The sequence below is a fragment of the Lampris incognitus genome, chromosome 10, assembly GCF_029633865.1.
Source record: "Lampris incognitus isolate fLamInc1 chromosome 10, fLamInc1.hap2, whole genome shotgun sequence".
Classification (NCBI taxonomy): Eukaryota; Metazoa; Chordata; class Actinopteri; order Lampriformes; family Lampridae; genus Lampris; species Lampris incognitus.
Genome location: NC_079220.1, coordinates 22840187 through 22982627, shown reverse-complemented (window position 1 = coordinate 22982627; position 142441 = coordinate 22840187). Strand labels below are relative to the sequence as shown.

At 45.3% G+C, this 142441-nt stretch overlaps 7 protein-coding genes and 1 long non-coding RNA gene across 13 annotated transcripts; 4 read left to right on the top strand and 4 right to left on the bottom strand.

The window, feature by feature from the left end:
* Nucleotides 1-26023: 26023 nt before the first annotated feature.
* On the top strand, nt 26024-29577 carry mpg (N-methylpurine DNA glycosylase). Of its 2 annotated transcripts, none has more exons than XM_056287558.1 (4): nt 26024-26098; nt 26385-26721; nt 27071-27275; nt 28873-29577. In XM_056287558.1, exons 2-4 carry the CDS (start codon nt 26443-26445, stop codon nt 29247-29249), a joined length of 861 nt encoding a protein of 286 aa, XP_056143533.1. In that variant the 5' UTR covers nt 26024-26098; nt 26385-26442; the 3' UTR covers nt 29250-29577. The 2 variants fall into 2 exon arrangements, with proteins under 2 accessions (XP_056143533.1, XP_056143534.1); XM_056287559.1 differs by having other exon boundaries at nt 26080-26114.
* A 2-nt stretch (nt 29578-29579) lies between these two features.
* nprl3 (NPR3-like, GATOR1 complex subunit) lies at nt 29580-58373 on the bottom strand. 2 transcript variants are annotated; one of them, XM_056287556.1, is made up of 14 exons: nt 58001-58373; nt 57443-57512; nt 54295-54333; nt 52272-52404; nt 48272-48346; nt 44085-44238; nt 43839-43920; nt 43545-43682; nt 42355-42511; nt 41016-41122; nt 32853-32982; nt 31722-31911; nt 30913-31105; nt 29580-30478 (listed from the first exon to the last, which is right to left on the bottom strand). In XM_056287556.1, the coding sequence occupies exons 1-14, from the start codon at nt 58194-58196 to the stop codon at nt 30313-30315; spliced, it is 1830 nt and encodes a 609-aa protein (XP_056143531.1). In that variant the 5' UTR covers nt 58197-58373; the 3' UTR covers nt 29580-30312. The 2 variants fall into 2 exon arrangements, with proteins under 2 accessions (XP_056143531.1, XP_056143532.1); XM_056287557.1 differs by lacking the exon at nt 54295-54333.
* Nucleotides 58374-73066: 14693 nt separating this feature from the next.
* LOC130118886 (hemoglobin cathodic subunit beta-like) lies at nt 73067-83009 on the bottom strand. 3 transcript variants are annotated; one of them, XM_056287166.1, is made up of 5 exons: nt 82795-83008; nt 82410-82492; nt 75177-75274; nt 74840-75062; nt 73067-73251 (listed from the first exon to the last, which is right to left on the bottom strand). In XM_056287166.1, the coding sequence occupies exons 3-5, from the start codon at nt 75266-75268 to the stop codon at nt 73123-73125; spliced, it is 444 nt and encodes a 147-aa protein (XP_056143141.1). In that variant the 5' UTR covers nt 75269-75274; nt 82410-82492; nt 82795-83008; the 3' UTR covers nt 73067-73122. The 3 variants fall into 3 exon arrangements, with proteins under 3 accessions (XP_056143141.1, XP_056143143.1, XP_056143140.1); XM_056287168.1 differs by lacking the exon at nt 82410-82492 and having other exon boundaries at nt 82795-83009; XM_056287165.1 differs by lacking the exon at nt 82795-83008 and having other exon boundaries at nt 82410-82586.
* Nucleotides 83010-90016: 7007 nt separating this feature from the next.
* On the bottom strand, nt 90017-90883 carry LOC130119343 (hemoglobin subunit beta-like). The gene is made up of 3 exons (XM_056287804.1): nt 90719-90883; nt 90388-90610; nt 90017-90261 (listed from the first exon to the last, which is right to left on the bottom strand). Exons 1-3 carry the CDS (start codon nt 90808-90810, stop codon nt 90130-90132), a joined length of 447 nt encoding a protein of 148 aa, XP_056143779.1. The 5' UTR covers nt 90811-90883; the 3' UTR covers nt 90017-90129.
* A 1197-nt stretch (nt 90884-92080) lies between these two features.
* LOC130119344 (hemoglobin subunit alpha-like) lies at nt 92081-92981 on the top strand. Its single transcript, XM_056287805.1, has 3 exons — nt 92081-92239; nt 92441-92648; nt 92778-92981. The coding sequence occupies exons 1-3, from the start codon at nt 92145-92147 to the stop codon at nt 92904-92906; spliced, it is 432 nt and encodes a 143-aa protein (XP_056143780.1). The 5' UTR covers nt 92081-92144; the 3' UTR covers nt 92907-92981.
* A 28499-nt stretch (nt 92982-121480) lies between these two features.
* On the top strand, nt 121481-124221 carry LOC130120121 (uncharacterized). 2 transcript variants are annotated; one of them, XR_008810879.1, is made up of 3 exons: nt 121481-121670; nt 121880-122147; nt 123624-124221. It is a non-coding gene; the product is annotated as an uncharacterized LOC130120121 (long non-coding RNA). The 2 variants fall into 2 exon arrangements; XR_008810880.1 differs by having other exon boundaries at nt 121481-121680.
* A 2333-nt stretch (nt 124222-126554) lies between these two features.
* On the bottom strand, nt 126555-127461 carry LOC130120089 (hemoglobin subunit alpha-like). Its single transcript, XM_056288707.1, has 3 exons — nt 127302-127461; nt 126895-127102; nt 126555-126762 (listed from the first exon to the last, which is right to left on the bottom strand). The coding sequence occupies exons 1-3, from the start codon at nt 127394-127396 to the stop codon at nt 126634-126636; spliced, it is 432 nt and encodes a 143-aa protein (XP_056144682.1). The 5' UTR covers nt 127397-127461; the 3' UTR covers nt 126555-126633.
* A 1609-nt stretch (nt 127462-129070) lies between these two features.
* LOC130118956 (hemoglobin subunit beta-like) lies at nt 129071-129924 on the top strand. Its single transcript, XM_056287295.1, has 3 exons — nt 129071-129231; nt 129337-129559; nt 129683-129924. Exons 1-3 carry the CDS (start codon nt 129140-129142, stop codon nt 129812-129814), a joined length of 447 nt encoding a protein of 148 aa, XP_056143270.1. The 5' UTR covers nt 129071-129139; the 3' UTR covers nt 129815-129924.
* Nucleotides 129925-142441: the final 12517 nt, after the last annotated feature.

Here is a 142441-nt window from a genome sequence, read left to right as displayed (position 1 = left end):
GAGATCTTGAATTCAACCAAATAATTTATGGAAAGATCGCGCCATGATCTCAACCATCTGAAAATGAAAATACTACAAACAGTCGTATGGCCAGTCATGATATACGGAAGTGAAGGATGGACTTTGCCTAAAATAGATGAAAAGAAAGTCAATGCTGCCGAAATGTGGCTTTGCCGCCGTTTGCTGAGAATAGGTTGGATAGAAAAACGAACAAATGAAAGCGTGCTACAGCAACTTGGAACAAATATGATCCTTCTGTCGACCATTCAGACGAAAACTAAAGTATTTCAGCCACGCTGTTAAAGTGTGTTGTTTCCTTCTACTAATGAGACGTTACAACTCGTTTCAACCCCACGGGGCTATAAACTTTAATAATAACTTCAGCACGTAAGGTTATGCATCATGCTCGGTCCGTTATTCCAGGTGCAACAACCTAAACGACCCCTGTGTAAACAAGGAACTAAACAATGGTTCCTAACAATAGTTCCTATTGTTACATCCTTTCTCTTTTCAGTTTCTTCTTTTTTTTTTAGAACCTTTAATACATTTGCACAACATTTGTGATTCACTTTTTTTTCTTTTTCATTCATGCCCCCCCCCCAAAGTCCATTAGTGCTACAGATCCATTCATCTATGTGAGGTAACAAAGTCTTTGTATCGCTGCGGCTGCACAACAGAGCGGCCTGATCTGGTGGTAACAGGGTTGGCCCTGTCACCAGTGTCCTTGGTTTTGTTTCCTGCTAAGACACTGCGAGAAGGAACACTCTCTGAATGTCCAGGTTCAACACTCTCTGGCTGACTGGGGCTGCTGATCTCCATGTCCATAGTGTCAGTGAAGATTGCCCCTGGTGCAGGCCTGAGGTGTCTGCGATTTCTCCTGATGACACCACCCGTGTGCAGCCGGATCTCATAGGATCTCCTATCGACCGGCCTCAGCACCTTGAACACTATTCCATCTTGGTGGCTTAACTCCTCTTGGAATGAGAAGTAGGGCTTGATTTCCCTTGGTGTTTTTGACTTATCGTCAGGCCATCCTTGCTGCATCATTTTGATGAGAAGCTGCAGTGTTTCATCCTCTTTTGTGGCAGATCGTATATTATGTAGCCTGTCTGCTGCGATAGGTAAGTGTTGTGCCATGTTGACAGTCTCTAGTTCTGCATCCGGTGCACTCTCAGGAAGATAAGCTCTGCTCAGAGTGTCTGCTAGCAGCATGTCTCTACCTGGCACATATACTACATCTAGATCATACTTTTGTATGCGCAGCATCATTCCCTGCAGCCTTTTGGGTGCACTTAGTAGAGGTTTTCTCACTATTGTTTCCAACGGCTTGTGATCACTTTGCACCATCACTTTTCGGCCGTATGTGTACTGGTGAAATCTTTCCATGCTAAAAACCATTGCTAAGAACTCCTTTTCTATTTGTGCATACCCACGCTCTGTTTGAGTGAGTGCTCTGCTTGCAAATGCTATTGGCTTACCCATCTGCATGAGCGCTGCGCCTAAACCTGTGTCTGAAGCGTCACACTGCACTGTGAGTTCCTCATCTGGGTTGTAATATTTCAGTACTGGGACCTTTGCTATAGTCTCTTTCAATTTGAGGAAAGCCTCCTCATGCTGTGCTGTCCAGTTCCACTCCCTGTTTTTGTGTGTCAAATCTCTCAACACTATGCACTGGTCTGAGAGGTGGGGACAAAACTTGGCTAGATAATTTACCATACCTAGCAGCCTTTGCACTCCTTTCACATCAGTCGGTGCCGGCATCTTCTCAATGGCAAGCACTTTCTCTGGATCCGCCCTGAGTCCATCAGCCGTCAGGCGGTGTCCAATGTATGTGGTCTCCTTTTGTCTCAGCTTGAATTTGTCTTTGTTCAGCTTGATGTTCTTTTGTCTGCATCTTTCAAGAAACAGTCTCAGTTTTCCATCATGGTCACGCTCAGCTTCCTCCTGTGTTTCCCCTTGGCCTGTGATCAGTACATCGTCAGCTATAATGTACAAGCCCGGTACACCGTCCAGCGCTTGTGTGAGCTTTCTCTGAAAGATTTCTGGGGCCGGACTTATCCCCATTGGCATCCTCAGCCACCTGTAACGTCCGAATGGAGTGGCAAATGTTGTTAAATAGCTGGACTCCTCCTCCAGCTGCACATGCCAGAATCCACTCTTGACATCACACACTGTGAACACTTTTGCTTTTGACAAGTCCGGTAAAATGTCCTCAATGGTTGGCAGTGGGAAGTGACTGCGCTTTAGAGCTTTGTTCAAAGGCTTGGGATCGATACACACTCTTGGTTTCCCACTTGGTTTCTGTACCACCACCATTGCACTGATCCAATCTGTACTGCATTCCACAGGTGTTATGATCCCTCTTTGCTGTAGGTCCTGTAGCTCGTCCTTCAGTGGTTTCATCATGGCGACTGGGACCCGCCTCTTTGGCAGCTGTACTGGTTTCACTGTGCTGTCCACCTCTATTTTGTATTTTCCCTCGAGGCAGCCATCGCCAATGAACACATCAGCATACTCATCTTTAATTTGTCCCATTATCCACTGTCCTGTTGTTGTTTCTGTTGTGACAATACTGTCTATTGTCATGATGTTTTCATATTGCACTTTTATCAATTTCATGGCCTCACTGGCTCTCCTACCCAGCAGAGGCACTGTACCAGCTGCATTCACCACCTGGAACTCTAAGCGATATAGCTTGTTGTTTCTCGGGTTTCTTATTTTCACTTTACATTTTCCCAGTGGTTTTAATTTGGTTTTATTGTACATTACTAGTACACTTTTCGTGTGTTCTAATTTGGCATCTGGATTCAGCAGGTTAATTGGGATGATATTGCAACTGGCACCACAGTCTATTTGGAATTTGATCATGTCCTTGCCTAGAAGCATGCCAGCATAGAGAAGCTGAGTTTTCTTCATTTTCTCAGTTTCTTTTACACAGGTGATAATATCTTCATATTCATCACTCTCAGATTCAGTTGTTATTTTACTCACATATTTCTTTTTCCTTAGTTCCGGTTTTACTCTGCATTTTGCTGCAAAGTGGTTCTCTCTTCCACACTTTGTGCACTTCTTCCCAAACGCTGGGCACTTTTGTTTACTTTTCTCATGCGTTTTTCCACAATATCTGCACTCCAGAGTGTTGCTCATCTGTTTCCGATACTGTGCTCCTTGCACTGCATGTACCTCTTCCACCATCGATCCCGAGATGGTTTTCACATTGTCCTTTGAGAGCTCAGCGGCTCTGCACAGCTGCAAACATGTGTCCAGTGTCAAGTTTTTCTCTCGGAGCAGTCTTTCTCTTACGATTGTGTTGTTACCTCCACACACAATCCGATCCCGAATGAGCGAGTCTCTCACTGTCCCAAAGTTGCATGTTCTTGCCAACACTCTCAGTTCCATGACATAATGGTCTATATTTTCACTGGTGCCCTGGTTTTTTGTAAAAAAACGATAACGTTCCACAGTCTCGTTAACGCTGGGGTCGCAGTGATCATCAAACTTCTCGATAACGTCATCTAACGTCCATGCATCCTTCGGTGTCGCCCAGTAACGTGTCCATAAGTTCCCTGCCGCTCTCCCCGACAAGATAGTTGAACAGTTTCGCCCTCTGTTTGTCATCGGCGTCAGCCATGGCTAAATCCACATACAGAGCAAACTCGTCCCTCCAGGCCTTCCATGTCCTCGAAAGGTTGCTTGAGTCCAGACATAACGTTTGCGGTGGTTTTAGCCCATCCATGTCACACGGCAGTCTCACGCTAGCAGCTAATGCTAACATATACTGAACGTTGCTTAGGAACACTAACCACTCTCCCGCTCCTAGAAACTTTTCCGCACCAAACTTCAAACCGAGTCGTCCGCCGCTGCCACGCTGTTAAAGTGTGTTGTTTCCTTCTACTAATGAGACGTTACAACTCGTTTCAACCCCACGGGGCTATAAACTTTAATAATAACTTCGGCACGTAAGGTTATGCATCATGCTCGGTCCGTTATTCCAGGTGCAACAACCTAAACGACCCCTGTGTAAACAAGGAACTAAACAATGGTTCCTAACAATAGTTCCTATTGTTACACACGCTATGGGTCATAAGACCTGCAGTATTGTGAAAAACAGATAGACAGATAGATAGATAGTCAGACAAAATCATAGTAATAATCATGACTATTAATAGCTTATGTAACCCGTTATTTTCCTGCTCGGTGCGGGATTCGATACGGAGTGTGCTGCACCACAAGGCGACATCACTAACCACTCGGCTAAAGGGTCAGACCCATTACCTAGGACTAACGTGTTTTATTACTAGTTTACAGTCGTCACCCTCCCCGGAAGCGTGCCCTCGCGCTTTGTTATTCCCGCGCTCCGAAGAGACTTCTGAGGATCTGCACACTTCCGGATCCCACCGCTGCCACCAATGTAACCGGTTATTTTCTTACCCGGTGCGGGATTCGATACGGCAAGGCGACATCACTAACCGCTCGGCTAAAGGGTTAGGCCCGTTAGCTAGGGACTAACGTGTCTTATTAGTAGTTTACATTAGTCTTAACGTTACCTTTCGAAATTACTTCAGGTTGAGCATTCCTGCATTTTCAGAAGTCGTCTCTACATCCATGAGTCGTCTACGGCGCAAACGGAAGTGAAGAAAAACTTCGCGGAAAGGCGGAAGTTAATTGACGTCATTGTGAAACGGGCCTATTTGAGTTGGTCTCTGATCAGTTCGTCTTTGCAACGCCCCAAATTTGCACGATCTAGCCAAACCTCTTATATCAGCCACGTACTGTGTCACCGACTCACCCGACCGTTGGTGTCTCCGTCCGAATATGACTCGGCGGAGAAGAGCGCTTCGTGGAGCGGCGAATTTATTTTTCAGTGACTCCACAGCCTGTTCGTGGGTATTTGCGGTGCCGAGAGTCCCAAACACGCGTTGTCCCTCTGTTCCTAGACAGTGCAGCAGCAGTGCGCTTTCCTCTCGACCGATACTTCGTCCAAGCCGGCAGCTAGGATACACGTTTCAAACGAGGCTATCCAGCGGGGCCACGCCACCGGGGGCTCGCCCGGCAGGGCTAGGAAGGGAGAGGGTGGTGGTAGAGAACAATCAGCCATCTCTACGTCGCCAATGTTATGTTGAAATAACGGACAAAACCGGAGCTGTCTTTGAAGCTGAACTACTTCATTTCAACATACCGAACTGATCATCAATCAAACAGGTGACGTAAACACAACACTGAAAACAGTGCCCGATGTAACAGCCACTCGCGAATGCAATCCCTGTTGTGATCACATGTCAGTTCAATCAGCTGTTCAACAGCGGTGGCAGGTAGGTCCACTGAGCCTTCATCACAGTGGGTCCCTCACCCAGTCAAACTTTGATATATCCAAGTCTGGAAAGTAAGTGGAAAAGGTGCTCTTCTATGCGTTTCAGGTGCTCGCACATCATCTTTGTGGAGCACTGGTCATCGATGCCGTTGTCTGTTAGAAACTTGCTCAGCTGGGGGGAAAGGGGTGAAGTTTACTTTTGAAAGGCTTTCTCTCTCTCCAGAATGTGAGTTTCCTCCTGAATCCATCAATACGGTCACTCGTCTGCATGATATTCTTCTTTTTCCCCTGCATGCCCACGTTCAGCTCATTAAGTTTTCCAAAGATGTCCGTTACATGTGCGAGAAGGCACATTTTTTTGCTGGTCACACAGAAAGTCGACAAAATCTGTTTGTTTGGGTTTTATTTTTCATATCCATGAAAAACGCCAACAGTTAATTTCTCCACTTGAAAAATGCTCCATCGCCCTACCTCTCGGCAACCACCGTGCTTCTGTATGAAAGCGCAAATTGTCGTGTGCAGAGTCCATATCGCCGCATAGTTTTGCAAATAGAAGTGCACGCAGTGGATGTGGTTTAATGTAATTGACCATGGCTACAACCCGCTGCAATATGTCCGCGATGGGCACACTCAGTTCCTTACATGCCAGTTGCTCACGATGAATCATGCAATGATTCCACACTACAGAGGGGGCCAGTTCCACGATTAACCTACGTAGGCCTGCTCGCCGCCCCGCCACAGACGGAGCCCCGTCTGTACAAAATCCCACCACACGCTCCCATGGAATGCTGTTTGTCTCCATATAGTTGGGGAGGACATCGTACATTGCCTTGGCAGTCTCTTGTTCAGGAAGAGGGAGACAGTACAAAAATATCCTCGTGAATAACTTTCTCCAGCCTATAACGAACAAATGTCAAAGCATGGGCATAGTTCTGTATGCTCTCTTGGTCATTAGCGATTGCATCTATCCTTCTTTTCACTGTTATCAGACAATGGTATTTCTTCAGTTTTTGCGCTTCTCCCTCCCCACACATCGTTTTTACCATTTCAATGGCAGCTGGCAATATCAAAGTCTCAGTTAAGGCATGTGGCTTCATAGCCTTTGCAACAAGATAGCTCGCCTGAAAAGATGCTTTCAAGGCTCGCTCACTGACAGTCACTGCCTTTCGCCTTTCTGAAGTACACTCGCTGCTTACTCAGCTCGGCATATTTCTTTTCAAAGAAAGATTTTGGTTTGCCTACATATTCTTTATGCGTTGTCTCAGAATGTCTCTTGAGCTTGTTGGGTTTCATGCTGTCCGTAGACAGGACGTTACCACACAGCAGACATTGCGGCCTTCCTTGTTGTGTTCAGTTATGCTAGTAAATCCAAACTGAACGAAGGTTTCATCGTATTTTCTCTTTCTGTTTGATGTCAGTTTCTCCATTTCACTCGAAGATGTGGAGGGCACAGGTGGGCAAAGAAATCTTTCCATTTTCTGTCGCTCTGATTTGCTTGCAAAATTTGCTCGCTATTTGTTTGAGCGTGGGAATCTGCACATTGGTCATGTATGATTGCGTGAATCAAGATATGCCGAGAACTCGATTTTTATGAGGGGAAGATAGTTGTTTTAAATCGTGTGTGGTGTTTTATTATTATAATAATAATAATAATTATTATTTGTATCTGTTGAGATATGACACCAGTGTATTTGTATGACTATATGTTACTGTGTACTATTATTTTGTTTACGACTTTGTTTGTCCACAAGTGGGCGGTGTTGCGCTTGCATGCGCGGATTGATTACGTCACTGACACGCTGTTCATTTTCTTCTTCTCCCAAAACGACCGAATAAACGAAGGCTGCATTTTTCCCTCCAGCAGAAGTTCGGTAGTCAGTACGATTCTTTATAACGGTTTAATAATCCACTTCATCTGCGCAGAGATAGACATAAAGTATTAGTCTAGTCTTCTAACAGGTTATGGGCCCAGATAACGTTGGATTATTTAGTAGTTTGATAAAAGAAGTACACGAAGTGTGATAACCTCGGATGGCGGGATGCGCGCAGGTTAGCACGGAGTAGCAAGTTAGCAAGTGTGAAGCTAGTTAGCATCGAGAGAGGCTATCGGGAAGCTAACGGAACGCTAAGCTAAGCTAACGCTACCTAGGGAGATGGAGCGGAAGAAGAGCAGGTGGCCCACATTCAACGGACAGGCCGATGAGTATGAACTGTGGGAAGAGCGAATGCTCTGTTGCATGCATGGTGTGGAGCTGAAAACCACCATTCTTACCGAGCCCGTGGGACCTTTGACAGCGGAAGAGCAGGCCCTAGACGAGGAGCGGAACGCGGACGCCTACTGCGCATTGGCGCCTTTATTGGACAACACAAACTTGGGATTGATCTTCAGAGAAACGAAGAACAAAGGTAGAGAGAGTCTACGGGTGTTGCGGGAACATTACATTGGCAAGGGCAGACCCCGGATTGTCACTCTGTATGTAACATTGACTGGGCTAAAGAAAGCTGATAATGAGACGATAACCGAATACATTATCCGAGCTGAACAAATCATTACGGCTCTCAAAGGGGCGGGAGAAGCACAGAGTGAGGGACTAATGATGGCCATGGTGATGAGGGGGTTACCCGAGAGATATAAGCCATTCACTCTAATGGTGACACATGGCGACAGTGAGTTGACATTGGGACAATTTAAGGCCAAATTGAGAAACTTTGAGGCGGCTGAAGATGTAGCTAATGCTACAGCATCGGACGAGACGTCCGAGAGGGTGATGAAGGCCCACGCAGCGCCTAAGAAAAAGCCAGTGAAACGCTGTGAGGGAGATGATGAACAAACGGTGTGCTGGCGATGCGGTGACAAAGGCCATCGGAAATCGGACTGTTCACGCAGCGTGTGGTGCAGCTTCTGCCGGGTCAAGGGTCACACGGACAAAGTGTGCAAGAAGAAGGACCGCACTGATGGAGCCAGGTGTGCACACGAGCAAGGTGGCGGCGGTGGTGGTGGTCACGGAGCAGGTCGAGGTCAGGGACCGGGGAATACTGCGGAAGAAGAGAACTACATCTTCAGAGTGCAGGCTGGAGAGACCAGCTCAGCAGGACCAGGACGACGGCAACAGTTCAAACCAGGATTGATTGTGGACTGTGGGGCTTCTTCCCACATAGTCAATGATAAGAAGAAGTTCAAGAGCTTTGACAGCTCGTTCGAGCCAGAGAAACACTGCATGGAGGTGGCGGACGGTAAGCGCCCCTTTGGTGTGGTGCAGGGCAGGGGAGATGCTACGGTATGTCTGCTCGACAGTGAGGGGCGATGGTGTAGAGTGACACTGCGGAGCGCACTATATATTCCATCGTACCCCCAAGAGCTCTTCTCTGTGAAGTCTGCGACAGCACACGGAGCCAGTGTGTTCTTCGAAGAGGGCAGAGATGCCCTGATGTTACCGGATGGTACCAGGTTTGACATTTTTGTACAGGGGAAAATGTACTATTTGCAAACTGAATGTGTTGTTGAAAAGTGCCATGGGAGCCATGATATAGAAACTTGGCATGAGATAATGGGCCACTGCAACTATGACGATATCATAAAGCTACCGGATATCACTGATGGTATGCATATAAAGGGTAAAGTGTGTAAACCTGACAAAGAGTGTGCAGTATGCATAGAAGGGAAGTTTACCCAAAACAGGAACAGGAAATCTACAGACAAAGCCAAGACACCACTGGAGTTGGTAAACACTGATTTAGCCGGTCCTGTGGCAAACGAGTCCATTAATGGTTTCAGGTACATGCAATCATTTACAGATGTGTGCACAGGGGCTGTGTGTTTTTATTTCTTAAAAACAAAGAGTGACACAGTGCAAGCGACCGAGAAATTTCTGGCAGATGTAGCTCCCTATGGGACAATGAAATGCATAAGGTCGGATAATGGAACTGAGTTTACAGGCAAGGAGTTTCAAACCCTGTTGAGACGGAACAAAATAAGACATGAGACGTCCTGCCCATACTCTCCCCATCAAAATGGCGTTGCAGAGAGAGAAGGACGCACACTATTCGAGATGGCAAGGTGTATGCTAATAGATAGTGGTCTACCAAAGAGCCTCTGGCATTATGCTGTACAGGAGGCAGCCCACACCAGAAACAGATGCTTCAACAAGCGCACAGGCACTACGCCATACACGGCAATGACAGGAAAAAAGTGCAACATGGCTAGAATGCAAAAGTTCGGGACAGAATGCTATGCTTACCAGCAGGACAAGGGAAAGTTAGATTCTAGATGTGAGAGGGGGCGTTTTGTAGGACATGACAAGAGCAGCCCGGCCTACCTAGTCTACTACCCTGACCAAGAGAAAGTACAGAAACACAGACTAGTTAAGTTTGTACACAAGGCAACTAGTGAAAATGAGACTCAGACACCAGGTCTGCACCCAGAAGACTGGGTAAGAGAGAGAAAGTCTGTTGAGACAGCTGCAAAAAAGAAAAATGTACAGACTGACGGTACACAGTCAGCACCCGAGGATGATGACGATGAGCACCCAAGGGTGACGTCACAAGCCTCAGCCAGTGGGAGGTACCCCAAAGGGAACGCAACCCTCCGAGATACCTGATTGGCTATAGTCAGGGCGACAGTGATGACAGCTCACTCACTACTATAGATTATGCATACAGGGCAGTGTGTGGTGTCCCTCTGACCTTTAAAGAGGCCATGGAATCGCCAGAATCAGAAAAGTGGTCCAGGGCAATGGACGAGGAAATGGAGTCTCTAAGAGACAACAAAACATTCACCCTTACGAAATTGCCAGAGGGCAAGAAAACAGTGGGAGGAAGGTGGGTGTATGCGATAAAGACATATAGACGGACACAAGTACAAGGCTAGATTTGTAGCAAAGGGATATAGCCAGAGAGCTGGGGTGGATTATGGGGAGACATTTTCACCGACAGCCAACCTAACAAGTGTTCGAGTGCTTCTACAGAAGGCGGCTCAATATGACTTGATTTTACACCAGATGGATGTAAAGACAGCCTATCTTCATGCCCCCATAGACTGTGACATATACATGGAACAACCTGAGGGTTATATTGAGAAGGGAGAAAAACTAGTGTGTAAACTAGAGAAGTCAATCTACGGCCTCAAGCAGTCTGGCCGTAATTGGAACTTACTGTTACACGAGTGTTTGACAGGTGATGGTTTTACACAAAACCAATCAGACCATTGTGTGTACTTCAAGGACTCAAAGGAAGGGAAAACGATCATTATAACCTGGGTAGATGATCTTATCATAGCATCAAGCAGCACAGAGATGCTGAGTAAAGTGAAAAAGATGCTGTCCACAAAATTCAGGATGAAAGATCTGGGCAGGTTAAATTGCTTTCTTGGGATGGACGTCACTCAGTCCGCCAACTGTGTAACAGTTTCACAACAAAGGTACTCTGAGAAAATATTGGAGCGTTTTGATATGCAGGCGTGCAGGGTAAGAGAAACCCCATGTGAGCAGAAATTAGACTACTCAGAAGATGCACCAAAAATGTTAGATGTGAAAAAGTAGAGAGAGGTGGTCGGGAGCCTAATATACTTAGCTACATGTACACGTCCAGATTTGTTTTGTTGTGAGCAAGCTATCTCAGCATTTTGCAGAGCCTACTGAAGAGCAATGGGTGACAGTAAAACATGTGTTGCGTTACCTTAAGGGCACCACAGACAAACAGCTCTGTTACAGGAAGAGCGACGAGAAGCTTGGCTTACAGGCATATAGTGATGCCGACTGGGCTTCAGATCCTGTGGATAGACGTAGCACATCAGGTTACTGTGTGAGCATGAGCAGGGGAAGTGCACTTATCTCTTGGAAAGCCAAGAAACAAGCTACTGTGGCACTTTCTACGTGCGAGGCGGAGTATATGGCTCTGGCTTTAGCCATCCAGGAATCTATTTATGTTGAACAGTTACTGGAAGGTATCGATTCATATGAATACAAGAGAACAGTGGTTTATGAGGACAACCAGGGGACAATAGCTTTAGCGAAGAACCTGGTGTGTAGGCAACGCTGCAAACATGTGGATATCAAATACCACTTTATAAGGTCTACCATAAGAGAGGAAAGGATGTCATTGGTGTATTGCCGACGAAATGGTTGCGGATGTAATGACGAAGCCCGCATCCAAGGTAAAACTGAAGACATTTGCTAAGGCAATGTTTGGTGTGTGAAATGTGAGTGGTATGGGTTATACCAAGTTTTTTTTTTTTTTGTTCTATGAATATGAAAAGGTATACAGTAAGCTCATGATTCATAAGTGGGAGTGTTGAGATATGACACCAGTGTATTTGTATGACTATATGTTACTGTGTACTATTATTTTGTTTACGACTTTGTTTGTCCACAAGTGGGCGGTGTTGCGCTTGCATGCGCGGATTGATTACGTCACTGACACGCTGTTCATTTTCTTCTTCGCCCAAAACGACCGAATAAACGAAGGCTGCATTTTTTCCCTCCAGCAGAAGTTCGGTAGTCAGTACGATTCTTTATAACGGTTTAATAATCCACTTCATCTGCGCAGAGATAGACATAAAGTATTAGTCTAGTCTTCTAACAGTATTGATGAATTACTAGAAATTTGAGGTAACCCCATTTCAATTCCATGCGACCCCACTTGGGGCCGCGACCCCAAGGTTGGGAACCTGTGGTCCAAGGACAGGATGTTGTGTTGCTGTAAAGCCCCTTGAGGCACATTTGTAATTTGTTATACTGGGCAATACAAATAAAATTGACTTGACTGCATTTGGTGAAAAAAATAGCTTAGATTGCTACAAACAACATCTGGTTGTTATTACGCTGCACAGAAATGACATATGCATTATACATTTAGCACAAATAATACTTTATTATATGATATCTGGTGCCTGAGCATTTCACTGTCAGCAATGTCTGCCATGCTGTATCGTTGTGCATTTGATAAATAAAACCTGAACTTGAACTTATTTCACTGTAATCCTCTGATGAGTGCATTCCCCCCACTCAGAGTGTAAGTGAAAGAGAAAAGAGGAAGGTCTCAGCCTCATTTTAGCTGAGAGTCCTCTCATACTGGGCCCACCTAGGATTTTACAGCCATGTCTTCACCATTTCTCACAAAGTGAACCAGTGGTTTCGTTTTGGTCTTAAGTTACCAATTTCACCTATCAAAGTTCACAATTTGCTATTTTATGGCCGCTTCATATTTCCAAACCTTTGTTTAACTGAATCGTTATTTTAGAACAAAGCATTTGCGCCGACTTTACTGTATATGCCTCAGTTCTTTTTAATGGCAAGAACATTACACTCCATCACGGCTGTGGTGAAAGCTTATATTCACGCAAGGGCATTGAGGAGGAAGAAGATGGATGCAGTGGGAGCAAAGGGTTTCTTAGGTGCTGACAAGGGGCACCATTCAGACAGATTTCTTACGCTAAGGTCACTATAGGCCCAAAAGAAGCCCTGACTACTCTGATCCGCTCTTCAGTAACCATAATTCCCCCACAACCTGCAAACCTGGCTGCCATCGTCTATGCTTTCTGCTCTCAGAAAACATAAAGGAGGACAGCTGTACACCATAACTTGTGTTAATGTTTTACGATGCAGAGCAACCAATGATTTGATGTTAGCTGGGGGGGGGGGGGTTATGTAAAACATGTCTGGGCGCAGAGCGTGGATGGCTTGCTTCATTTCTGCAGTTCTCTGTCCCTTTGTCAGCACCTAACAGGACCTATATGAGCGTCCAATTTCTTTTTATGTTTTACTGTGTAGTTTGTGAACCTTGGGATTGCAGGAGTTTTGTCTCTGCTGTAAAAAAAGAAAAAGATTTAATACCAGTAGTGTAATGGAATCAGCCAGTTCAAACAGGGTAGTTAATAATGGCTTTCTTGTGCTGCCCGGCAGCTGATCTATGTTTGGCATCTTGGGAGGTATGATGTTTGCCAGGACTTGAGCTGCGGGTCTGTAAAAGTTGCATATATATCACTCCTTACTGTTCATCCGTATTCAACATCACTAGTAACGGCTTGCTGAGTCCAAGACAGATGGCTGGTGTCAGCAGCATGGCTTTGAAATATCGTAATATCTTCTGAGGAGCAGGACTCCTGGACATCACTGGCCTGTCAACCGGCAACCGAGATCTGTTAAGAGGAAATGACATTCTCCGTGTGTTAAGATGAGCAGTCCCTGCACAGGAAATGGGTTTTCTGCCAACAACAGAGTATAACTTTTACATTAGAGCTACAAATATGTACAACCACCTGCAGGCAGCTAGCACAAATGTTAATGCAAGCCGGCATGTAAGTCTTATCTGTGCTCATAAAAGAAAGTGCAATATCCTTCTCTCGGGTTAACTCTGTATTTTATCTCATAGCTATGCAGTCTTGGCCCCCCTACCAGCATGATCAATGACCACGCCGCTGACCAGGCTAATTCACAAGCCTACTTCAAACTGGGTAAAAGATACTGTTTCTACCTGAGTTATGCATTTATCAGACTATATCCGGGTCTCTAACATGTGTTCAGCCATGAAAGCCGTGTAAGGACCACTTCACCGGCTCGCTGGGACCCTCTGATTGATATACCATGAAGGGGCGGTAATTAACAGTGAACTCTCCTGTGGGGTTTTGGGAACGGGTTGGAGGGGGGGGGTGGGGGCCGGGGTGGGGGCCGGGGCAAAGACGGCAATTAGGGAGCACCGCCAGACCTGTAAGAGTACTCAGGGTTCCCCGAAGGCCCCATCAATCTATTGGACAGAGATAAAAGGGTTGACTGCGAGGTTAACGTTTAACCAAAAGAGCACTTTCAGGCAGCCAATAAACAGTTTCCTCTCTTGTCGACAGAGAGGGGAAGGAGCGACCATCATCTCCGGGGGTGAGAGCAAAGGTTCATACAGGGTCAACATGTGCATTATGCCAGTTCAACTTTCCTGCTCAGTTGGGGTTTTGTGTATGTGTGCGTGTGCATGTGTGCATCTTTTATCATTTTGCTGTGATAGAAATATCCGCTTGTCACGTAGGCCCCGATGACCTCTCCTCTCGTTGACTGTGTGAACTCGAGCCTAAACGCATGTTACAGGTAAATGACAAATTGCTGCTTCAAACCATGCTGAAGTGGGAGGCTGTGAAAGACGGCAAAAACAGCGGGAAAGCTTTGGCTGTTGTCACACGGGTGTGTTTCCATCAGGAGACTTTTGCTCCTTTGTTTTTTTTGTGATAAGGCTGGTAACAGGTTGCAGACATCCTTGCCTCACACCCTCCCCGACCAGCTTAACCAGCTATTGTCCAGCAGAGCTACATATAGGAACAGAAACTAATGTTGTCATAGCGGCCCAGTAAACACAATGGTCCTGGTTTTGAATGTTTCCATGCGGGCTCAATCAGCAAACCAAACAGCTGGAAGTCATCATCCTTTGACTGCTAAAAAAAACAAAAAAAAAACTTAATCTGTCGTTGGCTTGTATTTTGTTCTGACTCTCTCTTATTTTTGGATATTACAAAAAAAAAACTGACTGAAATATTGTCCATCTGTGAGAGTTACTTAGACGCTAAAGAACCAGATGATGTTGACAATGAAAAGACTAAGCAGCTGTTTCTCCTTCGTATTCTCTGTTGAAGAAGACATGTAACAGCTTCTGAACAGGATTACTCACTAAATGACATTGAATGTCATGATTTTATGACAGAATTAAACAGTGCAGATCCTTACCAGTGGTATAGACAATGTCAAGAAGGAGCTAATTATCTTAGAGATATTAATGAATTTGTCAAATATTTGAAATAATGTTTACACACGTTAGACACTACCCTGAAATACATTCTCATAATATGTTTTGCTTTTTACATTGCTCTTGCAAATTTGTAATTTTGTGTTGGGCTGCACAAATAGAATTGACTTAACTTGCCTTTTTAAATATTATTCCACTTACTTTTTTGAGTTACTCTTCCTAAATTCTGTGTGATTGTGTGCGTCTGTATCACACTGAGCAATGAAATCAATGTTACATTCCCGGTACGTGACCACTTAGTTGGAAAAAATTGAAGATTTTTGTTCCGTTTAACTTCACAAAGGATTTTGATGAATAATTCACACAAAATGAAGTTGCACAAAGTATAAAATATATTAAACCAGTGATTGTGCAGGAGACTATGGCCATGCAGTCTCCAACATGCAAAATGAGGAGCTGTTTTCCCGTAAATGTGTCACTCTGCAGGGCTGCAGGCCAGCCCAAATGAAAGGGTGGGTCTTTTTCCTAAGAGTGGATCTTTTTTTTTTTTTTTATTCTTAGCACAGACTTTGTTGTTGCAAGACATTTGACCTACCATTGTTAGAAACTTGAATTGAGTGGAAGGGCTATGAAATAATGAACATTTCCATAAGCTTTATTTCATCGTTTAGTGGCGATTAATGAGGTTGTTATGATTTTAAATTAACTATTGGTTGTTTTAATTGAATTTGCTTAAATTGGACCTCATGGCTGTGTGTGTGCGTGTGGGGGGGCACCCTGTTCCTCCAGTTACACCCATGTGCAGATAGTGGTGTGTTGAAAAGGGATCCTGCTAGGTAGGACTTACCCTGCCCAGTAAGAGCAGAGCCACCTGCTGCGTACATGCCACCTTTGTAGCAAACAAGGAAAGAGTTCCATGAAACATTGATGATCCTCAATTAATAATTGATCACATAAAGCTTGAGCATCCATATGACGAACTTTATACAGCTGCTTACAAGAGACTTTTGTGCAGGCAGATGCCTCTGTGATCAGTTGAGTGGCATGTATATAATATCCATTCCATCCATTACCCGAACCGCTTATGCTGCTCTCAGGGTCACGGGGATGCTGGAGCCTATCCCAACAGTCATTGGGTGGCAAGTGGGGAGACACCTGGGACAGGCTGCCAGGCCATCACACAGGGCCCACACACACACACACACACACACACACACACACACACACACACACACACATTCATACCTAGGGGCACTTTAGTGTGGCTGATTCACCTGACCTACATGTCTTTGGACTGTGGGAGGAAACCGGAGCCCGCGAGGAAACCCACGCAGACACGGGGAGAACACGCAAACTCCACACAGAGGACAACCCGGGATGACCCACCAAGGTTAGACTACCCCGGGGCTCGAACCCAGGACCTTCTTACTGTGAGGCGACCGCGCTAACCACTGCGCCACCATGCCGCCCCCGCATGTATAATGGTTAATGCTAATAAAGTCCACCCAAAAAGATAACATTAATGAGTAACTAACCCCGAGAATCAACGTTATTGAATTTGCTGACATCTACAGGTTAAAAACCACATGAAGGTTAACAACATGGCAGGCTGGTCTTTGTACTCTGTGAAGTTAGCACAGCAGGAGAAACACAGCTGCAGATAATAACATTAATAATGGGTCTTCTGGATGTAGGCATAGCAGCATGCCTATCGGCACTGACAGACAGACGGACGGATGGACAGACTGACTGACAGACAGATAGACAGACAGACAGACAGACAGACAGACAGAGCCAGCACTAGCAATTGTCAAAAGTGCTGTCAATGCGGGTCCTTTGGCACACCTGCATCAGTTTTTAGACCTTTGAGTTAAACTGAAAGAAAACATCTTACTCAAATGGATTGTAGCATTTCAGCCGGACTTTATTCAGACGATGCACTCCAATAACGACTGAGGGGTCCATGGTGCGGTATCAGACCATTTATTGCAGCAAGTCGGACTCCAGAATGCGAATAGCATCTGCAGGGGTGACTGGCGGGAGCTCCTTCACAGCTACCCGGAAACACTGTCTCGCCACGCTTGGAGCGTCAAGGCACGGTGAAGAGCAACCCACGATGCTCCATCCAAGGTCGGTTCGGATTGCGTAAGGCTCTTCATTTCCTCCTGCTATTACGTCTCTTGGTGCCATTGCCCTCGCACAGTTGTATCCTATTAAAAGACCAATATCACAATCTTGCAGCGGTGGAATCTCGTCTATGACTGCGGAGAGATGATTCCATTGTCTGGCTGTTTCACTTGTAGGAATGTGGGCGCAGTTCACCGGTATACAGTCCTTAGCGTAGGCAGGAGGAAGGTCGATGTGGAGGGAAGATCTGTAACCGCGCACATGAAGCCCCGAGACTCGTTGGCTTTTCACGATGGTGTCACATCCTATCATTGTCGTTAACTTCAGTTTCACTGGACAGGACTCTGTGTCACTCTGTGTATCCAGCAGGGCGTAGACAAGTTTTTCTGTGCCTGAGTTGTTCTTGGAGGGCACCCATACGGGCACAATCATCGATGTGTTGGTAGACTGTCCAGTCGTGACGGCATGTGACATTGCAGTCGCGGCAGCTTCTGATTCATTAGCGTTGCTTGGGGGAGTGTTTTCCCGAGCTGCAGACAGTTCCCTTTTCACGTGGTTGTCATTGTGAAGACAGGTGGGGTGTTTGCCTTTGCAGGTGTTGCAGGTATGTCTATGTCGACAGTCCTTCGCGCTATGGCCGGGTTTGGTGCAGCCATAGCAGAGCTTGTTCTCTTTCACGAATTCTCTTCTCTCCTCCAGAGTCTTGGCGATGAACTTGGGACATGCATGTAGCCCGTGTTGACTGTCTTGGCAGAACGCACAGGGGGGTTTTTCCTTTCCGCTGGCTGGCTTTTGCTTGTCACTGTCCGTTTCAGTTTGCGTACTCAGAACACTCGCCTTGTTCCTCTTAGGGTCCCTGTTATTCGGTTTTGCTGTGCTAGACTCGGAGTTGCGTAAGGCATAAGGTGAGGTGATCGGATTGCATGCGATCGCTGCCTCCTTTGCCATGAAGGTGGTGAAGTCCTTGAAGCTGGGGAATTATTGATTCCTATCCAAGGCTTCCGTAGCCTTCCTGTTCCATCGAGATGCTGCCCAGTCTGGCAGTTTGTGGACCAGCTTCATGTTCTCTTCACAGTCGTTCAATATTTCGAGGCTCTTCACATGAGACATTGCGTCTTGGCAAGTGTTCAAGAAGTCAGAAAAGTCTCTAAGTCCCTCTGCATCCCTTGGTTGGATTTTTGGCCACTTTGTGAGCCTGTCTCTGAAGGCTCTCTGTATGACGAAGGCCTGTCCGTATCGGTGATTCAGTTTGCTCCATGCGTCCTTGTAAGACTCGCCATCGTTTCTGTAGAAGGTCCCTTCCAGTGTCTTACGAGCTGGGCCGTCTACATATTTCCTCGAGTAGTAAAGCTTGTCTGCTGAGGAGATGGCCTTTGAGTCAATGAGTGACATGAATGAAGTTCTCCACTCAATGAACTGAATGGGGTCGCCATTAAATACCAATGGCTCTGGCACTGGAAGTCTATTCAGGGCTATACTATCTTGGAGGGCCCGGGCAAGGGACGACACGTTTACGTCAGGTGACGATGCCGTTATATTGAGGGTTTGGTTGCTGGTAGCTGGGCAGCCGTGAAGATTTCTTTCAGGATCATTAGAGTGGACACTGCCGCCCTTTGATGTTCCCTGGTTATAGACTTGAAGTCTGGCCCGTGCAGCCCTTAAGTCCTTTTCTGCCTGTAGACGTTCAAGAGCGCGTTTTTCCACTTCAAGCTGCCACCTTTGTTGCTCCTCTAGCATCCTTCGTTGCTCCTCTAGTGTCCTTTGTTGCTCCTCCAAACGTTGTATCTTCTCCCTTTGCTTATCTTCTTCAAGCAACCCTTCGAACTCCGCTTCCTTTGCTGCAAGCTCTGCTGCCGCGTCCACACGTTTGACTGTTAAAGTGCTGCCTTTGTGGCTGTGGCTTTGACACTCTTGAGACAGTGGATCCATAGATTGAGCGCGCATAGCCGCCCTTGAGTAGCTCCTTGAGACGTCGTTGTGCTTGTTCTGCATCAAAATCTAAATCAATGTCTACAATCCTCTCGTAGGCGATTTTCTTAATCTCTGTTGTAGCTGCCTCACATGCATCAACACGGCTTCTCATTTCGGCTGAGGGTGTAAAGTGACCTCGTATGTCATTATAGGTGTTCAACACAGCCTCTTTATCCTTCTCCAAAGTATCAATCAGAGATGCCAGCTCAGTTTCCTTGAGGTCTTTCTTTAGCCGCTCTCTTGACTCACGAGCTCGACTCTTCCATTTTTCGTACGCTGAGAGGAGCTTTCTCTCCTTCTTCCTCACCTCCTCTTGTTGCAGTTCAAGCATTTTAGGAGTCGAGATCTTCACTAGAGTCGAGCGTCAGAGGCTATCCCCATTTTGTTCTTCAAGTTGACTTTGGAGGCTACTTAGTGTTTCTTCCTTAGTTTGAATTTCCTTCTCTAAGTGTTCTATCTCGGTGGTCTCTAGCATTTCGTTGAGAGCCTCTTGTAGCTTACTAATTTTAAGCTGTAGTCTATTTATCTGATTCTCTAGCTCTGACTGTGGGGCAGGATTCTCTGTTTCGGTCATATTCAATTCTGCCATGATAAATGTGATGTAATTAATTGTTTGCCTTTACTATAGCCCATAGACTACCCGAAGAGAGGAGCAGAGAACCTGGTATAGCTACAGACTGCTTAGGACTAGAGCCTATTACTGTAGGCTGACTGTTATATTACTGACTGCAAGGTTATAATATCAATCTCTCCACTGAATACAACATTCAGTTACCATTCAGACTGTATAAATCATGCATTAAACATTTTCCCCTTTTTTTTTACAGTCAACAGGAAGGATGGTCAGTAAATGGATATTAATAATAATAACAGTCAATAAACAAAGTCACTTGATTCACTTGTTACTTTGTGTGAACTTATTTGTTCTATAAAGTCCCATCAGCTTCACATTGAGAAACATCAAATTCAATAAATGTCCATTGTTGTTGATGTCTTTTTCTTCTTAAACCTTTTCTTCTCAAACCATATGTTTATCAATTTTCTCAGTGAAGATGAATTGTTCCTTATCAATCAATGAAATGTTCCATACCTTTAGAGTCTGACCGTCACACCAAACCTTCAAGCCAGCTGCCTGGTGACCGTAAAGTCTCTTTGTCTAGAAGACCCATAGAATGGCGCCGAGTTGCTCGACGAAGTGTCCGTTGTCAGCAACACCAGACGTAGTAGCAACTTGGCCCCGTGATTCGTCGTCGTAGACCTCTCGGTGCAGCGTGGCGGCAGGGTTGATGAAGGGGTTAGCTCTTACTGTAGCATTCCAGCCGGACTTTATTCAGACGATGCACTCCAATAACGACTGATGGGTCCATGGTACGGTATCAGACCATTTATTGCAGCATTTTACTAGTCACACCGTAGACACACCATAGAACCACTGTAAGAGCTGAAAGCATATAAAACAATCATTCAATTATATGTGCAACCACGTTTCCCCCATAGCTAGCCACCAGTACGGGGTGCATAGCACTAGCTAGCATTAGCTTATCATTAGCGATCTCCAAATCACAAAGAACACATTGTAAATAAAAACATAACGAAATTCGAATTAAACAGTCAATCGGCACTCATACCTGTTCGCCTTCCAGCTAGGTGCTAAATAAATGATGATGATCAATGAATTATAAGTTGTGAATTCGTTCTGTGCATAGCGAACATGACCATCGTGTTCAACTTTCAGTTTTGTTCTGCCGTTTTCTCGCAGCAGCGCACAGCATCATGGGAGACCAGAGTTTTTCAAATAAAGGTCTGTACTTTAGGCACCAAATACAAATCAATAATGAGCACCATACAAATCAATAATAATAAAAAATATTATGACAAAATTATATGGGTCATTTACATAGATCCCTTATTGAATCTGTAAAGCGATCATTTAGCCAGAAAATATTTTAATTTCCTGAAATGTGTTATCCCAAGAACAGCACTGATGTTATGACCACTGAGGCGGCACAGTGGTTAACACAGTCGCCGCACAACAAGAAGGTCCTGGGTTTGAGCCCCGGGGTAGTCCAACCTTGGTGGGTCGTCCCTGGTCGTCCTCTGTGTGGAGTTTGCATGTTCTCCCCGTGTCTTGCTTGGGTTTCCTCTGGGAGCTCCGGTTTCCTCCCACAGTCCAAGAAATGTAAGTCAGATGAATTGGCCATACTAAATTGTCCCTAGGTATGAATGTGTGTGTGTGTGTTTGTGTGTGTTTGTGTGTGGGCCCTGTGATGGCCTGGCGGTCTGTCCAGGGTGTCTCCCCGCCTGCCGCCCAATGACTGCTGGAATAGACTCCATCATCCCTGCGACCCTGAGAGCAGGATAAGCGGTTCAGATAATGGATGGATGGATATGACCACTGATTGTGCTGTACAGCCCAAATAAATGAAATTAAAGTATATGAGTAGAGTACCCCAAAAATGCTAGAACAAAGGGAAAAATAATTGCTTGCATATTGAAATATTGAAATGAATCATTTTCACACAGTGGCTGTATTGGCAAAAAAAAAAGATTGCAGGCAAAATCTGTGTCCTCATTAAGGGTCGATCTTGTATGAGAAGTGTATATTGCACTTAGAAGGATAAACACTATTCTACTTAGGATGACATGACTCATAATGTCATAAGATATTTACAGTCTGTGGGCTCGGCATGACTTCTGCTCATCCATCTGTGCATCATAAATGAGTCTTGGGTGTCCCAGCTGGGAGAGACACTGCCCACTGGAGTTAAAAAGAACCCAGCATGCAGCGGCGCTAGCTGCGGGTGCTCAGGGTATCAGCGGCCGGGATAACAAAAAGCCCTCCGCCTCGTCCGAGCCTCGCCATCGCTGCTGACTGCGGCATTCAGTTGTCTCAGTCAAAGCAAACAAAGGTGGCAGCAGCCAGTACGCCACCACACATGACAAAGTCAACAAACCAAGTCAGAGATTGCATTTCTCTGTGTCTGGATCTCATAGGCTTCATTTATTCAGTCAGGCAAAGAATCAGTCAGATAATCCAATATTTTTCATTCATAGCTCCTGTATATCTGCTCTTTTATTTTATTTTATTTTTTATATTATTTCTATCCGATACCAATGCATAAAAACTCTGCCATATGATCAAAAGGCGAAAACAAATGTCTTACATACGAATAATCCTACATTTCTGACCAGGAATATGTGGTCTGATCGAAGTTGTGAGGATTACATCATACCAATCACACAAGGGCAAGTGATAAGAGATACCAACAGTCAGCATGGCTTCATAAAAAATGAGCCGTGTAAATATCTGACCCAGGACTTTTTACACCTTTTTTTATGTGGCTGAAGTATATCATTTTACCCTCTTGGAGATGACATATGCACCCTTCACCTATTTCTGCAATGCCATACGCAGAAGACCACCGCTTCACAAGCATGCCACTGTCTCTGGCACAGCTCCAGAGATGTGACTGATGGAGGGAGACGGCTGCTGTCAGGTGGTGGGGGCTCAGTAACGCTGCCATCAGCTCAGCAACTCCCTCTGATCTCGCTAAGGAGATTAAAACGCCTTATTTGAGGAATGCAAGAGGTAACATATGAAAAGGTATATGTCTGCAGCAGCATGAAAACAAATTATTTCAAAAATATGTCACAAGTGTCCAGGTGATTCCTGGGGTGATTCCAGGTGATTCCCTGGGGGTCCAATCTCAAATTAGTTGGAGAGGAAATTTTAAGATTTTAATTGTCTTGGAATCAGGGAAAATATGTGATGACTTCAGACTTGAACTTGACTGGCCATTTACATGCATACAAGCTCAAATACAAATATTTGAGCTAGTGTGTCTTTATGTAGTTCTGCCATTTGACAGAATATATTTGCACCAATGTCCAGTCACCAATTCTGGTACGTTCATTGTACTAAGCAAATAAAACGAATCTGACTCTGAAATTTAAAGAGTTGTTCCGTCACTTAAATACTCTATTTCAACTCCTCCATTGGAACTTAGATGTGACACCCTCCTACTATAACTTGAGTTGCTAATTTTCAGTCTCAGTATAGGATAAACTGCAGGGAAGTTTCATGGTTATATGGTAAAGGCAACCCTAACTAGCAGCAAGGAGCACAAGGAGCAAAACGCCTGCAGTTTTTTGTCATAAGGGAAATGTCCCCACTGGTGTTTGGTTTTGTGTTCATGTCACACTACTACATCCTCCCCTGCTTCACCAGTCAGTATTGGTATACCACAGGGCTCTGTTGCTGCACTGTTGGGATTTTGGAGGTGCGCATGGCTGCATTTCTGCAACATTTCTGTGTACCTACAGAATAGCATGGTTGGCCTTGAAGTCCCATATTGCAATTAATTATTATGCAAATTGGTATGCAAATCATTTGATGACGTTCCATGGTTTCTTGCTACTTTTGGGGCAGCTAATATCTACCTACTTACAGAAAAGATGGCCACAAGTGCAAGTGGATGGCCAGAGCGGTGCGCCTCTTCATTCGGCCCTCTTAAATATCTTCACCAGCAGGTACTGTAAACATATTTTTTAATCACATTTAAGTTTTCACTTAATATTTCGCAACTGCCCCATTCCATCTCCACCATGAGACACCCAGGAGGCCCATGACTCAATTCCAACACAAACGTACTGTTGCCCCTTCAAATTCTTTTCCTCTGAATGTAACTGACCAAAGAGAAACAAGTGAACCATGAGATGGGGCTGCAACTGAACCATGAGATGGGACTGATACACACACTTGCGTGCACACGCATATATATATATATATATATATATATATATATATATATATATATATATATATACACACACACACACACACACACACACACACACACACACACACACACACACACACACACACACAGTCAGTAGGGCCACTTCGGAGGCCACTGTCAGTTATGTAATTCTGTGAGCTCGCCAGGTTGCTTGACGAGCCCACTTTTTCATGCTGAAAGAGAGTTAATAGCAAATAACAATTTCTTAGGGTCTAAAACAAAGTATGCTTTCTGCTCTTATATAGGCTAATAATCCAACTGAGGTAAAGTCAGTTTGAATGGACGGGACGACAGCCCAGTGGTTAGCACTGTTGCCTCACAGCAAGAGGGGTCCTGGGTTCAAACCCCAAGCTGTACCAGGTCCTTTCTGTGTGGAGTTTGCATGTTCTCCCCATGTCTACGTGGGTTTCCTCCGGGTGCGCTGGTTTCCTCCCACCATCAAAAAGACATGCATGTTAGGGTTAATACTCCTGTCTGTGCCCTGAGCAAGGCAATGGAAAGAAGAACTGGAGTTGGTCCCCAGGTGCTGCAGCTGCCCACTGTTACTATACAATAGGATGGGTTAAATGCAGAAGACACATTCATTGTAACCAAACAACTGTACAATGACAAAATAAGGTGGCTTAAAAAAAACAAGTGTGTTAGAAAGTGCAGAACAACAGGGTCAATCTATGGCATTTACGTTTTAAAAATTTTTTTGTTGATTTTTCATCATTTTTTTACATTAAAAAAAAATCAATAGCTTTCTGTAGCTAAGGCCTACTCATACAAAAGCAAGGCAAAAACAATAAAGCGCCTTGTACCATTGGTAATTGGCCCCCTAATAAAGAGTACAGATCTTTTCAGGCAGTGGAAGACTTATTGTCCATTAGACAATAGCTCCATTAGAGAGAGCTGTTGAATTTTTTTTTTTGCAATATAAATGTTAATTAAAAATCAGCAATTTTTTTTCAAAAATGTAATTGCCGCAGATTGACCCTTCTTCTGTACACGTAACACACTTCGCTTTGAATTAGTAGGCCCCATACACAGAAGGCTATTTAATTATTTTTCAATATAAAAATTTATGAAACAAATCAACAAAAAAAATGTTAAACAAACATTAAAAAAATCCAAACATTAAAAAAGCATCAAACATTAAAAAATTATTCAAAAATCAACAAAACATTTTTTAAAACATGTGTAACCGGTTATTTTCTTGCCCGGTGCGGGATTCGAGACAAGGTGTACTGCACCACAAGGCGACATCACTAATCGCTCGGCAAAAGGGTCAGACCCGTTAGCTAGGGACTAACGTGTCTTATTAGTAGTTTACACATGTAATATGCGTAGACTGGTCCTCCATGTGTACACTTTGTAACACACTTGGTTTTGTATGAGTTTGACGTTTATATGGGCAGCTACTGTAAACTACTAATAAGACACGTTAGTCCCTAACTAACAGGTCTGACTTTTTAGCCGAGCGGTTAGTGATGTCGCCTTATGGTGCAGTACACCGTATCGAATCCCGCACCGGGCAAGAAAATAACCGGTTACGCTACTGAAGTTTTGTAATGCGAAAGCTTCACTTTGAAGATGGTTCCCATGAATGTAGAATATCCAAAGTAAAACTAACTTTACCCCGGTTATAACCCTAAGGACAGATGTTTTGACTAGAGGCATGTCATGTCATGTCATGGCCGACAGTACAGACTCATGAATGAGAGTTCCTCTTCAACTTAACCGGTGAACATTAAACACTCACACCACACACACGTAGCCTAGTGAGGGTTTTCCCACAGAGACTTGCACGGGTAGGTACAAAAACTCAAGCACTATTTATAACCACTTATGAGAGCTGGCATGTACATAAATAGGGATGTAAAATATTAGAGGGTGCCAAGAAATTACAATCAGCCAGCAATCAGAAGCACAACTTTAATTTTCTAAACTGTAATAATACCGAAAGGCCTTAACAATATTCAAACTCTCCCCTTCAAGTGTTTACGCGGCTCCTTTAAGACGTGCGAAAACAAACGGGCTTCCTGTTTACATGACGAAGCGCTTTGTTCGTGAGGGTGGATAACGCCGGTTCACGCTCCAACCCAGTGGGTGGCGGCAGTGCACCGTAACGCTGGTTGCTACCCGCTATTAAAACGGAAAAGAAGAAGAATGACGACGTTCGTGTCCGGTCTGATCGTTATAAGGTTTTCATATTAATCTAGCGGAATAATTATTAGTAGTTCTGGTCGTGTGTTTGCATCTTAAAGTTGTATGATATTAGGTGTTGTGTAAATTAATTCGTGCAGATTTTTCGACAATAACTACTTCCTTATGGCGTTATTAGCCGTTGTACGAGCTATGAAACGTTTAGCTAAAAAAAATACTCTTTGTAACCATCATCTGACTCAAATTATATTTTGCTACTGAAAAAAAAGCTTCTGAAAGCTTACATGAGCAAACTCTAATTCCATTAGATGGGTGGATTTTCTGGATTGTAAAGGCACTATTGCGCAAGGAAACCTTGATTTGTGAATGACCAAAGCTGCTAAGTGTTTCTGTATGGCGGGGCGGAAAAGGAAGACACCAGGAGCAGTAGCACTTCAACCAGCGGCCAACGATGACCGACGAGGGGACGTCCAAGATCCACCTGCTCCATTAAAGTCCATTCTTGCCCAAAACGATCCAGACGCCGAGGTCCCATCCGAGATAGAGTTTAGTTATTATTTCAAAAATGATAGACGTGAACACAGACTGGGGGAGGATTTTTTCGACCAGCCTTGCATCGGCTTGGCTAAAGCCTTCCTCGGCAAGGTATCGCATCACCTTTAATTGCCACCCATCTATTGTCTCGAATCACGGGAGCTATTCCCAAAGGCTACGGTGTGCAGAGACTGGGGTGAAGGGCAGTCAGCAGGGGGGAAATGTAAAGGAGAATAGCGTCTTTCTGAAAGCATTACCAACTCCCTGATATCTATTATTCATTATTTCTTGCAAATTAAATGGGTTCAAATTAATTTGAAACAGTAGCTTCATGTAGCCTACATTTAATCATACAGTTCAGTGCATCCAATTCCACTCCCTTTCAATTTGTGTAGCCTTTTTTTCTTACAAAATTGGAAAAAGTGCTGTCTAATTGTGTTGCGTGTTGTCACCATGCCAGGTGTTGGTGCGCCGCTGTGCAGATGGTACAGAGCTCAGAGGAAGAATAGTGGAAACCGAAGCTTACCTTGGAGGGGAGGACAAAGCCTCTCATTCAGCAGGTGGTAAACGCACAGAGAGGAACACAGCGATGTACATGAAGCCAGGCACAATATATGTCTACCCAATATATGGAGTCTACCTATGCACGAATGTGTCGAGTCAAGGTAAACCGCTTCCCAACATGTTATGCCGAATTAAAGAACTAAGTAGTAGCTCCTTACCTCTTGAAAACCAAAATTCAGTAGACTTGAGCACATCATTGTTTGCGTCATCAAAACTTCCCACCAAGTATTGTGTCAAGTTTTTGTGCCCTCATCTACTGACACCTATCGCGTTTATTTATATTTTTGCAATTAAGTTTGATGTCCCTTCTCCCAGTGTTTGTCAAATAGGTGGAACACTAAGCCTGTGTACTCAGTGGGGCCATTTTCACACTGGTGTTGCTACATCTTTAAAATGTAATTGAGCTTTGATTTTTGCTGTAAACATGTCCACTTACCCAATCTACCAATTCCAGCCATCACTTCAACAGTAGCAAGATAACTTTACCAAATCGCTTTCATTGGGGGGGGAGGAAATCATGCCACCTTCTTTTGGTTGAAATTTCACCTAATTCATGACATAGTCCTGCAGATTTCTAGGTAGCCTGATATTAGTGAGTAGGACCTAAAAAAAGAAACAAAAACGTATGAACGGCATCTCCATGCCCCTAGTTTTAGAAATATGACCCCCTTCTCTCATCTCGCTCTCTACCCCCAAATTGCCATTTCTCAACAATATGTACTGGTCAGAGACCAGCTGAAACAGTGCAGTATACATTACCCTTTCATAGAAGTGATAGCCAGTATTGCCCCTTTGCAACAATCAAGAAGTTTGTTGTCCTTCCTTATTCTGAATTGCTTATCCACAGCCATTATTTTGCATAAAGATGCTCAAAGTTTGGAAATACCTTTGCCACTTGTTGGTTTTTTTTAAGAGAGCACACAAAGTAAGCAGGGATTTCAAAGACCGAAAGAAGGAAGATTCAAATTTACAACACTGCATGGAATGTTTTCATGTAAGACCATTAAGTCATTTCGAGTGACACTTATGATCATGTTGCACATGTCATTGTTTGCCAATTTATATTTCAAAACACACCTGGTATGCCCACTTGACTGGGAATTTTCTTCCAAGTAATAACTTTCTTCCCAGTGTCTTGGCATAATTTTAATGTTTTGTCGAAATCAGAAGTTCCTCCTGTTAATGTCATGCTACATGAGCTGTGGCTGGAAGATGCAATACAAGACGACACAAAATTATTTTTATTCACAGCACGAGCCATAGAAAATAATGGGTTAGATGTCGCAGAGGGGCAGTTGGCGCGTTCAATGTGAAAGCCACTGAATTGACCCAAGGTCACGTCCTAATACAGTGATGCCCACTGTCCTAATGTGATCCCAGCAAGCAACACCACATGGCTGGACCTCGACATAAACTCTTTATTACATTGTTGTTGATTAAGTTATCACTATGGGCATGGTTGCAACTGTATATTTTATTAGCCTATTTCCTAAACCTCAATGTTTGGGCAATAATATGTGCTTTATTTTTTAGTGATGAAATACCATTATTCACCGTGTTAAGTACATGCCACTGGGAAAAGCCTAGTATGTGGCACTTTGTTTCTGCCATCCCTAAATGGTTAAAGGGCAAAAGGAAGGAGACAGAGTGGAGCCTCGCTGATTGATGCACATTGTTTGTTGTATTGCTTTGATGCAGGGGAGGGTGCCGCGGTGCTCCTGCGCTCTCTCGAGCCCCTTGAGGGTCAGCCGCTCATGAGGCAGCTGCGGGCAGCCAGACGCAGAGAGGGAGCGCGTCAGCTGAAGGACAAAGAGCTTTGTAACGGCCCCTCCAAACTATGCCAGGCCCTAAATATACCCCGCTGCTTCGACCGTCGGGATCTTGCCTCGGACCCGGAGGTGTGGCTGGAGGGGGACCCCGAAGCAAGCCCGCTGGAGCCCCGCGACGTGGTGTCGGCGTCCCGCATTGGAATTGATTCTCATGGGGAATGGGCCTCCAAGCCCTTGCGTTTCTACCTCCGGGGTCACCCCTGTGTTAGTGTGGTGAACAAAGAGGCAGAGAGACAGACCGAGTGAAGCAATACTGAATCATTTGGATTCTACAGATGGACTGAACACGAGTACCCTGCTGCCTCTCATGTAAATACAGCAAATATACAGGTCATACCTTTTCTCACCAGCATTTTGATTTTGCAGATAATAAAAAGTCCTACAAGAATGTACTTTCAAATTATTATGTAGAACTAGGAACTTCCAGAAGGCCAAAAATTTAAAAGAAAAGTGAATGGCGAATAGTTTGAAGTGTAAGCTAGGGCTGGTCTGCAAAAACCATAAAATTGGGGCTTATTTTGTGCCCTTTCAGTTGTGGGAAAAGAGTCAAAGAGAACACATGTTTCACAAAGACATTTAAGGTGTTCAACTGTAAAATCTTTCACTAGCCAGATTTCTTTTTTTTCTCAAAACATGAGCAGAATTGACTGAACTTAACCTGAATAGCGGATTTTCCAATTGGAATGACAAGGTATTGATAACTTGGGCAAAATTTAAGTAATGTAGTACAAAGAAACTTCAACCACTCTACGGTTTTGTTCAGTTCAAGTCCACCTGTTTTTGTTTCTTTTTGTGCTAGGTAAATTCTCTTATTTCTTTATTGATTTTACAGATGGCTGGAAGGCGCTCCCTCAAAGCAAAAACAGCTTATGATAGGACGCTTCTCTTTCTTGCCGGTACTCCCCCACCACACACACACACACACACACACACACACACACACACACAAAACCACCTCTGGGATTCCTGAGGGGAAGAATCCAGCTCACGGTCTGGAATGATCATTACACAATATGCCCCTCTGTTAGGCAGAAATGATCCAACACATCTGGGACAGGGAAGATGAGCTCAACCCTTTAGTGTGTGCACTGGTTTTCTGATGCTCAACACAACTACTAGAGACGCATCGCATATCTCCAAAATAATTTACTAGCACAAAATATTGAATTTCACAATGTGCACATTTACTTGTAGTCCCTCACAGATCTTTAGCGCTTTAGTCAAGGGCATAGCATGAGTATTCATCGTCCTGAATTAGAAATATTTTCCAGTGGGTGCGGCACAATAGCTGCTATTGTCTTGTGTGTTCCTACTCCATGGGTGACTGGAAGATAGAGATGATGGGGTCCTCGTGGTTAGTCACCACCAGAACGCTACGGAACTTGTCAAATAATGTCTTGAGCTGCGAGCGCCTCATGTTCTCATTGTACATAATCTCTTCCAGGTGGTGGTGTCCTCGGAAATAGTGCAGCAGCCTGGAAGCAGAAAAATTAGTTTTGAACAGAAAATCTTATACCCTTTTCCCACTGGCCAAAAAACCCGCTAACATCCGCCTTTTTACATTGACCAAAGGTGGACTTTAGCGGGTTTTTTGCAGGTTTTTTGGCCAGTAGGAAAAGGGCATTAGAAAGACTTAGCCCATCTGTTATACAGGCAGGGGGCACTAAAACTGCTCAATACTTGAAATCCAATTTAATGCCATTCAGCCTGTTTCTATTCCCAAATTAAGTGTTTAACGGTAAATGCGTATTATGTATTACATACACAGTGCCAAAAGGAAAATTAGGCAAAATAATGACACTAAAATATTAGCCATAGATATACCAAACGACATTTGGAACAGCCATCAGTGTTTCTTGTTATAAAGCCTGCATTAAACGTGTTTCATCTGTGACCAAACACAAATTACCTGGCAAACATTCGCAGGTCCTCGGGATTCTGTGCAGCGGGGATGTTGAGGATGACCTGCCTCTCGTGCTCCGTCAGACTGGCCAGCAGGGTCTCTGTCATCCTCTTGTTGAGAGGAGAGTCACCTCCGGGCAGTAGCTCGGTGCTGGAGTTGTCCATACTAGGGCTGGTCAGAGTCATGTCATCACTGCTGGCTATGAACGTGGAACAGACGAACCACAGGTTTATGACAAAGATCCCAGACAGGAGAGCCATACTTGTGTCTCAGCATTTTCATCCCTTAGGTACATCAGAACTTGTCAAGATGGTACCATTTGTCATTACCCATTGATAGCCGGTATTACTGCTTTTTTTCTTTTCTAACCACTGGTGGGGTAGTCGGCCTTCCTAATTGTGCGTTGCATATCTTCCGCTGTCATGTTACATGATGGTGACAAACAGTAAAAGTTTGGAAAACGGCATGTGTGTAGACTATGACACCAACTTTTTGACACACTTGTAAATTAGTGATCATAAAAATAGGCAAATCTTTTCGCTAATAATATGCACTTTTTTAATAACACAACTGTCGACTGTTTCTGTCCGTTTCTGAATAATAATAATAATGATGATGACAGTGATAATAATGATACAATTCTGGATAATACAACCTGTGTTCCTCTAGTATCATGCCCCACCTGGAAAACAGCCCACCACAAACAAGACACTGGGCCAAACTCCAACTCATTACTGGACTTAATATCATATCAGGTGTTAAACCAAACCGTAGAGAGCAAAGTGGCTGAAGTAGCTGAGGGGGGGGGGACATACTGGGGGAGCCAAAGCTGAGTGCGCTGGGTGTGCTTAGGCTGCGGCCCCCAACCCGAGCTGCCAATGGGAGGTCTTCATCCCTTGGGCTGGGCTCGTCCTCACTGGGGGGCACCAGCAGGCAGACGTAGGTGTGCAACTGGATCAGCAAGCGGTGCTGGAGCATCCACACCACCATCTGGATGAGCTGGGCCTGGGTGAGGAGGACCGTCAAGACTGTCACGGTTCAGTGCAGAAAAACAATGATGTGCAGCATTGTCTACTTTATACCTGAACACATGTCCAATCTGCTCACACTTTGCTCGGAACATGAGACGGTTACATAAGAGCACAAAAAAAGGGGGGGCCTTTTTAAAAGAGAAATCCATGATGCTAAATTCCATTTAGAATTCATCACCAGGAAGGGCATTCTGCCTTTAGTGTCGGTACTTGAGATATTCGTGATGATAATGATAATAATTAAAACAAATACAAAATTAAAATACAATAAGTCTCGTGTCATGAGAACAACTAAAATCAGGAACAGAATAAAAGTTCAAACTGAATTAAAAAAAAAAAAAAAACAACCACAACACAGCACTGACAGTAAAAAAATGGAAAACATGCGTCCGGGTGGCATAGGGGTCTAGTCCATTGCCTACCAAAACGGGGATTGCCGGTTCGAATCCCCGTGTTACTGCCTACAGACACAATTGGCCTTGTCTGCGGGTGGGAAGCTGGATGTGGGTATGTGTCCTGATCGCTGCACTAGCGCCTCCACTGGTCAGTTGGGGTGCCGGGGAACTGCGGGGGGAATAGCGTGATCCTCCTACACGCTATGCCCCCCTGGTGAAACTCACCACTGTCAGGTGAAAAGAAGCGGCTGGCAATGCCACATGTATCGGAGGAAGCATGTGGTAGTCTACAGCCCTCACCAGATCGGCAGAGGGGGTGGAGCAGCGACCAGGACGGCTCGGAAGAGTGGGGTAATTGGCTGAATGCAATTGGGGGGGGGGGTTCAAAGGAAAACAAAAAGCAAAACAGTGAAGAAAGCCAAGTGACAATACAGAGTAACATTTACACATCATGAACTCTTCACGAACCAATATTTTGGCTGAAGCGTGCGGTTTATTCGGTGTGAACGTGATGACCTACCTCCTGCACAGGAGCCTCCAGGGGGTTTCTGAACTCGGCCAGCGAGACAGGCAGTGAGAACTTGGCCAACATGGAGGGCAGGTCACAGCCGGGGAACTGCTGGGCAAACTGCTCCGACAACGGAGAGTAGCTGTACAACACAGTTATGGGCCACATTACAATACAATACAATGCAATACAGAGCTTTTCCACCAAGTTCAACTTTTATAACAATTATAAAACCACGGTTACAGAACACACTGAAATAAGATATCCTTTACAAACAATAAATGGTAATGATGAATGGTGATTAATGATGGCTGGATGGATGGATGATGGATGAATGGTGATGAGTGATGGATGAAATGGTAATATGAAAATGAGGACTTAAATGTTAATTAAGCATTGAACAAGTCTTTAATAAAATGGTTTTTTTTTAAGAGGGCTTTGAAAAAGAACACACGTTTCTACAGTGAGCTCCACCGGAAGAGAATTCCAGCTACTGGAGGCTCTAACAGCTGAAGACCAACTCTCACTCATTTGTACCTTCAAACAGTAAAAGCAGCATGTCTCAAGGATCTCAGCTCAGCTCTAAAATGTACAAAAAGCTAATGCAAAGGGGTGTCCGGGTATCATAGCGGTCTATTCCGTTGCCTATCAACATGGGGATCGCCGGTGCGAATCCCCGTGTTACTGCCGGCTTGGTTGGGTGTCTCTACAAACACAATTGGCTGTGTCTGTGGGTGGGAAGCCGATGTGGGTATGTGTCCTGGTTGCTGCACTAGCACCTCCTCTGGTCGGGGCGGGGCGGGGCGCCTGTTTGGGGGGGGGGCTGAGGGGAATAGCATGATCCTCCCACGTGCTACGTCCTCCTGGCGAAACTCCTCAATGTCAGGCGAAAAGAAGCGGCTATGGACTCCACATGTATCGGAGGAGGCATTTGGTAGTCTGCAGCCCTCCCCGGATTGGCAGAGGGGGTGGAGCAGCGCCCGGGATGGCTCGGAAGAGTGGGGTAATTGGCCAGATACAATTGGGGCGAAAGGGGGGGGGGGGCAAATGGAGGAAAAAAAAAAGGCCAATGCAAAGAAGTCACTCATATCATTACGGTTGATATGCCCCCATTTTTTTTTACACCAGTTATAAGCCCTGCAGCAGTGTTTTGATCTAACTGTGGGTACGAGGCTCGGTTTGGATTAGCTTAAGAGTTGATGCAGCCAATTGTCAGCCAAGAACATTTGTATATAACACTTCTATTCGCTACCCACAGTGTTTGAGCAGGGACGTCTATTTAAAAAGTGTTAACACAAACACAAATACAAATACAAAGCAGTGTGAGTTGTCCAACATAATTTGGTCAAAACAACTTTGCACCAGACAAATGATTCTACCCAATGGAATAAACCCACATTGCGTTTTGAAAGAGCTTCACTTGGTGTAGGCTTTAAAAATCATTTAGAACAAATACATGATGTTGACACATACAGTGCCTTGCAAAAGTATTCAACCCCCTTGACAGTCATCACTAATTTCTGGATTATAAAAATTACTCACACATCTGTTCCTGAACAATATTATTTTTGTGACGCCATAAGCTCTAACAGCATGTTCCCAAAGCCAAAATAAGTTGTGTTTCACTGACTTTTTATTAATAAATTAAAAACTAAAAACTAAAATATAGTGCTTGCATAAGTATTCAACCCCTTTTGCTCTGAAAGCTCCAAGTTTACACGAATGACAAATTATTCCTAACTCAACTCTACTAAACTCAGGTAAATTGAACATAATTAGTGTGCACCTGTAAGATATCCAAGTAACGGTTTCATTTATGGGTATAAAAAGCACTCTGTGTGAAGTTCATTAGCCGGGCGTGAACTTCATCAGAAAATGAAGACAAAGGAGCATAATACTGAAGTAAGAGACGGAGTGATTAAAACGCAGAAGGTGGGAAAAGGACACAAAACAATATCCAAGTTTTTGGATGTCCCATGGAACACTGTTGGATCCATTGTCAGAAAGTGGAAGCTGTATCACACCACCCTGATGCTTTGTAGGACAGGCCGTCCCTCAACGCCAAGTGTCCGAGCAAGACATGGGCTGGTGAGGAAAGCCACAAATGATGCTGCAATCAAGTTGAAGGAGCTCCAGAGGTCAGTGGCTGAAATAGGAGTAAATGTGCATGAGTCAACCAGTCACGGGCTCTCCATAAACCTGGCCTGTATGGGAGGGTGGCAAGAAAGAAGCCGTTGCTCAAAACTATGCATATAAAAGCACGCTTGGATTAAGAATGGTGGTTTAGGACTTCCGGTGACGTCATGATAGGAGTAGCAGCTTGATCCTTCTGCTGCAGGGGAGAACCCTTAAAAACTAGCCGATTCACTATTTAATTCTAAATAATTGACACAAATTGTTTAAAACTAAAAACTGCAATGTCCACTTTAAGAAAAGATACAGAAAAGAGAGGGAAAATTACCAAAAAAGAAGATAAACGAGACCAAACGGACGAGTTATCACACACAGGTGAAACATGCACTGAGGACAACAACATGGCGGTAGTGCTGACAGAACTTCGCAACATAAGGAAGAACACAAGGAGGCCTCTCGGGACATGAAGGCTACCTTATCTAGGGTGGACTCCACCCTCACTGATTTGCTAGAGCGTATGACATAACTGGAACAACAAGTAGCCAATGTCGAACAGAGAGTGAGCGATACGGAGGATAAAGCACTCCGACATGGGTGAGTCATTCACTATTTACTTCATCGAGAAGCAAAACTATCAGCCAAGTGTGAAGACCTCGAGTCCAGAGCAAGACAGAACAATCTGTGCATATACGGGGTGAAAGAGGGCGAGGAAAGGAAGGATATGATTAACTTCATAACCAAGTTGATGCGCCCCTCCCTTGAATTACAGGAAGACTTGGATTCTTGCGTGGAGAGAGCCCATCGCTCATTGACTATAAAACCGAAGGATCCTGCCCCTCCAAGATCCATTATTGTCAGATTTTCTGATTACAGAGTTAAAGATATGATACTTCAACAAGCCTGGAAAAAACTAGGGGTAACATAACAAGGACAGAAGAGCTTTTTGATCAGGACAACATATCGGACGTACAGAGGAAACCCAAGCAGGTACGGGAGGTGATAAAACAACTTAAAGAAAAAAAAGTGAAAGCCCAATCATCGTTCCCTGCCCAGCTGAAAATCCATCTGGAATCTGGCATAAAGAGCTTTATGACCCTCGCAGCTGCGGCCCCCACCCTCAAGGAGATGGGAATTCATGTTAAGGTGGATGACCGGGAGATTCTCCAGAAGGAACTGTTGCACAATTCTTTGGTCATGGCATCGACATCAAATTGAGCAGGCCAAACAACTCTGAGATGTCAGTAGACTTTATACAAGAAACTTAAATAGGACTTGTTATAAACCAGGCTCATAGGGTTGTTCCCTTGGCTTTCACTGTATCGGCTGGTTCATACAAATGGTGAAAAAAAATAACATACACAAAAAAAAAAGAAGGGGTTCTCCTTTCAGAGGTTGAAGCCGGGTTAAGATAATTTAATTTTGTTTTATTTTGCTATAGTGTACAGGCAACTTTAGGTAGTCGTGGTAGCACTGTGTGTGTTTCCCGGAGAGGTTATAGTCACAACTCTCCATCTTTATAGAAACTGAGAAACTGGTTATAGCATTTTTGTTCAATCAGTTGGGTGTTTGGAAGTCAGTTCTAGTTTTTTTCTTACATATAAGTTCTTTTTTTTATGCCTATTTCTATGATTCTATTAGACGTGCAGTCGTATGTTGTGTCTCAGATACTTTACTTTGCATTGTGTTGAAATTGAGGTTTGGGTTGAGACAAAGATTGAAGGACAATATTAAAAAAAATTCACCATACATACATGAACAATTTGATTATAGCCACCTATAATATCCATGGACTGAATCATCCTACTGAAATGAAAAAAAACCCAAATAATCAGCTAAAGGAACTGCAATGTTCAATTGCCTTATTACAGAAAACTTGCCTATCAGAAAGAGAACATAAAACATTAAGAAGGGAATGGGTAAACCAAGTATACAGTGCTTCATTTGGAAAAAAGGGGAGTAGCAAGCTTAATTAATAGGACAAAGGCCTTTTCTTCAGAAAAAGTCATCCAGGATAAACAGGGGAGGTTTGGCATGGTAGTAGGCACAATAGGGGGAGGTGGAGGTGTCTATTTTGAACCGGTATGCCCCAAATGAATATGATCAGAATTTCTCCAAAGAAATTGCAAATATCACTGCTGATAATGCTAAGGGCATGATAGTAGTCAGGGGAGACTTTAATGCTGTACAAGATGGAAGGTTAGATAAAACACCATCAGAAGGAGGACTCCAAACTAAAAAAAAAAAACACAAAAAAAACACTTAAGGAACTAGGACCTGTTGACCCATGGATATCTAAAAGCCCAAGGACTTCAGTTTTTTGGGGGGGTTTTCCAATGTTCATCATAGTTATTCCTGGATTGTTTTTGTTTTTTTTGTCTTTCCCAACACAAAAGCATATGTATAAAGTAATAGATTACCATATTGAACCAATAACACTGAGTGACCATGCACCTGTCATGTTAAACATAGATTTAAGTAAAGAAAATGTCTTCAGATACTGGAGACTTAATGTCTTGTTACTGACCAATACAGCAGTAGTGTAAGATCTAAAACAGAACTTAAAAGAATAATCTGAAATGATAATGGAGAGGTAACACCATCAATCCTGTGGGGGGGAGCTAAAACAGTCATAAGGGGGAAAATGATCCAGATTGCATCAAGACTAAAGAAAATACGATTGGAAGAGCAAATGAAGCTAGAAAACAGAATAAAGCAATTAGAAATAGAACATAAAACTACAGGTACACATAACATCCTGCTAGAACTAAAAGAAAACTAGGAAGGCATCGGATAAGCTCCTCATATATACAGCGGAGGGAGCCTTAAGATTTTCCAAACAGAGATACTATGAGATGGGGGAGCAGAGCCAGTCGCTTGTTAGCTTTCCAACTCCGTAAAGCCCAGGTTAATCGTGTGGTTCCCAAGATTATACATCCCATACATAAGAAAATTGTATCTCAACCAAAAGAAATAGCAGACACTTTTGCATCATTCTACAAAACTCTGTACACAGAACCTAAATCAAAAACAATAAATGACAAATCTCAGGCCTTTCTTGCCAACTTACATTTACCCTCATTGTCAAAAGATTAAGTATTGCAAATGATATCAGATGTTAAAGAAACTGAGTATGGGGGGCCATAAAAAAAAAAAACAATAAATCCCTAGGGGTATATGGACTTCCTGAAGAGTTCTATAAATGCTTCATAGACGATTTGATACCAGTATGAACCAAAGCTTTTAATTATGCCCTCTCCGAAGGTGACCCACCAAATACATGGTCAGAGGCCATTATATCAGTCATCCACAAAGAAGGTAAAGACCTGACCTTCTGTGAGGGGTATAGACCCATTAGTTTGCTATATAATGACCAAACGTTACTGACCAATATCCTGGCAAAAAGGATACAAAAAATTATTGCAAAATTGATTAATCTGGATCAGACAGACCATATCCCCGACAGACAAGGAGCTAATCATATAAGGAGAACGCTTAATGTTATATCATATACCAAGAAAAATATACAAAATTCTATGTTTATCAGTTTTGATGTACAGAAAGCATTCAATATCGTGAATTGGGAATTTTTGTATAAAACGCTAGCGGCTATGGGATTCCACCCAATGTTTTTGGATTGGGTAAGAGTCATCTACACAAATCCAAAGTCACATGTTAGAGTGAACGGATGCTGTTCAGATTTCTTTTCACCTTGACAGCAGGGTTCGTCAGGGAGATTGTCTCAGTCCTTTGCTCTTTGCCATAAATATTGAACCTCTAGCAGCATTAATAAGACAAAACCATAGCATTAAAGATTTCAAAGATGAAGGTCAAACAGAACACAAGATCTCGCTCTACGCGAACGACATTTTGACGTATATCCGCGACCCAGTTTCCTCTATCCCTGCATTGTTAAGGAATTTAACTGACTATGGAGAACTTTCAGGTTATGAAAATTAACCAATCCAAGACTGAGGCAATGAAGTTGGTGGGGCACTGGCCCACACAACTAGCAGGGAGATTCAAATTCCACTGGTCTAACCAAGGGTTCAGATACCTAGGAATCATCTTAACTTCTTACACATCACAGTTATTCAAGGCCAACTATGAAAAACTGATAGGCGAAATAAAAACGGACCTTACAAGATAGGAAGTTCTCCCCTTAGCCCTAATGAAGCGAGTGGAAACCATACGAATGAACATATGGCCAAGGCTGCTCTTTATATTCCAATCTCTACCCCTAGAGGTCCCCATTTCTACATTTAAAACAATTAACAAATGGTTATCTAAATTTATATGGCAAAAAAAAAGAGACCCAGAATCAAATTTAAAAGAATTATATGCTCAAAAGACCCATCGGGACCCCTCTTGTCATAACAAAATTTGGTGGCACCTCGGATCAGTGCTGGAGGGGCTGTGGCCTGATAGGAGACCATACACACATATTTTGGGACTGTCCAACACTATCAGAATATTGGCAAAATATACAAAATGAAATAAAAAAAATGTTTAGATATAGAACTTCCCTTACAACCATGTTGCTATTTATTAGGACTATTACCAGAAGATACAGAAGACAAAAATCAGACATCACTATTGAGAGTCCTTCTTCTAATTGCTAAGATGATCACAGTCTCCTGGCTGACGCCACAGCCCCCCACAGTAACACAATGGAGGGAGAAGGTTAAGGATGTTTATTACATGGACAACACAACTGCAAGGTTACAATTAAAAACAAATATATATTTTTGCCTAAATAGTCTCCAATTATTTCATATTTTCTCAATTGATCTGAAATAAGAGATAGTGACAAAATTCTTCTGGATTTCTTTTCTCCTCATTTAAATGTGAACACTATGTGTCCTTTTTTTCTTATATAATGTATATTTACCTGTTATGTGTTCAAGGACAAATGTCACTATTCATGTCTGTTTCCTTTTTCTTTTTTGAGAATGGGAACTATATATGGACATTGAGAGGATGCTGAAATCCATGGACTGATTCATAAGACATCTATGTATGTGTTGTGTATTTGAGACTGTACTGTATAACTGCACCTGATAAACATAAAAATAAATAAAAGCACACTTGGAGTTTGATACCAAGCATGAGAAAGACACAGTTAGGATGTGGGTAAAGGTTTTGTGGTCAGATGAAATGACAGTTGAGCTTTTTGGCCAAAACACAAAGCGTTATGTGTGGCACAAACCTAACACTGCTCATGCCCTAAAAACACCCTCCCTACAGTGAAGCATGGCAGCGGTAGCATAATGCTATGGGGTTGCTTTTCATCTGCAGGCACTGGGAACCTTGTTCACACTGAGGGAAGAATGGATGGAGCTACTAAATACAGGGAAATATTTGAAGAAAACTTGTTGCAGTCTGCCATAAAACTGAAGCTTGGGAGAAGGTTCACCTTTCAGCAGGACAATGACCCTAAGCACAAGGCTAAAGCAACAACGGCATAGCTCGGCAACAATAAGGTGAACGTTTCGGAGTGGCCAAGTCAAAGTCCGGACCTCAACCCCATTGAAAATCTGAGGTACAGACTGAAAATCGCAGTCCAGAAGCACCATCCCACCAACCTTCAAGCCCTGTACAAATTTGACAAGAAGAATGGGCAAAAATTACCCCAGCAGAATATAAAAAGCTTATTTACCCCAAGAGAATCATGGCTGCTATTGCAGCAAAAGGCGACTCTACATAGTATAGATATGTGGGAGTTGAATACTTACACACTATATTTTAGTTTTAAATTTATTTTGGAAAAAGTCAATGAAAAATAACTTGGCTTTGGGGACATGCTGTTAGAGCTTATGGGTTAACAAAAATAATATTGTTCAGGAACAGATGTGCAAGTATCTTATAATCCAGAAATTAGTGATGACTGTCAAGGGGGTTGAATGCTTTTGCAGGGTACTGTACTGTGACAGTGCCAAGAATGGGTGTTGATTAAACTTGTCATTCCTTTCATGTGTCATTTGTCAGAGGTGGGGCAGGGGTGAAAGTGGGGAAAACAGATATTCACACATCATGGACACTTACAGGCAAATGTTAGCGTGGGGTGACAACATGTAGACATTATTCTCACACAGGGGGTAGATGATGATCGCTTTGCCCCAGTAGACCAAATGAGCAGCAATCTGGAAGATCTGAGAGGAGATTACACAGAAAATTAAGAATTTAAGTTGACAGGATTCACATTGAATGAGTCTCAAATCCAATCCCAAAATGTTCTTGCCACACCTCTAACCATTAGATTTGTTTTTGACATAATTATGTTGTCCACTAGACGGCAGTATGACAACATCAAGACAGCAAACCAGGATGGCAAAGGATTTCTACTGCATTTCTACTTTTGTGAGATAAAACCCTTCAAACAACATATAGATAAATGCAACTCTTTTGACGAGATACATGTAACCCTTTCAACGACATTTATGACAAACTTTTGGGCACTTCCGCACTTCCTAATGCTAAGTGGAAGATACTGGGGTCCATAAGACAATTCCTAATTTGCTACTTGTTGCTCCCTGCAAGGAGGTGATGTTAACCGTTTTTCCCAGTCAACAGTTTGTAGTTACGATTACTCACATGTCATGAACACATCATCACATCATCAGTGTCAGTCAGTTAGGTTCCATGGGAGCATGATGACATTGTGAATATATTTACATTTAGATGACTTCAACATATTATTAATCCATCCATCCATCCATCCATTATCCAAACCGCTTATCCTTCTCTCAGGGTCGTGGGGATGCCGGAGCCTATCCCAGCAGTCATTGGGCGGCAGGTGGGGAGACACCCTGGACAGGCCGCCACGCCATCACAGGGCCAACACACACACACACACACACACACACACACACACACACACACACACACACACACACACACACACACACACTCACACTCACACCTAGGGACGATTTTGTGCGGCCAATTCACCTGACCTACATGTCTTTTGACTGTGGGAGGAAATTGAAGCACCTGGAGGAAATCTACGCAGACACGGGAAGAACATGCAAACTCCACACAGAGGACAACCCGGGACAACCAAGGTTGGACTACCCCGGGGTTCGAACCCAGGACCTTCTTGCTGTGAGGTGATCACGCTAACCACTGCACCACCATGCCGCCATATTATTAATAGTTTTCAGATTTTTTTTCATTAGTTGTACTTGTTGAAATCAGCAGTGCCAGTATGATTTTTTCTTTTTTAAAAAAAAGCAATTTTAACGGATTGTATTCAAATTTCAAACAGAGTGAGACAGTCAGGTGCTGTAATGTGTGATGACAGAATGTCATTGCACACACTGATGGTGAATGCTGGGTGTGGACAGCGGTAATGGTGGTCCCAGAGAAGGTGTGTGGTGTGTACCTGTAGAAGAGCCAGGTCGGCGTCCTGCGCCAGCTGCTGCAAGTTCTTGACGGCAGAGCAGGTTTTGATGAGGCGCACCATGGCTGGCGAACAGTCCAGAGGAAGCTGGCTCACCAGGGCCTTCTCACTGTCCAGCAGTAGCAGGGCATGGTATGGCCTGGGGGGGGGGGGGTTCATAATAAAACACTTAACTAGTCTGATCAAAGTTCATCCTTAAAAGTTGGTCCTCGAGATTCCAATATCAACTCCTCAGTAAAAGCCTGGAATTTTAACCCCCCCCTTTTTTTTCTCCCCAACTGTATCCAGCCAATTAACCCACTCTTCTGAGCCATCTTGGTCACTGCTCCACCCCCTCTGCCAATCTAGGGAGGGCTGCAGACCACCACATGCCTCCTTCGATACATGTGGAGTTTGCCTGCTGCTTCTTTTCACCTGACAGGGAGGAGTTTTGCCAGGGGGACGTAGCGCATGGGAGGATCACGCTAGTCCCTCCAGTTCCCCCTCCCCCTGAACAGGCGCCCCGACTGACCAGTGACCAGGACACATACCACATCTGGCTTTCCACCCACAGACATGGCCAACTGTGTCTGTAGGGATACTGACCAAGCCGGAGGTAACACAGGGATTTGAACCGACGATCCCTGTGTTGGCAGGTAATGGAATAGACCGCTATGCCTCCCGTACACCCCTGGAAAGCCTGGAATTTTAAACCAGTCATCTTGATCTTACTAATAAGTCACATACTCTCTTGTTTGTGAAATCAGCTGGTTTTGTGTTCGGCTGACATAGCTGTTGATGGCACAGTGGTTGGAGACCAGTGCTGTGGATTCAAAACCATCCATCAAAGCCATAAGATTTACCTTGATCTAAAATCTGAAAAGTTTTCAATATTACATGATAAATAGGGATAAAAAGTTTAAAACGGCAGAAGTTTGGAGAGAATATTTCTGATGTGAAGTGTGGAGTGACACTAGGTGGTACTACGGCCCACATAAACACTCTGCTGTGGTTTCGACAGTTCCAGTTGAGGAAGCTGCTGGGCCTCAAGGGTCCTTGAGTTGTCTGGCACATTGTTGGTCGAGGAAAACACATTTTCCATTGGAAAGATTTAAAGAAAAAGAAAAAAAGGAATTCAATGGCCAAGGAAGGTTTCTATGTATGACATACTGATACTGTACACAAATACACACCTTATGGCCTTGAGGCTGCGTTCCAGTGCTTCTGGGGGAATATGGTTTCCTCCGATGCGATGGATTTTGTGAGGTAAACAGAAGCTCACCTCCAGCCAGTTGTTGATGTGCAGTCTCACCATACCTGTTGTACAAAGACTGACAAAATACAAGCATCAGAGTGAGTTGTGTAATCATGCTTTGTGCATGACAGTAGATAAGAATATGTTAAAAAAAATATATATATATATATATATATATATATATATATATATATATATTTTTTTTAAATGGGTAATCTGTTAAATCACATACCTGTCATAGGCTTCCTTAAGGTCTCTTGCCAGCTTACATTTGGGCAGGATTTGTCTAAATGGGGACTGGGGGCTTTCGTCCGCTGATAGAAGAACAACATTAAACACATTTCATTCAGTAACTCGCATCGCGTGGTAATAAACATTTCATGGCAGTTGAATGAGTTTTGGAGGGTTTTTCTGGGGACTTGGGAGTCTTTAGGGATTTGTTGGGAAGCCTGAAGAGCTCATGTTGTGTTGTCCTCACTCTCAGTCATGGTGGTGATCTCGTCCTGGACGGCCAGCATCAGCTTGGCCTCCCTGGTCAGATACTGACAGCGACGCTCCTCGTGCTGCAGGGCGATAGCGATCCGCCGGGACAGGTTGTGCATGCAGCTGATGACTGACGGATCCGCGTTGGCCTGTAGGAAGAAATAGAGGAGAGGGAGCAACTTAAGGGAATATTGATTCTGAAAAAAAAATCCCAATGCAATTTAAATGCCATTTATTCTAGTTCAAATCTTACCGTTTCCCATCAACGGCAAAAGAGACTATAAAAGCATTCTCTTTTTCTGAGTAGAAAAAGACTAAAACAGACACAATGTAATTGCAACAAAAATGTTATTAGCATGTATTAGTATGTTATTAACATTATTTACACTCACTGGCCACTTTATTAGGTACACCTTGCTAGTACCGGGTTGGACCCCCTTTTGCCTTCAGAACTGCCTTAATCCTTCATGGCATAGATTCAACAAGGTACTGGAAACATTCCTCAGAGACTTTGGTCCATATTGACATGATAGCATCACGCAGTTGCTGCAGATTTGTCGGCTGCACATCCATGATGCCAATCTCCCGGTCCACCACATCCCAAAGGTGCTCTATTGGATTGAGATCTGGTGACTGTGGAGGCCATTTGAGTACAGTGAACTCATTGTCATGTTCAAGAAACCAGTCTGAGATGATTCGAGCTTTATGGCATGGCGCGTTATCCTGCTGGAAGTAGCCATCAGAAGATGGGAACACTGTGGTCATAAAGGGATGGACATGGTCAGCAACAATACTCAGGTAGGCTGTGGCGTTGACACAATGCTCAATTGGTACTAAGGGGCCCAAAGTGTGCCAAGAAAATATCCCCCACACCATTACACCACCACCACCAGCCTGAACCATTGATACAAGGCAGGATGGATCCATGCTTTCATGTTGTTGACGCCAAATTCTGACCCTACCATCCGAATGTCGCAGCAGAAATCGAGACTCATCAGACCAGGCAACGTTTTTCCAATCTTCTATTGTCCAATTTTGGTGAGCCTGTGCGAATTGTAGCCTCAGTTTCCTGTTCTTAGCTGACAGGAGTGGCACCCGGTGTGGTCTTCTGCTGCTGTAGCCCATCTGCCTCAAGGTTCGACGTGTTGTGTGTTCAGAGATGCTCTTCTGCATACCTCGGTTTAATGAGTGGTTATTTGAGTTACTGTTGCCTTTCTATCAGCTCGAACCAGTCTGGCCATTCTCCACTGACCTCTGGCATCAACAAGGCATTTTCGCCCACAGAACTGCCGCTCACTGGATATTTTCTCTTTTTCGGACCATTCTCTGTAAACCCTAGAGATGGTTGTGCGTGACAATCCCAGTAGATCAGCAGTTTCTGAAATACTCAGACCAGCCCGTCTGGCACCAACAACCATGCCACGTTCAAAGTCACTTAAATCACCTTTCTTCCCCATTCTGATGCTCGGTTTGAACTGCAGCAGATCGTCTTGACCATGTCTACATGCCTAAATGCATTGAGTTGCTGCCATGTGATTGGCTGATTAGAAATTTGCGTTAACGAGCAGTTGGACGGGTGTGCCTAATAAAGTGGCCGGTGAGTGTATAACTGAGAGTAGTGATGCACCAATGCCATTAATGGAAATGGATATCAGGGCTGATACCAAGCTTAAATGGAGTATCAGTGTCAGAGATTTTACATGTTAAATAAAAGCAAAATGGCTTGATTTAATGCATTTTTGGTACACAGAAATCTGTATTTCTTTAATGGTTAAATAAAAAAAAACAAGATTCTATCGCAATTATTTTGCCCATCCACCCTGAACTAATGATGTAAATCTGCACTGTTCAGCTAAAGGAACGTACTCAGAATAGTTATCGGCAATGAAAACGTGATATCGGTGCATCTCTAACTGAAAGTGCATGTATAAGTTAACCGTGCAAGTACATAACTATTTTGAGTAAGGGGTGACTATTTTAAGTATGAAATGATAAACGTGTTCTCAGTGGTCATTGAGAAAACATTTAGATGCTTTCTCAATGACCACTGAGTGACTAGACAACTAATGACTAGACTCGCTAGCCGGTTGGCTAACGGGTAGGACCCTTTAGTCGACTGGTTAACGCAGTCGCCTGTCGTGCAGGAGCTCTGGGTTCACATCCCAGCTGCAGTGGTTCCCGGCCGCCCCCTGAATTCACTGCATTGGTGTCAGAAGTGGGACGGTGAGACCGTGAGGCCATCGGAAGCGTGTGCACCCAGAGGCGTGAGGGAGCTGGTATGCTGAATGGTGGGGACGCACTTCCCGAAGGAGAGGGGTAGTGTAACAACAACGAATGAGTAGACTCGTTAGCCGGTTGGCTAATGGGTCAGACCCTTTAGTAGACTGGTTAACTTAGTCGCCTGTGGTGCAGGAGACCCGGGTTCCCGTCCCGGCTGCCCTCCGAATTTGCTAAATTGCAAATTCGTAATGTTTAATTCGTAATGAATTCATTCATGAATTCGTAATGAATTCAATTCAATTACATAATGAATTCATAATGTTGCATATAAGTAAATTTGGTGAATTTATTTATTCACCAAGTAAGACTATTTTTTTAATGAAATAGAATATGTGCTGCACAATTTTTGTAAAACAAGCATCAAGCATACATGTGTGAATAAAATAAGATTGGAAAAACAGAAATATTACATATGGAAACATACATTTACAGCATTGTTATTTTATAGGAATATATGTTGTATGATAATCCAGTGCAACCCATTTGTAAATTTGCTCCAATTTCTAATTACATGCAAACAAGAGTGACTAAGAAGTGACACATGCAAAAAAAATGGTGCAGAAATTTTGCATGGTCATGTTTTGGAAAGTTACCAAGTCCTGCATGCAGCGGATATCAGCGATGGAAAATGAATAAGCACATTCAGGGTCATCTGAGCTGGACTTGGACATAACAGTGACTCAGCAGTCAGCCAGTAACAGTCCCTCTGCTCCACATGGGCGGGGATGATTAGTGCCATATTGGGTGGCATGATTAAATATGAGTTGCCCCTGCCCCCCCCCCTTTTAACTCCCACTCTTTCTCAGATAGAGGGCATGGTGGACTATTACCAAAATACCCCTCCCTTGTAAATAACAGACCAACTTTAATGCTGAATCACCCACAAAAACTCAGCTCAATTATTTCATGTATTTTGTGCTTCAATCGTGAAAAATAACGGACCCATGAAATTTGCCAAAATTTCTATAAACCATTCACACAGTGACTCGAGAGCTCACAGGTTCTCTCTTAGCCATCTATTCTATGTAAAAAGATATAGGTTGATCTCTAGGATCCTGGGCTTTAACACTGGTTTGTCTTTTTCCTCTCTGTATCTTGGAGTTCCCCCTAAAAACTTATGTAAAGGTGATGCCTATCTCCTGAAACATTTCTTGGTAGTGTGTAAAAAAGCTGTCACCAAATGTTGGCTGCAGAGAAATCCTCCAAGTATAGACCTATTTATTGGAATTGTCAATTATATATGCTCCATGGAAAAAGATGACTTTGGCTCTTCGTCTTCAGAGAGACAAAGGGGGAAAATACCGGGAAAAAAATGGGTTGTTACTTAAAGGAAACTGTTGTTGATTAGGGGTTTTTTTTCTCTCTCTTCTTTCTCATTAGGCAACATTGCTGAAATCCCTGTGTTAATGACCTGTACCTGTATATCTGTCATTGGTGTTAGATGATACTATGTGTGTGTCCTGGTTGCTGCACTAGCGCCTCCTCTGGTAAGCCGGGGCGCCTGTTTGGGGGGGGGGGGGTGAGGAGGAACTGGGGGTGAATAGCGTGATCCTCCCACGCGCTACGTCCCCCTGGCGAAACTCCTCACTGTCAGGTGAAAAGAAGCGGCTGGCGACTCCACATGTATGGGAGGAGGCATGTGGTAGTCTGCAGCCCTCCCCGGATCAGCAGAGGGGGTGGAGCAGCGACCGGGACGGCTAGGAAGAGTGGGGTAATTGGACAGGTACAATTGGGGGAAAAAATCCACAAAAATAAATAAATAAATAAATAAACAAACAAACAAACAAACAAACAAACAAAAAGTGAAAAAAATAAGTTGCAAAAATGAAGTGTCAGTGAACACAAATGAAAAAAAAAAACAACAACAACAGATAATTGAAAAAAAAACAAGATTTTCCATACCCTCAGAGCGAACACCACACTGAATAAGATCATGGTGGGCATCTCCCTCTTAGGTGAAGGATCCGTTTTTGAAACCTGCAAAAAAAAGAAGAAAAAGAAAGAAAAGGTATCTTGAAATGCACGGGATGAGCAAAGAAGTTCAGATGAAACTGCTCCCAGGATGGAAAACCTTTTGACGCAAACCTACGGCACTGACAAGCATGCACAAGAAAAGGTTATTGTGAACCACAGGTGAACAGAGTAACGTTTAATCCATGAGAAAATTTTTAAGAACAAGACAAAAGTTTGTATTTTAGTACAACTAGTATCCAGTTTATCTTGACAAAGCTTCTCGTCTTTACACATATTCACACGCACAGTCATTCATTCACTCATTCATTGAGTCACACACACACACATTTCATACTTGTGCTAAATTGATGAATTACAATAATTACTACCATCAATCACATGTTGTGATGATCCTGCACGTAAATATAGGTTAACAACTGAGTGAATGAATTAAATATGGTTTTAAAATGGAGTAAATATAAGTTATAAACAGTAAATGAAGTAAATATAGGTTTAAAACGGAGTAAATGAATGTATTTGCTGTGGATGTGCCAAATTTACCACGGTCTTGTCGGTGACCAGAGCGTCTGAGATACTGGTCATGGCCTGGTGAATTTTGCTTTTTATTTTTTTTAATTTATTTATACTGTTTTTATTTCTACTCTTAATTATTTGGTATTACTCTTATTTTTGCCTTGTTTGGTTTTATTTCCTTGTAAAGCAATTGTTAACTTTGTTTTAGAAAAGTGCTATATAAAGTTATTATTATTATTATTATTATTATTAATGTTAATAGAACTGTCTGTACGTTCTGCCCCTGTGCGAAAACCTATAATCAGGTGGCACTGCTGAGGTCAAGAGACTAACCTGAAGAATCAAACAGCTTTCATTATGTTAGATGATCACACAAAACATGAAAGGAAAACTTAGCCCTGTCAATCCCAAATGTCTACTGGCTAAACTTCTAGGGTGAATCCTTGCGCTTGTTGGTGCAAAACTGCCCTTGTAGTGTTCAGGACGGCAATCTTCAGCTATTCCAAAAAGTCGTATTCCATCACAGCAAATTATATAGTGGCAACCAGTCTACAATGGAAATTTTAAAAAATACAATATCTGTTTATTATGTGTGGCTTTTTGTCTTTATATATGTTATTTATTTTGTTTGTCACCTTTTAAGTATAATAGCCCACATCTGCTTTGAATCAACTGATGAGTGTTGCTTTGGCACTCCACTAGATGGCCTCACAGACTGACGAACTAATTTTCCCCACAATAATGCTCTTGTTACTGAGGACTGCCATAAAACAGTTGGGTCTTATTGAGGGGCACATACAGTCCAAATTATTTTATAGGACCTGCATACATGCCCTTGGTATATGTGACACATAATATATATGCTATAATATATAATATGTATTGTGTGTGTATATATATATATACATATGTTATGGGTAATGTGGAAAAAATGGTTAATGTGCAAACTACCCTGTTAATGTGCAGATTACCCAACGGGGCAGTTAATGTGCAGATTACCCGCCAGAATGGGTTATCTGCACATTAAACGGGTAGTCTGCACACCACCCGCTTGGGCGGTTAATGTGGATAGAACGAACCACATTATCCACATTATCCACATTAACCGGGTAGTCTGCACACTACCTGTTTAGATGGTTAATGTGGATGGAACGAATTCACATTAACCGAGTAGTCTGAACACCACCCATTTGGATGGTTAGTGTGTGTGTGTGTGTGTGTGTGCACGCGCGCGGGGATGCACGTGCACGTGGGTGCTTTACTTGCACAGCAGCGCGTCTAGTCTACATCGACAATCTGTTTGCTCCCTCCCATATTCTCGGTTAGAGGATATGATCGATGAAATATGTAGGCTACTAGTAGGATATTAGCCAAGTGAGGGAGGGGATCGGGCACATTTTTGTCTTTTTTGGTGGTTGTGTAAAAGTGCATCTGAAAGGTATCGCCTGTTCATTTATTTTTTTGCCTGATTGGCAGACAGGAATCGCATTTTGACATATTTTTTCGCTGCTTCTGCTCCTACATACTGGGCTTATAAAACGGAATTTCGTTCTGTTTTCATATCATCTAGTCTTAGTATTTTTCCCCGCCAGTACCCCTCTTCCATAAAGTTTTATTTACCAGTCTGTCCACGGAGTGATTGCCATTTCGGATTGGTTGAAAGACGCATGTCTCCAGTGAGAGTAGGCTATAGCAGCCTGATGGGAGATGGCCGAGACTGATATTTCTTTTCACCCTTGTCAAATTTGTAAGTTATTCATTCATATCAGGGATCAAATAGAGAGCGAGGAGGGCTCATTTTTGTGTTCTTTGATGCCAATAGCCTAGTTATACAAGTGGGGGAAAACGTTGATCTAAAGACAGAATGATATCGCCAACGTCTGTTCTTTCATTTACCACAACTTGTGATTCCTCAGATGGCCTCACTTCATGAGTCATTAGGCTAAAGGCCTAGTGCTGATTTAAATATCAAAATATCGTAAAAAGATGAGTTGCAGGTTCGTTCCATCCACATTAACCATCCAAGCGGGTAGTGTGCAGACTACCCGGTTAATGTGCAGATAACCCATTCTGGCGGGTAATGTGCACATTAACCGCCCCGTTGGGTAATCTGCACATTAACCGGGTAGTTTGCACATTAACCGTTTTTTCACATTACCCGTAACATATATATATAGACACAGATACAGGAAAAAAAGTTTTAATACATTGCAGTACAGGCCTGTTTTGTGCATCGCGCACTCATCAGCTGCTAAACAAAGAATCATACAGTTTATGTTGCCCAGCGTCACGCCCCTAATTTCAGTTGGATAGCAATTCTGTCCAGTCCATGGACAGAGGTGTGCTGTCGGTTGGACAGCACACCTATATACATATATATATACACATGTGTCTTACATGTATTATTAATTTCCTCTAGAATCAGAATTGTCTTTACAAGCGAAGTATGTTTGCACGTACAAGGAATTTGACTCTGCTTTAGTGGCTTTCAATGTACCAGAATAACAACACAGCAATCTTCAGGAATATATACAATTAATGACTATATACAGCTGAAACCCTTTCTGTGAACTCTAAACAGGATAAAATTTGTGCAAAGACGTGAAGAATGCAAGGCGTGCTGAGAAAAATATTAAACAGTAAAAAAAAAAAAAAACCTTACTTTATATACATACAATAGGTGATTTTCCTGCATCATATACACAGGAGGCCTCAGTGAGCCAAGGAGAAGTACTCGGTGATAGGGAAACATGTCATTTACCTGAAAGAGTGGGAGCATACATTTCTAACAAGGGTTCTTTTTTTATAATCATTATGTAAATTGATCACATGTCGTTTTTTGGCCCCTGTAAAAAAGTGGGTGGCCGGACAGAACTTGTGAGCAGCGTCCTCTCTTGCTGTGTGAGCATCTACTATTACTACTTTCGGCTGCTCCCATTAGGGGTTGCCACTGGAGATCATCCGTTTCCATCTCTTCCTGTCCTTTACATCTTCCTCTGTCACACCAACCACCTGCATGTCCTCTCTCACCACATCTATAAACCTGTCTTTGGCCTTCCTCTTTTCTTCTTCCCTGGCAGCTCCATATTCAGCATCCTTCTCCCAATATACCCAGCATCTCTCCTCCACACATGTCCAAGCCATCTCAATCTTGCCTCTCTTGCTTTGTCTCCTAACCTTCCAACTTGAGCAGTCCCTCTAATATACTTGTTCCTAATCCTGTCCTCCTTTGTCACTCCCTATGAAAATCTTAGCATCTTCAACTCTGCCACCTCCAGCACCACCTCCTGTCTTTTCGTCAGTGCCACTGTCTCCATACTGTGTGAGTATATACACTTATAATAAATCTGGGTGAGAAGTCAATGCCCAAGTTTTCACCGTTGCTGCCTTTATTTTAGAATCAAAAATGTCTTACTTGAATGATGTGTGGGGGCTGAAGGAGCGTAGGGTGGCCCACAAAACGCACATTGTCTATCTTCAACTCAAACTTCTTTCCGCACATATCAGACTTGGTGGCCAGGATAGTGGCGAGGATGATGTCAGAGAACCTTTACGGGAGGGAGAAGAGGAAAGAAAACCGAGTTAACACGTCAAACTTTCGAGGTGCAAGAGAAGGTGGAGGACAGAAACGGTTGGGACGAGTGAAAAGTTTCCAATTAGCTGTTTGATTGTATTCTTTACATTTCCGTCTATGCAAAGAAAGGTTGAGTTAATCAGGTCGTCTGCCTGTAGCGTGATTCAACAATTGGAGTTTGAAATAAGCTCATGTGACTACTGGAGAAGAGAAAAAGATGAAGCCCCATTGCAGGAAAAAAGTGAAGTCATGCTGGTTTTACTTAAGTAGCTCATGCTGCAAGTAAGATCAAAAGGGATACAAAATCAAGGTGTTAACTTCCAGAGAAAGGTAAACACAATATACACTGATGAGCCAAAACATTATGACCACTCATAGGTGAACCGAATAATGTTGATCATCTACAAATAAGGGCACATGTAAAGTTCTGGGTAGATTGGGTGGAAAGCGAACAATCAGAACAATCAGTTCTCATAGTCAATGTGTTGGATGCAGGAGAAATGGGCAGGAGCAAAAACCTGAGCGATTTTGACAAGGGCCAAATTGTTATGGCCAGGCGGCTGGGTCAGAGCATCTCTGAAATGGTAAGGCTTGTAAGGTGCTCCCAGTCAGCAGTGGTGAGTACCTACTGACAGTGGTCCGAGGAGGGTCAAACCACAAACTGGTAAAAGGGTGTTGGGCGCCCAAGGTTCATCGATGCGCAAAAGTAACAAAGGCTATCCCGTCTGGTCTAAACCGACAGAGGGTCATGATTACGGGATGAATGTGTCACAACACACAGTGCATCACACCCTGCTGTGTATAGGGCTGTGTAGCCGCAGACCACTCAGAGTGCCCATGATGACCCGTCCACCCCTGAAAGCATCTGAACTGGACCTTGGAGCAGTGGAAGAAAGTCGCCTGGTCCGATGAGTTCCATGTTTTTTTCAGATCACATGGATGGCAAAGTAGATGTGCACCATTTAACCTGGGGAAGTGATGACAGCAGGATGCACTGTGGGAGGAGGACAAGCCAGTGGAGGGAGGGTGATGCTCTGGGCAATGTTCTGCTGGGAAACCCTGGGTCCGACCATACTTAAAACATTGTTGTAGACCAGGTACACCCCTTCATGGCAACGGTATTCCCTGATGGCAGCAGCCTCTTTCAGCAGGATAAGGCACCCTGCCACACTGCACACATTGTTCGGGAATGGTTTGAGGAACATGCTTAAGTGTTCAAGGTGTTGCCCTGGCCTCCAAATTCTCCATATCTCAATCCGATTGAGCATCTGAGGGATGTGCTGGACCGACAAGTCCGATCCATGGCGGCTCCACCTCGAAACTTACAGGAGTTGAAGGATCTGCTGCTAATGTTTTGGTGCCAGATACCACAGAACACCTTCAGGGGTCTTTGTAGAGTCCATGCTTCGGCAGGTCAGCGCTATTTTGGCGGCACACGCAGGATCAATAGCATATTAGGCAGGTGGTCATAACATTTTGGCTCATCAGTGTAGAATTACCCCACCGAGTGCATTTTTAGCTTTCAACTAGAAAGTGAACTGGTTGTTTTATTCTAATTTGCATTTGTCATGTTGTTTCCATACAGTACCACTAACACAGACAATGAAGCAAATTAAGACTTGAATTACATTCTCAAGACTTGAATATTCATGGGAAAATGAGCTCAGCAATGAAAAAGGCATGGCTGAAATCCTGATTTTACTCATAACCACTGATTCATCTGATCTGCCAATTATTCTAGGAGTCTGAGATTGGGGTTGGGGAGGGGCTCAACATCAGACACAAAACAGGAAAGAGGAGGGTAAAAATAAAGACGGGTGATGTATAAATATAGGAAAGGTGGTTTAGAATGATTTCGTCTTACCCTGCTACCAACTGTTCGTCAGTTAGTGGAGTTTGTTCTCTGAAATGGGAATTGGGCCATAAAAAAAAGAAGAAAACAAAGCAAACAAAAGGGAAAAATGCAACACACAATTGGACTATATGCATACAAAGGACATTGAACAACAAAGCGTACAAGCATATGCTACTGAATGATTTAATGTGAAAAACGCTGTCTGCAATGCATTTCGACCATCCATTTAAAGTGAATTTGCTGCATAATCTGGGCTGGCCTACCTCTTCAATTCTAATTTTAAATCCTTCCTTAGGGTCAAACCCTCCATGGGGGCCAGCCAAGTGAGTTTGTTTGTTTAAGGCTAGATGAGGATCTATTGTTCTCTGGCTTTATCTAACTTCAATGGGTGCATTATTAATAAAATTATCTTGTTCAAACAAACATAACTGTCCTAAAAAAAGGCTTCATGTTACTCCTGTCAAGTGCAGATTTCCGAACAGAGAAAATGGCCAAAAATGAATTATGTCACATGCTGCCCTCTTTGAAACTGTGTCAGTAACTATGCATACTTAGATGCAGTTTGATTTTTCCCCATGCTACAATTTAATTTTGCCATGTTTGACATCATGGTAACTGACATCCCAGTAACTGAAGGCTTGAAGTTTAGTTGGCAAAACTGACAGGTAAGTGTAAAGGCTAATTTTGTTAAAAAAGATACCAGCTGTAAAGAAGTCTAAGGACTCAAAGAAGGATGTTGGTCAAGTGTCGCTGCTGCAGTATCATGATTTAACCATTTATGTGGGACAGCTTAAATGCAGTATTCTCATAATAACATCAAGAGTGAAATATTGGTCAGAATATCAATTTTCCTGGTTCACAACTGTTTTCATTACCAGTAGCAAATACTATAGTATAGCAATAGAATCTCAGCTTTTATTTGAGAACTTAAACAGTATAAGACATCACAAATTTGTTTTTCTGAACGGTTAATGGTTTCATGTTAATTAAGAGTAAACCAATACTTTGTTCAACAGAGTTGTCCCTCTTGGTCTTAAGGTTAGTACTGAGTTACTGGCTTCATTTTAAAGACATTAGAAAATTCCAATGACCTTATTTCAAAAGCAAATAATATTATAAAAAAGAACAAGGGGCATGTAGGGGTTATGTACTGATCTTTGATTAAGGATAAAGATTTTATTTGCAGCCATGCCAAACATGGTTAAGAAACAGGTGTATGCAATAACTGCTCACACATGCCCCCAACTAAAAATTAAAACCTTTTTTTTCCTTCATAAAAAAGACGTGCTTCTGTCTGAGCCTACTGGTAATGGGTGCAATTATAATACCTCTAAAACACAGTCACAATATCCTTTTAACCTCAAACCTTCCACAATTTAACATTATAGAGTTACAAAATACATCTGTTGTGTATTGCCTGTACCTTATTTTACTGTAATTAGCAGTGTAATATATTTTAAAGTAGTCTTGGGCTTACAAAATAGTGTCAGATCATGGTTGATATTGTATTTTATTGGGCTGTTGATGTTGCTGTACCCCATAAAAACCGTGAACAGACCCCACGATAGATTAGATTCACTTCACAAATGAAGGAGCATTCTGGAGCTGACCCCGCAGAAAACCTTAAAATCCAAATGTTCGGTTTAGAGGACCGAATATTGGCAAGTGTAACAACAAAAATAAAGACAGAACAAAATGAAAATAAGACAACTTTCAGAATTCAAAAATCTTGAGAAGAACATATGAGGACAACACATTTATCATATTTTGTAAAATTTCAAGATTTTTTTCACCCTTGTATCACTTTGAACATAAACAGGGATGATCATGAACACTTTTTGGCTGGACCAGCCCTACACATGCGGTTGTCTGTGAGTGAGTGAGTGAGTGAGTGAGTGAGTGAGTGAGTGAGTGAGTGAGTGAGTGAGTGAGTGAGTGAGTGAGTGAATGACTGAGGGAGTGATGGAATTTCCCCATTTGTCGGATGGCCGAGTTGGTGTTTCCCCATTGGCCATTGCTTTCAAAATGAATTGGTGCAAAGTTTTCTATTATGTCATCAGCTATTCACAGAACCGATGTCAAAACAGCCGCTTTTAAAACGTGGTCACGCAAAAACAGCCCTTTAATAAATGCAGTTGTGGTCCAGCCATATACTAAGTTTTAACTTAGTCTTGTTTTTTTTTTATTGTACGAGTGTCACAAATTCACTAGAATTTCTGTTTAAATCTGCTCTAACAAAGCAGTGTGATTCTTCAATACTACCAACAAATAATGACACCAAACTGATACCAGAGTTAATTGGATGTTAAATTGGTGTATTATGACAACACTACAATACACTATTTGCATAGCTTGTATCAGATTAAAGCAGCTCAAATACTACATAGATATCAAATTGAACAACTATACAAAACTACACAAGGTTGGAAAGTACAGGTATGTATACTTTTGAAGTGGCAGTACAGCTAAAATAAGTATTGACAGGGAACAGCCCTGAATAATATAGATAAGGAAAGGACAACCTGAGGTATGTAAGTATTTCAGTCAATCACAATATATAACTGTTAGTCAATCTCACAATGATTTTCTATGTTCTTACAAAGTTAAAGAAAAAATTAGCCATCCTAGCTCTGATAACAGCAGAAGAGAGATTCAGACTTCTTGCTTAAATTTGATTTAACACTTTTTTTCTGCTTGCTGTGTTGATTAAACTTGTCAATTGGGTTAAAGCAAAATGATGGTTGAGGTTGCAAAAGCTTGGTGAAATCCATATCCAAGTTTATGGGGATTTTTGAACAAATACAAATGACATTACAATAAAAATTACATTTTCACCAACAACTAAACTAACAAAGTATTTTCACTTGCAAAACATTAGAAAAAAAATTGAAAAGAAAAAAAAACATACTCATTCAATCACTCACAAGATGTCTGATGGCTTACAGCAAGTGGGAAAGGAAACATCACAGAAACCAACTCACAGACAACAGAATGTAGTGATGTAAGCTCTTACATTTCCTTTCAGAAAGATACATTTACAAAGAAAAAAACATACACATTTTGCCTCTAACCAACAAAAGGCAGTGTCAGCCCATCTCAGAAAACAATCAACTTGCACAATCTTTTCTTGTCTATATGAGATTAAAACCAACAGTACCTTGAATCGCCATCCTGATCTTCCAGAACATCCCCTGTAGTGTTCAGTACATATGGACTTCGTTGCTTTGCTTGAAGACAGAAATAGTTACATTGGTTTAAGTTAACAATAACAACTGTATTTTAAGATTGTGTGTCAATCAAAATCACAAGAGACAGGAAAAACTCCAGAGTCCAATTTCTGCCCCTAAACTGTGGCTCACAAAATGTGCTCACCACAAGTCAGACTGAAAACTCGTGGAATTACAATATTACAGATCAATGATCAGGTTTCAGTTGCCATATAACTTAGAAGGCAGGACTAAATCAAGCCTTCTCAAGCTGATTGGTTAAAAAAAAGAAAACAAAAAAAGCAACTAGACATTCCGGTAGCCTTACTAATGCATATCTTCTCAAACGGATAAAACCCACAATCGCGTACAGGAGTAAACAAAGTGGGCGTGCTTTACAATAAATGTAAGTATTTTAAAATTTAGACTGGTTCGTTTCGCAGCGATTCTCGCTGCTTTCACAAAGCCTGACATCTGTCTGGTTAGCATGGTGCTCACATCCCAGTTACCTGTAAGGGTGGATGGACACTCTGCAGCTCTTTGAAACGGATACCGAAACAGCAATTTGTTCCCTCGACTGCCAGAGCTCACCAATATGACGCTTATAGGGCTGGTCCTGTCGCCGTTTTTGTGTAGTCTGTTTTGAGATTGTTGGTACATTTGTTTTCCATCTCCAGTAAACTCGGCTGACGGGTTGAACGTCATCTTAGCATTCCAGTTAAAGCAAAGTCATTTGAGAAGTCATTGACAACCGATTGACCCTATCGCTGTGTACTTATTCTGCTGCATAAGAAAGTCTTATTTCTTCTGATTTATAATTAGTTTGGTACCGCTGAGACTCGAGTGTCTGTAATAAATCTACGTTTTGCTATCTGATTTTCTAGTTCTTTTGCACGGCGTAGTTGTGTGTTGCACTAATAAATGTCCGCAAGCATCTGCGACGCTAACTATGGTTCCGCCTGTTTTTATGACGAACAGCCGAGTTGGGCTTCCTAAAGTGTAGCTTGAGTATCTCTTAGTTTACACTGGGATGGATCCGAATTTTTAAAAAAAAGTCTTTCTTTTTTGCTTTTCACTTTTCCTTGACCTTGCTTGGAAACATGTGAAAGGACAAGCAAGAGTTAAAAGGAGAATTCCAAAGTACCGTCTTGACAAATATAGCCGAGTACCTGGTTCCAGTGGCCACTTCATGACGTACAAATGTTTGTTGACGTAAATACCAAGAAAGCAATCATCATGTGCCTACAACTCCAAATAAAAAGCATACACGCATGGTCAAAAGGTTTTTCAACCAAACATTAGAACATGGAAGAACAGGGGCCAAACATTTGATGGTGTGTGGGAGAATTACTTCTCGACACACTGTTCTTCAAAGTCAATCATCCGTCCATCCATTATCCAAACCGCTTATCCTGCTCTCAGGGTCGCGGGGATGCTGGAGCCTTTCCCAGCAGTCATTGGGCGACAGGCTGGGAGACACCCTGGGCAGGCAGCCGGGCCATCACACAGGACGGACACACACACACACACACACACACACACACACACACACACACACACACACACACACACACACACACACACACACACCTAGGGGCAATTTAGCATGGCCAATTCACCAGACCTATGTCTTTGGACTGTGGGAGGGAACCGGAGTACCCGGAGGAATCCCACGCAGACACGGGGAGAACATGCAAACTCCACACAGAGAACAACCCGGGACAACCTCCAAGGTCGAACTACCCCAGGGCTCGAACCCAGGACCTTCTTGATGTGAGACGACCATGCTAACCACTGCGCCACCGTGCCGCCAAAGTCAATCAATCAATGTCCAATACCTTCTAGTGTGACGTGAACAGGTTTATTGTTAGTCGTACTCAATGGGTACTACATTAAACCGAGCTAGTCCATGGAGCAGCTGACCTGACCTTCTTCTTCTCTCAGTTTACTGGCATATAACTGCCCTGACCTCCTGATGCACATATTTTTATGCCATGTCTTAGTCACACCACCTATTGTGGGGCTTAACCTTTGACCACACCTTTCCATCCATCCATTATCCTACTCAGGGTCGCGGGGATGCTGGAGGCTATCCCAGCAGTCATTGGGTGGCAGGCGGGGAGACACCTTGGACAGGCTGCCAGTTGCAGGGATGCTGGAACTTTTGACTTTCGGAAATGACTTTGTGTATAACTGCAGTCCACTGACTTCCGGTTTCTACTGCAGGGGTCATACCATCTTCCTGTTTGTTGGCATGTGCTATCGACAATGGCATATTTTTCACGATGCCTGTAAGATTTATCATGGATAAATGTCAATGGCATGCACAGAATTGTCGACAAACTTTCACCTGCACCTACTAGCAAACGGGTGAAAAGTTTTAAGTTGTAAATATCAAGGAAGATGGCCGCGCGAATTCGCATTTGCAGTGGCCTCACCCAGTACCGTCCATGTAGTGTTTTTGTCCAATTTTGTCTTCGTTTGATGGCTGGGAGAGCTGGCGCTGGATCAGCTGGGAGAACGAGGAAGGCTAAGCTAACTGCTAGCCCATGCAGACCGGCAGTTCTGATAACACTGAGGGCGGCCTGGCGGCGGCCTCACCTACCATTAACTGTGGTGTTTTTGATGTTGTCTTGAGGAGTGCGGGTGGTGTGTCGAGCGTGTCTGTCTGGAGCTGCGCCCGAGGAGGAAACGCAGAGGGCAGTCTGACAGGACGTGGAAGCGGGGCGGGGCGGGCTAAGCTAAATGCTAGCCCATGCAGACCGGCAGTTCTGACAGTCATCCTGGCTGGCGTTGTTCCGATGGACAGTGATTTTTTTTTTTAGTTTGGATATATGTGTTAGTTTGGGTATGTGTGTTCTTGTAGTTTTTTTAATGTGTCTTTGTCTTTTGTTGTACTGCTGTAGGCTGGGGGAAACAGCATTTCGTTTCATTTCATGTACACGTGCATGAAGTGAAATGACAAAGTGTTCCTGAGTCCTCAAGTTACACTGGACGTAACTTGATATACAGTTTCTTTTAACAGGAATCTAGAACAGGAACACTTTATTCGTCATTTCAATGCATACTTGCACACATGAAGTGAAATGAAATGCCGTTTCCCCCAGCCGACAGCAGTGCAACATACAGACAAAAACACATTTAAGAACTACAAGAACACACATATTCAAACTAACACATATATCAGACTAGCTTGGTCTAGTCAGAACGGCACGAACTGAGGAACCCTCTTGGATGAGAGGCGAAACGTCTTCACGGATATATACCAAATCCAGTTGCACTTGATTCAACTCCTTTGGATAACCATGACCTGGATGAATGAGAACATCCACAGACATAATACTGTAGCGAATTCGGGGGACAACGCAACCACAGGAACTGCCGCGGCCGGGAAGCGAACCCGTATCACCCGCACCGCAAGAGACATCGCTAACCGCTCGACTAAAGGGTCAGACCCCGAGCCAGCGGCCAGCGTGTCTTCTTATCCATGCACGTTACAATACATGTATCCAAAAAAATAAATAAAATACTGTCAAAGGGAACAAACGCCGGCCAGGATGACTGTCAGAACCACCGGTCTGCATGGGCTAGCAGTTAGCCTAGCCTGCCCCGATTACGCATCCTGTCAGAACGCCCTCTGTGTTTCCTCCTCGGATGCAGCTCCAGGCAGGGGCCGTGGTCCCTGTGGCAACCGGACGAAGCAGACCAAGCCATCCCAGCCAATTCAGCGCCAGCTCTCCCAGCCAGACACCCTCTCCCAGCCAGACACCTCTCCACACTCCACACGACAACATCAAAAATACCAGTCAACGCCAGGTGAGGCCGTCGCCAGACCGCCCTCGGTGTAATCGGAACTGCCGGTCTGCATGGGCTAGCAGTTAGCTTAGCCTGCCCCGCTTCCGCATCCTGTCAGACCGCCCTCGGTGTTGCCTCCTCGGGTGCAGCTCCGGGTAAGGCCACGGTCCCTGGGCCCACAGCGCAGCAGACAAAGCTCTTGCAGCCGATCCAGCGCCAGCTCTCCCAGCCAACAAACGAAGATAAAAATTTAGACGCAGACAAAGACATTGTACCGACGGTACTGGGGGAGGCCGCCGCAAATGTGAATTTGCACAGTCATCTTCCCACACCACTACTGGGTGAGGCTGCTGTGAACGTGAATTCACGTCGCCATCTTCCCACACTGGAAGTGGAAGTGAACAGTTAACAGTTTAACAGTTTAAAACACTACAGTTATGCCCAGAGCCAATTACCCAAAAATTATCTTCCTAGTTATGAATAGAATCACCCCGAATTTATACCCCCTTATATTTCTATTTGTGCCTTTTTAGTGGTATTGCCATGTACTAAACGGCACAAATAGAACTATAATGCGGTATTATGGTATTACAGTGGTATTACCATATACTAACCCAGCCACTGAGGATGTAAAAGCCAGTGCATTCTTAGTGCCGGTCCCAAGCCCGGATAAATGGGGGGGGGGGTGAATCAGGAAGGGCATCCGGCGTAAAATATTTGCCAAATTAAATATACAAATCATAAATAAGATTTCCATACCAATCGGTCAAGGCCCGGGTTACCAACAACCGCCACTGGTACTGTTGGCCAGCAGGGTGCCGGTGGAAACGATGCTACTGTTGGGCGAAGGAGAAGGAGAGGAGGAAGGCATGTGGTAAAGGGAGAGAGCTGGCTGATATGATGGAAAGAAGAAAGGTAGATATACTGTGTGTGCAAGTGACCAGGTGGAACAGGAGTAAGGCCAGGAGCATCAGAGGTGGGTTCAAACTCTTCTACCATGGTGTGAATGGGAGGACAAATGGGGTAGGGGTAATTCTGAAGGAAGAGTTTGTGCTGGAGGTGAAGAGAGTGTCAGACAGAGTGATGAGTATGAAGCTGGAACTCGAAAGTGTATAGATGAATGTTATCAGTGCATATGACCCGCAAGTTGGGTGTGAGATGGAAGAGAAAAAAGAATTCTGGAGTGAGTTGGATTAAGTAGTGGAGCATGTACCCAAGGTGGAGAGTGTGGTGATTGGAACGGACTTCCATGGACATGTTGGTGAAGGGATCAGAGGTGATGAGGAGGTGATGGGTAGGTATAGTGTCAAGGAGAGAAATGTGGAAGGACAGATGGTGTTGGATTTTGTGAAAAGGATGGAAATTGCTGTGGTGAATACATATTTGAAGAAAAGGGAGGAAAACAAGGTGACATACAAGAGTGGAGGAAAGTGCACATAGGTGGACTATATCTTATGTAGAAGGCTCGATCTGAAAGGGATTGGAGAGTGCAAGGTGGTGATGGGAGAACGTAGCTAGGCAGCATCGGATAGTGGTCTGTAGGATGACTTTGGAGACCAAGAAGAGGAAGCGAGTGAAGGCAGAGCCAGAGATCAAATGGTGGAAGTTGAAGAAGGAAGACTGTTGTGTGGAGTTCAGGGAGGTGATAAGACAGGCACTGGGTGGTAGTGAAGAGTTGCCAGCTGGCTGCACAAGCACTGCAGAAATAGTGAGGGAGACAGCTAGGAAGGTACTTGGTGTGTCATCAGGACAGAGGAAGGAAGACAATGAGACTTAGTAGTGGAATGAGGAAGTACAGCAAAGTATACAAAGGAAGAGGTTGGCAAATGAGAAGTGGGATAGTCAGAGAGATAAAGAAAGTAGACAGGAGTAAAATGAGATGCAGTGTAAAACAAAGAGAGAGGTGGCAAAAGCAAAGGAAAAGGCGTATGGTGAGTTGTATGACAGGTTAGATACTAAGGAAGGAGAAAAGGACTTGTGCCGATCGGCTAGACAGAGGGACCGAGCTGGGAAGGATGTGCAGGAGGTAAGGGCGGTCAAGGATAGAGATGGAAATGTGCTGACAAGTTAGGAGAGTGTGTTGAGAAGATGGAAGGAATACTTAAAGGAGCTGATGAATGAAGAAAATGAGAGAGAAATAGAAGGTTGGATGATGTGGGGACAGTGAATCAGGAAGTGCAGTGGATTAGCAAGGAGGAAGTGAGGGCAGCTATGAACAGGATGAAGAGTGGAAAGGCAGTTGATCCAGATGACATTCCTGCGGAGGCATGGATATGTTTAGGAGAGATGGCAGTGGAGTTTTTCACTAGATTGTTTAACACAATCTTGGAAAGTGAGAGGATGCCTGTGGAGTGGAGAAGAAGTATACTGGTACCGATTTTCAAGAATAAGGGCAATGTGCAGAACTGTAGCAACTACAGAGGTATCAAGTTGATCAACCACAGCATGAAGATATGGGAAAGAGTAATAGAAGCTAGGTTAAGAGGAGAGGTGATGATTAGCAAGCAGCAGTATGGTTTCATGCCAAGAAAGAGCACTACAGGTGTGATGTTTGCTTTGAGAATGTAGATTGAGAAGTATGGAAAAGGCCAGAAGGAGTTGTGTCTTTGTGGATTTAGAGAAAGCATATGCCAGGGTGCCGAGAGAGGAGGTGAGGTATTGTATGAGGAAGTCTGGAGTTGTAGAGAAGTATGTTGCAGTGGTTCAGGACATGTATGAGGGAAGTCTGACAGTGGTGAGATGTGCGGTTGGAATGACAGATGGATTCAAGGTGGAGATGGGATTACATCAAGGATCGGCTCTGAGCCCTTTCTTTTTGCAATGGTGATGGAAAGGTTGACTGACGAGATCAGGCAGGAGTTTCCGTGGACTATGATGTTTGCAGATGACATTGTGATCTGTAGTGAGAGTAGGGTGCAGGTTGAGGAAAGCCTGGAGAGGTGGAGGAATGCACTGGAGAGTAGAGGAATGAAAGTCAGTAGAAACAAGATGGAATACCTATGCGTGGATGAGAGGGAGGACAGTGGAATGGTAAGGATACAAGGAGTAGAGGTAACAAAGGCATATGAGTTTAAATACTTGAGGTCAACTGTCCAAAGTAATGGGGAGTGCAGAAGAGAGGTGAAGAAGAGATTGCAGACAGGGTAGAGGGGTTGGAGAAGAGTGTCAGGAATGATTTGCGACAGAAGGATACCAGCAAGAGTTAAAGGGAAGATTTACAAGACGGTTGTGAGACCAGCTATGTTATATGGTTTGGAGACAGTGGCACTGACAAAAAGACAGGAGGCGGAGCTGGAGGTGGCAGAGTTGAAGATGCTAAGATTTTCATTGGGAGTGATGAAAGAGGACATGATTAGGAACAAGTATATTAGAGGGACAGCTCAGCTTGGATGGTTTGGAGACAAAGCAAGAGAGGCAAGATTGAGATGGCCTGGACATGTCTGGAGGAGAGATGCTGGGTATATTGGAAGAAGGATGCTGAATATGGAGCTGCCAGGGAAGAGGAAAAGAGGAAGGCCAAAGAGGAGGTTTCTGGATGTGGTGAGGGAGGACATACGGGTGGCTGGTGTGACAGAGGAAGATGCAGAGGACAGGAAGAAATGGAACGGAATATCCGCTGTGGTGACCCCTGATGGGAGCAGCCGAAAGTAGCAGTAGTAAAAGTAGTGGTATTACCATATACTATACATAAGTTACCATACTGCACTTCTTGATACCATTATTTTCCATTGGTGTTTTGTCGCTAACTAGTGACATACAATTATACGACACTTACCCTGCCTTGAGAAGCTATTATTTCCAGTTGCAACTTAACTAGGATAAAAATAAAAATAACTGTTTACAACATATCTAAGATAAAAATAAAAAGCTACATTTGATTTGTAATACATTCTACACAGGTAAACCCATGCATTGTATATCTAAACTTTGTTGATTATTAACCTCATATAAAGATATAAAGATAAACCTAATGATTGTAAATACTTAAATAAAATATGTCCCACGGGTCAAATGAATGTCGGTGCCAGATGTGGTGGTTCAGCACCTCAGAAACTGCTGACGTACTGGGGTTTTCATACACTTAGTCTATAGAGTCGACAGAGAATGTTGTGGTTACACCACCCCGAGCTGCCTCCCCGGCACGTTCAAGCCACTCCCCCAGCTCGGACGTGCCGGAAACATCCGAGCGCTCGGCTCGCGCTGTGAGGAGACGAGCGCTGCACTGCACCAGGTGTTTGCCATCATCCATCAGGCACACCTGTGGCAATCAGGCAGCCTTCTACAAGAAGCCTCCCAGAACGTTTCTCAGTGCTTCGACGTACTGAACCCTGCGGTAAAGTTCTGACAAGCCCTCCAGCGTTCCTTGCATTCTGTTTATTCCCCAGTGTCTTTATCTTCGTGTCTCTGTTTCCTCCCAAGACTCTCCCTCCGCGATTTCCACGGCTCCCCGCGTCTCCCTCGTCCCCAGCGACCTTCACGTTTCTCCCCGGACCTCTCCTGCGATCTCCCCCCTTGTCCCTCTATCTGGACCCCTCCTTTCGGACTCGACTTCCCGGATCTCGGACCTGGACTTTCTCGGACAACCCCTCTTGGATCACGGACTGGACTTTCTCGCCAGGTGCACGCACATTTTTTCAACACCTCCTGGTCATTTACATACCGCACCACACATTGGCTAAAAACACTCACACATAGTTATACACGCAAACCACGGGACACCACACATAGTTTATTCACACATCCCACTAACAGAACGCCTTTTTTCACCATACATTTCCCTCCCACAATAAAACCTCCCTTTGTAGATTTTGAAGTCATCTCGTGTCTGTCTGTCTTGGGTTTCGCCACACGGGTCAGGTTCTGGTGCGCGAGCATAACCGAACGTCGGAGCCATTATGGACCCAGGCAAACCCAAGGAGCAGACGGTCCCTGTGACGCCCCAGAGCCCCGTCCCCCTAGAGGCAGTAGTAAGAAGTCACAGTTGCCAACTTGCCTCTCTCCGCTCAGAGCTTACTACTGCCTTCACCCGTGTCACCGGAGAGATCAGCGAGCTTCAGTCCGGCTCCCAGGCCTTGACGAGCGCGTTAGATGCCCTCACCGCGCAGATCGCTGCACTCTCCACAGCGGTCTCCAGGATGAGCGACCACCCTGCCCTGGCCTCGGTCTCTGCCCCCAGCTCGGCCTCCGGTTTCCCCGTTTCTGGTCCCGACGTTCCTCCTCCTCCGAGTCAACCCCCGGTGCGAGCCTAACCTCCCCTGCCCCAAGGCCTTCGGTGGGGAGTTCGAGCTGTGCAGGGGTTTCCTTGGTCAGTGTGAGCTCCTGTTCAAACACCAGCCAGCTAGGTATAGGACAGGAGAGACCAAGGTAGCTCTTGTCATGTCCCTCCTCACCGGCAAAGCCCTCAGCTGGGCCATAGCGGCGGTAGGCCATACCGAGCAGCTCGCCTCGGACTATGGTGCCTTCCGTCGCGAGTTCAATCTGGTGTTCGACCACCCAGCTGACGGGCAGGACGCTGCCGGCCGCCTCCATTCCATCAAACAGGGAGCCAGGTCGGTGGCAGATTATTCCTTGGAGGTAAGGATACTCGCGGCAGACAGTGGGTGGGGTGACACCGCGCTCAAGAGCGCGTACAGGAGGGGGCTGAGCGAGCCCATCAAAGATCTCATCGTTCGGGACCGCCCTGCCTCCTTCAACGAGCTCGTCGCCCTCCAGATGGACGAGCGGGAGCGGTGCCAGGAACGCGCCCCGCGCGCTGGCCCCTCCCATAGACCAACCCCCGTCCGTCCTACCGGTGCCTTCCCTGGGTCAGCGTCCCGTGGGCTCTCTCCACCCTCACACTCCCCCTCGCAACCCTGGGTGGCTTCTGGATCCAGGCCGGAGGAGGAGCCCATGCAGTTGGGTCGGTCACGGCTCCCGCTGGAGGTTAGGGAGCAGAGGATCCATGGCTGCCTCTACTGCGGGAGGTCGGGCCACTATATCAAGGCCTGCCCGACTCGCCCAAAAAGACCCGGCTCACTAGTGAGGGGTGTCCTAGTGAGCCTGACGACCCTTCCTCAGCCCCAGCCCAAGAAGGGCCCAACCACCTTTTTCCGGTCACTCTCACCTGGAGTAACCACTCACTGTCTGTTGGTGCACTCCTGGATTCGGGGGCGGACGAGTGTTTGATGGACACCTCGCTGGCCCGGCATTCCACTCGTCCCCCTAGACACAGCCCAAGCCCTAGATGGTCGTTCGCTTGGTAAGATCACACACAGCACTGCTTCCCTCACTCTTTCGGGTAATCACGTGGAAGCTATCCGTTTCTTGGTTTTGCGCGCCCCTGGTGTTAGGAAGACCGTGGTTGGAACGGCACGATCCCTACATCTCTTGGTCTACTGGGCGGATTTTGGGTTGGAGCGTTGCGTGTCATGCCAACTGCCTTCGCTCCGCCCACTCCCCGTCCAGCGGCCTCAGACCCGTGCCTCCTCCCACGGATCTCACTGGTGTTCCTTCCATTTATCACGATTTAGCCCCTGTATTTAGTAGACGGTGCACTTTCCCTCCCCCCTCACCGTCCCTATGATTGTGCCATAGATCTCTTTCCCGGGGCCGCCCTTCCCACCGGTCGGTTGTATAACCTCTCCGTCCCGGAGAACGAGGCTATGCGCAATTATATCAGTCCCTGGCCTCAGGAATCATAAGGCCCTCGTCTTCCCCGGTGGCGGCGGGCTTCTTTTTTGTGGCAAAGGAGGGCAGCCTGAGGCCTTGCATAGATTATCGAATGCTAAATAATCTAGTTAGAAGACTAGACTAATACTTTATGTCTATCTCCGCGCAGATGAAGTGGATTATTAAACCGTTATAAAGAATCGTACTGACTACCGAACTTCTGCTGGAGGGAAAAATGCAGCCTCCGTTTATTCGGTCGTTTTGGGAGAAGAAGAAAATGAACGGCGTCTCAGTGACGTAATCAATCCGCGCATGCAAGCGCAACACCGCCCGCTTGTGGACAAAGTCGTAAACAAAATAATAGTACACAGTAACACATAGTCATACAAATACACTGGTGTCATATCTCAACAAATATCACGTTGAAAAATAAATATCCACTCCCCCTTATGAGTTCCACGTTCGAGCCACTCACTCACGCCACGGTGTTCACGAAGCTGGACCTGCGCAGCGCGTACCACCTGGTGCGCATCCGGGAAAAGGATGAATGGAAGACGGCCTTCAACACCCACCTAGGGCATTTCGAGTACCTCGTTATGCCCTTCGGCCTCACCAACGCCCCGGCCGTCTTCCAGGCATTGGTCAACGACGTGCTCCGGGACATGCTGAACACGTTCGCGGTGGTTTACCTGGATGACATCCTCGTGTTCTCCAGGACTGAGGAGGAACACCACCAGCATGTCCGCCTGGTCCTCCAACGACTGCTGGAGAACAGGCTCTTCGTGAAAGCCGAGAAGTGCGTGTTCCACTCCGCCTCCGTGGAGTTCCTTGGCCACATCGTGGAGAAGGGGCTCGTCCGCACTGACCCCAGGAAGACCCGAGCGGTGGAGGAGTGGGCACGGCCCACCAACAGGACGTAACTCCAGCGCTTCCTGGGGTTTGCGAACTTCTACCGGCGCTTCATCAGGGGGTTCAGCCGTGTGGCCGCCCCCCTCACTGCACTCACCTCCAACCTCCGCCCCTTCTCCTGGACCTCGGAGGCAGAAGCCGCCTTCTTGGCCCTGAAGAGGCTGTTCACAACGGCTCCGGTGCTCGCCCACCCGGACCCGTGCAGGCAGTTCATCGTGGAGGTGGACGCATCGGAGCCGTCCTCTCCCAGCGGTCGGAGGAGGACCAGAAGATCCACCCGTGCGCCTTCTTCTCCCGGCGTTTCAGTCCTGCGGAGAAGAATTATGACATCGGCAACAGGGAGTTGCTGGCCGTCCACGCCGCCCTAGAGGAGTGGAGACACTGGCTGGAGGGAGCAGGGCAGCCGTTCATCGTATGGTCCGATCACAAGAACCTGACCTACGTACGGACGGCTAAGAGGCTCAACCCCAGGCAGGCGCGCTGGGCTCTCTTCTTCAGCCGGTTCGACTTCACCCTCACCTACCGCCCGGGCACCAAGAACGTCAGGGCAGACGCCCTCTCCCGTCTGTTTCCCGAGGGGTCCCCTGACGCCCCAGACACCATCCTTCCCCCGGCCCGGGTAGTGGGTGTCGTCACCTGGGCCATCGAATCAGTGGTGAGAAGGGCCCAGCGCGCCCAGGCAATGGACCCCGGAACCGGCTATTTGTGCCTCCCTCTGTCCGGCCCCAGGTGCTGGAGTGGGGCCACTCCAGCCATCTTGCCTGCCACCCCGGTGTCTACCGAACGGCGGCCTTCATCCACAGGGGTTTCTGTTGGCCCACCATGGAGGCAGACACCAGAGAGTTCGTGGCAGCCTGCGCCCGCAGCAAGGCTCTCCATCGCCCTCCAGCAGGTCTCCTGCGCCCCCTTCCTGTCCCCGGCCGACCTTGGTCCCACATTGCCTTGGACTTTGTAACTGGCCTCCCCGTGTCCCAAGGCAATGACACCATTGTCGACCGGTTTTCCAAGGCCGTCCACTTTGTTGCCATCACCAAACTCCCCTCTGCAGCCGAGACGGCGGACCTTCTCGTCTCCCACGTCGTCCGACCCCCTGGGATTCCCCTGGACATTGTCTCTGACCGTGGTCCCCAGTTCACTTCGAGGGTATGGCAGGCCTTCTGTAAGGGGATTGGGGCCACGGTCAGCCTCTCCTCCGGGTATCACCCACAGACCAATGGGCAAGCAGAGCGGGCCAATCAAGCCCTGGAGGCGGCTTTGCGTTGCGTTACCACCAGCAACCCCGCCTCCTGGAGCAAGTACCTGCCCTGGGTGGAGTACTCGCTCAACTCCATGGAGAGTTCGGCTACCGGTTTGTCCCCCTTCGAGTGTTCCCTGGGCTATCAACCCCCTCTGTTCCCCCATCAGGAGTTGGAGGTGGCGGTCCCGTCCACGAGGGCCCATCTCCGCCGATGGCGGCGCGTTTGGAAGAACGCCCGGGCCGCTATGTTGCGAGCTACAGAGCGGGCCCGGCGCAGCGCCAACCGGCGGAGAGTGCCGGCCCCAGCTTATCGACCTGGCCAGAGGGTATGGCTCCTGGCCCGGGACCTGCCCCTCCCTACCCTCAACCGGAAGCTGGCTCCCCGCTACGTCGGTCCTTACACCATCGACCGCATCGTCAACCCTTCGGCGGTGCGTCTCCATCTCCCTACCTCACTCAAGATCCATCCAGTCTTCCATGTCTCGCTCCTCCACCCCCCAGGGTCCTCGACGGTGGTGACATGGCCTGGGATGTCGACCAGCTGCTCGCCGTACGCCGCCGGGGGCGTGGGTACCAATACCTGGTGGACTGGGTTGGCTATGGGCCCGAGGACCGCAGCTGGGTTCCCCGGTCCTACCTGGCCGACCCCGCACTCCTGGAGGAGTTCTATCGGGCCCACCCCAACGCCATCGGACGGTCGCCCGGTGTCTCCCGTAGGAGAGGGGGTCCTGTTGTGGTTACACCGCCCCGAGCTGCCTCCCCGGCACGTTCAAGCCACTCCCCCAGCTCGGACGTGCCGGAAACATCCGAGCGCTCGGCTCACGCTGTGAGGAGACGAGCGCTGTACTGCACCAGGTGTTTGCCATCAGGCACACCTGTGGCAATCAGGCAGCCTTCTACAAGAAGCCCCCCAGAGCGTCTCTCAGTGCTTCGACGTACTGAACCCTGCGGTAAAGTTCTGACAAGCCCTCCAGCGTTCCTTGCATTCTGTTTATTCCCCAGTGTCTTTATCTTCGTGTCTGTTTCCTCCCGAGACTCTCCCTCCGCGATTTCCACGGCTCCCCGCGTCTCCCTCGTCCCCAGCGACCTTCACGTTTCTCCCCGGACCTCTCCTGCGATCTCCCCCCTTGTCCCTCTATCTGGACCCCTCCTTTCGGACTCGACTTCCCGGATCTCGGACCTGGACTTTCTCGGACAACCCCTCTTGGATCACGGACTGGACTTTCTCGCCAGGTGCACGCACATTTTTTCAACACCTCCTGGTCATTTACATATCGCACCACACATTGGCTAAAAACACTCACACATAGTTATACACGCAAACCACGGGACACCACACATAGTTTATTCACACATCCCACTAACGGAACGCCTTTTTTCCCCCATATATTTCCCTCCCACAATAAAACCTCCCTTTGAAGTCATCTCGTGTCTGTCTTGGGTTTCGCCACACGGGTCAGGTTTTGGTGCGCGAGCATAACAGAGAATGGTGCAAAAACATCCATTGATCCAGTGCCATCTCTGTGGGCAAAAACATAACGAGAGAGGTCGGAGAAGACATGCTCATTCAACAAAACAAAAAAACCAAAAATACTCAGATAACCACTCATTACAACAGTGGTGTGCAGAAGGCCATCGCTGAACAACACAACATGGCAAACCTTGGACTACAACAACAGAAGATTATCCCAGGTTCTGCTCCTGTCAGCTAAGAAAAGGATAAGATTAAGGTGGGTCTGACAAATTTCAGTTACTGCTGCAACTTGCAGATGGTACAGTCAGAATTTGGCAGAAACGGCATGAATCCATCCTGCCTTGTATCAACAGCACAGGCTGGTGGTGTTGGTGGGGTAAAAGGTGGCGCCACCCAATACAAGATAAAATGTACATTGGAAATGCTTTCTGAACCTGCGAACAAGGCATTTCAATGTGGCACATTGCTGGAGGTGGAAAGGGGCCTTTGGGAAGTTTAGTCGTTCTGGTTGTGACTTCTACCAGAGGGTCCCATGCCACTCCTTAGAGATCTCACTCTACAAAAGTCAGAGATCTAAGATATACAAAGAAAAAGCTATGTCGAATTTCATTTATTCAAACACTGTTCATACTCCTACTCTTGTCTACTTTCACCATGGTAGCACACACTACATTTCATATGCACAAATACACTTTTAGACTTCCTTAAACAAAATCACACCCATTGTAAAACAATCACAGATTACATATTGAGATGCCTTGACTTCTTTGCTAATACTGTAAAGACCGTCTTTGATTCGGCCGTTTTGAAATCTAGACTTGTGTATTTTACGCAATTCCCTAATGGATACTGATTAATGAGACACAAAGCGGAGGTGGTATTGTAAAATCTTTTCAGCGTATACTTGAGAGATGGGAAGAAAGAGAAGTGATATCTTTTTGCTGAATAATGATCAATGCATTTTACATAGTATGTCCATGTTTTTGCCTACAGTCTTATATCATATGTTGTTGCTAATAATTAAAGGGAATGTTCACCCCAAAATCAAAAATATAAGTTTTACCTCTTACCTATGGCGCTATTTATCTGTCTAGATCATTTTTGTGTGGGTTGCCGAGTTTTGCAGATATCTGCCTTCTCTTGAATACAGTGGCGCTGGATGGCACTCCATCCAGTACTGTGGCTTGTGTTGCTCAAAGCTCCAAAATTACATTTGGAAAAAGTCAACAATGTCTTTTTACAGAAACCATGACCTGGTTACTCAGGATAACCCAGAGCCCTTGTTGTGAGCAGTTCCACGTAAGTGTAGTTCGGTCTAAGAAAATAGTTCTTACATGAAACTGCTGACAACAAGGTCTGTGGATTATCTTGAATAAGCTAGTATCTGAACAACCTTTGGAACAAAGACACTCACTGCCCATGTATACCATGTGCATGTGATCAGTAAAGATGACTGACTGACAATATTTTGATGTAAAAAAGATAATTTGAGGATTAATTGGACAACTCAGATAGTGTTAATATGATTTGATTTATGTATTTTATTGTTTCAGTGTCAGAAATGCTCTTCAGACGTACTGGCTACCCAGAGCCTCAACCACAGCCGTTAGAAACTTCTGCCAGGTTGCCTGTGCCTGAGGAGAGAGGGCACCGCTGAGTTTGCTGGCCATGACGATCGTCAGGCAGTCCGCAAACAGCTGTGGGTCAAAGCAGAATGAGAATATTACACTTTTTTAAGTAGCCTACCAATATGTATATGTGTGTGTGTGCGTGTGTGTGTGTGTGTGTATGTATGTGTGTGTGTGTATATATATATATATATATATATATATATATATATATATATATATATAATCCAATGAGTCAAGTAAATTCTTCATGAGACAGGAATCACTGGATTATTTTGCTCCTTATTTGTTGAGCACATTCCCTACCATTGAATGTTTCTTTTAACAAAGTTAATTATGTATGTCATTAGCTAGTGGTAGAAAACAGTGGAATTTATAGTAGATTAATTTATAGATAGTGGTAGTTTATAGAGATAGTCCATAGTATTAGTAGTACCTAGTAGATTAATGTCTATAGGTGTTAGAGTATATATGTAGTAGCTTGTAGATAGTAGGTTCTGATAGTTGAAAATAATAATTCATTAGGTGTATAAATTCATAGATAGTAGTATAACCGGTTATTTTTTTGCCCGGTGCGGGATTGGATACGGCGTGTACTGCACCACAAGGCGACATCACTAACCGCTCGGCTAAAGGGTCAGACCCGTCAGCTAGGGACTAACGTGTCTTATTAGTAGTTTACAGTAGATAATAGATTGTAATTAATACGTGTCATGCTTGTCTGGTCTGGATCAGCTAGGCTCAGCTGTTTCCCATTCCCTGATTTGGCTTGCCATTTCTGCCCCTGCTTTGCTCACCTGTTCCCCATTCCCTGATTAGCGACCCTGTTCTTGCCCTGTCCTGCCCTGCTCATCTATTCTCCATTTCCCTGACCGGCATTCCAGCAGTTATATATTCCCCCTGGTTGCCTTGGCGCATTGTCAGATCGTCATATTGGCTTTTGGTAGCAGGATGCGTCCCGTCTTGTCTCGAGCCTAACTTGTTGTCTCTAACTTCATTGGTTTAACTAAAACATTGTTCTAGCCTAGTCTGTGTCCGCTGCCTGCATTTGGGTCCCTGCTCCCGGCATGACAATATATAGAAATTAGAAAGTGGTATTTAATTCGTTTAAGATAGTAGCAGATAGTAATAGGGGACAGTCGGTTGATTTATGGATAGTAGCCAGTAGTAGAACGTTGTTTTAGTAGATAAGGCCGCCCAGTGACCCTGAGCAGGACAAGCAGTTTGGATAATGGATGGATGGATGTTTTAGTAGACAGCATAGTAGATAGGTTTAGGTAGTAGTAGCAATAGATAGTGATTGATTTATAGATAGCGGATTGTTAAATTTAAACATTTATTATTATGGCGGCAGGCGGGGATACACCCTGGACAGGACTGCTGGGATAGGCTCCAGCATACCCACAACCCTGAGAGCAGGATAAGCGGTTTGGATAATGAACGGATGAATAGATATTATTATGTAGTCTACTACTACTACTACTACTAGTACTTTCGGCTGCTCCCGTTAGGGGTCGCCACAGCGGATCATCCGTTTCCATTTCTTCCCGTCTCCTGCGTAGTCTATCAGATAGCAGATATTATGTAGTCTATCAGATATCCGTTAATAGATTTTGTATTTATTTTTTTTATCTGCACCGTGTTAAAATGTCTATACCCTGAAGGTGTCCGGATCCACGCTGAATTCCTCGCGGTGTTGCCTGCCGAGGGGGGCGTAGAAGTTCTTGATGTTGTCCATGTGCCTCACGCCCTCTCCAAGTGCCCTCAGCAGCACTTTGCCATGCGCGGCCACTCGGGCGTTCTTCAGAAGGGCGTCCGCGTCGGAAATGTTTCCGAAAGCACTAAAATACCGCTCTGTCCAGGGGTAGACGATCAGGACCCTGTTGGGGTTTCACAGAAAGACGAAAACGTTACCAACGTAACTTCAGTAATCTCACTTCGCAGCCTAGCTGAAAGGCATACTCGTGTCTACTTTGTTTTGATAACAGGCCCACCTTGCCAGGGCTTGCGGTCCGACATCATCCACATTAACTCTGCTCCAAATACTGATGATGGTGCTGCGCTCGCTGTCCGTCCACCTAACCATGCCTGTCTGGGGTAAAAATCACAGTATCAGTGTAAAACAAACTCTGAAAGGCGACCTGATTGATTGGTTCTTCTGATTATTCCAGGCTGGCGTAGGAAACTCAAATAGGCTAGAAAATAAATAGATAATTTTTTTAAAATTCTAACATCAAATATAATGATGCGGCAGCATTTGCCTGTTCTGTCTCCGCCCATTCCCCCCCTCCTCCCTCCCCCCGACACACACACACACACACACACTGAACCAGCAAGCCCTGGTTTGTTTAAGTCCTGAGACCTGCGCTGGTAACTGGGATGGCTGATCAAGTCATCGTGGCGTCCACTTTGGTCTACCTATTTCTCAAATTTGTCTTCCGGCTTCAAAGACACGACTCCACCAGCCTTGAGAGCAGTGACTTCTCTGGCACGGAAAGCCTGGTGGGGCACAATAAACTCTGGGCAGCATCTGACTCGTCAGTGAAACTACTCAAAAAAACTACTTGCTCAGTGAATCCAAACAAACGCACCTCACCAATGAATGAAATCCCGAATGCACACGTTAACACGGGAGTTAGCGGAAGTGGAGAGAGGGATATATCATTAACGGCATTTGAGTTGTCACAACTGGTATATCATACGGCATCTCATTACAAATCCAAAGTTATCCAGCAGCAGGGGTTACAAAGAACCGGTTACAAAAGTAATTCTAGATAACTGTTGACAGTGTGCAAAACTACAGCTGATGAGAATAAAATCTTTCTGTGCACTATCCTGTGTATCTGTATCGATGGTGTAACAATAGGAACTATTGTTAGGGACCATTGTTTAGTTCCATGTTTCCACAGAGGTCCTTTATGTTGTTGCACCTTGAATAACGGACCGAGCATGATGTATAACCTTACGTGCCGAAGTTATTATTAAAGTTTATAGCCCAGTGGGGTTGAAACGATTTGTAAAGTCTCATTAGTAGAAGGAAACAACACTTTAACATGGTGGCAGCGGCGGACGACTCGGTTTGAAGTTTGGTGCGGAAAAGTTTTCTAGGAGCGGGAGAGCAGTTAGTGTTACTAAACAACGTTCAGTATATGTTAGCATTAGCTGCTAGTGTGAGACTGCCGTGTGACATGGATGGGCTAAAACCACCGCAAACGTTATGTCTGGACTCAAGCAACCGTTCGAAGACATGGAAGGCCTGGAGGGACGAGTTTGCTCTGTATGTGGATTTAGCCTTGGCTGACGCCGATGACAAACAGAAGGTGAAACTGTTCAGCTATCTTGTCGGGAAGAGCGGCGGGGAACTTATGAACACGTTACTGGGCGACACACCTAAGGATGCATGGAAGTTAGATGACGTTATCAAGAAGTTTGATGATCACTGCGACCCCAGCGTTAACGAGACTGTGGAACGTTATCGTTTTTTTTACAAGAAACCAGGGCACCAGTGAAAATATAGACCATTATGTCATGGAACTGAGAGTGTTGGCAAGAACATGCAACTTTGGGACAGTGAGAGACTCGCTCATTCGGGATCGGATTGTGTGTGGAGGTAACAACACAATCATAAGAGAAAGACTGCTCCGAGAGAAAAACTTGGCACTGGACACATGTTTGCAGCTGTGCGGAGCCGCTGAGCTCTCAAAGGACAATGTGAAAACCATCTCGGGATCGATGGTGGAAGAGGTACATGCTGTGCAAGGAGCACAGTATCGGAAACAGACGAGCAACACTGTGGAGTGCAGATATTGTGGAAAAATGCATGAGAAAAGTAAACAAAAGTGCGCAGCGTTTGGGAAGAAATGCACAAAGTGTGGAAGAGAGAACCACTGCAGCAAAATGCAGAGCAAAACCGGAACTAGGGAAAAAGAAATATGTGAGTAAAATAACAACTGAATCTGAGAGTGATGAATATGAAGATATTATCACCTGTGTCACTGAAACTGAGACAAAAACTGTAGATGCAGTAGAGACTGACACAGGGAAAGATGTGCATACAGAGACTGTAGAGGATGTAAAAGAAACTGAGAAAATGAAGAAAACTCAGCTTCTCTATGCTGGCATGCTTCTAGGCAAGGACATGGTCAAATTCCAAATAGACTGTGGTGCCAGTTGCAATATCATCCCAATTAACCTGCTGAATCCAGATGCCAAATTAGAACACACGAAGAGTGTACTAGTAATGTACAATAAAACTAAATTAAAACCACTGGGAAAATGTAAAGTGAAAATAAGAAACCCGAGAAACAACAAGCTATATCGCTTAGAGTTCCAGGTGGTGAATGCAGCCGGTACAGTGCCTCTGCTGGGTAGGAGAGCCAGTGAGGCCATGAAATTGATAAAAGTGCAATATGAAAACATCATGACAATACAGTATTGTCACAACAGAAACAACAACAGGACAATGGGACAAATTAAAGATGAGTATGCTGATGTGTTCATTGGCAATGGCAGCCTCGAGGGAAAATACAAAATAGAGGTGGACAGCACAGTGAAACCAGTACAGCTGCCAAAGAGGCAGGTCCCAGTCGCCATAATGAAACCACTGAAGGACGAGCTACAGGACCTACAGCAAAGAGGGATCATAACACCTGTGGAATGCAGTATAGATTGGATCAGTGCAATGGTGGTGGTACAGAAACCAAGTGGGAAACCAAGAGTGTTTATCGATCCCAAGCCTTTGAACAAAGCTCTAAAGCGCAGTCACTTCCCACTGCCAACCATTGAGGACATTTTACCGGACTTGTCAAAAGCAAAAGTGCTCACAGTGTGTGATGTCAAGAGTGGATTCTGGCATGTGCAGCTGGAGGAGGAGTCCAGCTATTTAACATTTGCCACTCCATTCGGACGTTACAGGTGGCTGAGGATGCCAATGGGGATAAGTCTGGCCCCAGAAATCTTTCAGAGAAAGCTCACACAAGCGCTGGACGGTGTACCGGGCTTGTACATTATAGCTGACGATGTACTGATCACAGGCCAAGGGGAAACACAGGAGGAAGCTGAGCGTGACCATGACGGAAAACTGAGACTGTTTCTTGAAAGATGCAGACAAAAGAACATCAAGCTGAACAAAGACAAATTCAAGCTGAGACAAAAGGAGACCACATACATTGGACATCGCCTGACGGCTGATGGACTCAGGGCGGATCCAGAGAAAGTGCGTGCCGTTGAGAAGATGCCGGCACCGACTGATGTGAAAGGAGTGCAAAGGCTGCTAGGTATGGTAAATTATCTAGCCAAGTTTTGTCCCCACCTCTCAGACCAGTGCATAGTGTTGAGAGATTTGACACACAAAAACAGGGAGTGGAACTGGACAGCACAGCACGAGGAGGCTTTCCTCAAATTGAAAGAGACTATAGCAAAGGTCCCAGTACTGAAATATTACAACCCAGATGAGGAACTCACAGTGCAGTGTGACGCTTCAGACACAGGCTTAGGCGCAGCACTCATGCAGATGGATAAGCCAATAGCATTTGCAAGCAGAGCACTCACTCAGACAGAGCGTGGGTATGCACAAATAGAAAAGGAGTTCTTAGCAATGGTTTTTAGCATGGAAAGATTTCACCAGTGCACATACGGCCGAAAAGTGACGGTGCAAAGTGATCACAAGCCGTTGGAAACAGTAGTGAGAAAACCTCTACTGAGTGCACCCAAAAGGCTGCAGGGAATGATGCTGCGCATACAAAAGTAGGATCTAGATGTAGTATATGTGCCAGGTAGAGACATGCTGCTAGCAGACACTCTGAGCAGAGCTTATCTTCCTGAGAGTGCACCGGATGCAGAACTAGAGACTGTCAACATGGCACAACACTTACCTATCGCAGCAGACAGGCTACATGATATACGATCTGCCACAAAAGAGGATGAAACACTGCAGCTTCTCATCAAAATGATGCAGCAAGGATGGCCTGATGATAAGTCAAAAACACCAAGGGAAATCAAGCCTTACTTCTCATTCCAAGAGGAGTTAAGACACCAAGATGGAATACTGTTCAGGAGTGAGCGCACTGTCATCCCTGATGCATTGAGGAAAGACATCACTTGCCGCCTACACGCATCACATCTGGGTGTGGAAGGATGCCTACGGAGGGCTAGGGAGTGTGTCTATTGGCAGGGCATGAACGACCAAATAAAATCATATATAGCAAAGTGTGACATCTGCAGATCAATGGACATTAAGCAACAAAAAGAAACACTAATGTCACATGATGTGCCAAGCAGGCCGTGGGCAAAGGTGGGCACGGATCTGTTCATGTTTGACAACAAAGACTACCTCATAATTGTTGATTTTTTCTCAAATTTTTGGGAAATAGATTACCTGGCAGATACCAAGTCAACCACAGTGATACGGAAGCTGAAAGCTAATTTTGCCCACCAAGGTATCCCAGATATTGTAATCTCGGACAGTGGCCCACAGCATTCGTCACAAGAATTCCAGAAGTTCAGTCGACTGTGGGGATTTCAACATAAAACCTCATCACCAGGTTACCCGCAAAGCAACGGCAAAGCTGAGTCAGCCGTTAAGACAGCAAAAAGACTCTTGCTCAAAGCCAAGGCTGCTGGACAGGATCCTTATCTCGCCCTTCTGGACCACCGCAACACACCATCACAGGGTACTGATACCACACCAGCACAGCGGCTGCTCAGTCGCCGTACCAAAACACTACTGCCAACCAAGGCAAGCCTGTTACAGCCGAAAGTTGTGCAGGTGAAACAGGATTTACAAAATAACCAACAACGGCAGAGGGCATACTACGACAGGTCGGCTAAAGACTTGGACACACTTGCGCCAGGTGAATGTGTGAGAGTTCAGCCTCTCGCACCCCATACTGGCTGGAGAGTGGGCAAGGTGCTGAGGCCGGTCGACAGGAGATCCTATGAGGTCCAGCTGCACACGGGTGGCGTCATCAGGAGAAATCGCAGACACCTCAGGCATGCACCAGGAGCAATCTTCACTGACACTATGGACATGGAGATCAGCAGCCCCAGTCAGCTAGAGAGAGTTGAACCCAGACGTTCAGAGAGTGTTCCTTCTCGCAGTGTCTTAGCAGGACACAAAACCAAGGACACTGGTGACAGGGCCAACCCTGTTACCACCAGATCAGGCCGCTCTGTGGTGCAGCCGCAGCGATACAAAGACTTTGTGACCTCACACAGATGAATGGATCTGTAGCACTAATGGACTTTTGGGGGGGCATGAATGAAAAAAAAAAGTGAATCACAAATGTTGTGTACATATGTTCTTGTTCACCTGGTTATCTGCAAGTTCAGGTATTCATTTAAACATTGGTTGTGTTAAACTGTGAAGAGAAGCCATAGCACTTTGATACACAGCAGTTGATAATGATCATTTTCATTAGGAGCTATAAGTAACTGATAAATACATGTCATTGTTAATATGAAAAACATTTTGAATGTTGATATTCGTGCACTGTTAGTAGCAAAGAGTTTTGTTTATATTTTATTGTTTACAGCGATAGACAGTTAAAAAATGTATTAACGGTTCTAAAAAAGAAGAAACTCTGAAAAGAGAAAGGATGTAACAATAGGAACTATTGTTAGGAACCATTGTTTAGTTCCTTGTTTCCACAGAGGTCATTTATGTTGTTGCACCTTGAATAACGGACCGAGCATGATGTATAACCTTACGTGCCGAAGTTATTAAGGTTTATAGCCCAGTGGGGTTGAAACGAGTTGTAAAGTCTCATTAGTAGAAGGAAACAACACACTTTAACAAATGGTGTCGTTACCACTAAAGATAGAGAATAATAACACTAAGTAATATGAGTAGAACAGTCTCTTTAATAGTTACATTAATCTGGAATCAATTTATACCTTACAAATATACACAGGCTGCCAACACCCTTTCCAATTTCCAAACCTTTCCATGGCTGTTGGCTACCAAAAGATTGGAGGCAACCTGCTGCAAACTATCTTGCGTTAGCATCATTTTATAAAATCAAAACATTGTTTAAGCTGAATATCAGAGCGGTTAACATTAACCCGTCAGTTTCTGAGCTATTTTATGCCACTTACAAGATATGTAGTCCCTGACACTAGCAGCCACAGACACAGCCTAATACTATACTGACTAAAGAGGTATCCTAAAAAATAATTGATGAGTAATGCCAAAGGCAGTTGATGGTCAATAATTGATATAGTTACTGATCGGTGCTTGGAAACAGGTGAGCAAGATGGGGGCTGACACAAGGGGGCTGTGCTCCCATGGAGTAAAGGCAAAAGAATATAAACTTAAAAAAGTAAAATGTTGCTAGCAGTATGACAACATTTCCCTCTTATAAGCATTTACTTTCCCAAGCCCATGGTCAAAGGCACATCTGTGAATCGATGTGAAATATAATGTTAAATCAGTCTCAAACATCAACAAAACAAAGGGAGGATTAATTCATGTGGGCTTTGAATTTTACGACCCTTTCAGACCTGCTCAAAATAGAAATAAGGCAAATGTCCTCTTGTTAGTGGAAGGTGATGTTCAATTCTTGGTAGCATGTCAGAAACGTTAAGTCATCGGGCACAGTATGTTTTGCTGCTTCTTTTATCTCTAAATTCAGATGGCCGCACCCATTTATATCAAGAAAATTCACGTTTTTAAGCCTCAGTTTTCTTTTTATGATTGTAGTATCTGTAAACATTTGATGTGTCAATAAAACCACAACCCTCTAGGAAAGGAGGATGATCTGAAAACAAATAATTCTATTCTCCATTTTTAAGACGTTTCTTCAAGAAATGCAAACTTAACATTCAGTCAAAATTAACGTTTTCACTGAAATAATAATTCCCCAAAGTTCGAAAAATAATGCTTAGAGGTTCCACCCTTAGCCATTATTTGTTTTCATTCAATCACAAGTGTCATTTTGATTGTTCTGTAACTTTTTCTTTTTCTTTTTTTTAAAATGGGAAGTGGATTACTGAAATTTCTTACAAACCGATCATGGCTGCTTGGCTGCATGCAGATTCATAAAACAAGCTTTTCCCTTGGGAACATCTATATATAAAGGGTTGTGTATTAACAATTGGAATTAAAATGGGAGACAATGAAGCCCCCATGTCTACCTAAGAATGTGATAAATTCTTGCAGATTTAATTTTTTCATTTAGCAGAGTGATGTACAAGAGTCTATAGCAGGTATCCCTCATAATCCAGCTCACCTTGCTGCCGATGTCAGGAGGATTCTTTTAGGACACTCCAGGTTCTGTTGGGTCCCGGTTTGTGGTTCCTGCTCTGTTGAAGTCTATGGTATACTGCTCAAAACTTAGCTATCGCTTAACAAATGTAATAGTTGCATACCCGTTATACAGTTTCTATTTGAATACAGCACACCCCTAGTCAGTTCTGTGTGAAACACTTCAGTTAGTTCAACACCGTTTTCCCCCTACACCCTTTAGATTTCACTTATTACTGATTAGCAAAGGGAAATATTTCCTTCTGCTTACTAGAAATACAGGTCAGCTGGGAGCCTGATTTCCATCATTTCAGGCCACATAAATTGCAGAATATAAAACAATTATTTTAAAGAGGTATATTCATACTCACCTAATTTTTGATGATTATTTCTCTCTTAATGAGGTTGTTCATAAGTGTATTTATTACCAGAACATCTTAGGGCGAAATCGATGATAGACTTTGTGGACATATCATCAGATCTGTGGCCATATGTTTAGGACACTCGGCTGAAGAGAGGAGCAGAGCTGTCAGCTGATCACCACCTGGTCGTGAGTTGGATCAGATAGCAGAGAAGGCTGCCGGACAGACCTGGCGAACCTAAATGTGTAGTGAGGGTGAACTGGGAACGCTTGGCAAAGGCCCCTGTCTGTGAGGTCTTCAACTCCCACCTCCAGAAGAAGTTCTCGTGTATTCAGAGGGAGGCTGGGGACATGGCGTCTGAGTGGACCATGTTCAAAGTCTCTATTGCAGATGCGGCAGGCAGGAGCTGTGGTCATCGGTGCCTGTCGAGGTGGCAACCTAAGAACCCACTGGTCGACACTGGCAGTGAGGGAAGCCGTCAGGCTGAAGGAGGAGGCCTTTTGGGCTTGGTTGGCCCAGGGGTCTCCTGAAGCAGCAGAAAGGTATCAGGAGGCCAGAAGGGCTGCAGCTTCTGTGGTCGTGGAAGCAAAAACTCGGGTGTGGGAAGAATTCGGCAAGGTTATGGAGGAGGACTTTTGGTTGGCCTCAAGACCATCCGGCATCTCAGGAAGGGAAAGCAGGGCTTGACTCAGGTTGTGTTCAGCAGGGGAGGGGAACTGTTGACTCGGACTGTGGATGATGTCGAGTGGTGGAAAGAACACTTTGAGGAGCTCCTGAGCCTGGCTAACACATCCTCAGTGCAGGAGGTAGAGTCTAAAGACTCAGGAGAAATCCCACCCTTATCCCTGGCAGAGGTCTCTGAGGTAGTTAAGAAGCTCCTCGGTGGCAAGGCGCCGGGTGTGGATGAGATTCGCCCTGAGATGCTGAAGGCTCTGGACATTGTTGGGCTGTCTTAGTTCAGTGTCACGTGGAGGTCGAGGACAGTACCTGTGGAACGGCAGACTGGGGTGGTGATTATCATATTTAAAAGTGGTACCGGAGGGTGTGCTCCAATTATCGGGCATCACATTGCTCAGCCTCCCTGGGAAAGTCTACCATAGGGTGCTGGAAAGGAGGCACCGACCGATTGTCGAACGTCAGATCCAGCAGCAACAATAGGGGATTCTGTCCTGGCCGTGGAACAACGGACCAACTCTTTATCCTTGTGGAAGTGCTGAAGGGGGCATGCAGGGGCGCAACGGGGGGGGGGGGGGTTGTGCAGAGGGTGAAATGCACACAGGTGGGGGCGCCAAAAGTACATTGTACAGTAAACAATTTCTGGTTATAGACCTATTTGTTTATTAAAATTCAATATTTATAAATTTGCACCCTCTGCACCCCCCTCGTTGCGTCCCTGGATGGGAGTTTGATCAGCCAGTCTACATGTGTTTTGTGGACTTGGAGAAGGCTTAAGACCATGTACACTGGGGCATTCTGTGGAGGGGGGTACTGCGGGAGTATGGGGTACCGGGGAAGTTGCTACAAGCCATCCGGTCCTTGTATAATGTCTGACTCCGCCAAGGTTGTCCCTTGTCTCCCAATTCTGTTTGTGATATTCATGGACAGGATCTCAAGGCACAGCCAAGTTGAGGAGTGTGTCCATTTTTGGAACCTCAGAATTGCATCTCTGTTCTTTGCAGATGACGTGGTTTTGTTGGCTTCATCAGAACGCGACCTCCAGCGTGCACTGGGGTGGTTTGTAGCTAAGTGTGAAATGGCCGAAATGAGAGTCAGCACCTCCAAGTCTGAGGTCATGGTTCCCTACTGAAAAATGGTGGATTGCTCCCTCCGGGTTGGGGATGAGTTGTTACCTCAAGCGAAGGAATAGAAGTATCTTGGGGTCTTCTTCACGGGTGAGTGTAGGATGGAGTGGGAGATTGACAGGTGCAGCATCAGCAGAAATACGGACGTTGAACTGGACCATTGTGGAGAAGAGCATTAAAGACCTGGCCAAGGCCCCAAACATAAAGGAGCTCAAGTCTTTTCTTGGGTTCTCCAGTTATTACCAAAGGTTTGTGCAGAACTACTCGAGGATTGTTAAGACCCTTACCAATCTCACCTCTGGTTATCCACCCTCTCGGAAAGGAAGTAGGGTAACAAAGAGGATGGCAAGTACTTCAACCCCAAGGAGCCTTTCGCTGAACGCTGGACATCTGCCTGTCAGCAACCATTTGACCTTATCATAGATAGGCTGACATCACTCCCAGTTCTGGGATTTGCCAACCCGAAGTTACCACACATCCTCCATACGGATGCCAGTACTACAGGATTGGGGATGGCATTGTATCAAGAACAAGATGGAGAGAGTCGTGTTATTGCTTGCGCAAGTAGAGGATTGTCATGCAGTGAAGCTCAATACCCAGCTCACAAAGTGGAATTTCTAGCTTTGAAATGGGCTATAACAGAGAAGTTCCATGACTACTTGTATGGAAACACCTTCACTGCCGTAACAGACAACAATCCGTTGAGATATGTACTCACAACAGCAAAACTGGATGCTGCAAGCATTCGTTGGTTAGCTGCCCTTTCTACATTCAGTTTTGACATCAAGTACCAAGCTGGTAAGCAAAATCAGGATGCCGATTGTCTTTCAAGGCGATCCCATGGTGCACTAGCAAATGATAGCATCTCACAGGAGGAGAGTGCCAGGATTAATCATTTTGCTTCTCATCACCTGATACCAGCAGAAGACAGTCCCTTTTCTGCGGAAGTAGTTAAAGCCACCTGTCAGAAGCATACTGTTAGCCCAGTCTGTGGAAACCCACCTTCTCTCTACTTTGTTGAATCTGTAGCAATACACACTGAGGCTATCCCAGCCATGTTTGTGGAGGAGGAGTTTCAAGATGGTCTCATCACAGTCCCTAAATACAGTGATGAATATTTAGTCAAGCTTCAAAAAGCTGATCCAAGCATCAGTAAAGTCATAAACCTGATGGAGTCAGGAGAACAGCCTCCTGCCAGTCTCAAGGCTGAATCAAATGAGCTAAGCTTAATGCTGAAGGAATGGAGTAGTCTGGAGTTAACAGATAACCTGTTATATAGGAGATGTCAATGCGACAATCGACCAGTAAGTCAACTTGTCCTTCCCCAAGCATTAAGGCAGTCAGTCCCGCAAAGTCTCCATAATGACGTGGGTCATATGGGAGTGGAACGCACCCTTGAGTTGGTGAGATCAATGTTTTAGTGGCCAAAGGTGGCACTTGAAGTAGAAAACAAGGTCAAAACCTGTGGAAGGTGTATATGAAGAAAGGCAACCAGAGAAGGCAGCTCCTTTGGTCAACATTCAAACCAGCAGACCAATGGAATTGGTCTTTATGGACTTCCTGTCTCTGGACCCAGATAGTCACAACACCAAGGATATTCTGGTGATCACAGACCACTTTACAAAGTATGCCATTGCTATGTTCCTGAAACCAGGTTCTACATCACACAGATAGGGGCTAACATCATGGGGCTAGACTTGTTCCATGCCTGGGCTTTACACTGACTGACGCTGTGGGACTGCGTGTCCTGCAGGTCTCCGCCTCCAGGCCCGAACGTTACCCAGAACTATTCAGAGGACTGGGCTGCATGTCTGGGTTTGTGCACCAGCCTACTGTGGACACATTCCCCTGGCCCTTCAGGATAGGGTGGAAGAGGAGATACACCTCCTGGTGAAGGAGGACATCATCAAACCAGTTAATGCCTCACCCTGGATTTCCAACCTGGTGATAGCCAAGAAGCGGGGTGGTGGACTTCGCCTCTGCGTGGCTCTGACGGACGTCAACAAAGCCATCATCCCCGACAAATACCCCCTCCCCACAGGCTGAGGAGCTGAGTAGCCATTTCCATGGCTCCACAGTTTTCAGCAAAATGGATTTACGCCATGGCTACCTGCAGGTTCCCCTAGCACCGGCCAGCATGGATCTCACAGCTTTCGTCTCACATGTGGGGGTGTTCAGATACAAGCGCATGGCTTTCGGGCTGTCATCAGCCCCAAGCTATTTTCAGAAATTAATGTCACTCATCCTAGCTGGCATTCAGGGGGTCGCCATCTACCTGGACGACGTGGTGGTACACGCACCCTCTGCCACACTGCACGATGCTCACCTGGAACAGGTCTTCCAGCGCTTCAAGTAACACGGGGTCACACTGAACACTGAGAAGTGTGTTTAGTGCCAAGGAGGTCGATTTCCTGGGTTTCCGGCTCTCCAAGGGGTATCACCCCAATCATGTCCCACATGGAGGCCAATCTGTCCCTGCCGGACCCACAGTCACCGTCCCAGCTGTCCTCTTTTCTGGGGATGGCTGCCTACTATCTCCGTTTCATGCCACACTACTCCGACTCAACGGCCCCTCTGCGCCAGCTGCTACGAAAGGATGCTGTATGGGACTGGACCCCAGCATGTAGTAGTAAAATCATCACAGAACCAACGATTTTGGTTGGATTTTTATAATTTTTTCTGTGGAATGAGTATACTGTTTGGTGAAAAGAATGGCATATTGGCTGATGTCATAACTCGGGGCCATAGTTGATTGCCAATGAAGTAAAGATGAAATTATTGAAAAAGGTGAAAAAACGACTACATTTTTTGCATTAAAATGATCCCAAATCACGTAGAAATGTTTTTTAAGAGTTATTTTTTCAGTGGATGTTGTCACCACATGTGTTCTGTGTATCTGGAATGCATTTATTGACAGCCTACCCAACCCACTGAGGATTTGGAGAAAAAAATAATTTTTCTCATTTTTCTGTCAAAAAATGAAGGGTGCATACATTAAAATGGCCACAATTTTTTTTCGTGATATTTCCGGCAGAGCAGACCCTTCAATTATTGGACCTTAGTGTCAAAGTTAACAGAAAAAATACAAACAAAAAGTACGGCAGACCATGTCACGTTCAACCCATTTTTGAGCCTGTGGATCCCCGATTTACAGGCGTAACTTATGGGGGGGTCAGGGGGGACATGTCCCCCTCAACATTTAGAAGAGGTGAATTTGTCCCCCCCCTAAAATATATATCATGAATGATAGTGTTAACTCCCTCGCCAAAAAAGGTAAAATAACAACACAGACAGTCGAACTACTTAAAATGTCATTCACACTTGTTTTCAAACGATTTCATACACCCCTATGCTTGGACCATACCATTTTAACCTTGCAACTGGGATTGCCGTCCTCGTTGCTGTCTTGCAGTCGCTCCTGACAACCAGGAGACGGGAGCATGAATGATCGTGTAAGCAAGTGTAAGTAACGTAGCTAGCCAGCTTGCTTGTCTAGCCCAGTACACCACCCTTTCTTACCTTTGGGGTTTCTGAGTTAGATTTTCTTACGTATTTCCGGATGAATTATAGCCTTTTCTAGTTTATAACTTGTGTTTGGGGTTATCAGTTCAGACCCCTCACGAACTAGCTAGCTAGCACTTGCTAACAGTAGCCCCTAGACGTTTATGTTAGCTTAAATGAACTTGAACCGATAATTTCGGGCACATGAGATAACATAATAGGTACATCTAAAAATCAATTTGAGCCAAGGGTATTGTATTATTTAAAATGCAACTGCTACTTTCATTCACAGAGTCAACATGAGCAAGAGGAAAGTAACAGAAGATATCCAGTGCTTTTTTGGTGCAAAAAGAGAGTAAGATGAGAGAATTACCTAGAAAGTTTTTTTCTTTTACATAAATAAGACATTGCCACAATACATTGATGTAGAAAAAGAGCAAATTGGTGCATACAAATTTACCAGAATGCAGGAAATTAAATGTGTGATGCTCAAAATTTCCAAGGGGAGGCCCCCTGACCCCCCCGCTAAATGTGCCCCCCCAATGTTCAAGTGAAACCTACGCCACTGCTATTTGCAGAGCTCCAAATCTACAGAATGAAGCAGCAGTTCTCTATCGACGATGGCGATGTAGAACAATTGCTGTGGGCATAAAACCATAAAACTAAGAAAATATAATGATCTTGATAGAGACAGAACGAACTAAAGTCTTTGTTTTCATGATGGGATTTAAAAAAAAATTATTTCTGATTTTTCCCTTTTTCTCACAATTTAGTGGCCAATCGATCCCTATTTTAGTTCAAACACCCACCCTCGTACTGCATGCGTTCGCCAACTGCATCTCCCTGGCCGGCAGTCTCGAAGGAGACGCCTCCCCACTTTCGTGACAAGGCGAATCCAGGCCGAACCACTGCTTTTTCCGACACACACAGAGACGCATTCATGTGACGAACACAAGCCGACTCCGCCCCCTCCCGAAGACAGCTTTGCCAAGTATTGCTGCTTCATCGAGTCCGGCCATAGTCGGATCTGACGCGACCGGAGCGCCCCAGTGGGCAACTGCATCGACATGATGGGATAGTTTAAGATTTTTCCAGAAATGCAACCTCAGAATTCAATGAAATACAACTTGAAAATGTCCCTCTGAAACACTATCCATTTTGGTTAAATAATAATTTCTTAAAGTGTAAAATGAAATGCCTTTACCACTACAGGATCCACTTTTTCTTCTGAGTTAGCACACTGTATAATTTTGTGATCAAACATAGTCCTATCGAGTAGGCTAATACTGAGCTATTCAGATAAAGAGTTGAGTTGCTGAAATTCACATCCAATTTATTGCACCAAAGAGGCAAACTCACATTTTTGGGAGTAGCCCATATTTTCACCCCCAAACCTGTCAAGAAATTGTGGGGTATGATTGTGAGTTTTTAGGTTTTCTCAGACTTTGGCTGCATGGAGACTCGTAAGAAAACAAGCTCTTTCAATTTTCCCTCCCCCATATGAAAAGGGTTTTGTATTGAGACGGACACAGAATTAAGCTATGCTGGAATTAAAGCAGGACACAATAAAGTCCCCCATGTCTGCCTTAAAATATTATTTTCTCATCTTGTAGAGGCTTTACTTCAAAGCAATTTGCAAGAGACGTAGAAACTGGCAGATTTTTTCCCGTGTCATTCTACAGAAACCTTAGAGCCTCAAATAGTCATCATTTCTTAGCCAAGATTATGTGACAAGTTAAGTGTAAGTGCACAATAGGTTTAGATCACCAACAGTGTAATAGTAATAGTATTGAAGTATAGATTAAAAATGAATGAGCACAATTTAATATCATTGTTTTATTGAGTGTTAAGATAGATGCATGTCTTACTTTGATAACCATTTTAATAAGGTGCTGCACAAGAAAGAAAAAAAGTCAATGCAAACAGAGTTGTTTTCACCTAAGTTTTATTTTCAGTTTTGTATTTCACAGCTGCACTGCGTTATATACTAGATAGTATGGAACTATCTGCACATCTCTGAAAAACAACGCCGCTCCAGAGCCTAATGGTACTGTCTACTGAGAGACTCGACGACAACTGTCAGGAATTTTTGCCAGGCCTCCTGCACCTCAGCAGTGAAGACGCTGGGACCAAACTTCATAGCCACACACACAGTGATGCACTCACCTAGAAGCTAAAAGAGGAGGGGGAGGAGGTGGGTGACATATGATGAGAACGAGATGCAATTATGAAGTCTGTCAATGTGATTCATTAACAATGAATACTGAAGTTTTCATGGGGGAGGACAGATGTTACTTACCCTAAAGTTATCAGGATCCACGTGAAGTTTCTCAGAGTGCATGTGACTCAGGTCAACGTAAGCGTCCTTGATGTGGTCGAGGTTCTTCACAGCCCTGTCAAGTCCACCCATGACAACTCTTCCATGCTGGGCCACCTTGGCATTTCCCATAATGGCAGTGGGGCTGGACAGGTTACCAAATTTGTCGAAGTGCCTTTGAGTCCACGGATTCACGATGAGAAGCCTAGAATGACACAAGATTGGTGATGGAAAACATGAAATAAAACAGTGAAACATGATCACACCAGAGGATTAAAACGATCTACATAGATTATCATGAAGCATGTGTTACCTGGCCAGTGCCAAGGGACCAATTTCGTCGACGCTGATCTTGCTCCACAGGCCCACAATGGCCTTGCGCTCAGCGTCTGTCCAGTCGACCATGTTGACGGTGTGAAGTTACTCTGAGTGTCTACAACAAGCTTGCTGCTGATAACCTCTGGTGAATGTCAGGCGTTGGGCTCACATTTTATTAATCGCTGAATGCCCCACCTTCTCATATGAGGCGGCGTCTGATTGGAGCAGAGCTGAAAACTTTTTTGGGTTGGAACTTGTGGCTTGAGTTAGATGGGCTCTTCGCCAAAACTGGGAAAAGATAAAGTTTCACTTTATCGTGAAAATCATCCAAATTTGACCCTTTCCATTATAGAGTATTGAAAGAATGATCAAATGATGATTTATGATTAAATGCATTAGACAACAAAAATAGTAGCTGATACATTTATCTTCATTTGATTTTATTCAACAAAATATTGGTATGTTTTCAAAATTCAAATTCAAGGATTTATGAAGTTTTGTAGAATAATAATGGATTTAGTATTGCAATTTGTGCCCCAACAGATCCATATTGATCCATAGATCAGATTGTATTTCACAATACCAGTCATATGCATCGAAAACTTCAGCCCATTTTCAAACTCCTGAGTTTATGGAGATTATGTTTTTTGTCTCATTGATGCTCTCTTGAACAGTCTGGAGAGAACAATTTAAGGTGAAACCCGGTTCTGTTACTGGAGCTGATAAAGTAACCACGTTGCAATGTCCAACTTTGCTACATTTTAACCAACACCACTAAGGCCAAAAATAGCTTTAGCCATTTTAAGTAGAAAGAATAGGGCTATCAAGTGAGAATCACTTCAGCACAATTACAAGCCTACCATTTGTTCATTTTAGAGAATCAAATAATTAACTTTTAGTACTCTATCCGTCCAAATCTGTTACTTGAATATCTGAGCCTATCCACGATAGTAAAAATGTCATGTAGCAATATCAATATCAATTGCATTATAGCGTTAAAATTTTAATGAAATGAAATGTTAAAAACTTACTTTTTTTTTAACTTTTACTTGATGTATAATGGTTAATTGTAGAGGAGGGATGGATGTGTGGATAGTGGGATTTACTTTAAGGGTGGCCATGTATAGTTATTTAGCAGAGTTAGGTTTGGAAAATGTGGTTGTAGTGAAAGATTAAGGAAATGAAATCGCATCACAACATGTGGCAGTTTCACGCGTGGCAGACTAAATTAATATGCCAACGTCATGAACATTGGCACTGAAAGTTCTGGCAGTTTGGCTGCTGGAGGTGTGGTTTGATCCGATTCCCAGGCGCGCCCTGTTTGACTTGATATAAAGGCAGCTTCACAGCTCACTTTCAACCAGAATCTTATTCGAATTAATATTTTCTCACAGTTGTGAAAACTTGAAGAAAACGCCATCATGAGTCTCTCTGCCAAAGACAAGAGCGTGGTGAAAGCCTTCTGGGCCAAAGTCTGTCCAAAGGCCGGCGAAATCGGAAATGAAGCCCTGGGCAGGTAAGTCAAACCTCATGCCTATTCAAATTCAACAGTAGATATGAGGAGAAATTCTCGCATTATAATATCAATGTAGAATTGTTTACCATGCATGGTCGACCTCTCTTCTTTTGATACAGCTCTTCTGTGCATTCTGAATGGAAAGTGAGCCTACAACCTTTTCCCGTCTTTTTTTCCCCATTATTATTATTATTTCTTTAGGATGCTGTATGTGTACCCGCAAACCAAAACTTACTTCTCCCACTGGGCTGATACGAGCCCTGGTTCCGCCCCAGTTAAAAAACATGGTGCTGTCATAATGGGAGCCGTTAATGATTCTGTGGCAAAACTTGATGACCTGATGGGCAATTTCGGAGAGCTCAGCGACCTTCACGCTTTCAAACTGAGGGTCGACCCTGCCAACTTCAAGGTATAATCTTTATATAAATAGATGCAACGTCAAAGCCAAACTCCTTTGCTCACATTCATTGGCATGTAACAGCCTTAATAATCTGCAACCCCCCCTTGTCTTTCTTGTTTTGCATTTGCCAAACCTCAGTTCTTTGCCCACTGCCTGATCGTGGTAATGGCCATGTACCACCCTGCAGAGTTCACCCCCGAGGTCCATGTGGCGGTTGACAAGTTCTTCCAGAACTTGTCAGCCGCCTTGTCTGAGAGGTACCGCTAAACCCCCAGTGACCAGGAGCATCCACTCATTTGTGCGGCTTATAAGAGAATGGTCAATAAAAGAAATTATATGAAATTATCGTGTGGTTGCCTCTGTTCTTCACACCAGCCTTTGTGTGTAACACATTTCAAATTGGGTATTGTATTATGCGCGGCTGATACATGATTTTAGTTGCTGAGTCTCAGTATGACCTACAAAATATGTTTTATATATATATATATATATATGTATATATATGTATATATATATATATATATATATACACACATACATACACACACACTTTGCTTGCTTGCTTTTGCTTTAGGTTGTCCGTCGTGTCCGATGATGACAATCCTGCCTCTGTCACTTGTGAGTCTTCTTATGGCTGTAAAGCCCTATCCGCGATCCACAATGTCTGCCACAGACAGAACAGGTGAAATCACTGACTGGGGGTGTAGGTGTGGTACTGGCTTCATGTCTCTTCAGACGTCTTCTGGTCCGTCGATCACCGCGGTCCTTCTCGAGGTTTTGCACCCCTTGTTGACAGAGCTGCCGCCAGATGGAGCGTTGGGCGGCAGTGTCTTCCAGCTGGCTCGGGTTCAGGCCGCACTTCTTTATGATGGTCTTCAGCTGGTCTTTGTACCGTTTTTTCTGGCCCCCTGCCAAGCGGCGGCCAAGATGTAGCTGGCCATACAGCACTTTACGCGGTAAGCGCTCCTTTGGCATCCTGATGATGTGACCGAGCCATCGAAGTTGGTGCTGGGTGATGGTAGCCTCCATGCTGATGCAGTTGGTCTTGCGGAGTATTTCAGTATGGGGCACTCGGTCACGCCAGGTTATCCTCAGGATGCATTGTAGGCATCTGATGTGGAAGGCCTCAAGCATCCTGAGGTGGTGGCTGTACAGGGTCCACGCCTCACAGCTGTAAAGGAGAGTCGTGATGACAACTGCCAAGTAGACAGATATTTTGGTGTGGAGGTTGAGGTCTTTGTTTTGAAAGACCCTTCTCCCAAGTCTGCCAAAAGAGGATGACGCTTGTTTAATCCGGTTTTGCATCTCCCTGTCAATGCTGCAGTCGTCAGAGAGGAAGCTGCCCAGGTATTTGAAGGATTCCACTGTTGAAAGTGGTTTGTCGGAAATGTTGAAGGTTGGTGAATGAGATGGAGGAGTGGATGCCCACTGGCATACTACTTCAGTCTTTGTCACATTTATAGAGAGCCCCAGCCTACCATACGCCCTTGCAGCAGCTGCAAGGGTAGCTTGTAGTGCCTCGGGTGTGTGGGCCACAACTGCACAGTCATCTGCGTACTGTAACTCAATGATGTGCTCCGATGTCATTTTTGTGACCGCTTGGAGCCTACGGATGTTAAATAGGTTTCCATCTAGTCTGAAGTCCACAGTAACCCCACTGTCCTTCCTGATTTCCTTGTGGAGCAGCAATGTCACACACAGGAGGAATATGTTGAAGAGAACTGGAGCAAGGATGCACCCCTGACGTACCCCGGTGCACACCCTGAAGGGCTCGGATTCCTGGCCTCCAATGGTCACACGTGCCATCATCCCCACGTGAAACCTTTGAAGGATGTTGACAAACTTTCGTGGACAGCCAAACTTCAGGAGGATGTTCCATAGGATGTCCCTGTTGACTGTGTCGAAAGCCTTTGACAGGTCGATGAAGGCTATGAAGAGGTTCTGATGTTGCTCCCTGCACTTCTCTTGGAGTTGCCGTGCTGTGAACACCATGTCCACAGTACTCCTATTCCTCCTAAACCCACACTGTGACTCAGGCAACAGCTCCTCTGAGATGTGTTTTACCAGCCTGTGTAACATGAGTTTGGCCAGGACTTTTCCAGCAACAGCCAGTAGTGAAATGCCACGGCTGTTGCCACAGAGGGACTTGTCTCCTTTGCCTTTATATATGGAGATGATGTTAGCATCCCTCCACTGCTGAGGGACAGTTTCGTTCTTCCATACATGTGAGATGAACAGGAAAAGTGCACGGGTGCAGAGGTAGCCTCCCTGTTTAAAAATCTCTGCAGGGATACTGTCAGGGCCAGGGGTCTTCTTATTTTTCAGCGACCTAACTGCACAATGAACCTCTTCAAAGGTTGGTGGAAGGTCAAGGTCTTGGATGGTGGGGCGGACAGGTAGTTCATCCAAGATCGAGGGATCTGTTGGGGAGGGCTGGTTCAAAAGAGTCTCAAAATGTTCTGCCCATCTTTTTGTGATGAGTTTCTGGTCCTTTATGAGGGTGGTACCATCATCAGACTTCAGGGGGGAGACAGAGCAGTTTCGTGGGCCATAGATGGTTTTCACTGCATCATAAAAGTTGTGCATATCATTTCTATCGGCATGGGATTGTATTTCATTTGCCTTCGATATCCACCACTCATTCTGCAGGGCACGCAATTTTGACTGCACCTCTCTCCTGGATGTTTGCCATTGTTGCCGGAGTGTAGCTGATGTGGGATTGTTGAGGACAGCACTGTGTGCTTTATGCATGCCTTTGAGTATGGAAGTTATTGTGCCTGTGTTGTCATTGAACCAGTCCTGGTGTTTTCTGCTCTTGTAACCGATGGATTGGGATGCTGCCTTGTAGAGTCTGGAGCTCACGGAAGACCATTTCTTGTCAATGGAATCATCCGTGCTCAAGAGAAGCTCAATGTCTTCCAGGTTTTCAGCCAGAGAGAGGCGGAGATTGTTCTGGACCTCAGCCTTTTCTAGCCGGGTACAGTCAAGCCTCTTCTTTCCTGACCTTTGGAGACGAACAGCAGGGCGTACCTCTACCTGGAGCCTGGTCATGATGAGCCGGTGATCTGTCCAGCACTCAGCACCTCTCATTGCACGAGTGAGTAAGACGTCTTTTGTATCAGCACGTCTCACAATGATGTAGTCCAATAGGTGCCAATGTTTGGAGCGTGGGTGCATCCAGGATGTTTTGTGCTTATTTTTTAATTGGAAGAGGGTGTTTGTGATGGTCAAGCCATGCTCAGCACAGAGGCTTAGGAGGCGCAGTCCATTTGCATTGACTTTCCCAATGCCATGCCCACCAATGACACCACTCCACACCTTGTTGTCTTTCCCCACTCTGGCATTGAAATCGCCCAGCAAAAAGATCTTGTCCTCCTTGGGTATATGATGGAGAGCCTCATCTAGTGACTGATAGAAGCGGTCCTTTACGTCATCCTCTGATGGCAGTGTTGGTGCATAGGCACCTAGGAGGGTGGCATAACGTTTCTTGGCCAGAGGGATCCTGAGCGACATGAGCCTTTCACTTATGCCAATCGGTGTTTCAGTGAGTCTTGGTAGGAGGCTGTTTTTTATTGCAAATCCCACACCATGCTGATGTTGTCCTCCTGCAGGGTATCCCTTCCAGAAGAAGGTGTAGGTGTCCTCCTTCAGGGAGTCTTCATCCAGGAACCTGGTTTCACTGAGTGCAGCAATGTCAATATTGTAGCGATTGAGTTCCGCTGCAATTAGTGCAGTCCTTCGCTGAGGTCTTTCGGCATTAACGTCCAGCAGAGTTCTTATGTTCCATGTTGCCAGTTTAAAGGGAATTATTTTCTTTTTTTTTATTTCGACCGCAGAGTGGAATGTCCCGATAGGTGCGGTAGCCTATCCAGGATGTTTTGAGTGGGCAATGTTTAGGCCACCTTTTCTAGGCCCCTCCCCAGTTGGGGTGAGCAGTGTGGCTCCTAAATAGGGCTGCTCGGACACACAGGGGTCTGCCGAGAGCAGCTGCCACTCAAGCCCAGCTGCTGGCGACCATGAATAGCCCTGTGCTGCTGGCGTGCAGGGGTCTGATTAGGAGCTTCCAGTGCATTCATACCTGCTCCAGTCACCAGACACCCCATCGCCGCCAGACTTTGATCCATATTCCGGTTGCTGGTCTCACCGAGGCAGAGGTGGATACCTGCGCAAAGAGATTATTTACAGTGCCGCTGGGGGTGCGCATGTCCCAGCAGCACTTCTTCACTGTGAGAGGGTGGGATCTGGTGGCAAGGGGGGCCCAAGACGACCAGCACTCTTCCACAGCTGCAGGAGGCTGCCGGAGCTCCAGTCTGTCAGAGGACCGCCTATCGTGCGCCGCCATGCACATTGCTTTTCTCTCAGGGTGTGCTCCCCTAGCCTTTGTCATCCTACACTTACCCACAAGGCAGTGGGACAGTGGTTGGTCAATGCCAGGGCGTATCCACTTCACATGGGCCTGCGCATTAGACCTCTGGGGACCACTGTAGCTCCGAGATCCCCTACAGTTTAGCCAGGGACCGCAAGGTACCCAGTTACCGTGTGTGGCCACGAGGAGGCACTGCAGGAGTCTTGGCGGTAGAGAGGCTATGTACCGGCAGGGGAGACTTACGCACTCGGCTCCTCTTTTCACCCCCACAAAGAGGGCTAGCCGGCGGCAGTAGCTGAGAGCAGAGAGTAGCAAGCAGAAGCAGCATGTAGCATGCACTAACTACAAGCACTACTACCCCAGTATTACTGCACTGACGCATCACACACGCCCTGTGCATCACACACACACACACACACAAGTTCTTCCAGAACTTGTCAGCCGCCTTGTCTGAGAGGTACCGCTAAACCCCCAGTGACCAGGAGCATCCACTCATTTGTGCGGCTTATAAGAGAATGGTCAATAAAAGAAATTATATGAAATTATCGTGTGGTTGCCTCTGTTCTTCACACCAGCCTTTGTGTGTAACACATTTCAAATAGGGTATTGTATTATGCGCGGCTGATACATGATTTTAGTTGCTGAGTCTCAGTATGACCTACAAAATATGTTTTATATATATATATATATATATATATACACACATACATACACACACACACACACACACACACACACACACACACACACACACACACACACACACACACACACACACACACAGTGCATCCGGAAAGTATTCACACCCCTTCACTTTCCCCACATTTTCTTATATTACAGCCTTATTCCAAAATGGATTAAATTCCTTTTTTTCTCATCAATTTACACTCAATGCCCCATAATGACAAAGTGAAAAAGGTTTTGTAGAAATCTTTGCAAATGTATTAAAAATAAAAAACTGGAATATTGCATGTACATAAGTATTCACACCCTTTGCTATGACACTCAAAATTGAGCTCAGGTTCATCCTGTTTCCACTGATCATCCTTGAGATGTTTCTACATCTTGATCGGAGTCCACATGTAGTAAATTCAATTGATTGGACATGATTTGGAAAGGCACACGCCTGTCGAAATAAGGTCCCACTGTTGACAGTGCATGTCAGAGCAGAAACCAAGCCATGAAGTCAAAGGAATTGTCTGTGGACCTCCGAAACAGGATTGTATCAGGGCACAGATCTGGGGAAGGGTACAAATAAATTTCTACAGCTTTTAAGGTCCCGAAGAGCACAGTGGTCTCCATCATTCATAAATGGAAGAAGTTTGAATACACCAGGACTCTTCCTAGAGCTGGCCACCCAGCCAAACTGAGCAATCGGGGGAGAAGGGCCTTGGTCAGGGAGGTGACCAAGAACCCGAGGGTCACTCTGACAGAGCTCCAGCGTTTCTCTGTGGAGATGGGAGAACCTTCCAGAAGGACAACCATCTCTGCAGCACTCCACCAATCAGGCCTTTATGATAGAGTGGCCAGACGGAAGCCTCTGCTCAGTAAACGGCACATGACAGCCCACTTGGAGTTTGCCAGAAAGCACCTAAAGGACTCTCGGACCATGAGAAACAAGATTCTCTGGTCTGATGAAACCAAGATTGAACTCTTTGGCCTGAATGCCAAACGTCACGTCTAGAGGAAACCAGGCACCTCTCATCACTTTGCTAATACCATCCCTACAGTGAAGCATGGTAGTGGCATAGCAAGTACCAGGCTTGGTATGGTGCAGGCAGTTATAGTTTGACAGATATCTGAAAACAGTCATGGAATAAAGACCAGGCATGAAAACAGGTCAGGAGTGAAAAAGGATATGACCCTGTAGGGGGGTCCGGGGGCATGCTCCCCGGAAGAAAATTTTGAACATTTTATATTTAAATGCATCAATCTGGTGCACTTTGAGAGAAAAATCAAGCATAATTACAAGACTATGTATATGTTCACATCATGCTATATAAGAAACGAGACTGACAACTTATCTCATGAAATGCGCAAGAGCGCAGCTTTAATATACGGTAATAGTGGCAAAACAAGATAGGAATACTAACAACATGTATATGGGTGTAGTTTATATCTTTTTGGCAGAGAATGCACCGTGCGAATCCTTGTTTATTGATCTTCCGGAAGACATATGACAGATGGAATGAGAGCTCTTGTTCTTTCACTCTTATTTTCCCTTCTAGTTTAAGCCACGACCAATTCCAGCTGCATTTGATGCCTGTTTTACAAGAAGAGCATCTTTCTCTCCTAACACACTCATTCTGGAAAAACAATGTTAACGTTAGTAGGGTTGACTTCTAGCTTAATTGATAAGTGGTGGTTGTTCACACTTGGATCAGACGTTACATGTTATATAGATATCTGTCCACTTGAAATCAGATGTGTAAACGAGTGTTTCACAAGTTCAGATAAGTAACTTAGACTATAGGCCTAACGTTGCCCTAACCCACAGACTAAAATTGAAAATTGTTTTACACACAACGTTAGGCCTACATACATAGTTGGATTTCAGATTAAAAGGTATCCGGTATTTACAGTTACAACATAGTAGTGTAGCGAATTCGGGGGGACAACGCAACCACAGGAACTGCCGCGGCCGGGAGGCGAACCCGTATCGCCCGCACCGCATGAGACATCGCTAACCGCTAGACTAAAGGGTCAGACCCGCGAGCTAGCGTGTCTTCTTATCCATGCACTTTACACTACCCTCCTCCTTCGGGAAGCGCGTCCCCGCGCTTAAGCATATCAACTGCTTCACGCCTCAGGGCGCATACGCTTTCGATGGCCTTACGGTCGCTCCATCCCACTTCTGACACCAATGTAGCGAATTCGGGGGGACAACGCAACCACAGGAACTGCCGCAGCCGGGAAGCGAACCCGTATCGCCCGCACCGCAGGAGACATCGCTAACCGCTAGACTAAAGGGTCAGACCCGCGAGCCAGCGGCCAGCGTGTCTTCTTATCCATGCACGTTACAGTAGGTTAATAAGTAACATTACGTCCCTTCCACTGACTAACATTACTCAACATAATTCTGTGAATGTTAACTTACACGATGTATTTCGCTACGCTCGCCTGCGCTTTAGCGTGATCCTGGAACAGCCAGGCACTAGAGAGCCCCCAGGCTTGCGCCACTCATAAATCGACGGTTACAGTCCAGTTCTTTGATATAAGCCTGTCCTGTGACACATACACATAGGACAGGGAAATTATGATATTGTTAACGTTCGCTAACGTAACGTTAGCTAATTTGTTGACTCAGATTCTACAATGTGAGTTAGCTAACTTAGAACACAAAAAGCTAGCTAACATTAGCTAGCTAGCGTTAACATTACCTCAGCCTCCCACCGCACCAGTTCCTCAGTCCACACGTCCTGAAATGGGTTTTAGAGATTTTGTGAATTAGCCAACAGTTAACGTTCATCGTGTTTCTTTTTGTGGGATAACGTTAGCTATACAACCGAGTCTGCCGCGTATACGGTGTAAGCTAACGTTAGCTAACGTTACCCTACTAACTAGCTAGCTAACAATTTTTCACAAGACGCAACTCTCTCCACCTGTCTGTGTGGAATATAGCTAACGTATGCGTCGATGACACGTGGATTCTTTATTAAATCTCTAGCTAGTGATAGATTAGCTACCTGAAATCATGTAGGACTAGGCTATGTCAACAGAGCTCCTGAGTAACGTTATACATCAGAAAATATTTAAATGATTGAAACGCTCACCAAATTCAGTCAGGCAGGCATCAGTCAGCTAACGTTAGTCCAAAGAGTCGTCTTCCCTCAGCCCCATGGAACGCTCAGCCCCGCGCGCTGCTCCATCAATCGCTTTGGTCAGCACAAGCACTCGCTGCACGAGCACTTCACAAACCAATCGGGTAGCGGTAACTTTCCAGAGAAGACTGGTGACGCGAGGCCCCTCGCGCTCGTAGGGGGATTATTTTGTCAATGAAAAAGGCGTATTCGAATTCGATAGGCCAGCTCACCATGGCTCTGCGCTCTCGTGTATAACTCCATGTCCGGTCTGTTGCAGCTGCCATCAGGACTGTGTAGGTAACATATAGCTAGCAGAAAGCACTATTAACGGGGACAAACTGATACACGGTAGCCATCGGATCTCTGGTCTCACCGGAATGCCAAACAAGGGCAACCGGCCGTTTATTTATTGAAAAGCATAATTAGCAGCACCTGTAGAGTAATCACCCGCCCCCCCTCTCCACAGTGACGTCAGCATAAGGGCATTCAAGACAGACAGTGTTCATCGGTGTTCAACACCCCCACTTGCTCTTAGGCGGATTACAGTATGCAATTGTCAGGTACATCTAGCAAAGAAAATAAAAACATCTTACATACCAAAAACAAAAGAAACAAACTTGTCAAGCAGAGCTTTAGTTACAGGTTTAGTCAAAATATCTGCAACCATGTCTGATGTTGGGCAATACTCAATAGTTATCCTTCCATCACTAGGTGCAGACCGAACAAAATGATATTTGATGTCAACATTTTTACACCTTTGACGACATACAGGATTCTTGGACAGAGCAATGGCACCCTGGTTATCCTCATGGATAGTCACTGGTGTATAATTACACCCCATATCCATCCCATTCAACAGTTGAACAAGATATATACTCTCCTGTGTAGTAGCCGCCAAAGCCATGTACTCGGCTTCACATGTGGATAAAGCAACAGCGGGTTGTTTCTTAGACTTCCAAGAGATAACAGGACCCGTTTCAGAGAGGCAAAAACAATAACCAGTAATACTTCTTCTGTCATTCTGGTCTGCGGCCCAGTCAGCATCCCTGAATGCAATAAGGTTAAGGTTCACATCACTTCTCTTGTAACACAATTCATGGTTAACAGTTCCCTTCAAATATCTGAGCACATGCTTTGCAGCTACCCAATGCTGCTCTCTTGGGTCAGACAGGTGTTGTGACAGTTTACTTACAATGAAGCTAAGGTCTGGTCTAGTACTTGTCATTACATAGATCAAACTGCCAACCATTTCTCGGTACCTCCTCGAATCAACAGGGTTACCTTCATCATCAAATTTCAGTTTGTTCTCACATGGGGTCGATCTTGGTCTGCAGTGAGTCATGTCAAACCTCTCCAGGATTTTTGTGATGTACCTCTTTTGGTTCATCTTTATTTCACCATCTCCCTGTGTAAAGTCAATACCAAGGAAATGTTTTAGTTTACCAAGATCTTTCATCTTGAATTGGTCTCCCAATAGCTCTTTCACATTCCTGAGGGTTTGACTGTCACTCGCTGCAATAAGATCATCGACCCAGATAATCAAAATGATTCTCTCACTCCCAGTTTGTTTGCTGTAAACACAGTGGTCAGCTGGGTTCTGAACAAAACCATTTTGGCAAAGGAAATCATGCAGCATTTTATTCCAGTTTCGTCCTGACTGTTTCAGGCCATAGAGTGACTTGTTGAGCCTACAGACTAGTCTCTCACCAGTTTGAGACTTAACCTCAAAACCTTCTGGCTGTTCCATGTATAGCTCACAGTCAATGGGAGCATGTAAATATGCAGTTTTTACATCCATTTGGTGCAGCTCCAAACCATATTGTGCAGCAACCTGCATTAAACTGCGTACAGAGGTCATATCAGCGGTTGGGGAAAAGGTCTCACTATAGTCTATCCCTTCAATTTGACTATAGCCTTTAGCTACATATCTTGCTTTATATGTGGTTTCAACTGGGTTTTCCTTCACGCTGTAAACCCATCTGCCCCCCACTGCATGTTTACCTTCTGGCAATGTTGTTAGGGTAAAAGTGTCATTTTCCCTCAGGGAACTCATCTCATCCTGCATAGCTTTAGCCCATAGTGAGGACTCTGTTGAGCCTAGGGCTTGTTTCAGGGTTTGGGGTACATCACAAATAACCCTGTAACAGTAGTCAATGCTGGTTAAAACCTGGTCATCACACTCATAATCATCTAGATACGGGAGAGGTCTCCAGTCTCTCCTTGGATGACTACCTTCCCCACTCATGTTGGTGTCTGACTCACATTGCTCTACATCTTGTGTACTCTGACTCGTCATCTCGATTTGTGGTTGGGTCTTAGCGCCCTCTCTAAGCAGAACACATTCACTGGTTTCCTGGTCTGTCTGAGTCTGACATTCAGTGGCGCTCTTTGTAATGAACTTCACCAACCTGTTCTTAAACACTTTCCCTGTGTCTGGATAGTATACCAAGTATGCAGGACTGTTCTTGTCATAACCAACAAAAATACCCTTTTCACATCGGGGATCAAGCTTTTTCTTATTTTGTTTGTATGCATAGCACGCAGAGCCAAAAATATACATTTTGGAAAGATCAGGCTTCTTCCTGGTCAATATGTAGTATGGAGTCTGCCCTACACGCCCATTATAACATCTGTTACGGATAACCGCAGCAGTCTGAACTGCATATGTCCACAGTTCTTTCGGTAGGCCACTCTCAAGCAACATACATCTAGACATTTCAAGCAATGTTCTCCAGCTTCTCTCGGATGTCCCATTTTGATGAGGCAAGTAAGGGGCCGAGGTCTCGTGTCTAATGACATTTTTGCTAAGCAGTGACTGAAAATCTCTCGACATAAATTCTGTACCATTATCCGATCTGATACATTTGACTTTGCCATAAGGTGCAACGTCAGCAAAGAACTTTTCTGTGCCCTTCACTGTGTCGCTCTTGGATTTCAAAAAATAAGTAAACATTGTTCCTGAATAATCACCAGTGAATCCCAAAATGTACTTGAATCCATCTTTGGCTGTTGACTCTATAGGGCCAGCTAAATCTGTGTGCACCAGTTCAAGTGCGACTTTAGCTTTTACATCTGCCTCTCTATTTCTGCTTTGGGCAAATTTACCTTAAATGCATATTTCACATGGCACCAAGTTACACTCAGTTTTGCCTTTAACACTCATTCCCTTAGTGACACTTTCCAATTTTAACACATCATCATAATTGCAGTGACCAAGGATTTCGTGCCAAGTCTGTACATCATAGCATGCATGACATTCATCATTTTCATCATTCTCGAGTTCATGCTCACCATTGTCGTAGGTGTTCAGGTAATAGAGCCTGTTGCGCTCGCTGATGTCGAACCTGGTACCGTCCTTATGGACGAGCTGGTCTCTGCCTTGTTGAAAGGTCACTGAGGCACCGTTTGCAGTCGCTGTCTTCACGGAGAAGATGTCCTGTGGGTAGGAGGGAATGTGCAGCGCTCCCCTCAACGTCGCTTTCACCCGTCGGCCGTTGGTGTCCTCCAGAATCACCTCCGCGTCTCCTCTTCTCGTGGCAACACCCGTTGTCCTGGTCCCGTCAGCCAGCTCCAGGGTGTGTTTCGCTGGCTGGAACGTTGAGTCGAAGCTCTTAAACTTGCGTTGGTCGGTGATGATGTGGGATGTCGCTCCTGTGTCCACCATCAGGCCACCTTCGGAGCCCTCCCGCTGTCCGTCGCTGACCCGGAATGCGAACTCGTGCTCCTCCTCGTCGGCGGTAAGTATGGTGGCGCGCTTCACGTCATCCCTCCTCCTCCGTCTGCATGCGGCGTCGCTGTGTGTTGTGCTCCTGCAGAGTGCACCACTGCCTGCGCCGCTGGCCCCCCTGGTCGTTTTGCTGACAGGCCCGGGCAATGTGACCCCTCTCCCCGCAGGAAAAACAGGTAACGTTCGCTCTCCCGCCCGCCCCGGGAATAGCAGTCACCTTCATCACTCCATCATCAGGTTGCGTGTTCAGCTTCTCAGTGTTCTCGAAGCTTCTCAACTTAGCTCGGAACTCGGAAAAAGTCATGTTGTCATCAGCTTGGGTGGTGATATGAACAGCAAATGGCTTAAACGACTCGGGAAGTCCTTTCAATAGCATAGCGATTAGCAGCCCGTCGCTCAGAATCTCGCCTGCGTTTTTAAGTGCTGTTATCGCCGTTTCGGCTCTGATGACAGTCAATAACAGTCTCGTTTGCTGCCTTCTGCAGCGTGGTTAATTCGACGTACAAGCTTATCACACGAGGCTCTCCTTTACCTGCGTAGTGTTCTCGGAGCAATTTTAAGTCTCTCAGTGTTATATTTATTTACAATCATCACCCTGTTTACATTGTCCTCTAAATCACTTGTACTATTGTACGTATATTTATTGTCTGTCTAGACATTTACATTGGCTGCCTTACTTTACATATTCAATTTCTATATAAACACTCCAAATAAACTGGTCTCCATATCCCTATCTCTCATCCATATCATCTACTGTCATCTTATCTATAAACGTGTTTATATTCTGCATCTTAAATGCACTTTCATATACTTTTCAGTATTATAGGAGGACCTGTTCACAGTAATGAATGAATACAATCAATAATAATCTTATAAATTTATAATCTACACTTCAAACATGGAAACCGTTTTATAACACTTGAAACTGTTGAGCCAATCAAAATTTAGACTAAAGGGACGCGTGGAGCCAGGTACAACTAACGTTACAACTAGAGCAAAAATATGAAGTTACACAGCACGAACGCTCGCGGCTAGCCAGGTTGCATTAGCTAGCTACTAGCCAACGGTAAAAACAAGATAAACTGTGGTGACCCACATCTATATAACTAGAGACATTCACCTAAGAGAGAATGCACTTCCGCTTCCGGTCCAGAGAGTTCAGTGTCGTTGTCGAATATATGACATGTAAAGTTGGAGCTAGTAAACTACCTCGACTACGTCTACTCTCACGTCTCCTGTCTCGTTGTTTTCTAACTCCACATTGGTGACCCCGACGTGATCGAACAACTAATACGAGTATGTCTGACAACGACGACGCCGGTGCTAACAACATGGCTATTGCTAACGCTAGCATTTACACCGCTACTGTGAAGCTACCCGACTTTTGGCAGCATAATCCACGGCCGTGGTTTCAACATGTGGAAGCCCAGTTCCAGCTGAGAGGGATAACGCAGGATGCAACGCAGTACTTCCATGTAGTGGCGGCGTTAGACGCATCGACAACGGCGCGAGCAATGACGCTGTTGGAAGCTCCGCCAGCTGCTGGCAAGTACGATGCTATAAAGACATTCCTCCTGAAACTATTTGAACTGTCGGAGCTGGAGAAGGCAGACCGTTTACTGTCCCCGAATGGCCTCGGCGACGGCAAACCGTCTGAGTTAATGGAAAAAATGCTGTCTGTGCTGGGATCGGCTGATCCGGCCTTTCTTTTCACACACATTTTTCTGAGGCAGCTCCCCGCACCTGTACGCACAGCACTGGCCAGTTCTCCTCTCGCCGCCTCCAAGGACTACCGTTCTCTGGCTGCTGAAGCAGACAGGGTTTTCCTGGCCAACCGGCAACAGTTTGTGCATGCCCTGCTACCCCACCAGACCGCCCCACCACCACCTGTGTACGACTATATGGACACCGCGGCTGCGGTGACAGCCCGCCGCCAACCTGACGACGGGCTCTGTTATTACCATGCCAGGTTTGGGGCAAAAGCAAAACGGTGTCGCAAACCCTGCAGTTACAGGGTTCAGGGAAACGCCAAGGCCGGCGCTCGTTAACGGCTATGGGCGCCGGCCGTGACTGCAAGCTGTTGTTCATCAGAGACTCCTTGTCGGGCCGGCGGCTGCTGGTTGACTCTGGCGCTCAACGCAGCATACTACCAGCACAAGCTGTGGACACGATGACCGACAGTCACGGCCCCCAGATGGACGCCGCCAACGGCACGTCCATTCGGACGTACGGTATCAGACATGTGGACGTGTGTTTTGGCGGCCGACGTTTCGGCTGGGACTTTGTGATGGCTGCTGTATCCACCCCGCTCCTAGGTGCGGATTTCCTCTGTGCTTTCAACCTGCTGGTGGATGTTAAAAACTGTCGCGTGATTGATGCCGTCTCTTTTGCGTCATACCCCTGCACGCTTGGGGGCGCTGGAGCGCTGTGCCTCGCTAACACACTCTCCACCGGGGATCCATACCAACACCTGCCTCTGTTCCTGCTTCGGCCCCGCCTATGGCCCGGGTTTCGGCCCCATCTGTTTCCCCTCCTGTGAAGCGCAGCCGTTATGGCCGCAGGGTCCACCCCCCGACTCGTCACTTGTTTTCCCCGTGACTTTGCACTATGTCATTGACTGTTCTGTTGTAGAGTCTATTTTTATGTTCATGAGTTGCGCTTTTGCTGTTTTACATTGTTTTGTGTAGGTGAATTCTGGGGGGGCCTGTGTGGTGACCCACATCTATATAACTAGAGACATTCACCTAAGAGAGAATGCACTTCCGCTTCCGGTCCAGAGAGTTCAGTGTCGTTGTCGAATATATGACATGTAAAGTTGGAGCTAGTAAACTACCTCGACTACGTCTACTCTCACGTCTCCTGTCTCGTTGTTTTCTAACTCCACAAAACCCTATATTCGCCAATCTAATAAAACGAAAAAACACTGTATAAAGATCGTACGAAACAATATTAAACAATAGTGCTTGTGACACGGTACCCACCTGAAAACAGTCATGGAATAAAGACGTCAGTCAGCCGTGATTTGCTTTCTCGAAGTCTCTCAATGTTATGAAGAAACCCCGCTCAACACAATATCGTCACTCAACCGTGTCACAGCGCCCTCTGTTGTAATAGAGTCGCCACTACAGGCAACTGGGCTTAAACCATTATGGTTAAATAAACATACAGACTCCACATATAAAATAAAATGATTATAAACAATATATTCTCTCAAACCCCAAGATACCATCATAAATGTGATAACACTTCCAGTGGGCATCACACTAGTCAGGATCGAGGGAAAGATGAATGGAGCAAAGTACAGAGAGATTCTTGATGAAAACCTGCTCCACAGCACTCAGCACCTCAGACTGGGGCGAAGGTTTACCTTTCAACACAACGACCCTAAGCACACAGCCAAGACAACGGAGTGGCTTCGGGACAAGTCTGTGAATGTCCTTGAGTGGCCCAGACTTGAACCCCATTGAACATCTCTGGAAAGACCTGAAAATATCTGTACAGCGACGGTCCTCATGTAACCTTACAGAACTCGAGAGGATCTGCAGAGAAGAATGGGAGAAATACCCCAAATATACGTGTGCCAAGCTTGTAGCTTCATACCCAAGAAGACTTGAGGTTGTAATCGCTGCCAAGGGTGCCTCAACCAAGTGCTGAGTAAAGGGTGTGAATACTTATGTACATGCAATATTTCAGTTTTTTATTTTTAATAAATTTGCAAACATTTCTACAAAACCTTTTTCGCTTTGTCATTACGGGGTATTGTATGTATATTGATGATAAAAAAGGAATGTAATCCATTTTAGAATAAGGCTGTAACATAACAAAATGTGGGGAAAGTGAAGGGGTGTGAATACTTTCCGGATGCACTGTATGTATATATATATATATATGTTACGTTCCCCGTTAAAGGTCCAGGGGATGAGGGGAAGTAACAAAGAAAATAAAAGTATCCCGGGGGAATAAGAAAGGTGGGAGGCTGAACCAGGTGTAAAAACAGATTTATTAACAAAATGACCCTTTAGTCAAACTATAAAATAAACAGGCAACTAAAGATGCTGGCGCTTAACTAACCAGGCTTTTAACAAAACAAACTCAAATCCAACCAAACTGAAAGAAACAACACTAATAAGGTTTCACCCTCCTTCTCAAGGAGTATAGACACAAGAGCTTGCTCTCTGGTTGACACCAATGACCTACTGGCCATCTCTCTCCACACACTGCTGCCAACAATGGCCCACTGGCACTGTTGGGTGTCCCTCTCCAAGTTATATACCCAGCTGATGAGGAATTGGGGTCACCTTGGCTCAATCAGCAGCTCCACAGGAGGCGGGGCATCACCTGGAGAGGGAAAACTACAGACACACGGCACTAGGGCCGTAACAGTGGGACTGTACATTGGCTTAGAGAGGTGTTAAATATGGTGGAAATTATTGGGGCTAATTATGCTGCACAGTGGCTAAACAAAGCAGGACTGATGCCGTCTGGCCCTGCTGCTTTCTTAATTTTCAGCTTCTTGAATGTTCTTCTTACCTCATCCTCCTGAATGCAGAAGGGTGGCATTGGAGTGGGAGTAAGGGGGATGACTGGTGGAATAGGTTTTTCAAACCTTGCATAAAACTTATTTAATTTATCTGGAAGGTTTTGGTCATCTGGAGGGGGTAGGGGCGTTTTTTGTAACCTGTAATTTCCTTAAGATTTTTCCATATTTATCTGGAGTTACTGGAAGCGAGCAGCAGTATGGTTTCATGCCACGAAAGAGCACCACAGATGTGATGTTTGCTTTGAGAATGTTGATTGAGAAGTATAGAGAAGGCCAGAAAGAGTTGCATTGTGTCTTTGCAGATTTAGAGAAAGCTTATGACAGAGTGCCGAGAGAGGAGGTGTGGTATTGTATGAGGAAGTCAGGAGTTGCAGAGAAGTATGTAGGAGTGGTGCAGGATACGTATGAGGGAAGTGTGACAATGGTGAGGTGTGTGGTTGGAATGACAGATGGGTTCAAGGTGGAAGTGGGATTACATCAAGGATCGGCTCTGAGCCCTTTCTTGTTTGCAATGGTGATGGACAGGTTGACGGACAAGATCAGGCAGGAGTCTCCATGGACGATGATGTTTGCAGATGACATTGTGATCTGTAGCGAGAGAATGGTGCAGGTTGAGGAGAGCCTGGAGAGCTGGCGGTATGCACTGGAGAGAAGAGGAATGAAAGTCAGTAGGAGCAAGATGGAATACCTATGCATGAATGAGAGAGAGGACAGTGGAATGGTCAGGATGCAAGGAGTGGAGGTGTCAAAGGCATTTGAGTTTAAATACTTGGGGTCAACTGTCCAAAGTAATGGGGAGTGCAGAAGAGAGGTGAAAAAGAGAGTGCAGGCAGGGTGGAGTGGGTGAAGAAGTGTGTCAGGAGTGATTTGCGACAGAAGGGTACCAGCAAGAATTAAAGGGAAAGTTTACAAGATGGTTGTGAGACCAGCTATGTTATATGGTTTGGAGACAGTGGCACTGACGAAAAGACAGGAGGCGGAGGTGGAGGTGGCAGAGTTGAAGATGCTAAGATTTTCACTGGGAGTAACGAAGAAGGACAGGATTAGGAACGATTATATTAGAGGGACGCTCAGGTTGGACGGTTTGGAGACAAAGCAAGAGAGGCAAGATTGAGATGGCTTGGACATGTGTGGAGGAGAGATGCTGAGTATATTGGGAGAAGGATGCTGAATATGGAGCTGCCAGGGAAGAGGAGAAGAGGAAGGCCAAAGAGGAGGTTTATGGATGTGGTGAGGGAAGACATGCAGGTGGTTGGTGTGACAGAGGAAGACGCAGAAGACAGGAAGAAATGGAAACGGATAATCCGCTGTGGCGACCCCTAACGGGAGCAGCCGAAAGTCGTAGTAGATCTGGAGTTACTGGAAGAGAGTTGTTGTTCTAGTTTTATTGCATAGATATACTTTGATTTTCTTATTGCAGCACGCAACTTATACTTGGCTGCTCCCTGTTTCCGTTTTTGTATGCCCAGTTCTTTTCTTTGTGTAGAAGGTGTAATTCTTTGGAGAACCAGGGTTTTTAGGAATGTACATTTCCTCGCAGAACGCGAAGTATGACGTCACTGTGTCAGTGAGTTTATCGAGGGAGTCACAAGCTGCACTAAATATATTCCAATTAGTGCATTCAAAGCACCCTCGAAGCATTTCAATGGCATACATGGACGAGGACCTGAGAGATGTTGATGTTTTCTTGATGGATTTAAGCTTTTGTCTGTATTTTGGGATGAGGAGTAACACAGCGTGGTCGGACTTCCCCAGTGGAGCCCTCGGGAACGCACGGTAAACATTCGAAATCTAGATGTAGCAGTGAGCCAATGTTTTGTTTCTCTGCTATGGCAAGTGACTTATTGCTCATAGTTAGGTAGTTCGAGGGACAGATTTGTATCGTTGAAATCACCTAACACGATGACAGACGTGTCAGGGGTGGAGTTGTCAACATAGGAAATGTGTTGCGAGAGTTCGCTAATGGCTGTGTTAGCATTAGCTTGTCGTGGAACGTAAACAGCAGCTAATACAATTAAAGCGAATTCTCTCAGCAGATAATATGGTCTGCATTTCAAACTGATGAATTCAAGATCATAAAAGCAGTAGCGACGGCGGATTGTTGAGTTGTTACACCAGCGCTGATGGACCATGAGACAAATAAATACCTACACCTTTTGACTTGTGAGATAGTTTGACTGACCTGTAGGGTCTGAAGATGTTATTCGTCCGTCGCAGCGAGTCATACTGTGATGGATGACTGATGATTTGCGCGATGATTAAAGTGAGGAAGAGTTGCGCATCATTAACCCCACTCTCTCGTCCAGAGACCCTGCTACCAGTGGCAAGACTAGCGAGACAACTGGCAATGGAGACGGATGCAGATTTTTTCCTCAGGGTTTCTTCCAAAAACACTGGCGATCCAGTGTTGTTTACAACCTGTATATCCTCTGGAATGTTGGCAGATAGTCCCAAATTGCCAAATGTAGTACTCCTGATATACAGCAACTCCTCACGGTTGTATTTCCATAGACATGATGCTTTTCTGACATAAACCCTAGACAAAAGTGCACCCAGAAATCCACGACAAAAGTGCACCCAGAAATTACCCAGAAATCATCGTTACTCCATCCACAGGCAAAGCTGTGCGCACCTCGATTGTCGCACCCGTGTAGGTGTCCTCTGAAAATGGCATGGCTGATGCTAAAATGAATGAATCAAAAGCAGCAGTGTCACGCAATATCTTAATGCACACCTCCTCATCAGTTTCTACTACAGAAACAAAACCTTCACTGACAAACGGTAGGAAATACTCCAGATCTGGGCTAGACAGCTGCGGCTTCAACTCAGCGCTCAAAGCCTCCAACACCTGCTCAAAAACAGGTGCAACAACCACCGCCGGCTTGGGGTTAACACTTGCTCCAGACTGCTTATTATTAGCTTTAAAAGCATAGCAGTCTCTTTTCCAGTGCCCTCGCTTATGACAATAATTACAAATTTTGTCAGACTCACGAGCCCCACTTTCATTTTTCTGCTCTATCCCAACATTTCTTACTGGGCGACCAGACCACACACCCACAGGATTCTCCTGGTGTGCACCGCCACCCCGTGGAAACCAACTATCCCCACCATGGGTCAACACATAATCGTCAGCCAGTGTGGTGGCCTCAGCTGCTGTCTTAGCCTTCTGCTCACTGATATAGTAAGTTGCAATGCGCTCCGGCACAGAATTTTTAAATTGCTCCAAAATCATCAGATCACGCAGATCCTCATGAGAATCAACCTCAGCTGCAGCACACCAACGATCAAACTGAGTGGACAAATCACGAGCAAACCCCAAATGTGACTTGCTGCCTCTTTTACAACCCCTAAATCGCTGGCGATATGCCTCAGGCACAAGCTCATAAGCTTTGAGAACAGTTGCTTTCATTGCATCATATTTCACACCGTCAGTGTTACTCAAAGAGGAATAAGCCTCCTGAGCCCTGCCGGTCAACACATATTGCAACATTAAAGTACAAGTAGAATCAGACCACTTGCGTGCGTCAGACAGATGCTCAAATAGTAAAAAAAAAAAAGTTTCAGGATCACTTTCACTAATTCTAGAAACTAATCTAAAATCTCTCAAATCATCAGGCCTTTCTGGGGTGCTGCTCGGAACAGAGGGATTATCAGAAAGCAGGACATCAGCCGCAGCTTTCCCCTTTCTAATCAAAGTCAACTTTTGCCTCTGCAGTTCAAGCTTTGCCTGTTCCGTTTCTTGTCTTATCTTCTCAACAGACAACACTTTTCTGTCTCAGTACCCTGCCACATCCTTTCTACTGTGACTTCCTTCTCAGTCTTTCATGCGCAACAAGAACAACTCTTTCTGCCGCTCAAAAGTCAGACGATATAATATTTAATGGCTGCTGACAGGCGCTCACAGACTGAAAAACACTTTTATTTCACAATTATTTGCATTATACAACGAAATTATATTTAACATGTTTAAGAAGATTTTCATCTCCTGATATTTGAAGGGGGCGGCGCCCCAGCGCCCTGTACTAGCCAGCCACCACTGGCGGAGCCATCTTCTTCTAGCTGGGCTTCCCCTTTTCTGCTCATTCCAAAGTCCGATAACACTCCCAGGCTTTGCTCAGATTTCCGCAAGGTGAATAATGTGACCAAATCAGATTCTTTTCCGCTTCCCCGGATGGAGGATTGCATGGCCCAGGTGGGGTCGGCTAAATTTGTGAGCAAATTTGACCTATTCAAGGTTTACTGGCAGGTCCTGTTGTCAAAGAGGGCGCAATAGTTTGCTGCGTTCATTATACCCACTGGGTTGTATTCATATACAGTGATGCCCTTTGGTTTGCGGAATGCACCAGCGACCTTTCAACGCCCGATGAATAGGGTTGTTGGAGATCCGGAAGGTTGTTCGGTGTATTTGGATGACGTGGTCATCTACTCAGATGATTGGGATGGCCATGTTGACCGTATTGGGAAGTTGTTTGACCGCTTGGCTCATGCACAGTTGACGGTGAACTTGGCTAAGTGCGAGTTTGTAAAGGCCACAGTTATTTATTTGGGTCATGTGGTGGGGCAAGGCAGAGTGTGTCTGGTGCGTGCAAAAGTGCAAGTTATTCATGACTATGCCCTACCTCCAACTGAAAAGGCACTCCTGTGGTTTTTGGGGCTAGTTGGTTATTATTGGTGCTTTTGTAGGAATTTTTCTACTGTTGTTGCACCCCTCGCAAACCTGTTGAAGTCCAAGGTCAGGTATGGTCATCAGAGTGCCCGAAGGCTTTTGAGAGTGTTAAAGCCCTTATTGGTGGTGCCCCTGTTTTGGCTGCTGCTCAGTGGGATAGAGCTTTTAAACTTGAGGTGGATGCTAGTCATGTGGGTGCGGGGACAGTGTTGTTGCAATCTAATGATTGGGAGTGGACAGGCCAGTTTGTTTCTTTTCAAGGAGGTTCATCAAGCATCAGCTCAATTGCTCAGTTATTGAAAAGGAAACACTAGCTTTAATTTTGGCTTTGCAGCATTTCAATGTGTATGTCAGCTCTGTGCCTGTGGTGGTCTTTACGGATCACAATCCTTTAAAGAGATACTTGCATCAAAATCCGACTTTTGTTGTTGTTAATCGATGTAACGAGTGTGGATGTGCTTTATGAGACAAATAGTAGCCCTAAAATCAAATTTATGGCCAGACGAGAGATATCGGCGGCCGAGTAACTGATTTCCAGTTGGCGAAAACGGGGTAACTTGCCGAAACGAATTACTGTTAGCATAGGGGGTGTGTCCATAACGGGATGCTATAAAAGTGGAGACAGTTTAATAATATCGTCACTTTAGACAGACAAACAAGCTAACTTAGCCAGGTAACGTTAGGCTTTACCATTCAGTTGCATTCCCAGTCCTCTCCTCACGAACACATTGCTCAACCAATACAGCCGGGTCTACAGCTGTGGCTGCTGCCAGTGGCTCGAAGGAATACGGTTGTATTGGCTGAGCAACATATTCGTGAGGCGAGTAGTCAACTTCCACTGAGAAAGAGGAATCATCTTCCCTTCCACATCCTCAATCTCAAAGCTGCTGTCGGTGGTCTCGTCGCACGCTATTTTTTGTTTTGTTTTCTGTAAAGTGACAACAGAGCAGGAAGGGGGCTGTCACCAGTGAATTTCAAAATTTTCTATGGCAAGCGGCAAGTGGTTCAGCCCCAGTGTTTAGCCCACCCAGCCACCCTGAATTTCAGTAGCCAATTGCTATGAAATCATAAAACCACACCTACCTTTCGGTTGTAATTCAAACCACCCGTGTTAAAAATGTGCTCAGAAAAAGCATAAAAGTATCTCTTTCAATTTTCTCAGTTCCTTGCGGCGTCCTAACCAGGGGCTGGTTCGCTGGGCTCTGTTTCTCCAGTCCTACTGTCTGGACATTCGCCACATCAAGGGGAGGGACAATGTAGTGGCGGATGCATTGTCCCGGGCTCCGTGCCCGTAATGTCTTTTGTGTATAGTTAGTTGTTCTCTGCTTTGTCCCACCTTCCTAGGTCTCCCTCTAACCTCTTAATCAGCTTCAAGGATCAAGTTTCTGGGGATAGAGGGGAGGAGGAAAGGGTCTGTGGGGGGATATAAGGGCTGAGGTGTTTTGTTTTTGTTTTGTTTTTGTTTTTTTGTTTTACATTATGTATTTGGTTAAATACTTTAAACTTAATAATGATAATAATAATAATAATAAATCAATCTTATATAGCGTTTCTCTAGTACTCAAAGTCGCTTTACAATAAATGGAGTGAATCAAAACGACAGATACAGGGGTGGATGGGAAGGGAGGCTACGAGAGGGAGAAGTTGCAGCCACACACGACGCCAGCAGTACTCTCCAACTTGGACAGATATAAAAGGAAAGAAAAACAAACATCATAAATCACAGATGCAGGTCAAGCGCTCAGTCCCCAGCCTGCCTCAGACCAGGGGTGTATGAGCGGACGGGGGGGGGGGGGGGGGGGCACGAGAAGGCAATGGAGAAAATGTGTGTCTTGAGATGGGATTGGAAGAGTGGGAGGGATTCTGAGTCTCTAATGATTTGGGGAAGCAAGTTCCAGAGCCTGGGAGCTACTCTAGAGAAGGCTCGGTCACCAAAGCCACGGAGGTTGGACCTGGGGGTAGAGAGAAGGGAGGCTGAGGTGGATATAAGGGACCGAGAGGGTTGGTAGGGGGAGAGGAGATCGGAGAGGTATGGGGGAGCCAGATTGTCAAGGGCTTTATAAGTACAAACCCCAATTCCAATGAAGTTTGGACGTTGTGTAAAACGTAAATAAAAACAGAATACAATGATTTGCAAATAATTTTCGACTTATATTCAATTGAATACACCACAAAGGCAAGATATTTAATGTTCAAACTGATAAACTTTTTTTTTTTGCAAATATTCACTCATTTTGAATTTGATGCCTGCAACACGTTCCAAAAAAAGCTGGGACAGGGGCATGTTTACCAATGTGTTACATCACCGTTCCTTTTAACAACACTCAATAAGTGTCTGGGAACTGAGGACACTTGTAATTGTTGAAGCTTTGTAGGTGGAATTCTTTCCCATTTTTGCTTGATGTACGTCTTCAGTTGCTCAACAGTCCGGGGTCTCTGTTGTCGTATTTTGCACTTTATAATACACCACACATTTTCAATGGGGGACAGCTCTGGACTGCAGGCAGGCCAGTCTAGTACCCACACTCTTTTACTACGAAGCCACGCTGTTGTAACACGTGCAGCATGTGGCTTGGCATCATCTTGCTGAAATAAGCAGGGATGTCCCTGAAAAAGACATCGCTTGGATGGCAGCATATGTTGCTCCAAAACCTGTATGTACCTTTCAGCATTAATGGTGCCTTCAAAGATGTGCAAGTTTCCCATGCCATGGGCACTAACACACCCCCATACCATCAGATGTTTGCTTTTGAACTTTGCTCTGATAACAATCTGGATGGTCTTTTTTCTCTTTAGACACAACGTCCATGATTTCCAAAAACAATTTGAAATGTGGACTCGTGAGACCACAGCACACTTTTCCACTTTGTGTCAGTCCATCTCAGATGAGCTCGGGGCCCAGAGAAGCCGGCGGCGTTTCTGGGTGTTGTTGATATATAGCTTTCGCTATGCATAGTAAAGTTTTAACTTGCACTTGTAGATGTAGCGACGAACTGTGTTATCTGACAATGGTTTTCCGACGTGTTCCTGAGCCCACGTGGTAATATCCTCTACAGAATGATGTCAGTTTTAATGCAGTGCCGCCTGAGGGATCGAAGGTCTCCGGCATTTAATGTTGGTTTTCGGCCTCGCCACTTACGTGCAGAGATTTCTCCAGATTCTCTGAATCTTTTGATGATATTATGGACTGCAGATGATGAGATCCCTAAATTCCTTGCAATTGTATGTTGAGAAACGTTGTTCTTAAACTGTTGGACTATTTGCTCACGCAGTTGTTCACAAAGTGGTGAACCTCACCCCATCCTTGCTTGTGAACGACTGAGCCTTTCGGGGATGCTCCTTTTCTACCCAATCATGACACTCACCTATTTCCAATTAACCTTTTCACCTGTGGAATGTTCCAAACAGGTGTTTTTGGAGCATTCCTCAACTTTCCCAGTCTTTTGTTGCCCCTGTCCCACCTTCTTTGGAACGTGTTGCTGGATCAAATTCAAAATGAGTCAATATTTGCAAAAAACAATAAAGTTTATCAGTTTGAACATGAAATATCTTGTCTTTGTAGTGTATTCAATTGAATATAGGTCGAAAATGATTTGCAAATCTTTGTATTCTGTTTTTATTCACATTTTACACAACGTCCCAACTTCATTTGAATTGGGGTTTGTAAGAACCAGGATTTTGTAATTGAACCGGTGGGAGATGGGTAGCCAGTGGAGGTCTTTTAGGACTGGGGTGATGTGGTGCCAGGATTTGGTGAATGTTAAAAGTCGGGCGGATGCGTTCTGGACCAATTGGAGTCTCTTGATAGAGCTAGCACTGATGCCCTAGAGGAGTGAGTTGCAGTAATCCAGGCGGGAGGAGATGAAGGCATGGATCAGTATCTCAGCAGCAGGGCATGTGAGGGAGGATCTTATTTTTGCAATGTTATGAAGGTGGTAGAAGGAGGATTTGACCATTTAGCGGATATGTGGCTCAAGGGAGAGGGTGGACTCAAGGATTACACAAAGGTTGCTTGCCTGGGGTGAAGGGGAGACAGTAGTGAGTGCAAGGTTGTTGATTTGGCTGAGAGTGGACTTGTAGCCAATGAAGAGGAGTTCAGTTTTGTCGCTGTTGAGTTTGAGAAGGTTTTGCTGCATCCAGACTTTAACTGCAGACAGACAGGAGTCGATGTGGGAGAGGGGTGGATTGTGAGGGGATTTGGTGTCATCAGCATAACAGTGGAAGTCCAAGTTGAAATTGCGGAGAATCTGACCAAGAGGGAGGATGTAGATGATGAAAAGGAGTGGGCTGAGTACAGAACCTTGGGGAAAACCTTGTGTGACTGTGGATGGAACAGAGAATTGTGAAGTGAGATGAAGTGTGACCTGTTAGAGAGGTAGGACTGGAGCCAGCTGAGTACGGTGAGTACAGCTGATTACGGTGCCTTCAATACCGACATCTTTCAATCCGGTGAGCAGAATGTTGTGGCTCACAGTATCAAAGGCTGCACTCAGGTCGAGGAGGATGAGGATGTTAAGGGCTCCAGTATCAGCAGAGGTGAGGAGGTCATTAAGTACTTTAAGGAGTGCAGTTTCAGTGCTATGGAGTGGGCGAAAACCAGACTGGAGGGGTTCGAGTAGGTTGTTGGAGTGTAGGTAGGTTTGGAGTTGTGTGGCGACAATGCGTTCCAGGGTTTTAGAGAGGAAGGGGAGATTGGAAATTGGCCGGTAGTGGTTGAGGCAGGATGGATCAAGACCGGGTTTCTTGAGAATTGGGGTGACAGCTGCAGTTTTGTAGGGTGGGGAGGGGATCAAGGGAGCAGGTTGTGGATTTTGTTGAGCTGATGAGTTCAGAGATAGTGGTAGGGGCAACTGGAACAAACCGGGAGAGGCGGTGATCAGGGGGAGGGGTAGGGAGGTCAAGAGGAATGGGGAGAAGAGGGGCCGGAGTAGGTGCTGTCGAGTCAGATGCAGGGGACAGTGATCTGTTGATAGCGGCGATTTTGTCTGCAAAAAATTGGAGAAATCAGTTGCATTGTTCAGCAGTAGAGTTGGAGAGGGCGTCGGCACGGGGCTTGAGGAGGTTGTTTACAGTGGAGAAGAGGGTGTGGGGGTTACAGTTGGAGTCATTAATGATAGAGGGAAAAATAGACAGACTTGGCGGCGGTGAGGGCATCTATGTAGGCGGAGAGGTGGACGTTGTGTGCTTCTTGGTCTACAGTGAGAGATGTTTTCTTGGCGAGTCGTTCCAGTTGGCGGGCAGTCTGTTTCATTGTGCGGAGCTCAGGTGTGAACCAGGGTGCAGAGGTGTTGAAGGAGACTGTTTTTGTTTTGAGAGGGGCCAGTGTGTTGAGGGAGACAGACAGAGTGGCATTGAGGTGATTGGTGAGATCATCAGGTAAAGTAGAGGCTGATTCCAGGAGGAGAGCAGAGGAGAGCAGATCGGAGAGTTGGAGGGGGTCAATAGATTTAGTATTGCGGACTGTTATTTCTCTGAGGAGGTGTGGCCGAGGAGTTGGGGATGGAATAGTGAACTGGATGAGATTATGGTCTGACAGAGGAAATGGGGATGGATGGATGTTGTGTATCGGTAGATTGACAGAGCAGACCAGGTCAAGGATATGGCCTTTGACATGGGTGGGGAAAGTGACATGCTGGGTGAGGTTGAAATTGTCCAATAGAGTGATGAATTCTGATGCAAACTTACAAGTGGGTAAATCAATGTGGATGTTAAAATCACCAAGCAGCAGTAAGTGTGAGGAGAGAGATGAGGCTATTGTGAGGAGTTAAGAGAGGTCAGACAGGAAAGATGGATTTGGTGTGGGTGGCCGGTACATGAGAATGACAGCCATTGAGTAGGTTTAAAAGTGAGGAATTCAAATGATGAGATGGTGGGGAGTGAGAGCTCAGAGGTCCTGAAATTCCGATTGAATAAGACAGCAAGACCACCTCCACGATGGGAGGGACGGGGTCTGCAGATGTAGCCAAAACCAGGGGGAGATGCTTCGTTGAGGGAGAAAAAATCGCCAGGTTGTTGCCAGGTTTCAGTGAGCAGGAGAAAGTCAAATGAATTATCAGTGATTGTTTCATGTAGGATAAGGGCTTTGTTATGTATCGGGTGTTAAGGAGGGCAAGGTTAATGGAATGAGTGGGCAAAGTAGTGGGGGCATGCTGGAAAGGTCTGAGGTTGTCCAGGTTAGCAGTGCGGGGGGGGGGCAGGTGCAGTGGGGGGGCAGTGGAAACAGGGTTTGGATGTGGGATATCGTATTGGGGTTAGTGGAAGGATGTAGATGATGGGAGTGTCTGGGGCCGCGATGAAGATAGCAGCGGCAGCGGAGGATGCCAGCAGACAGAGTGGAGGTGCGTGCAACAGAGGATAGCCGGTAGTTTTTGTTGAGGGACGGGAGTTCGTCAGGAGAGTAGTGTAAGGGAGGAGGATGGAAAACTAATCAGGGGAGAAAATAAAAAGGGAAACCAGGGTATTCTATGTAGTCGTAACAAGGGGGGGTAACGTAAGTAAAAACAGAAGAGGGCAGATTGTTGGTTCCATGAGACGGGTGGATTAATAACGTTGGAAACATAAGAGGGATAGCGCAGAACACGGATGGGATGAGGCTAGCTACTCATGATATGAAGGGGAGTGCCGCCAGGGATGGTGATGTCCAGATTACGCTAGTCCCAGTTTGATGATGGCCCAAAGAGGGATAGTGTCCATTGCCAAGGGAAAATAAAGTAAATAATCCAGCGGGGGTTGGGGGATGGAGCCAGCTCTGCAAGCTAGCGTGGAGAGCCAGGAAGCCAGAGCTCACGTAAAGCTAACGTTAGCCGAGTAGTGGTTAGCCAGTTGCGGCTAGCACGGTGGGCCGGGGGGGGGGGTGGCGATGTCCAGATTATGCTAGTCCCAGTTGATGATGGTCCAAAGAGGGATAGTGTCCACTGCTGAGGGAAAATAAAATAAATAATCCAGCGGGGGTTGGGGGATGGAGCCAGATCTGCAAGCTAGCGTGAAGAGCCAGGAGGCCAGAGCTCACGTAAAGCTAACGTTAGCTGAGTGGTAGTTAGCTAGTTAGGCGGCTAGCATTTAGGGCCGAAAAAACGGGGACAGAGAGGGGGAAAGACAAGACAGTGGGAGAAGCGGCAGCCACACACGACGCCAGCGGTACTCTCCGATTTAAACAACACACATACATACAAAAGGCGACGAAGACACAAAAAAACCCCAACGACAGCGAATCCAGCTGACAACAGACGAGCAGTGGCAAAGAGCATCTCCCCGGAAGTAGTTCATCTGACCAACTTGGTTGCTTTGTTTATACAGAGATAAAAAGCATAGATTGTGTGCCAGGGTTCCCTCTGGGACCCTGACTTTATTGGGGGGGATGGGATGTTGTGACGGCCCCAAAGCCTTGGGCCGGTGTACTTGTCTGTCTTTTCTCTCCTTGCAGGTCCTTGGTTGAGGGTGGAGTCATCAGGTTAACTGGGAACACATGGTCAGTGTTCCAGATTACTTAAACTCGCCTGCCCAGATGCCAGTGTTGAACTCTGCACCTAGCTGTGCTTTGCTCTCTATCCTCTGTTCCCTTATTTTACTTTACACGGACAACATGCATCCACACATTTATCACCACACCTATGCACTTTCATACACTACTGACCCTGACTACCACACCTCATTATACTATTTAGTTGCTTTTCTTTGATAAACTTCTGTTTGGTATTGTTAAATCCATTTGCATCTCCCTTCTTTGTTGCAGCCTGTGAGTCAGCTGTAACAGCGAGGAGTGAGTGAAAACTTAGACATAACACAAGAACTGGCTGGCCAGAGAGAGCACTGGAGAGAGCGCTGGAGAAGAACGGTTTAGCCTAGGAGAGAATCGCTGGCATTACAACGGATAGAGCCCCTGCCATGATTGGGAGAAAATCTGGCCTCACCACACTTGTATCCCAAAAGGTCAGTGAAGGTAAAGTGGCAAAATATCACTGCATCTTACACCAAGAACAGTTGTGTGCCAAATCCATCGGGCTGGGAGATGTGATGCACGACATTATTAAAATAGTCGACCACATACACTCAAATGTCCTTCCACACTGCCAGTTCAAGGCTCTATTAGAGGAGATGGATGTATAGTACGGTGATGTGGTGATGTGCTGTACCACCAGGTTAGGTGGCTGAGCCGTGGAAAAGTCCTTAAGAGATTTTTTTGATCTGCATCATGCAATCAGAGATGTTCTCGCCAGTAAGGACAGTGATACTGAAGTACCCTCGGATGAGGGTGACCTGACCTGGCTTTTCTGGTGGACATCACAGACCTGCTCAATGTGTTGACTGTTCAGCTTCAGGGAAGGGAGCAGATCGTCACACAGAGGTGTGACTACGTCAACGCCTTCAAGCTGAAACTTCAGCTACTCTGTCGACATCTGACAGCAGGTAAATAATGCATTCATTTGACTAAATTGTCCCTTCCTTTTAACATCTTTTCTCTTTATGCCCCCCTTTACCTACCTACTCCTCTCTGTACCTGCCTCTCTTTACCTACCTACCTACCTCTCAACCTAACTCTTTGGTACCTACACTACCGTTCAAAAGTTTGGGATCACCCAAACAATTTCGTGTTTTCCATGAAAAGTCACACTTATTCACCACCATATGTTGTGAAATGAATAGAAAATAGAGTCAAGACATTGACAAGGTTAGAAATAATGATTTGTATTTGAAATAAGATTTTTTTACATCAAACTTTGCTTTCGTCAAAGAATCCTCCATTTGCAGCAATTACAGCATTGCAGATCTTTGGCATTCTAGCTGTTAATTTGTTGAGGTAATCTGGAGAAATTGCACCCCACGCTTCCAGAAGCAGCTCCCACAAGTTGGATTGGTTGGATGGGCACTTCTTTGAGCAGATTGAGTTTCTGGAGCATCACATTTGTGGGGTCAATTAAACGCTCAAAATGGCCAGAAAAAGAGAACTTTCATCTGAAACTCGACAGTCTATTCTTGTTCTTAGAAATGAAGGCTATTCCATGCGAGAAATTGCTAAGAAATTGAAGATTTCCTACCTCGGTGTGTACTACTCCCTTCAGAGGACAGCACAAACAGGCTCTAACCAGAGTAGAAAAAGAAGTGGGAGGCCGCGTTGCACAACTGAGCAAGAAGATAAGTACATTAGAGTCTCTAGTTTGAGAAACAGACGCCTCACAGGTCCCCAACTGGCATCTTCATTAAATAGTACCTGTTAGAGCCTGTTTGTGCTGTCCTCTGAAGGGAGTAGTACACACCGGTGTAGGAAATCTTCAATTTCTTAGCAATTTCTCGCATGGAATAGACTTCATTTCTAAGAACAAGAATAGACTGTCGAGTTTCAGATGAAAGTTCTCTTTTTCTGGCCATTTTGAGCGTTTAATTGACCCCACAAATGTGATGCTCCAGAAACTCAATCTGCTCAAAGAAGTGCCCATCCAACCAATCCAACTTGTGGGAGCTGCTTCTGGAAGCGTGGGGTGCAATTTCTCCAGATTACCTCAACAAATTAACAGCTAGAATGCCAAAGATCTGCAATGCTGTAATTGCTGCAAATGGAGGATTCTTTGACGAAAGCAAAGTTTGATGTAAAAAAATCTTATTTCAAATACAAATCATTATTTCTAACCTTGTCAATGTCTTGACTCTATTTTCTATTCATTTCACAACATATGGTGGTGAATAAGTGTGACTTTTCATGGAAAACACGAAATTGTTTGGGTGATCCCAAACTTTTGAACGGTAGTGTACCTCTCTCTTTACCTACATCTATTGCTCTCTCCCTCTCCCTCTCTCTCTATACTCTTTGCTCTCTCTCTCTCTCTCTCTCTCTCTCTCTCTCTCTCTCTCTCTCTCTCTCTCTCTCTTTCTCTCTCTACCTCTCAGGGAATTTGGCACACTTTCCCAGCCTCAGTGAAGTAGACATTGTGGAAGAGAGTCTGTCTGAGTATGATACACCTCTCAGCAACCTAGCCCAGGAGTTTGACAGACACTTTGAGGACTTCAGGGACAGTGCAGTTTACGTGGAAGGTTTTTTTCCCCCAGCCCTTCACCATCAGTGTGGACTCAGTCAGTGATGAACTTCAGATGGAACTGATTGACTTTCAGTGTGACTCAGAGCTCAAAAAGAAGTTCAACTGTCTCATCTACAGGACTTCTACAAATGTGTCCCAGCAGACAGGTATCCAAAGATAAGGAAACATGCCCAGATGATGTTCTCCCTTTATGGTAGCACCTACATCTGTGAACAGACTTTCAGTCTCATGAACCTGAACAAGACTAGGCTCAGAAGTTCCCTTACTGACACCCACTTGCAGAGTATCCTCACCCTGCCAGTGAGTCAGCTGCAGCCTAACATTGACCGACTTGTAAAAAGCAAGGACCAGCTTGTATTTCACTAGTGGTGCTCTCTGATATTGCACTGGATGACTGAAGTTAAGCATCAAATTATGTTATGTTTACTTCTGGCTCTGCTTGTTTGAAATTGAGTTACCTGCACTTGAATTAAATTAAAATGTAATTGAAAAAAATTAAATGTAATGAAAACACCTTACAAAAAATGTTTATTGTGACTGAAACATGTAATGTCATGTATGTAAAAGCTAAAATGTTAAATTAAGGGAACTTGGATCTTAACAAGCAGCCATCCATCCATTATCTGAACTGCTTATCTGGCTCTCAGGGTCGCGGGGATGCTGGGCAGGCCGCCAGGTCATCACAGGGCCGACACACACATACATTCATTCCTAGGGACAATTTAGTACGGCCAATTCACTTGACTTACATGTCTTTGGACTGTGGGAGGAAACTGGAGCCCCCAGAGGAAACCCACGCAGACAACATGCAAGCTTCACAGAGGAAGACCTGGGATGACCCACCAAGTTTGGACTACCCCGGGGCTCGAACCCAGGCCCTTCTTGCTGTGAGGCGACCGCGCTAACCAGTGCGCCACTGTGCCGCCTGGATTTAATATTACAACACAAATTCCTGTAAATGTATACCATGCCCATCGCCTCAAAAACTGAGTAAAGCTCTTTTGTCGATGGAGAACTGTGTGATTTGTTCCACAACAGTACTTTACTTTTGGATTAGACCACAGGTCCCCAACCTTCGGGTGCGACCCCAAGTGAGGTCGCATGGAATTGAAATGGGGTCGCCTAACATTTCTAGTAATTCGTCAATACAAATAATAATAAGGGATAGTATCAGGGGTGTCCACGGCCACCCTGATACTATCCCTGCCCCCCCCGCTGCCCCTCCCAGCCACGAGTCGCTTATGCATAATATGCTTCTATCTGATATTTTACATTAGGTGCTGTCCATTTAAATCTATAATGTATATTTCTCATCATAATTCATGTCAAAGAAAATAACGAATGCATAGCCAGGCAGCCAGCTGCTTTTGATCGTACATCACTGCGTCACACATATACAATATAACAATGAATCGTCTAACACGTTACAATATATACAGATACATAACACATTAAAACAGAATTATTGTGGAACTAAAAAATTAACTGTAACGGTATTAGTCTATGCACATCAGTTATTCAGTAACATTAACTGTAAAAAAACAAGAAACCAAAGTATTTCAGTATGTGATTCCTTAACTCTCATATTGAGAGTTTTCAACCAGCCTATACAGTATAGTACAACAGCATAATAGAATTCCTGAAATTCAGTCATGGCTTTTGGTTTTGGTGTGCCACCCCTACCTGAGGAAATTAGACTAGCAAACTCACTGCCTTCTTTTAAATCACTTCTTAAAAAACCTTTATAGGAAGGCTTTTTTATAGTAAGTCCATTGTTGCCCATTTTGAAATTTTTTTTTGTATTTTTATATAGTTTATATCTTATACTTTTATAATTTTACATTTTTAATTCTTTATATATTTTTTTCTTGCATCACCTTATTTTAATTGCTTTTATCATAATCCTTGTTTTATCGGCACAAATTCTCTACATTTTAATTATGGTCTTGTGGTTTTATCCTGACCGCGTTTTACCTTTTGTGGAGTGGATTTGGCATTATGTCCTATATTTTTATTGCATTTTGTTGTTTTATCTTGACTATGTGCATTATTTTATCCTGTTGTGTAATGCACCTTGTAACACTGTTCAGAAAGATGTTATATAATGAAAATGAAAGCCACTTTATTTGACATTGTATTCCAACAAGGAATGTGTTCTCTTCATTTAACCCTTCCTGTTGCATAGGAGCAGCAGGCAGCTGCAGCACCAGGGGACCAACTGCAGTTCTTCTTTCCATTGCCTTGCTCAGGGGCATAGACAGGAGTGTCAACTCTAACATGCAGGTCTTTTTGATGGTGGGAGGAAACCGGAGCACCCAGAGGAAACCCACGCAGACCCGGGGAGAACATGCAAACTCCACACAGAAAGGATGGCCTGGGGTTCGAACCCAGGACCTTGCTGTGAGGCAACAGTGCTAACCACTGGGCCACCATGCCGTATAAATAAAGTTTATTTATTTATTTATTTATTTTTAATTACAGTTTTAGATTCTTTTACGCCCCAAACCCCTGCAGCATAGTTCAGTATGGGGGAGACACATGCATTTTAAAGATGGATGTAGAATATCCAAGATCAATACATATTTTCAGTTTGTTAACTGATCCCAGAGCTCTCCCAGCAGAGTCAACAAGGGAACACAATTCCAACCTCATCATAAATTCATCAAGAAAGAAAACCAAGTATTCATGTGCACTAGCATATTCTAAAGTGACTGTGGACTTTTTTGTTTTCTCTATGTGTTGCACACAAAGGCTGGTGTGAAGAACAGAGACAACCACATGATAATTTAATATAATTTCTTTTTATTGACCATTCTCCTATAAGTCGCACAAATGAGTGGATGCTCCTGGCTGCTGGGGGTTTAGCGGTACCTCTCAGACAAGGCGGCTGACAAGTTCTGGAAGAACTTGTCAACCGCCACATGGACCTCGGGGGTGAACTCTGCAGGGTGGTACATGGCCATTACCACAATCAGGCAGTGGGCAAAGAACTGAGGTTTGGCAAATGCAAAACAAGAAAGACAAGGGGGGGGGGTTGCAGATTATTAAGGCTGTTACATGCCAATGAATGTGAGCAAAGGAGTTTGGCTTTGACGTTGCATCTATTTATATAGAGATTATACCTTGAAGTTGGCAGGGTCCACCCTCAGTTTGAAAGCGTGAAGGTCGCTGAGGTCTCCGAAATTGCCCATCAGGTCATCAAGTTTTTCCACAGAATCATTAACGGCTCCCATTATGACAGCACCATGTTTTTTAACTGGGGCGGAACCAGGGCTCGTATCAGCCCAGTGGGAGAAGTAAGTTTTGGTTTGCGGGTACACATACAGCATCCTAAAGAAATAATAATAATAATGAAAAAAAAGACAGGAAAAGGTTGTAGGCTCACTTTCCATTCAGAATGCACAGAAGAGCTGTATCAAAAGAAGAGAGGTCGACCATGCATGGTAAACAATTCTACATTGATATTATAATGCAAGAATTTCTCCTCATATCTACTGTTGAATTTGAATAGGCATGAGGTTTGACTTACCTGCCCAGGGCTTCACTTCCGATTTCGACGGCCTTTGGACAGACTTTGGCCCAGAAGGCTTTCACCACGCTCTTGTCTTTGGCAGAGAGACTCATGACGGCGTTTTCTTCAAGTTTTCACAACTGTGAGAAAATATTAATTCGAATAAGATTCTGGTTGAAAGTGAGCTGTGAAGCTGCCTTTATATCAAGTCAAACAGGGCGCGCCTGGATATCAAATCTGAACCACGCCTCCAGCAACAAAACTGGCAGAACTTTCAGTGCCAATGTTCATGACGTTGGCATATTAATTTAATCCGCCCTGCATGAAACTGTAACATGTTATGATGAAGTTGCATTTACTTATCTTTGACCACATCCCCATTTTCTAAACCTAACCCTGCTATACAGCCATACACAGCCACCCTTGGAGTAAACCCCACTACCCACTCACTCATCCCTCTTCCACAATGAACTGTTTAACGTTAATTAGTGTTTTCTTTCAAATTTAATTGCATTCATTTTTTTAAATTTAATTTAATGCTGGGCGGCACAGTGGCCCAGTGAATAGCGTGGTTGCTTCACAAGCAAGAAGGTCCTGGGTTCGAACCTTGTGGTTGTCCAACCTGGGGGTCATCCCAGGTTGTCCTCTCTGTGGAGTTTGCATTTTCTTCCCATGTCTGCGTGGGTTTCCTCCCACAGTCCAAAGACATGTAGGTCAGGTGAATCAGACATACTAAATTGTTCCTAGGTGTGAACGTGTCTGCCCTGTGATGGACTGGCGACCTGTTCAGGGTGTTTCCCCACCTTCAGCCCAATGAATGCTGGGATAGGCTCCAGCGTCCCACGACTCTAATTAGGATAAGCGGCTTGGGAAATGGATGGATGGATTTTTAATGCTGTAATGACATTGATATTGATATGTATGAAATTTTTACTTTCGTGGATAGGCCTAGAGATTCAAGTAACAGATTTGGAAAGATAGAGTAGTAAAAGTTATTCTTTGATTCTCTAAAATGAACAAATGTTAGGCCTGTAATTGTGCGGAAGTGAATCTCACTTGACAGCCCTATTCTTTGTGCTTAAGATGGCTAAGGCTATTTTTGGCCTTAGTGGTGTTGGTTAAAATGTAGTAAAGTTGGACATCGCAACATGCTTACTTTATCAGCTCCAGTAACAGAATCGAGTTTCACCTTAAATTCTTCTCTCCAGACTGTTCTAGAGAGCACCAATGAGACAAAAAACATAATCTCCATCAACTCAGGAGTTTGATTATGGGTTGAATTGTTCGATGCATATAACTGATATCGTGAAATACAATCTGATCTATGGAGCAATATGGATCTGTTGATGGACAATTTGCAATACTAAATCCATTGTTATTCTACAAAACATTATAAATCCTTGAATTTGAGTTTTGAAAACATACCAATATTTTGTTGTTGAATAAAATCAGGTGACAGTAACTCTATCACCTACTGTATTCGTTGTGTAATGCATTTAATCATAAATCATCATTTGATCATTCTTCCAATACTCTCTCTAATGGATAAATCTTCAAATTGCTTCAACCTCTCTGAACCGCCATGAAAAGCATACAGTCACAGGACAAATTTGGACGGTTTTCGCAATAAAGTGAAACTTTATCTTTTTCCAGTTTTGGCGAAGAGCCCATCTAACTCAAGCCACAAGTTCCAAACCCAAAAAAAGTTTGCAGCTCTGCTCCAATCAGACGCCGCCTCATATGAGAAGGTGGGGCATTCAGCGATTAATAAAATGTGAGCCCAACGCCTGACATTCACCAGAGATTATCAGCAGCAAGCTTGTTGTAGACACTCAGAGTAACTTCACACCGTCAACATGGTCGAATGGACAGAAGCTGAGCGCAAGGCCATTGTGGGCCTGTGGAGCAAGATCAGCGTCGACGAAATTGGTCCCTTGGCACTGGCCAGGTAACACATGCTTCATGATAATCTATGATCGTTTTAATCCTCTGGTGTGATCATGTTTCACTGTTTTATTTCATGTTTTCCATCACCAACCTTGTGTCATTCTAGGCTTCTCATCGTGAATCCGTGGACTCAAAGGCACTTCGACAAATTTGGTAACCTGTCCAGCCCCACTGCCATTATGGGAAATGCCAAGGTGGCCCAGCATGGAAGAGTTGTCATGGGTGGACTTGACAGGGCTGTGAAGAACCTCGACAACATCAAGGACGCTTACGTTGACCTGAGTCACATGCACTCTGAGAAACTTCACGTGGATCCTGATAACTTCAGGGTAAGTAACATCTGTCCTCCCCCATGAAAACTTCAGTATTAATTGTTAACGAATCCCTTTGACAGACTTCATAATTGCATCTCGTTCTCATATGTCACCCACCCCCTCCCCCTCCTCTTTTAGCTTCTAGGTGAGTGCATCACTGTGTGTGTGGCCGCCAAGTTTGGTCCCAGCGTCTTCACCGCTGAGGTGCAGGAGGCCTGGCAAAAATTCCTCACAGTTGTCGTCTCGGCTCTCCGTAGACAGTACCACTAGGCTCTGGAGCGGCTTTGTTTTTCAAAGATGTGCAGATATTTCCATACTATCTAGTATATTAATCAGTGCAGGAATACAAAACCAACAATAAAACTCAGATAAAAAAAAAATCTGTGTGCATTGACTTTTTTTTCCCCCTTGTGCCACTTCAAGATAAGAAAAGGACATTTTAAGGCAGGCATGGGGCAGTTTGTGTCCCATTTTAATTCCAACATAGCTTAATTCTGTGTCCGTCTCGATACAAAACCCTTTACATATAGGGGAGGGAAAATGGAAAAAAAAGCTTGTTTTCTTACGCGTCTCCATGCAGCCAAAGTCTGATAACATCTAAAAACTCACACCCCAAAATTTCTCGACAGATTTGGAGGTGACAATATGGGCTCCTTCCAAAATGTGTGTGATTCTTCAGTACAATAAATTGAATGTGAATTTCAGCAACTCAACTCTATCTGGATATCTCAGTATTGACCCGTTGTTTTGATCACAAAATTATAGTGTGCCAACTCAAAAGAAAAAAGTGGATCCTGTAGGTGTAGAGGCAATTCATGCTTTTATCATTCAACCAAAATGGATAAGGTTTCAGAGGGACATTTTCAAGTTCCATTTCATTGAATGCTGAAGTCGCATTTCTTGAAACATCCCATCATAAAAACAAAGACTTTAGGTCTGTTCCTATCAAAAACATTCTTTTCCTAGTTTTATGGCCACAGCAATTCTTCTACATCGCCATCGTGGAGAGAGAACTGCTGCTTCGTTAGTTGTGTGGATTTGGAGCTCTGTAAATAAGAAACGTGTCATGTTTGATAGAGATGGGTGTGGCCATCTGACTTTTGTGATAAAGCAGCGTCAGAATATCATGTGTTATGCCAATTCAACAACTGAAGATCAACTTCCATGCTATTGCATAGTAAAATTCAAAACTCCGTAAAATTACAATTGCTTTGTCATCCGAGAATTGTTTGGGTCGGTTAAGGTCTGCATGAAGCAGCATCTGAAACATCACCGCACAAGTGGCAACGATATCAACTGTCACGTACATGCAAATTCATTTGAATTAAAGTTATGAGGGAAGAGATTTGATTAAATGTTCTTGATGTCATTTCGGATCCGATAGCAGAAATGCACGTGACAAGATGATTTTACGGCCTCGGGGGAAGAACCAGTGCAGGCTGGTGGCAAATAAAAACAATAATTTATATCAGCGGAGAGTTGTTTTAGTTCTGTAATGCCTTGTATTGTTACCAAAGTGAGAAGAGGATACTCCAGCTGGGGACTTAAGAGGCTTCTCCATCAATGTTTTACTTTAATCTTGAAACCCCTAGTCCCATGATCAGTGTTGGCAATCTATTTGCACACTCAAACTATTTGAACGTGACCCATTACCATTTCGTTCTGTGGAATATTCATGCCCTGCACTATCAATCTAAAATTCCAACAGAAAAGCATTCAAAATTCTGAATTCAAAACAAAACAGCTGTAGAGCCGAAGGAACGGAGAAGACCGTAGGTTCACACTTTAGCCGTGTAGACAACTTTCTTTAATCCATGGTAAATCAGAGAGACAACAAAACCACAGCTCGACTGAGCGGAGGCGGCAAGAATAACCAGAAAACTGGCTGGACAACCATAACTTAACCCTGCGTTAACCTGCCAGGGCAACCATGACTTAACCCTTAGTTCCTGGGTTGAATTCTGTCCCCAATACGTGTCCACCACATGAGCCCCCCCAGAATTCGCCCTAGTAATCGATGTCAGGCAGGCGCGGGGGGACGACAGGCCGTCCGCGGCGGCTCCGGGTAACAGGGGCCGGAGTGTCTCTGGGAGGCATTGACGCGGGCCTGTGGAGGTCGGCCTGAGGAGCAGAAGAGGCAGCGCGGGCCTCCACGGGGGGGAGGAGGCGGAGCCGGGGAATGACCGCGACGAGGAGGTTGGGCTAACTCCAACGGCTGCGTCAAGTCCAGGTGTGCGGGTTTAACTCGGTCCACTGAAACATGCTCGGCCGTGCCCCCAAAATCCACCACCAGGTGCTTAGTTCCCCGTTCCAGGACGCGGAAGGGGCCGTCATAAGGGGGTTGCAGAGGGGGGCGGTGTGCGTCGTGACGGATGAACACGTAGTCCGCTGACTGCAGACCTGGGGGCACCTGGGACACCGGAGCGCCGTGTTGGGCGGTAGGGACGGGTGTGAAAGCTCTGACCCCGTCCAGCAAGGAGGCTCGTTGGTCCACAGCTGACCAGGGACGCGTTGGGCATGAAATCGCTTGGGACTCGCAGCGGCGTGCCGTACACCAGCTCCGCAGAGGCTTGTAGGTCTTCCTTCGGGGCGGTCCGCAGGCCCAGCATGACCCATGGGAGCTTGTCGACCCAGTTGCAATCTTTGAGAGTAGCCCGAAGCGCAGCCTTCATGGACCGGTGGAAGCGCTCACATAGGCCGTTCGCCTGAGGGTGGTAGGCGGTAGTGCGATGAAGCTTGATGCCCAGAGCCTCACCCACAGCATTCTATAGCTCTGAAGTAAACTGTGGCCCGCGGTCAGATTAAAGGTCGGAAGGCGTACCGAAACGTGAGACCCACGACCCAATAAAAGCCCGGGCCACATCAGCAGACGTCGTGGATGCCAGGGGAACAGCTTCAGGCCAGCGCGTAGTCCTGTCCACCACAGTGAAGAGGTAGGTGAACCCATGGGAGGGGGGTAGGGGACCAACCAGGTCGACGTGGACATGGTCAAATTCTCTCTCCGGCACTGCGAAGCGTTCCAGGGGCGCCTTAATGTGGCGGTGTATCTTAGCCCGCTGACAGGCAACACACGAGTCGGCCCACGCTTTCACGTCTCTCTTAAGTCCCTCCCACACAAACTTAGCAGAGGTCAGGCGCACGGATGGCTTACCGCCTGGATGAGAGAGGCCGTGCACAACTTCAAATACGGGGCGTCTCCAGCTGTGCGGGACGATGGGCCTGGGCTGTCCTGTGGAGATGTCACACAGGAGGGTGACACCTGTGTCGCTGAAAGGAACGTCCTGCAGGCGGAGCCCCGTGTCGGAGGTCCGGAGACGGAGGATGCTCGGGTCCGTGGCCTGGCCAGCGGCCATCTGTGCATAGTCCAGGCCTAGGTGGATCGCTCCAATCACTGCCCTAGAGAGGCAGTCAGCTACCTGGTCAGACTTACCAGCGACGTGCTGGATGTCGGTAGTGAATTCCGAAATGTAGGAGAGTTGTCGCTGCTGGCGAGCGGACCATGGCTCGGCCGTCTTGGACATGGCAAACGTGAGGGGCTTGTGGTAAACTCGCGGCCCTCTAGCAGGAAACGGAAATGCCGGACGGCGAGCCAGAGACCGAGGAATTCCCTGTCAAAAGTACTATACTTGCGCTCTCGGGGTGTAAGCTGGCGACTGAAAAGGCCAAAGGCTGCCAAGCCCCCCCCACCCACTGTTCGTGAACCGCACCAACAGCATAGTCCGATGCATCCGTGGTTATGGAAATAGGCGCTGTAGGTGAAGGATGAGCTAGCAGGGTAGCCTGGGAGAGCGCAGCTTTAGTCTCGGTGAACGCACGGTCCCGCTCTGCTGTCCAGTTGACCGCCTGGTTGGGGGACATGCCTTTCAGGGCCTCGTACAGTGGCCGGATGATAAAGGCGGCTCGGGGAATGAAGCGGTGGTAGAATGTCACCATCCCGATGAACTCCCTGAGCGCACGAGCTGTTTGGGGGCGCGGAAAGGCCGCCACCGCTTCCACCTTTGAGGGCAGGGGGACTGCCCCGTCCCCAGTGATGCGGTGCCCGAGGAAATAAATGGCCGTCAGCCCGAACCGGCACTTCGCCGGGTTGACGATCAGCCCATGCTGGCTGAGGCGTGTGAAGAGGGGACAGGTGTTCTTCCTCGGAGGCGCTGGCGATGAGTATGTCGTCCAAATAGACGAAGATGAAAGGAAGGCCACGGAGCACTGAATCCATCGGCCGCTGAAAGGACTGGGCCGCGTTTTTGAGTCCAAATGGCATTCGTAGGAATTCAAATAGGCCGAATGGGGTAGTCACCGCTGTCTTGGGGATGTCCGAGGGGTGCACGGGAACTTGATGATAACCACGGACCAGGTCGACTTTTGAGAAGACGCGTTTGCCAGACAGGTTTGCAGAAAAGTCCTGGATATGCGGGACAGGATAGCGGTCGGGCGTGGTGGCGTCATTTAGTCGGCGGTAGTCCCCGCATGGGCGCCAACCTCCATCAGGCTTAGCGACGATGTGGAGTGGGGACGCCCACGGGCTGTCAGAGCGGCGGATGATCCCCATGCGTTCCAGGTGCTCGAACTCAGACTTGGCAATGGCGAGTTTGGCGGGGTCGAGACACCTGGCTCTGGCGTAGACCGGGGGCCCCTTCGTAGCAATGTGATGCTCCACCCCATGCTTAGCGGTGGGTGCAGAGAAGGTAGGCTGGGTGAGGTCAGGGAACTCAGCGAGGAGGCGGTTGAACTTGTCTGCCTCTGAGAGAGAGTTGGCTAGACCTGCATAGGCCGCTTCCCTCCACGTACATGCGAAGGAGGAGAAGGTTAAGGCATCGACCAGACGGCTGTTCTGAATGTCCACTAGCAAACCGTAAGCGCACAAAAAAAAAATCAGCTCCGAGGAGGGGAAGCGTTACATTGGCCATGACGAACTCCCACGTGAAACGTTGTCCACCAAAACACAGTTCTACAGACCGCACGCCGTAGGTGTGGATAGGGCTGCCGTCAGCCGTCGCCAACTGGGGGCCCCGCTCCCCGCCCATGATGTCGACGTCAGTAGCAGGGAGCACGCTTCTCTGTGCGCCCGTGTCACAAAGAAATCGCCGACCGGAGATGGTGTCGAGGATGAAGAGTAGCCTGCTCGTATCGCCAACACTCATGGCCACTACTGAGTGTTGGCCCTCTCGTTTCCCGTCGGCCTGTAGTTGCAGGAGGAACGGCACCGTTTAGCTTTCGCACCAAATCGAGCGTGGTACATACAGAGTCCAGAGGGCTTGTAGCGGTCTGATGCTGTGGCGCCACCGTCGGGCCACGCCCGCGATGTCGGCGGGGGGTAAGAGTCAGCACCCCGGCATGGGAGGAACGTTGTGTAGCGACGAAGAATCGGTCAGCCTCCTTTGCCAGCTCACGGGGATCAGTGATGGTGGAGTTAGCGAGCGCAGTCTGGACGTGGGGCGGCATGTTGCGCAGAAACAGCTCCATAAACAGGAAACATGGCTTTTCTTGACCCAGTAGGTTTAACATCCTGCTCATTAGCTTCGATGGGTTGCCATCTCCCAAGCCCTGAATTGCAAAGAGGCGACGTGCTCTCTCCGTTGTTGACAGTTCAAAAGTTTCAAGGAGGAGATGTTTAAGTGCGGCGTATTTACCATCGGCCGGTGGGTTGGTTATGAAACCGCTTATCCTGGAAGCCGTAGCGCCCCCAGCGCTGCCACTACATAGTAGTACCTGGTCTCGTCTGCTGTTATGTCTCTGAGCGCGAACTGTGCCTCAGCCTGTGTGAACCACGTAGCCGCGGAAGACTCCCAAAACTCCGGCAGTTTAATTGCAACGGCGTTCGTAGCCATAATGTGTGTGGTTTCAGAAAACTTATCCGAAAACCGACGTCGGGGTCACCAGTGTAGAGCCGAAGGAACGGAGAAGACCGTAGGTTCACACTTTAGCCGTGTAGGCAACTTTCTTTAATCCACGGTAAGTCCGAGAGACAACAAAACCACAGCTCGACTGAGCTGAGGCGGCAAGAATAACCAGAAAACTGGCTGGACAACCATAACTTAACCCTGCGTTAACCTGCCAGGGCAACCATGACTTAACCCTTAGTTCCTGGGTTGAATTCTGTCCCCAATACGTGTCCACCACACAGCCAACATTCTAAATTCCAACAAACCGTTGTGGCAGAACGGAACCAAAAGAGACAGTTCAGAAGCAGCAGAATCTTTAGCCGCCGGGAGGGCGGACTTATTAACAAAATTAAACAAGAATAAGGTGTATTGTGTATGGTGCGTTGTTGGTCTCGTTTGTGGGATGCGTGTCTAAACTATGTGATGACCAGCGGGCTGTGTCAAGGCTACGTGTAAGTATTTACTCTACGTGTGGTGCGGTATGTAAATGGCGTGTCCAATGTACGAAATGTGCGTACAGGCGAAAGGTATCCGTGGTCCAAGAGAAGTCCGAGCGTGGTTTTCCAAGGTCGATAAACCGTGAGAGGGAGTCCTTTAGAGGTCCAAATCCAAAAGCCGGAAGTTCCAAGTGAGAGGTTAGGGCCCGTGAGAGAGAGCAGAGCTCGGGGATTCTTGAGAAGACAAAGAAAACGGTCGCAGAAAACACGAGGGAAAACTTGGGTTGACAATTTGACTAGGAGGCACGCGTAAACTAGACAACGTTTCTAACTGTTGCTTATAGTCCATGGGCCAGACGATATTTCGGTACACTCAAGGTGGCAAAACTTACTTATAATTTTTGAAAGGATCCATGTCTGTAGATGATATTTTGGTATGATAACCATTCCTGAGTGGCAGCTGTATCACAGTTATCAGCTCATGAAGTTAACCACCCGCTAAACTAAATTGCATTTTAGACGCTGGTGCATATCCTGGTTTAGCCTCATGGTCAGGACATTTTTCAATGTTCTATAATATTGTCTTTGGTATCATTTTAAAGGGGACCTTCTTAGCTTTCATTCAAGCCCTGTTGTGGATATTTCTCACAAATATAGAGGTCACTTGAGCTCTTCAACCCGTCAATAACACACATCTTTCTGCAATTTTCGCCTAAACTATATACTTTCTTTTAGCCCTGTGGCATCTAGGAATATCAGGGACACAAAACACAAAAACTGGAATACTCACAGGACTGTAAAGATTCAGAAAATGTATAATATACCCATACTATTTCATTGTGTGAGGTGATTGTGAGCCTTAAATGAGAACTAGACCAAAGCCAGTTAGGTCACAAACTGGTCTCTATACATTTGTTTAAATACACAATCAAAATACATGATAAAAAGGAATACCATAGTGAGGTAATGAACTATTTTAATATTTTAAACAACATTGACTTTTACATATACTTAGTCAATGATACATGTAATCCCATATCATTAGTGGGTATATGTAATGGTAATGGGTAGGGTAATGGGTATATGTGAATATGGTTACATTATTGTTATCAAGCTCTGGGTAACCAAGTCCAGAATCAACATCCTGTGCATCAATAGACTACTACCACAGTAATACCATCAGAATCATCACACTGTCATTCATCAAACTGCTCGTTTCTCTCATCATCTGACTCCCCAAGTTCAAAGTCCAGTTCTGGACCATCCTGCTGTTTTTGGTTACTGCAGGTCTGTAACCTGCACATGTCTGTGCATGGAAGTCCATTTGACAGGCACATGCAGCTTGGCATTTTGCATGAATGCACACACTTGCATGTTAGCATTTCCAAGACCACATCTGGTGCAGGTGGGGAGCGCATCCAGTAAATGGCCAGCTTGCCTTCATCGTCTGTCCATCCATACTCAGTAGGGCTTGGCACCACAGGGTTAGCCTGCAGACAGCCATATTGCTGCCTGATAGTTGGCTCGTTGAACATGCATAAAGAGACAGTCTCTACATGGTGGCAGCTGGCTGGACTCAACCTCTCCCCTTTTGGTGCAGAAGAGCTGGTAACGCAGTTTGTTCACCTCAGCAGTGCTGCTATTAGCAACATACATCCGACAGGTGAACTGCTCAATTTTCTGGAACAGCTCATCACTCACATTCCATGTCTGTCCCAGTTGACTAAAAGTCTCTTGGCAGGAAGTGTGCTTTCTCACTATCTTCAGGGCATTCAGCTTCCCCCGACCAGCGAATGCACTGACAGTGTCGCAGCCTGTGAAGGCATGTAAGCCAATTAGGCTGTCACAGATGCTGTCTCCAAGTGAACTTGCCAGTTTGGTGATGTCGACAAACCGTGTGCGGTTCTGAGTCCCACACTTCTGGTAGATGGGACAGGTGATGTCCTTCTGGAAGCCAAGACAAAGCACCATGACATCAGTGTCCCCAGCTGTGATGATAACTGACTTTGAGCCCGCATTTGCTGCATGCAATGCATGCAGGAGCAGACGGGTGTCAGCTTCTTCATGTGTGGAGTGCAGTTCTGCTGCTTCCTCACACCCATCTTCTGTCAACTTGTAGCAGGTTTCCTCACAGGTCATGTACAACACCTTGCCATGCAGCATAGCTCTGTATCGTGGGAGTTTCCACTCTTCCACCAGAAACTTGATGAGACTGGTCTTGTTGGAGGAACTGCACAGACATTTTCTCCACTGCTGGACGTGGTGTCCCCCTGCAAGATTCTTGTACTGGAGAGTGATGTCTCCACCCCGGTTCAGTCGTTCAGCATCTTTGATCGAAGTCTGGTGATAGACATCAAAAACAACATCAATCCTCCCACTCTGTGCTCCCTCATGGAGGACCTGGGTCAAGGCTGACTCTGCCACCTGTGCAAAGATTTTGTTGTTGCCATTCATTTTTTGGACCAGGCTCATCCCATCAATGATGGAAGTAGATGGGATTGGGATGTCTTCTGCAGGAGATACATTCTTTTTCAAGCTCTCTGGCAAGTGCAGCCTTGTTTGTTTTTCGTAAGGACCCATCAGCATTTGCCAGTGCCCATGGTAGTAGGCCCAATGGGTAGGCAAGGACATCCTTCAGATTCACCTTCCTGCTTTCAGCCACCAGGATCATGTGACTGAAAAGGTTTCTATCTGCCTTCAGAACCACATCCTGTGCTTTCTTTCCATGAGCTTGTTTTGTGCTGACATTGGAGAATGTTTTCAGACTTTGCTTGGTCATCTTGTCGTGGAATTTCACAGGTGGTGGGTCTGCATCTAACCTTGTTTGCTGGAATGCTTGGTAGGCCTCTTCTCCTTTCTCAAGAGCTCTCAAGAGATCTATGGTCACATCAGGTGGAGCCATGTTGCCAGTGGAGAGGCTAACCAAATCAATCTCATCAGGGGACATAGGATTGAGCCAGTTATTCTCCATAAGGTCCATGAGAGACTGGACATCTGCTTCATCTCTCTTGATCCTTGGACTCTGTAGATCTGGATGAGACCATTTGCACCTGCCTTGACCTGTCAGGTCTCTCAGCTGTCTGAGGTACATGCTTCTATACTCAGCTGTGAGATAATATTTGGTCACAGCTCCTGGCTTCAAGCTGAATCCCTTTGTCCCTCCAGCTGTTTGAGTGTCTTTGTTCACCGTTTCTTCTATAGCTTGGTCAACAGGGATTCGGCCAAAGGGATTGGTGGAGCCCAGTTGGACTGAGAAGCCTCCTTCCATGAATTCTGTGTACACATCTGGGTGTATGATGGGCAGCTCAGACATCTGGGCGTAGTAGTAGGGGAGGTAGCGTGCATAATTCATCCTGTCATAAGCAAAGCACCATGGGATCATTGCTCGAATGCTAGCCAAGTGTAGCATCCAGTCTCCCTCTCTGGATGCTTGGATGAGCCCCAACAAGATTTCAACCATGTCCAAATAGGACATCCAGAAGTTCGAGAGGCTGCCGTTTCCACCTCTAAGGAACTCACGGTAGACTTCAAATAGATCCATGATGCGTGTACAAGAGCTGTTCTCGAGGACCTCCTTCAAAGCATGTTGTGAGACTTCTTTCCCAAGGCTGTCAATGGTCTTCAGTGTCTCATTCAGGTGAACCATGTCATTCCTGTGAGTTTCTTCCAACCAGGACAGGAAACCATTCAAGGTCAGTCGCATGAGAGCCTCATACAGGAGCTTGTGTAGTCGCACTGCCCTGTTGTACTTGCGGCCATCCATAACACAAGCAACAGAGCCTTCTGCAATCATGCCAGACTCAATGCAGAGGTCTTTGAGTCCAGCATCTTGGAAACGCTTTCCTATTATTGCCAGCAGTGTGCAGATGGTGTGGAATACCCCAAGCCTAACGATGATATCATGGAACTTGTCATGGTGTTTCCATGTGATCTCGACAGCCTTCGCATACAGGGCTTGGTCAAAGACACAGACAATCTTCCTCAGGCCTAAGCACTGCATGATGCTCAGTGACTGGTTAAGCACCTCGTTGACAGTAGACATTTGTGTCGCTGGAGCATTGATGGTAGGCAGATAGCCTATATTGTCGGGGATGACCGTCATCTCTCCTCGAGTCAGGATGTTGAAGCCTGTCCAGCTGCTGACTGACTGTTCTTCTTGTTGTGACATGCGTGCTAGGACCCAAAGAAGGTTTTTCTCTCTGGCAAGCTTAGTATTGGCTGCAGTATCGGCATCTGACTTTTTGCTTTGTGGTGGCCCTACCCGTTGTCCAGCATTGTAAGTTGGTAACATTGGTGGGGGTTCATCAATGCTTCTCTTCTTTGTTTTGGGAACAGTGGGCATGGGTTGGACAGGAAGTGGGTTGACTGGCTTTGCTTGCACAGCAATCCCATTGACTCTGTGAGATGTTCCCTCACCACTGACAGTTTCTTCAAGACGGTCGATATTGTCCCAGGCTAAAGTTGTGAATATGCCAGGATGGATGTTAGCTGGAAGGGCCATGCCACTCCCTGATGATGAGAGTTTCTGGAGACACAGGGCAGTGTTGATCTCTTCCATCTGTGAATAGGACACACTGTGACCAAGTCGGTTGAGGATGTTTATCAACTCTACATTTCCTGTCAACGATTTGACACTGAATGGCAGAACAATGTGCTTGGAAGGCTTGGTATTTCCACATGTCACTGCATATACTATGTCATGGCCAAATGACTGCAGAAGGCACTGCACTCTCTGGGATGCATGATCAGGATCATTTGAGCCTGTGAGTAGAGAGTACAGGAAGATAATGAGCGACTCTGGAATGGTAGGACATTCTGCTTCTGGTTTGACTTCAGGCGGCCAGGTTTGAGGAACATCTTGACTTTTAATGTCTGCTCTCAATTTGATGGCTGCTTTGGCTATAACATCTTGTGCACTGACACTTTTCAGGGTCTGCAGCTCCCTTTTGAGAGACTGATTTTCTTTGGCAAGTTCCCTCATGGACAAGTTATCGGGATAGAGGAGGAATTTTCCTTTCTCATCAGGGAATATCTGCAAGGCTCCAGCAAACTCACTCTCCAGGTTTCGCCTTATGTGCTTCTTGGTTGATTCCTTGACTTGGGCAATGCCTTGGGAGTTCATTGAAGCTACCAGTCTAGAAGAGAGATCAGTCATTGTCATCACTTGAGGATTGCCAAAAAGCTCCATCCTGATGAAGAGGAACAGCTCATTGTATGCCTTATTCACAGCAGCTTCATACTGGGCTGCAGCATCATCATCTTCATTGCTGGCAACCTCTCCTTTGGAAACCTCTTCTTTGGTGTAAAGTCTATAGCATGACCTGTGGTAGTGCCCTTCAGCTGCTACAAGGTCTCTACTCACAATGGCAAGGATTCTGCTGTCCCTTTTCTTTGTGGCTGCACTCCTGATCTTTGCATCAGCTCGCAGTTCTCGACACTGCACCAGTACTTCTCTCGTATTCTGTCTCTTGGAATATTTGCTGTTTTTCTGACAAAATATGCACTCTGCATCATAAGTCCTAGATGTACTTGGAGCATGTCAAGCTACTCTCTTAGATTGTTTCTCTTCAGCAGAGACACAACTTTTCTTTTCTTTTGCAAGGAGGCCATCAAGAATTTGCTTCATAGTGAAGATACTGCGACACTTTCTGTGGTAGTAGATTGCTGGAATCTGTCCCTCAGGAATGTCTTTTGCCAGTTTCAAAACTGGTGCATGATTTCGTATCTGAGCTGCCCTGAGCAGAGTTCTCCATGAGTCGACACTTTGTAGTGAAACCAGCTTATCTGTATCATCAGAACAGTGGATAATGCACTCCACCCGTGGGCGCTTTGGTATTGGGTAAAAACTTGCTTGTTCACCAGTGGCCATATTCAGTCAGTTTTCACCTGCCACATACAAACAAATACATGTAACTTAGGTGTATGAACACTACTAAAACAAAGTTTACTTTGCTTCACCAGCGTCATATTACCACTATTTATCTTACATAGCCACAAATAGATACATTACCTAGTTGCTATGCAACAGCTGTATTTTGTCCACATGAGGCCGCTAAAATCAACACAAGATGAAAGTTCCTCGTAGCCACTTTAACTAATCATATTAACATACACATTAAAAGAACATGCTAATGTAACCCACATGATTACATGTACCCTGTGACGTATGTAAGTTCCACGAGTAGCCTCTAGGAGGCACACGAGCTACCTTGTTTAAACCATGCAAACAACCGTCGACAATAGAGAAGAGAAATACGGATATTTAGAAATACGGACAACTTTGACTATGGATACCTGAATTATTGATAATTGAACTACGGATATTTGCGCTACAGGACATTTGAACCACGACAAAAAAGATCCCTCACACGAAGCTTCCTTGGTGAGCCGCTAGCCAAAGCTAAAAAGTAAACAGCTTTCTGTGTTCCATGTAATCATAGCCATTTACGTAGGATATCTTGATTTTATCCAAAGACAGATGATCTCCCGTTGAAGGAAGAAGGAAGACTCTTTTCTCTTGTGTTTTGTACGCTGCTGGAATCCTGGTGAGATAAGAGTTTAAAATCTTGAAATCTAAAGAC

Excerpts from the sequence above, each read along its gene's own strand:
- mpg (XM_056287558.1), top strand. The coding sequence starts at position 26,443 with ATGACCAAAGCTGCTAAGTGTTTCTGTATGGCGGGGCGGAAAAGGAAG. Across the intron at positions 26,722-27,070 it reads CTAAAGCCTTCCTCGGCAAG|GTGTTGGTGCGCCGCTGTGC; the intron begins GTATCGCATCAC and ends TCACCATGCCAG. Across the intron at positions 27,276-28,872 it reads CACGAATGTGTCGAGTCAAG|GGGAGGGTGCCGCGGTGCTC; the intron begins GTAAACCGCTTC and ends GCTTTGATGCAG.
- nprl3 (XM_056287556.1), bottom strand. The coding sequence starts at position 58,196 with ATGACGTTCAACCCGTCAGCCGAGTTTACTGGAGATGGAAAACAAATG. Across the intron at positions 31,106-31,721 it reads ACTCAGCTTTGGCTCCCCCA|CCAGCAGTGATGACATGACT; the intron begins GTATGTCCCCCC and ends CCACGTTCATAG. Across the intron at positions 30,479-30,912 it reads GACCTGCGAATGTTTGCCAG|GCTGCTGCACTATTTCCGAG; the intron begins GTAATTTGTGTT and ends TTCTGCTTCCAG.
- LOC130118886 (XM_056287168.1), bottom strand. The coding sequence starts at position 75,268 with ATGGTTAGGTGGACGGACAGCGAGCGCAGCACCATCATCAGTATTTGG. Across the intron at positions 75,063-75,176 it reads GGACCGCAAGCCCTGGCAAG|GGTCCTGATCGTCTACCCCT; the intron begins GTGGGCCTGTTA and ends AAACCCCAACAG. Across the intron at positions 73,252-74,839 it reads TGGATCCGGACACCTTCAGG|CTGTTTGCGGACTGCCTGAC; the intron begins GTATAGACATTT and ends TTTGACCCACAG.
- LOC130119343 (XM_056287804.1), bottom strand. The coding sequence starts at position 90,810 with ATGGTCGACTGGACAGACGCTGAGCGCAAGGCCATTGTGGGCCTGTGG. Across the intron at positions 90,611-90,718 it reads GGTCCCTTGGCACTGGCCAG|GCTTCTCATCGTGAATCCGT; the intron begins GTAACACATGCT and ends GTGTCATTCTAG. Across the intron at positions 90,262-90,387 it reads TGGATCCTGATAACTTTAGG|CTTCTAGGTGAGTGCATCAC; the intron begins GTAAGTAACATC and ends CTCCTCTTTTAG.
- LOC130119344 (XM_056287805.1), top strand. The coding sequence starts at position 92,145 with ATGAGTCTCTCTGCCAAAGACAAGAGCGTGGTGAAAGCCTTCTGGGCC. Across the intron at positions 92,240-92,440 it reads GGAAATGAAGCCCTGGGCAG|GATGCTGTATGTGTACCCGC; the intron begins GTAAGTCAAACC and ends TTATTTCTTTAG. Across the intron at positions 92,649-92,777 it reads TCGACCCTGCCAACTTCAAG|TTCTTTGCCCACTGCCTGAT; the intron begins GTATAATCTTTA and ends GCCAAACCTCAG.
- LOC130120089 (XM_056288707.1), bottom strand. The coding sequence starts at position 127,396 with ATGAGTCTCTCTGCCAAAGACAAGAGCGTGGTGAAAGCCTTCTGGGCC. Across the intron at positions 127,103-127,301 it reads GGAAGTGAAGCCCTGGGCAG|GATGCTGTATGTGTACCCGC; the intron begins GTAAGTCAAACC and ends TTATTTCTTTAG. Across the intron at positions 126,763-126,894 it reads TGGACCCTGCCAACTTCAAG|TTCTTTGCCCACTGCCTGAT; the intron begins GTATAATCTCTA and ends GCCAAACCTCAG.
- LOC130118956 (XM_056287295.1), top strand. The coding sequence starts at position 129,140 with ATGGTCGAATGGACAGAAGCTGAGCGCAAGGCCATTGTGGGCCTGTGG. Across the intron at positions 129,232-129,336 it reads GGTCCCTTGGCACTGGCCAG|GCTTCTCATCGTGAATCCGT; the intron begins GTAACACATGCT and ends GTGTCATTCTAG. Across the intron at positions 129,560-129,682 it reads TGGATCCTGATAACTTCAGG|CTTCTAGGTGAGTGCATCAC; the intron begins GTAAGTAACATC and ends CTCCTCTTTTAG.